This window comes from Girardinichthys multiradiatus, chromosome 5 (assembly GCF_021462225.1).
Source record: "Girardinichthys multiradiatus isolate DD_20200921_A chromosome 5, DD_fGirMul_XY1, whole genome shotgun sequence".
Lineage (NCBI taxonomy): Eukaryota > Metazoa > Chordata > Actinopteri > Cyprinodontiformes > Goodeidae > Girardinichthys > Girardinichthys multiradiatus.
Genome location: NC_061798.1, coordinates 33,275,020 through 33,419,198, shown reverse-complemented (window position 1 = coordinate 33,419,198; position 144,179 = coordinate 33,275,020). Strand labels below are relative to the sequence as shown.

Here is a 144,179-nt window from a genome sequence, read left to right as displayed (position 1 = left end):
GAGTCAGTTAGACAGGAGTTTAATTTAACTGCTTGGTAAAAACAGGCATATACATAAAGGAAAAATAAGGCTTCTCTACAAATTAACTACTAAAACAAGAATATGCTAAATTAAATAAATTATAGTAATTTTACATCAGCACAAAGTTTTAGGAAAACAGCCTTATTATCCCAGAATTTTTTTACGAAAAGATTTTGTGGTGCTAGTGGCCTTTATTGACAGTAATTAGACAGGAAATGGCATAAAGAGAAGGGGGAGGGCCTAAAGCAAAGATCCCAAAGTCTGGGTTTGAATCCTGAATGCCTGCATCAATGACTAATGGCCTCTTTTTATGGGGTCCCTGCACTACCGCCCTCAACTCCATGTATAAATTCTGTATTTCAAATCAGTTTGGGTTGCATAAAATGTAAATCATCAAAATTGTTGTAATTTATTTACTGCCAAGGGTTTGCTTAGGTCACTGTAGAATGCACTTGTAAGAGCAACTAGATCAGGGCGATGAGATATAATTTAGATGGGAAACTTAAGAAACAGGGATAATGCAGCCTCTGGTGGCTCAGACTGCATGGTTTAAACAAATTACCAGCTAGAGAACCTGTGTTCAATTTGGCGTTGGACAAATACTGCAAGAGACAGCCATTGCAAACTAAAAAGATTAAAACAATTGTTGCATCATTGCACAGAAACTGTGATCTGATGTGTCAGTAGCTGATACATGATTATAAACGTTACCATGATATGACTATATTGAAAAACATGTTTTGACTTGTCTACAAGTCAATTATTATTGAGTACATAATTAATACTGTGATATCAATTTATAACTATGAATATAATCATAATAACTGTAGAATACAATACAATACAATAAATTAGAATAGAATTGGATTATTGATTTATCCCAAGCATGTTGGGACAGGTAGTCAATGACTCCTTTTAAGTCAAATTTTAGATAACTTCTGGACAGGCAGTTCTAGACAGGGGCCAACAGGGGCCAGTACCTCCCTGAAACTGGTCCCTGTTATGGCCCCTGCCCTGAAGACAAAATACTAAAGAATTTCTTATGATGATATGCGTTGGCACAGAGATCGTAACTGATTGGTCTCTTGGCCCAATTTCCTTTTTTACTTTTACAGATGATTTAACAATGAATCACAAATTAGGGTTTTTCACTTTTAGCTTCAGCTGTTTTGAGATAGGATCACAGTTTTCTGTTAGATCAGGGGTCTGCAACCTGCAGCTCCACTTGCGGCTCGCAAATGGGCTCTTTGGCTCAATTAATATATGAAATGATGAAATATTGCCCTATTTATTTTGTTTGGTCTTTCTTTTGTTCTTTGCCCCCATGAAAAAAACACTGGCCCCACCCTGGTCCCCCTGTTACATTTGGTGTAGAACCACCACTGAAGTTCTGTGATTTAGCCTAGAAATATCAGAACTGGACTTTATCAAATAAGTCATGGAAAGATAAGGCAAATTCAAATTAAAATGGTTAAACCCAGCCCTTTGATGCACAAAACTATTTGCAAAGAAAATTGTCTGAAAAATATCTGAGAAACACATGACCTAACATTTGTTGTGTTTGTATTCCTGTAGGTTAAATCTTAGATGAGGGAGGGTTCACGCACACATGCGCACACACACACACACACACACACACACACACGCACACACCTCTGAGGACCTTGCATTGGCGCTCATTGACTTCTATTGATTTTAATTCATTTTCAACCCTTTCTATGGTCTAACCATTACCAGTACATACATAATCCTAAACCTCACCTACACTCAATTCACACCTTAGTCCTAAACCTAACCCCTAGCAAAATAACAAGTGAGAGCCATGAAAATGTCCTCACTTTGCTGGTGAAATGCGAAAAATGGTCCTCACTCAGCTTCACAAACAGGAACACGCACACACACACACACACACACACACAATCTGTTATCAGAAGATCAGGATGTGAAGGATCACTACATCTCTAAGCCAGGGAGTTTCCTTCTCTGGCTGCTGCTCTGTTAAATTACTGTATTACTGTGTGTCTGTGTGTGTGTGTGTGTGTGTGTGTGTGTGTGTGTGTCTTTCTAGCAAATTTTGTCTTTGTAAAGATTCAGTTGCTGTTTGTGTTTATATGCAGCATTAAGACATTATTTGATAAGTCTGCTGTCATCTGCAAACACACACACTCATTCACACTAAGACTTTTCCAAATACTGTGTGTCATCTCCCCATGCCGTAACTTCTCAGGTATGGATACTGTCATCACCTGAGACACCTCAGGATCCTCCTTTAAATGTCTCTCCATTTAAACAGAAATGCTTGGTGACACTATAAGACATGATCAAACACATTAATGAGCATTTATGCTTTAGATGTGAGGTAACTAGATTCTTAAGAACAAAGATCACAGTCAGGTGAAAATCAGTTTTGTCAAAAATATAAAAGTTGAAGTCAGTGTCAGTGTCCTGAACAGGAATATTTCAGAATCAGGTTTTATTGCCATGTCAGTTATCACATGGATACAGAGCTGATTTGGGTAATTGATGCAACAAACATGTCTAGGGACAGACAAATATTTAACAGCTATTTAAACCGATACACATATAAGCATATGCACATCATATGAATATACTGTATGAGCTGAAACGTGTTCCAAGCTTCAGCTAAAACCTACACAAAACTCAGTAACCAGTGTTTTCTGAGTCAACATCACTGGCAGCTTCTCTTAGTGAAAACTGATCACCCAGCTACAGTTCATTGATCTGAAGAAAACTGCTTCCTTACAGCACTGTTTTATTAATTTCTAAAATGCACAATACCCCCAAAATGTTTTCCAAAGAGAAATGATTGGCATCAGAATTGATTAAAAATTACATTTTAAAAATTATTAATACCTCTGAATGAAAACCCCTTTTTTGGCATGACAGCAATCCAATCCATCTTGTGTTTATTGACCAGCATTTTTGCATATTTCCACTGGTATTTTAATGATTTATCTTTGGAGATTAACTCCAAGTCATTGAACTGGACAGTGTCATAATGTTCTTTACAGATTTGACCCACATGCAGAAGGACTTTCAGGAGGCAGGAGAAAAGTTTAACAAGTTTATTTGGCAGGATATGTGAATTGAACTGGAACCGGAACTGGAGGCACGGCACTGCACGGGAAAGGAGGATAGGTAAGTTCTCCGAAGATGAACAGAGTACTGGGAATTAAATGAGACTTGAGCTTACTGTCTTTGATGAGAGGGGGGTGGTGTGGAGGAATGATACGAAGCCTGGGAGGACTGAACAGATGCTGCTGCGGCACTGGTGAATAGTCCAGGATGACGGTGAGTACTTTCTGCGGAGGCGTTGGTGAGTATTGACAATGGATATCCTTATAAATAATTTGGAGATTTACCTGGTGAGTCTTTGGTGATTAGTTGGTGGAGGACGAGCAGAGTTTGCTTGTCTGGAGGAATTGGTACTGAGCTGTCAGCTGGAGATTGAACCAAACTTGGATTCTTCTGAGGTTTGAATGCTTAGGCTGAAGCGGGATCCAACACTGAGGACCTTAAGCCAGAGCTGAAGGTTGCAAGAGCATGAAACCAGGACTTTAGGATTCCTAAGGAAGGAGCACAAAAAAGGTAAGAAGCTTTGAGCTTAAACTTCAGACTGTGAATACAAGGCTTGGCCAATAGAAGTTACCACAGAGGTTAACACTCAGGCACTGGAGTGCTGACAGCTCCACCTTCTTATACTCCAGCAGGTGATGGAAATGCAGCACACCTGTTACCCTCCACACCATCTTGGCGGAATCTAGTGGTGAGTAAGTGTTAGCAGCAGGTAAAAACAATACATGAAACTCCCAGGCTCCGACAGACGGACTCCTTACCATCACCCTAATCTTTAGCTCCTTCCACAGACTCTCTATAAGATTCAAGGCAGGACTTGAGGCTGGGCCTCCAAAATATTATTACTTCCACTAAGAAAAAAAATTGTTTTTAAATTTAAAAGATTGCTTTAAACCCAAATCCGCCATTAAGTTGAATAATTGAGCACTAGTCTGCTTTCGAGTAAATGCACCTCCGATGAATCAAAATTACACAGGTTCAAAGACAAATGTTTTGATTTAATCGCATAGTATATTTTATTGTTAATGTTCAAAATTTAATTTATGTGGCAACCTGTCCAGGATGTAATGGCCACTCGCTCAGGGACCACCGGAGATAGGCACCAACCCTCCCCGCGGCCCCGAGAAGATAGCAAGCATAGCAAATGGAGGAGTGGGTTATTTTCATCATGCTATTTGTTTTAAATCTTAAAAACTGCACCTTGTCTGAACTTTTATGATTGTCTAAGCGTGTGTGAGAAGCAATCTTTCTTGTTCATGTGTCAGTAAAGAGCAGCAGACTGATGCCCCGAGGAGACCCAGGTTGCTGTTGTTGTGAAGTCATGTTTTGCTTTTAAAAACTTGGCAGGTTTTCAGACTGAGCGCTGTCTACACCTCTCTGAAAAGAACAGTCACACACATACTCATAAACACTGACACACACATACACATGTATTCCCACAGTTGCTTTGAGGTAAGGTTTGGTAAAACTTCCCTGCCTGTCTTTCATGTGGGAGGCTTAAGAGTTGTCACAGTAACAGCAGGAAACCACGATGCTTTGATAGACCCTCCGCACTGGACAGAAACCTGTCAACGGCAGGTCTGGACCTGTCTGTGTGAGCGTGTGTTAATGCATCTGGGTACGGGTCAGGTGCTGCTTTTGAAGACAGATGAGTATTTTGGAGATGTGGGACATCGTGATCAGCACACAATCTAATTGTGAGATTAAGGTAAAGTGAATAGCATGTTTTTACTAAAGTGGTCAAAACCTCAGTATGACTCTAATGAAGAGACTTTTTTAGCAACTGTATAAATTTGCTATGTGTCTGGGCAGATTTAGACTGTGTGAAAAATTCAACCCACTGTTTACTGGGTTCATTGTCAAAATTGAATGGGTCAACAAGCAGTTGCATCTCTTTCAAACTGTATTTTGGTTTTGTTTTAGTCTTTAAATTTGTATTGCTGCATTGCTAAATTTGACCAACGGGTGCTTATATCTTATAAGGAGGGCTTCTAGAGGGCTGTGGATGTGCAGACACATACACTTTAATATATTGCCTCCTTGTGCCCTTAAAAATAAAAGTATCCTGGATAGCAAACACTAAATTCCTAGAAAACCATTAATCTGAGTACATTTATTCAGTAATGAAGATGTCCACTGTTAAGACCTTTATTGTTGGTACTAACTTATGCATTTTTTTACTTTACAATTTACTTACAAATTGCAATTACCTTCACCAACAGCTTTAAGTTAATAATTAAATACTTTCTGTTTTCGTAAGGTGTGACTATGGCAGCAAACAGTGTTCAGTGGCTGAGACATTTGCCTCAGCCACCGGCCACAAGGCTGGACAAGAATCCAGGTTTATCTTGACAGCACGCAGCGTTCGGAAAATTAAGAAGTTAAAAATAAATCCCCATCTTTGAGGGGACAACAACTATTAGACACAATCTACGTGCCAACCGGTTGTTTGAGAGGCATGCAAGAAAAAAGCTTCGTCTGTCCTACCATCAAAAATACAGATGTGTGGAGTTTAATAAACACTCCTGAGGTTTGATCTAAAAAGGTGTTCTGTGCTCAGATAAGACCAACCTTTGAAAGAGATACATTGCTTTGCAAAAGTACTCGGCCCCCTTGAACTGGTCAACCTTTTGCCACATTTCAGGCTTCAAACATAAAGATATAAAATTCTAATTTTTTGTGAAGAATCAACAAGTGGGACACAATCGTGAAGTGGGATGAAATTTATTGGATGTGTCAAACTTTTTTAACAAATAAAAAACTGAAAAGTGGGGCGTGCAATATTATTCAGCTCCCTTGCATTAATACTTTGTAGCGCCACCCTTTGCTGCAATTACAGCTGCAAGTCTTGGTGTATGTCTCTATCAGTTTTGCACATCGAGAGACTGAAATTCTTGCCCATTCTTCCTTGCAAAACAGCTCGAGCTCAGTGAGGTTGGACGGAGAGCGTTCGTGAACAGCAGTCTTCAGCTCTTTCCACAGATTCTCGATTGGATTCAGGTCTGGACTTTGACTTGGCCATTCCAACACCTGGATACGTTTATTTGTGAACCATTTCATTGTAGATTTGGCTTTATGTTTTGGATCATTGTCTTGTTGGAAAATAAATCTCCGTCCCAGTCTCAGGTCTCTTACAGACTCCAACTGGTTTTCTTCCAGAATGGTCCTGTATTTGACCCCATCCATCTTCCCATCAATTTGGACCATCTTCCCTGCCCCAGCTGACGAAAAGCAGGCCCAAACCATGATACTGCCACCACCATGTTAGACAGTGGGGATGGTGTGTTCAGGGTGATGAGCTGTGTTGCTTTTACGCCAAACATATCGTTTTGCATTGTGGCCAAACAGTTAGATTTTGGTTTCATCTGACCAGAGCACCTTCTCCACATGTTTGGTGTGTCTCCCAGGTGGCTTGTTGCAAACTTTAAACAAGACTTTTTATGAATATCTTTGAGAAATGGCTTTCTTCTTGCCACTCTTCCATAAAGGCCAGATTTGTGCAGTGTACGACTGATTGTTGTCCTATGAACAGACTCTTCCCACCTCAGCTGTAGATCTCTGCAGTGCATCCAGAGTGATCATGGGCCTCTTGGCTTCATCTCTGATCAGTCTTCTCCTTGTTCAAGATGAAAGTTTAGAGGGCCGGCTGGGTCTTGGTAGATTTGCAGTGGTCTGATACTCCTTCCATTTCAATATGATTGCTTGCACAGTGCTCCCTGGTATGTTTAAAGCTTGGGAAATCTTTTTGTATCCAAATCCAGCTTTAAACTTCTCCTCAACAGTATCTCGGACCTGCCTGGTGTGTTCCTTGGTCTTCATGATGCTCTCTGCGCTTTGAACAGAACCCTGAGACTATCACAGAGCAGGTGCATTTATACGGAGACTTGATTACACACAGGTGGATTCTATTTATCATCATCAGTCATTTGGGACAACATTGGATCATTCAGAGATCCTCACTGAACGTCTGGAGTGAGTTTGCTGCACTGAAAGTAAAGGGGCCGAATAATATTGCACGCCACACTTTTCAGTTTTTTATTTGTTAAAAAAGTTTGACACATTCACTAAATTTCATTCCACTTCACGATTGTGTCCCACTTGTTGTTGATTCTTCACAAAAAATTTGAATGTTATATCTTTATGTTTGAAGCCTTGAAATGTGGCAAAAGGTTGACCAGTTCAAGGGGGCCGAATACTTTTGCAAAGCAATGTATCTCTTTCAAAGGCCATGGAAACCTTGTTAGGGTGCATGGCATCATAAACCTTCTGGAATACAAGGATATTTTGAAAACAAAATCATTGATTCAAAAATAGGGAGTCTTTCAGTAAGATGATGAACTAGAACCTATGACCAAATCAACACAAAAAAGTCAACCTGACAGAAAATCCACCTTCATCCATGGTCATCTCATTCCCTGGACCTAAATCCTGTAGTAAACCTGTGAGGTGAGCTGAAGAGAAGAGGACATTAAAGAAGTCCCAGGACTCTGGTTGCTCTAGAGAGACTACAACCTTGTTAAATGTTACAGGAGATGACTAAGTGCTGTCCTTTTTGTATAATGTATTAACAGTAGCGTTACCAATACATATGGCACAGATGGTTTATCTAGAAAGAATATATATTGTTTCTTGATGTTGGACATTAAATACATGTAAGCACATTAAAGGTTGAATTTTTCTAAAAACTTTCAGTGTAAGCGTATGATACAGCAATAAAACATTATTTTAAGCCTTTTTGAAAATTTTTACCGGGGCTGCCAAAACTTTTTAGAGCATGAAGTTTCTATATTTTTTCCATTTTACCTGGATTGTTCAGATTTTTTCAAAATAAGGTCTTGTTGAGAGATTAGGGACAGTCAATATCTTACATACCATTGATGTCTATCTTGATTTGCATCCTCTCTTTGATGAAACATAGGTTAGTTGTCCAACTATTAGGTCATCAGAGCAGGGCTAAGAACTATGTGGGCATAATTAATGTAATCCCATTCTCAGAAGTGGCATAGCATTTAGTCCAAATGCAGCATTATAAACTGTTGTCTCATTTTAATTAGACGATTACTTACACTTACTTACACATGCATTAAATATACAGATGCATGCACTAAATATATATAGAAAAAAACACAAATATGATGGTGTGCATAAATATCTATATCACATAAAAATATTAAAATCTCCATTTAAAGGACTAGAAGTTTGGAAAGTGAGAGTGCACAAGGTTTACAGCACAATCACACAGTTAAAGGCACGCATGTCGACCTATTTAGAATTGATTATGCATTGGAGATAATTAATCTTCAACTGAACTCACATCAAGAGGGGACTAAAGACACAAGGGAAATGCATTTCAAAGGAGCAGCGGAGGCATTCTTCTCCTCTGCTATCAATGATGCGTTGACACACATTTGTCATGTCAAGACCCTGAGGAAAAGTCCCACCAATTATTCAATATAGGAAAAAATCCATGACGTCTACTCCCCTGCCACTCGGAGAAAATCTCTGTTGTCACTTTTTCCTCCTGTCCCTCCAGGAACACCAGTGGCAACCTGTGTTATTGGGTTTTTATGATGACTGTACAGTCTGAACATGTGGAAGCATCTCTGCTCCAGTGAGCACACAAATGCTGTTAGATTGATCTGCTAATCTAGTGGGGCAGGGGAGTGCAAGACTTTCATTTAGTTAAAATCATTACTACCCCAACAAGACAGAGAGAGAGATAAAGGGATCTGGAATGAGAGACAAAATTAAGAATTGGGAAAGAACAGAGAAAATCTGAGAATAAAAAAAGAACAAAATAGCTAGGGCAACAGAAAAATGAAAATCATGAAGTGTAAAAAGTGTTTTTGCAGCTCAAAGCATCTTGTGTTTATCTCTCATGCCACTTTAGCATCTGACAGGCTCATACAGCCTCTGCAGAGAGGCACAGGGACTATGCAGTGGGACATCTCTGCTGCAGTCAATAGCTCTTGGCGAGTGATCTATCGACAGAGCTGGTGCGCGTGAGAGATGAGTTCAATATACTTCAATTTAGCTCCACTTGCTTTAATTACTTCCACAATGTGTGTGTTTGTATGTGTGCTCCCCCAGAGACCGGTTGGCTTAACACCGATAAGAAAAGTGCTGCTCTTGCTGTTATTTAGGGGGCTGCAGAGTGTTTCTCGAAGGAACAGAATCCGTGTTTTGTGATTGTGTGATGTTTTTGTCATCATCAGACTTCAAAAAACACGTGAGTCATTAAAAACATATCAAACATAATTAGGACACTAAATGAAATATTTAATTGTTTCTTAAGAAATGTTGACATATTGCTATCTAATCATATTTATTTTTACGTCTGGCTAAAAAGTGATTTGCATTTAAACAACAAAGATTAACTTGGCCCTGCTCCTCACTTTAAGGTGTGAGATGTTTTTGGGATTTCCTGCATGTGCACATGATCTCCAACAAGATGAAGATGTGGGCTTTGACAACAATCAGGGCTTTCCTTTTCCTAATTCTGAACCAGTCCTTGGTGGATTTACTGTTATGTTTTGGCTCATTGTCATGTTGCAGAGTCCAGTTCTGCTTCAGCTTTAATTGTTTTACATGTTTTCCTTAACTGATAGTCAGTTGAATTTATAGTGAATTCAAAGCATCTGTAAATTCATAAGGATTCAGAATTCATTAAAAATAAGCAGAACAACTTTCTCAAAGAACCCAAGATATACAGGTACTGCTCTGTGGTCTTCTGCAAGTCTTTGATTGAAAAACAAGTCATTTTGCCACATTTCTAAGGAAATAGATAGTATGCAAACTATGAGCTGTGTGGTGGTGCAATTAATAGCACTGTTAACTTGCATGAAGAAGATCCTAGGTTTGAATCCCACCCAGGAGGCTTTCTGCATGAAATTTGCATGTTTTACCCATGGATGTGCAGGTAATCCAGCTTCCTCCTACACTCCAAAAGAAACATGCATGTTAGGTGAACTGCCCTCTGTAAATTGCCCTTGGATGTGTTTGTGCATGATTCTTTGTCCTTTGTGTCTTTGTGTTGCCCTTCTACGGTCCGTCGACCTGTCCAGGGTGTACCCCACCTCTCGCCCAATGACTGCTGGAGATAGGAACCAGCCCAACCACAAATTATGTCTTTAAAGTGACTATGTTGTGTTTATTTTGCTGCCATTAGGAGTGCAGATTTAATCAAAAGAGTGTCATTTAAAAGTACAATAGAAGGAGGAGAGAATGTGCACTGTGTCCAGCTTAGGTATGGTTATTTTTGCTTGATTTATTTGCCCCAGTCTTAAACACTTAAAAAGAGCTGCTGTAGCTTTGTAATTTAAATAAGTAAATATGCAAATTGTGTTGGATTCTTACCTGTGTGATCTACTGAGTGTGAACTGTAGAGCACCCACAAACATATTTTGGTGATCTGAACCAATTAAATGTAAACTGTTTCCAATTATAAACAAACTTTGATTTTAAGACTCCATACACACTGCAAATTACAGTGTTTCATATATGTTTAATTGACTTCAAAGATGATTATTTCTGATGTACCGAGCTCATTTTGTCACTTTGTAGCTCACAAAATATTTCCTAAACCAACAGTAATGTTTATGATCATAAGACATAGACTTCAGTGTAAACATTTTAATGTGACCTAACTCTGGCTTGTGTTAATGGTCCTCCTTTATGCCCAAACTGTCTTGTTTTATGTAATTTGTGGTATGAGTTAAAGGCAGTGGTTACATGGGTATTTGACCTGCGATTTGCCTTCTAGCTACAGAACTGCTGGTGACAACAGGGTTGAAAATATGTGCAGCAGTGGGGATCCTCTCATCTGCAGCACGTCAAAAATGTCAAGTAACACTCTTTCATTGAAACAGAGAGAAGAACAGCACGACGTGGGGCTGCAAGTCAAGGACATTTAGTTTATTTACTACTTTATGATGTGGTTTCACTCTTTTCTTCCAAAATAATTTGACAGGTGCTTTCATCATATTATTTTCCTAAAAATACAGATATAGTAGAATTAAAGCGCACCTTTTAGTTAAAAGCTTTTACTGAACTACAAATGTCTTGTCTTTGAATTAGGTGCAGATAAAGAGGTTTATTAGAGATCATTAGTAAACATTCAGCAGCATGAAAACCAAGGACCAGAGCAGACATATCAGGGATACATTTATAGAGAGGTTTAAAGTAGAGTTAGGTTATACAATATCCCCAACCTTTGAACATCTCACAGAGCATGTTCACTGTTCACTGTTCAAACCATCATCTAAAAATGGAAATACTATGCTACTATGCTACAACTATATATATATATATATAACTCAGTTTTGTCATTTGCCAGAACTTACAGGGCACGGAGAGCATCAATCAATGAAGCAGCCAAGAAGCACATGATAACACTAGAGGAACTGCAGAGATACACAGTTGAGGTCGGAGAACTTGCTGACACGAAAACCTTTAGTTTAGCGCAAGATAAATCTGACTTTCATAGAAGAATAGGCAACAAATGTCATTGTTGAAAGAAAGCAATAAAAAGTACTAGTTGCAGCCTCGCACCAGCATGTAGGGCTCACAGACCACATGTGGAAGAAGCTCATCCACACAGATAAGACCAAACTGAAATGTCTGGCCTATATGCAAAATGGAATCAGTAAAGGAAAACTAACTCTGATCTCCTAATCTCCTCCTAATCTCACAGAAAACTGTGAAATAATGACAACTTTTAGAACAATTTACTGCATTGTATTTCTACGACATATTTTCCACAAATTTGCTTCAGGTTGCAGCTTGTATGCTTACACCAAAAATCCTTTGTTTAACCTGGAGATTATTTATGGTTCAATATGTCTGACCAAATTACATATGTAATTACATTTAGCTTTGCTTAACACTCCTTTGCAAAAAATACAACAAGGCACTTCGGTATTTTAAAAGCTGGCCTAAAAGACAGATGGATACATTTTTCTTCAAATGCAATTCACCATCACAGAGAGTGCTTCTAAAACACCACAACGCGGTCAGCTTTAGGTTTTACCTCGTGGAGTTAGATAAAACTGTACGTTTAGATGTGATGACTCAAAACTGCTGAATTCAAAATGATAATAAAACAAACAAGAGAGCCTTCCATACCAAAAATATGCTAAAATAAATTCAAATTGAGTTCACATGTTTTCTAACTTCCAGAAGCAATATTTTGTCGAACAACGCAGGTTCACGATGATGTAACTGCCGATGGGCAGATCATAGTTAGGGAGATTAGGTAATTCATTACGATGAGATGTGTCAGTGCTGCCTCATACGTCTAAGAATCCAGAAAATAACTTGTCATGCATTTCTTTCTTTTTTGTCTGATATCAACTGAGTCATTCAGTCAGTCAGCCAGTCATTTTCTACCGCTTCTTCTATTGTGGGTCGCAGGGAAACTGGTGTCTATCTCCAGCAGTCAATGGGCGAGAGACGGGGTACACCCTGGACAGGTCGCCAGTCCATCGCAGGGCCTGAGTCATTCATGGATGGATTAATCTCATGCACAGAGAAGTGATTACATGCAGACCCGAAAGGCGTGCAGAAAGCACATCTGTGTTAACTGTTAACCCGGTCCTTTGTCAAAATACAATCTATTAGTCTGGAAAGGGTTCAAAAGAAATTTCTATGGCTTTAGGACTTTTCTAAAAATATTCAGTGGACTGACTAAAGTGGAAGCTTTTGGATGGTGTGTGTGTGTCACGCAGCATTTCTAAAAAGAAAATCATACTGAAAGTCAAACATGGTGGAGGTTGTGGTGTGATGGTCTCGAGCTGCTTTGCTGCTATAGAACTTCTCCTCTGTACCAAAAAAATCCAAAAGGAGAATGTCAGACCATCAGTTCACAACCTTAAAAGCATTTGGGTGTATGCAACAGCACAATGACCTGGCGTACATCTGATTGAAAAGGAGTGACGAGACTTTCAACACCTTTTATCCTCCATAACCCTAAGATGTTGAAATAAAAGATTTCGGCACAGTAGAGTGGGTCCAGAATGCCTCCACTGTGAAGGACAGGTCCCACTGCAATTATAGATGCTTGATGGCAGCTGCTGCAGTGGCACAACCAATTCAATTCAGTTTATTTATATAGCGCCAATTCACAACATGTCGTCTCAAGGCACCTCACAAAAGTCAGGTACATACATTCCAATTAATCCTAATCATTGAACTGTGCAGTCAGAGGTAGTTATTTATTTAAATTGGATAAAAAGTTTTTCTGTCTAAGGAAACCCTGCAGATTGCATCGAATCAGTGTCTTGTAGCATTCACTCCTCCTGGATGAGAATGTAGAGACAGTGGACAGTCCCTGGCGTTGACTTTGCAGCAATCCCTCATACTGAGCATGCATGTAGCGACAGTGGAGAGGAAAAACTCCCTTTTAACAGGAAGAAACCTCCAGCAGAACCAGGCTCAGTGTGTGCGGCCATCTGCCACAACCGACTGGGGGTTGGAGAGAACAGAGCAGAGACACAAAGAGAACAAAGAAGCACTGATCCAGGAGTACTTTCTATGGGAAAGAAAAGTAAATGTTAATGGATGTAGCTCCTTTAGTCGTTTCACCTAGAAAGAAAGAACAGATAAACTCTGAGCCAGTTTTCAAGGTTAGAGTCTGAAAGAGAGCACATAGAGTTAGTTACAGTAAAAGCTCAGTCAATCGCCATGTCTAGGAGAGAGAAAGGGTTAAACACTGAAAGACAGGGCCATGTGGATCATCGGTAGAGGGTGAGCATTAAGTTGTTGCCAGCAGAAGTGGTCATTGTGTCCTCCTGCAGCCTAAGCCTATGGCAGCATAACTACAGAGATAGCTCAGGATAACCTACGCCACTCTAACTGTAAGCTTTATCAAAAAGGAAAGTTTTAAACCTAGCCTTAAAAGTAGACAGTTTGTCCATCTAGAGCCCACTGATGGCCATTGTTATACTAAAAACCACAACCAGTTAATAGGTTTAGAGGGGTACTGCTATCTTACATCAGGGTCCTTAATATATAATAATTTTTAAAACTGCATTTTGTATTTATTGATGTTATCTTTGTCTAAAATTTGTAAGGGGGGGGGGGGGGGGGGTTTCACAGCATTATCACTAAAAACAAAACAGTAGCAAGCCTGTTTTTGGCGAGGTGTCATGAGGAAGCAATTCCAACATTTTAGGAATTTTCAGAGTTTCTCTAACTTTTGTTTTTTGCTTTGGTTGTCCCTGTTCAGTGGGAACAGTGGATATCTAACCAGTCAATGGAAAACCCCACAGATGAGAGAAAGGGGGGGAGGCCTTCACACATCAGTCAGACAGCCCTCTAGTCAGGAGAACCCCTGGCTCACCTTCACACAGATTTATAGATCACACACACACACACACACACACACACAGAGAGAGAGAGAGAGAGAGAGAGAGAGAAGTTGTGCTGACATGAATTTATGCAGTCACTTTGACTCACATAAACATGCCTCCGCCTCCATGCAAATGCACTCACACACTCACACACACACACACACACACACACACACACACACACACACACACACACACACACATACACACACGCACACTTCAAAGGAAGGTTGTAACCTGACAGGCTGCCAAATAGCCCACATGGACTTTTTAAATATTTCTCTGCTTTTTTGGATACCCACCTGTTTCTTACAAAACTTTCAACTGGTACCTGTTATTTTTCTTTCTTAGCCCAGTTTTAAGATCAGTGTCCACATGCTGGTACTCAGGCACTGCTTGTCTGAAGATCCCTCTTATCCTGCACTGTCTGCCCCTATTAAAGCAGTAAATACACACTGAACCATGCCATAGATCCAATGAAGCCATCCTCCTCCTGTTGCTGCTGCTGGGTGGATATGAGCCGAGGCGCTCTGTAATCTTATCTGCAACATGTTGCCAAGCTGATGAGCCTGTATGCTGGCTCTGACCTGTAAATGACAAAGTCTCCTTGATGTAAAATGGAGCTGTGCAGACAAAACTCACAGGGCTGTTGTTTCCGCAGCAGCTGGGCAACACGGGCCAGATGTTGGAGGTTGAGGCGGCTTTTTTTCCTTGAGCACAGGTGTCAAAAGAAAGAGGGGTTCCAATAATATTCGTTTATACTAAGCAATCCTTTGAAACTCTTAGTCTGGGTAAAGTGGTTTAATGGTAATCCCGCACAATCACATGTGAGATGAGCTTAACAAAGTTTTAATATTGACAAGCACCTTAAATTTCACTTAAAAAACATAAGAAGATTCCTGAGCTGGTCAAATTTGGCTTTCTTATACAAATAACGATCAAATTAAATAGAAGTGGTGATTAAAAAGCTAAGTTAGCAGGTTTCAATATACAATTTAAAATGAACACAAAAGTCTAGATGCCTAGGTATAGCACAAAAATGCCTTAAAGCTAATTGTTTCTGTAATTCTGACAGAACACAAGTGTACAGAGGTGGCTACATGTATTGGTGACTCTGGTAAAGATGTGCACAAAGCTCTAAAATAGAGTTGTCTTTTACTGCTGCATCATGATCTCACATTAAAAATCAATTCTTTATTTAAGAACATTTAACCAGTGGGGAAGAAAGATCCCATGTTTAGAAATAATTGTTTCCAACAAAATCACCAGTGACACAGCTCATGGTATTTGACGTATAAAACAAATGTAGGTGACGTTTTTTTGTATGTAAACATTGCTTTTTAAAGCTGATTGAAGTTTATAGTAACTTATTGCTATTAATCCACGTTTTCTTGTTTCCCTGAGGTATAAATGTGACATCCACCTATCCAAACACAGGTAAAAGGGAGGCAGAGGTGGGGCAAACAATAAGAGATTTAATAATACAAAAAAACAACACAGTCCAGAAATCCAAAAATCAAGGGGCAGTTATACAGTTATAACTGCCCCTAGAGTTATACAGGGCAGACTAGATCAGGATTGAGCAGATGAACCAACCGTGACTAAAGAACCAACGGGGAATATATGCTGAGGAGAAGAGTGGAAGCAGCAGAGAGTCCTGTCAGCGAAAAGAGAGAATCAAACAGAATAAATCGCAGAACAGAAACTGAACACAGTCCAGAAACTAATTAGCAGTACACAAACAGAACACAACTAGGTATAAGAAAGACTCAAAATCAGCAGGAGACTGGGAAACTCAGAAACAGTAAGAAAACATTAAGCAAAGAGAACAGAGAACAGAAACGGTCAGACTAACCACAATAAAACAGAAAGCTACTAATAGGAAACCAAAGACAATTCTAAATGCAACAAATCGAACTACCCAAACATGACGAACAAAGTCCAACACATGACAGTGAGGAGGACAGTGAGGAGGTCAAGCATGTGGAGTTTGCTGAACTCCACTCGCATTTCAACTAAACTATGCGCTTTAGTCAGATGAGTCTAAGGTTGAGCTTTTCTACAAAAAAACACACAAAGTTGGTCTGGTGGGAAACAAAAAATTTATATGTGGAAAAGCACCACAACTCACTGTTAAGCACAGAGGAGGAACTGGGTCTGTTTCTTATCCAAGGGCCCGTCGGAACCTTGTTAGAGTGTGTGGTCTTAAGCTCTTTGAAATATCGGGTCCTTTTCTTGTTAAATAAAAATCTGGCAGTCTACTGGCCAAACTGAAAATGGGTACTGATTGGATTTTTCAAAATGATAATGATTCATAATAGGGAGGGTCCGATATGATATTTTTCTGCCGATATCGATGTACGATAATTGTATTGCTGCTGTGGCCGATATCCGATATTTGCCGATATTAAAATGAATGGAAATTTTTAATATTCATACTAATAATAATAGGAAAAATTCAGATTTTTTTTTTTATTGAAAATGCAAATTTGCCTTTAAATTGTACAATCACATTGCACTGGCCTTAAACTGTTTAGGCAAAGATGTAGCAGGAACATTTACAAAGCCCCTGTAACAACAAACAGCCATAAAAAAAATAGAAGCTCAGCTTATCTGACTGTAAACCTATTTGATGTAACTGTCAACATCCACCTTCAGTTTTAGGTATGAACTTAAGTGTGCTCACGAATGCGTGCAGCAACAACCTTGTATAGTTCAGGTAGTCCAGTGTCGGAAAAAAAATGGCGATTCGGTATGCTGTAGCGGGGCTCAGTGTGTTCCATGAGCCGATGAAACCCTGTGTTCTCTACTATACAGAAAGGCTGGTCGTCCAGCGCAATCATTCGGTTATCCTCTTTGTTATAGATATGGCTTTCGCTGAATCTTTGCTGAATTTCTTTGTTTTCTCCAGTGCTTGTGCAATAGTTCCCTGTTTATCGGTAGCTCCGGGCTTGCTTACATTAGCTTGTTGCTGGTATTCATTGTACACCAATGGGTGTTTATTTTTCAAATGTGTTCTTAAATTTGTGGTATTGAAAGACCTTGCGTGCTCACCACCCCGCATAACTTCACCTATGCACGAATTGCATATTGCTATTCGGCTGTCTTCTTGGGATACCGTAAAATACTTCCAGACTGCTGACATGTTGGCATTAGCGTTGACCTGCCATTGAACTTTAACGTCTGCATGTGTGAATTGGAGCGTCTCCAGCTGCGTTCAGGGACTGTTTGGAATCCCGCAGTCACACAAACCAAACAATATGACATCGGGGAACATTTTTACTCATCGGACCGATGCCGATATAAAAAGAAATTAGATATATCGGCCGATAATATCTGCCGTGCAGATTTATCCTCCATCCCTAATTCATAACATATGTTCAAATCAACACAGAAATCGTTCACCAAACACAACATCATCCTTCCTCCATGGTCATCTTTGTTCCCAGATGCATATCTAGTAGAAAACCTGTGGAATGAGCTGAAGAGATGAGTGCAGAAGAGATAAACCAGGATGCTGGATGATCTAGAGGGATTATTCAAGGAGGGATTATTCTGTATGCTCCAATTTTGTGAAATGTTACAGGAGAAGACTGACTGTAGTTCTACTGGCAAAATGGCATTGTGCCACGTATTGACATCTGTCAGTTTGTCAAGGAATGATTTATTACCATGCTTTTTATCCCGTCTGAATACATCTAGTTAAAGTAAAGATGTTTTTTTTTTTCCTAATTTATTCTGTGTGAGAATATGCTCCTGCAATAAAAAATAAAAAAAACTTTCCCAGGTGTACCAATAAATACGGCGACTAGGAGCAACTAATCCAAACTCTGGGTTTGCAGGAACCTGCAGAATCACCAGCGGTTGAAAGTCAGCAAACATAAAGGGGTAATTTAAATATCTACAATTGCTTTTGAAGTCATGAGGTTTCAAACTGGAATATAGACAGATTCAAATAAATGTGTATCAAGTTTACGTTGCCAAGATCAAGAATGAACTCAACCAAGATAATTATTGTTCAGAAATTGTTCCAATTCTATAGGGTTGCTTCTCCTCAATTTTCCTCTCTAGCTACAGATTTAATTATAACAAAATGCGCTTTTTATTTGGATTAGTCTGGCTGCCGATAAGGATGTTGTTTTGATGAGGCTAGCCCATAACACCAGCACACGTTCTTACCTGTGCTACCATGATGTCTGACCACATAGTTTAGATCATATTATTCTCTTAAACCTGAAGGCTTATGTATTGCTCACTGTTATCCAGACTAAGAGGTGGATCACACAAGAAATTCAGAAGAGATAAAGGTGCCTGACTAAGAAAGGATGAAAGAGAGCAGCAGATCTCTGGACCTGCCAGTCACTCTTCTAATTGCTATGTCTGTTAGAGGGAGCGTGGCTCCTCTCACAAATGATTTAATGTTATTTATTACTTGTCTTTCTGTCTACTGCTTAACTAAAATTTTTAACCTCTAAAGACATTGGAGATTGACTGCATCCTAAACTTTTTTACATAGAAGAGGTGTTAAAAGGGTAGTTGAGTAATGTTACATGACCTAAATGATTTTATAGGAAGGTAATATAATGAGATTAGATGCATGAAACAAGTGTTTTAGGTCAGTTATGTTGCATTACAAGAAGATTTAGGCAGCACTGATTGGTTTAGAAGTTTATTCATCATGGGCATGACTTATGTAACTTTGAACCTTGAATAAGCTTGAACTGTTCCTTTTTGACAATACAATATGCAACTTCAATAATTTTTAAGAAATACAAACTGGCCACACAAATTAGAATTTATTGTGGATTTTTTCTAATCCTGAGGGGGCTAGAAACACAAGCTCAAATATATAAATACACCCCAACTAATATTTGTTAACATAGAAACCACACACTTTTTGTGGCTACCACAAATCTTCAGGCATAATTAATTCTAACTGGTTGGTTTCTTTGGGCAAACCAAGCCTTAAACCTCAGTCAACTCTATTGAACAATTTTTAATACAGTTATGGTTGGGGACATTCTACATACTTAATATTTGTCTGCTTTATCCACTCCAAAACCGGTTTTAATGTGTGCTTTGAATCATTGTTCTGTTGTGTCCAGGTTTCAAACATGTAGCTTTAAATTTGAGATGAAATTGAAGAAGTTGGAGGTGTTCCTCAATCTTTTTTATTCTAACCCTTTTGTTTAATGCACTAGCACCACTGGCAGTAAAATGGCCCCACAGTATGATACTACCATCAATGTGCTTAACAGTTCGTACAGCATTATTAGGTATGAAAGCCTTGCCTTGACTTCTCAACAGATACTCATTCTTATTGTGGCCGAATAGCTCAGGCTTTTCCTCTAGATGGCATTTGGCATGATCATGTGGGTTTCTGCAAATTTCAGTCAGGCTCAAAAGATTTTAGAGCCGGTCCCTGTATTTAGATCAACACCCTCTCAGTCCATTCATGGGTGGCTTCTAAAAAAACCTAACCAATTTTTTTTCATCTGAGGAGACCAGATTGTTGAAATTTGGATTCCTTTGGGTGTTCCAGCAAGAAAATGATCCCAAACATGTACTTTCTGAGTGGCCATCTCAAAGCACTCACCTCAAAAAGAGCCTTCAGAGAGGGAGACAGAGAATTATTGAGGAGTTTACAGAAGCAACTTAAAGTCAAGATAAGAGACAGCAAGGAGGTGTACAAGAAGAAGCTGGAGAGCAAGCTCCAGCAAAACAATATCAGAGATGTGTGGACAGGGATGAAGAAGATCACAGGCTTCAAGCAGAAGGATGATCAGACCGATGAAGGTCTGGACAGAGCCAATGAACTGAACACATTCTTCAATAGGTTCAGTTCAGAAACAAGCTTCGCATCCTCCTCTCCTGCTCACAGCCAAACAGACATTCCACCTTCCTTTGACCCACAGGACCCACAGCTGTCCAGTAACACCTCAAATGTTTTATCTTCCACCTCAGCCTTAGACCCTTCTGCTTCTACATGTTTGCCTTCAACCATATCAGAAGATGCTGATGCTCCCTTTGCCTCCACTTTCCACCTGTGTGTCTCAATAGTCAAGTGAAGATGCAACTGGAGAGACTGAATCGGAATAAGGCTGCAGGTCCAGATCATGTCAGCCCTAGAGTCCTGAAGGCCTGTGCAGAGCAGCTCTGTGGGATTCTGCAGCACCTCTTCAACCTTAGCCTGGCCCAGAAGAAGGTTCCGATGTTGTGGAAGACCTCTCGTCTTGTTCCGGTACCAAAGAAAACTCACCCATCAGTCCTCAATGACTATAGACCTGTTGCCCTGACATCCCACATCATGAAGGTCCTAGAGAGACTCCTGTTGGCCCACCTGAGTAAGCAAACAGTAAACCATCAGGACCCCCTTCAGTTTGCTTATCGCTGTGGAGTTGGAGTTGAAGATGCCATCATACACCTGCTTCAACAAACCCACTGTCATCTGGACAAAGCCAGCAGGACTATGAAGATCATGTTCTTTGATTTCTCCAGTGCATTTAATACAATCCAACCTGATTTGCTTTGTCAGAAACTCCAGAAGACTCAGGTGGAGGCCTCAACAATCTCCTGGATCAAAGACTCCCTGACAAACAGACCACAGTTTTTGAGACTGAAGGGTTGTGAGTCTAACCAGGTAGTCAGCAGCACAGGAGAACCACAGGGGACTGTACTCTCACCATTCCTTTTCACTCTGTACACCTCAGACTTCCAGTACAAGACCGACTCTTGTCATCTGCAGAAATACTCAGATGATTCTGCAGCCGTGGGGTGGATCAGAGATGGACAAGAAGCTGAGTACAGGAAGGTGGTGGACCGCTTTGTGGCATGGTGTGGAAACAATCATCTCATGTTGAACGTGACTAAAACAAAGGAGATGATTGTAGATTTTAAGAGAAACAGGAATAAGTCAAAAACTATTTCTATCATGGGAGAAGAAGTGGAGGTGGTGGAGGAGTATAAATACCTCGGTGTTCACCTGGACAACAGACTAGAGTGGAGATGCAACTGTGAAGCTGTTACAAGAAGGGACAGAGCAGACTGTACTTCTTGAGGAAGCTTAGGTCCTTTGGTGTTTGCAGCAAGATGCTGCATATCTTCTATAAGTCTGTTGTGGAAAGTGTGATCTCTTCTACCATCATCTGCTGGGGAAGCAGAATCAGAGCCAGGGACTTAAAACAAGCTGATAAAAAAGGCTGGCTCTGTTCTGGGGACTCCTCTGGAACCTCTGGAGATCATTGTGCAAAGACGGATTCTTAATAAAATGAAGAACATTATGGAGAACCCTGAGCATCCTCTTCATGAGACTGTCCTACAACAATAGAGTGTCTTCAGTCAGAGGCTTCTTCAGATGTGCTGTAAGACAGACGCTACAGGAGATCCTTCCTGCCCACAGCCATCAGCATCTACAACGGCTCTTTGAAGAAACCTTCATAATATGAGCTACAACAACATTTAATTTCCCTTTGGGATTAATAAAGTATTTTTGAATTGAATTGAACACAATTTGTGGAATAATAAATTTGTGGAAATTGCTCAGAAGCCAGGAAACCAACCTGTTTAAATTAGCTCTACCAAAACAAGGTGTCTCATATCCAGCTAGGTTTATTCCAAAATCTCTTTGAGCGCTACAAAAATCATGTGATTGATCTGCAACTTGCTGAGCAACATTCAACCAAATATTTGTGGGGAGGATTAGAGAAAATCCACAATAAATAAAAGTTTACACCCACTTCTTGTGTTTAAAAATATTTCAAGGTGTATGTTGTATGATCATTCCAAGATAAAGGCTCAAAAATCATATGGAATTCACATCCATGATGTCTGCATATACACTTTTGACTGGAACTCTATAAGTTAAAGCTCCCCAATATTTTACACAGATTTATATATATATAGATGTGTTTAATATCATGTAAAAAATTAAATAGTTTGTCATTATACGGAAAAAGATTGACTGCTTACTTGAAGGACTAATTTTGTTGGTTAAATAAATCTTAGATTTGCTAATCACTTTAACAATATTTATGCAAAAGCCTAAAAACTTGTTTTAATCATAGATAAATGTAATAAATACAAAAAAATCCATTCATTGTTCAGGGTGTTTTTTTTTATTTCATCTCATACCTGTAAAAATATATCTTTAAAATAAATAAATATATGAAATAAATATAATGTATGCCCTAAGAAAAAACATATAAATAATTAAATCCATCAAAATGTTTGTCTTTTATCAGTCCGTTGCTCGTTGTCTGACTGCAGACAGTCAGGTCTACAACAGCTAAATATCCTTCACTGAAAGAGTCCCTCATGTATCAACTAAACAGTGTTCCACCACAGGCAACCCCATTAGACCCGTCTTTCATGTCATCGTCCTCTTGAACTTTGCAGAAGAGTTATAGCTGCTGATTTCTGACACAAGCACAGATGCTTTCCAGTGCATGAAACTATCGTTTTTGTTTATGCAAACCAGCCAGAGCAGCCTCAGTAATGTTAAAAAAAACAACCCTAAAATGTTTACTGAAAGCAGTGGAGCAGTGACGCCCCAGCAGACATGGCTGTAAAAGGCTACCGGCAGCTGGTGGGTAATCTCACAACTATCAGATCCAGTTCTGTCCATCTGAGCATGCAATCTGAACAGCATGTATTTGGATTTTATAAAAACGAAAACTAATAAAAACCCAAAAATGATCCATTTGGCTAACAGGGTCATTCCATAGGCCACTGAAGAACATTTGAGGAACATCATCTTTGTTCCTTTGATGGAGTTTTCTTGTGTTCTGCTCCTCAAATCCCAGACCTGTCCCAGACTTTTTTTTGTCCTTATCTATCCGAGCAACATGGACTGGATTTGGTGCTTTCTTCATGATCCTCTTCCATTCAGATCCACAAGATCCTCCGTCTCCACAAAAGAAAGGAATGACATTCGGTTCGGCACACTTAATTGGCCTGTTGCCTCAAACCCGTTTTGGTTGTGTTAGGGCAAAAACAGCTTTTGCCCTCAGCTCTGGCCCAGTATGTCTCGGTACAGGTCTGGGACTCTCTCTGGGTCTACAGGCCTCGGTAGGAAGTGTGTGAATCTCTGATGTCGCCGTGACCTTGTTCCATCCCGTGATGTCCCGTCTTTGTTCAGTCCAACAAAGTAAAATGCACCTTTCTCCCCGTGCCGGTAGATGTTTGAAGAGTAAGTGTTATACCAGTTTTCCTCAAACTGTTCCCTGAAAACACACTCCGCTGACAGCTTTTCCTGCAAGGAAAAAAGAGGGACATTAGTTTTGTGATGCTAAAAGAGACACTTTTTGGCCCTAAAACATTTGTGTGTGTCCACAAAAAGAAAATTGGCTTTGTCATCAATCAGTAAGGATAACAAATAAAATCTGAATAATGTGTATACAGTGACACATTTTAAAATTTATCATTTGACTCACTACCCAGGGCAGCACAGCTTTAGGAGGCTTGGGGTAGCCCAGCACTTGACAGTTTTTTTGTATATTAAATTGATCTGTCAGTTGGGATTTTCTGCTGCTTATTTGCAAATCTGGTCAATGGGAGTGAGTACTTGATTTTTGTTATTTTTTGGCAGCAGAACCACTTTACATTGTTGATCTTTGTAGATGAAGAGAATCGTCCAAGGCTCCTCCAAGCAAAAATCAGCAATGGGTGTATATTTAGAGGATGTGTGATTACAGTCGCTTCCTTACCGATCCATACAGCTCTCCCTTGCTGTTCATGGCAAGGTAGAGGCCACTGTCCACCCCTCTGATGCTGACCAGTCCAACTGCAAGACTGATGAACTCCAGAATACCTGCATAAACAAACAATCTGATTAAAATTATATAGAGATCTACCCTAATAACACTTACAAGGAAGCCCAGTTCCCACTTAACAAAAAACTCAACACAACACTGACATCTGGCCCAAGGTTAAGCAAACTAACCAACTTCTAGGGATTGCAAACCAACAGAGTGCCCCAGAGAGCACTTAAGTTGTCACACAAGTACTATTGATCCATAAACGGTAGCCAGGTGAAACAAAATTGGGATGATATTTAAAGTGTTGTATGTACATCATTGCAGTCAGACTGTAAAGACTTTTCTGAGCAAAATAGGTCACCATTTTAGACAGAGTGTAGCTGATTTTATGCTCCACCTTTCTACAAGATCTAGTCAATCCCCAGTAAGTCCTTAAAATCTGTAAACATCAGTAAATATTATTGGCTTTCAAAAGAATTATCGTGATTAATTGTTTGAGAGGACAAGATGAAGATCATGGTGCTTTCTGTCCACTCAACCTTTATTAACCTCTGTGCCCTGTAAACCACAAGAGAATGGAAAAGTAAACTGTCATATTTTTAAACATGACATTTTTCAGTATATAAATTATGCAAATTGAATGTAATGCTGACAACACACGTTTGGTCAGGGGAAGTGTTATCATCCTACCAACATAGGGGTTGTTGGGAATGTGACAGTAGCAGGTGTACTTAAGAGAGCTAAAAGAAAAAGTAATAATATATATATATATATATATATATATATATAGATCAATCAATCATACCATCCCTTTCCTGAATGGGGCTCTGGGCAGTGAGCCATATTACGCATGAGTCGCCACTGAAACCCGGCTATAGCATAAAACTGCGTCAAGATCTGGAAGTGACTGAATGGAGAACAAGAAGTTCTTGAGCCATGAAGCACTAAAGAATTTCATTCAGAAGTCCTCTTTAACGCGCAGGAGCCGCAGATAGGCTGATTAAAACCTGCACCATCTACTCAAAAAGGAGATATCAGAAATGTGCAAACATGAAAATAACATGTTCATTGAGGGAGAATTTATCTAAAAACAAATAACCAGAATATCTATGTGTCAGAGCAGCTACAGTCTTCATCAGAGGAGTTTATGATAAGCAACCAAGCAGAATATCCTGTGATTTTAATGCCTAAGTATTGTATGCTATGATGGTCATGATATAAAGTAGGCACGACAGAAGATGTAAATGACGCAGTCATGCATTTCTGACCCATGTGTATCAGATGTCATCATCGCAATGTATTTTTTTTTATTTTATTTTATATATTGCGCTGTCAACCCACTATTATTGCTACTACTACTACCTCTGCTGCTACTACTACAACTACTACTGAGCCAACCCCATAATAAATATATGTGTGAATAGGTCCTTACCGAATCTGCTGTGGTCTTTCCTGGTACCCTGCACGGTACCATCCGAATGGATTTCCAGGTGGAAGCCGGTCCTGCAGTAAAGCTGCCTCCGCCTCAGAATCCCTTTGAGATGACTGAGGTCCGCCAGGCTCCGAGATAGCCTCTCCGCGGACACCAGGTTCTCCTGCTGCTGTTGCTGCTGCAGCCCCTGTCCTCCCAGCATCAGTCCCGTTGCAGAGTTGTAGTCCACGGCCCCCGCTGGGGTGAGAACAAAATGCGAACCAACCGAAGCCGAAGCGCCACCAAAGCTGTCCAAAAACCCGTTGGCGAAGCTCCCAACCTCAGCCGCTGCCCCCATCACAGATTCAGACACCCGATGCTGGTCGCAAGCGCAGGAGATCCGAGGTCCGAGTGATGAGCGAAGATCTACTGTTTGCCAGCGAGGATCGGCCGGGTAAAGCGACCGGAGAAGAAAAAAGTTGGATGTGCGGACACAGTGTGTAATTTTTGGCGCACCGCTAATTAAATTGTCATTGAAGGGGATTTAAACTCCTGCGTGATGTTAACACGTATGAGCTGCAGCAATCCGCTTCCCTACCTCTCCTCCTCCGCCTTTCCTCTTCTATTTATCCGCTCCCTCTCCTTTCCTCACCTTTAGATACTCCCCCTTTTTTCAAACCTAGGGTTCCTTTTCCCTCTCTCTCCAGCTGGATTCACTTTTAGATTTTAAAAAATCTGCTCCTGCAGCAGCGCACTGACACAACGGCACCTCACTCCTCAGCGCATCGCCTCATATTCACTCCAAGTTGCCTTTTTATACAAAAAGGCCCAGACCCCCTCCTCATTTGGCTCTCGCTCTGCTGTCTCATCTTTGATGTTCAGATTTAGCGCTCTCTACGACAAGAAATCAACTACTGATATAACAGGGGGGCGGTGAAGAGCTTGACGGGCTTACATGTGCTTCTACATAAATTTGAATATCTTTAAATATATATTTTTTCGTAATTCAAAAAGTAAAACTCCGATCATATAGAATAATTACAAAGTGGTATATTTTAAGCGTTTATTTATGCCCATTTAGCTGAACCAAAAACAGTGCCTCAGATATTATATTAGACCAATTAAAAAGACGTTTAACATCCGATTTTAAAATGAGTGTATAGTCATGGGGAAAACTGCTGACTTTACAGTTGTCCAGCAGACGGACACCGACATCTTCCACAAGGAAAATAAACCTCAAAAGTTTATCACTAAAGAAAATGGGTGCACAGAATCCTTTATGCAGGCATGTTAGTGGAAAGTTTTGTGGAAGGAAAAAGTGTGACAGAAGAAATGTGCACAAGTGAATGGAATTATGGCATTGAAAGGATCTTGAAGCACAACCCATTGAAGGGTATAAGGGGGACTCTGAAGGTGGGGACAGCCTCTGCTGCCAGAGCTTCAAGAGCCACCAGAGATGCATACAGTATATACCCTGCAACTGTTGCATTCCTTGTGTTAAACCCCTGATGAACCAGACACATCTGGTTCATCAGCATCTTACCTGGGCTAAGAAGAAAATAAAACATGACTAAGTCAACGTTGTCTGACAGTGTCTTTCAGAGCACTTCATGCTACCCACATGCTGACAAGCTTCATGGATATGTTGATTTAATTTTGCTGTAGGACTTGGCTCCTGCCAAAATAACTGCTTTAATGATTATGGTATAACTTTGCGTGGTTAGCCTGACCTAAAGCACACACTCAAAAGGAAGGAAAGAGGCCCAACAATGCAGACGATCTCAAGGTCGCTGTTGAGGCAACCTGGGCTTCCTTAACCCTGCGATAGACTGATCACCTCCATGTCACGCTGCATTGATTCAGCAACTGAGCCCCGACCAAGTATTGACTATTTTAGCATGCCTCTATTTAATTTATTTTAATAAAAAGGACATTTTCTGATAAACGGAATTGTTGAGCTTTACTAGTGAGCTAATTAACACAAACAAACCAGTGGATTGTATGTAATGATTTTCATTTTTCAATCAAATTCTGCTGCAGCCACACAACTGCTTCCCTGCTGCTGAAGCAGGCGCAGACAGCCTGCTGCCCTGGTGCGCTTCACAAGTACAAATAGATTAATTGTCCGCATATTTGAGGGTCACACGCGCAGCTAAACAACTTGTAAGTCGAATCAAACAGAGGTTGGGAAAGAAAACATTAAAAGTGACATCGCCTGGCTCCTAATCGTATTGCAGTTCTCCGCCCCGATTTCCAAATGGTTCAGGTGCAGCGGGAGGAAAGCCCCCGTATGCGTAATTTTCGCACTTGGCTGCTGATTTACTGCTTCTGTTTCATGTAGGACAACCGCACGTTTATAGCACATAGCGTGCGCGCGCGCACACACACACACACACACACCTGTGCAAACGACATCACTTGACTGTCAATCCCTCATTGATCTTTCCATTACGCTTTGAACAAGGGAGAAGCCCATATATATACCTATCCTTAATTGTGGTCTTAAAAAAAATCAAAGACGCAGGTTCAAAGCACATCTTGTAAGAGGATCAACATCCAGAGTACAGCGTGTTTGAACTCCAAACTCACAAAATACCCAGACACTTGACACTTGAAGGACTTGAGGGTAAAACGAAGTACCTGTGATGCTGATTCTTTAGTAAATAAGCGGAGTTTTATAGGCTTATGCATATTGGACTCTGTTATTGAACATAAGCAGAGGGATAATGCAGGATTAAGATTGGCTATTTAGTCATCTGGGCCAACGACAGTTGAATTGTGGAAACAATTTCCAAATACTAATAAAAATGTTATATCGGCCTACCAGATTGATTTAAACATGCTTATAAAATGCCATGTTTACAATAAATGGTGCATGCTTACAATTTTTGTGCACGAATTTAATTGAGAAGCCGAACATTTGTTTATTATTTATATATTTCTTGTTGAGAAAACATAAATATCAAAGGTCATCAAATGTCTAAATGTACAGCATCCTGCATATTTGTTTCATAAATACAGAGGAATATAGGGGTTGGTAGCACTGGTAGCACTGCCTTGCAGCAAGAAGGTCCTGGGTTTGACTGCATGCCTGGAGTCTTTCTGTATGGAGTTTACATGTTCTCCTCATGCATGCGTGGGTTCTCTCTGGGTACTCTGGCTTCCTCCCACTGCCCAAAAGCGTCACTGTTAGGTTAATTGGTCTCTCTAAATTGCCCTTAGGTGTGAATGGGTGTGTGAACCCCACCTCTTGCCAATAGACCACTGGAGATAGGCACCAGCTCTCCTGTGACACAGAAGAAGCAGTATAGAACATGAATGGATGGAACATAGGGGCAGGATTACAAGTTTGTCTTGACATTTCGTTACATACTGCAGTATTTATTCTGGACCTTATGTGATAGAACAGCACAGAGTAGTGCGTATTTGTGAAAAGGAAGAAAAATAAAGGTGGTTTTCAAATAGAAATCTAAAAAGTGTTGCATGCCATCGTATTTACCCCCCCCCCCCATAATAATACTTGGTTGAACCACAATTTGCTGCAAGTACAGCAGCAATTATATTTTTGGGTGGGGGGTGGTGTATGTCCTTTTCAATTGTGCACATCTTGTGATTGAATTTTAAAAGCATTCGTCTTTGCATAATAGCTCAAGCTCAGTCAGACTGGATGATGGAGAGTATCTGTGAACATTAATTTTCCAGTGTTGCCAAAGATCTAGGTCGGGACTTTGACTAGGTAATTCTTACACGTGATTAAGCTTTGATTTAAACCATTGTATTGAAGCTCTGGATGTATCTGTAGAGTCATTGTCCTGCCGCAAAATAAACTTCCACCTGGATATGTGGGTTATATATATATATATATATATATATATATATATATATATATATATATATATATATATATATAGTGTGTGTGTGTGTGTGTGTGTGTGTATGTGTATGTGTGTTTTTGGTTGCAGGTTCCTATATATGGAATTGATTTTGGCAGCAACGCAGACACACGCTCATGCACTCAAATGCATCCACTCCCACAACCCCAACATCCTCCACAGCCGCTGCCTCTCCTGGGAGTTAAATTGATAAATGAGGTTCAGACACAGAGTTGTGCACAGTGCAATCATTTTATGTACCTGTGCCTCAGTTTTTTAAGCTTGACAAAAATATATATTAGTTATATATTTATATGATTGTGCACACCCTATGTGCTCTTGTGCCACTAAAACAAAATAGGGGTGTCTTTATGTTTGTGGCGTGTTTTCCTCTCCTTCTATCCCTTAGTTCATTAGTATGTATGAACAACACAAAATAACTATTTTTTAAAGGAGGTTGGATCAATCAGAATTGCCTGGGGCTGATCAGATGTATTGGATATCGACCTAGACTCAATGAAGACGTCAACTTCACATCCTCCACTTCACTCACAGGAGAGCAGTTCCCAGGGTCACATGATGTGTTTTAAATTGTAATATCCATGTTTCTTTTGCTATTGGTGTGGCCACAGAGATAAATCAAGCATGGAGAGGCAGCAGTATGATGATGATGAGGAGGAGGAGGTGGATTAAAGTCCTACCCCTAACCCCCCTTACACACAAAAGAGATCACGGCCTTTAATGGAAAAGCTGGATAATGGAATAACTGAAAAAAGTAGCCTGGAGGTTATTAATGCCAGTGATCTCCAAACTGCTGTCTGGGGAACTCCTGGGGTCCTCAAAGGCAGAAATTAAAAGGTCAAATCAAAAATTAAAAGTACTCTGTATTTGACCATAAAAAAAAAAATAATAATATTTAATAATAATAATAATTTTATTGGTATAATATCTGTTGGATCAACATGAGGTAGCGCATGAAAGACTTCAGAGGTTTGTCAAAGAACATTAGTGAAGAACAGCATATTTAGACCAATGAACACACTAAGATGGTCTGGGTTAAAGCTGTGGAGTTTAGTGCAGGTCTTAAAACAATGTCCTGGACTCTGAACATTTTACAGCGTACTGTTCAATCCATTATTTGAAAATGGAAAGTCTATGGCACAACTGTAAACCTTCCAACACACAGCCATTAACCTAAACCGACAGGTTTGAGCAAGGAGAGCATTAATCAGCACAGCATCCCAGAGGACCATGGTAACTCCAGGGGAGGTGCAGAGATCCACAGGTGGGGGTATCTGTTGTCTGGACAACCATTGCAAATAAATTTCGTAAATAGGGACACACTATCCCCCTGGTGACACAAGGGGTTGGCAGCATCATCCTGTGGCGATTATTTTCTTTAGCAGGACAGGGAAGCTGGGCAATGGATGGAACTAAATACAGGATAATCCGGAAGGATAACATGTTACAGGCTGCAAATGACTTGAGACTGGGTAGAGGTTCACCTTCCTCCAGGACAACAACTCTAAACATGCAACCAAAGAGGAAGTGGAATTGTTTCAATCAAATGACCAAGTCAAAAGCTAGGACTTCATCTAAGTGTGCATCCTAGTCAAGATTTAAAAATACATTTTTCATCCAATGACTGAGCTTAAGCTACTTTACATAGATAAATGTGCAAATATTTTCAGTCTGGTGGTGCGCAAAGCTCGTAGAAACATATCTTAGAAGACTTGTAGCTGTAATTGCAGTGAAAGTGGATTGTACTTAATTTTGACTCAGGAGGCTCCATATAAATGCACACTTCACTATTCAGATTTTTATTTGTAAAAGATTTTTTAAAGGATTTAATTTTTTTCCCCACTTTACATTCATGCAATGCTTTGTGTTGATGCGTCACATAATCCCATAACAAAATACATTGCAGTTAGTGGTTGTAATGTGAAATGTGACAAAGTGACAAGGGGTATGAATACTTTTGCAAGGGATGAAACATTTCTTTCTCCAAGAGTTTTCACAGACTTTCTGTCTAGTACCTGATCATATTGAATAAAAGGTTTTGTTGTTTGTAAAGAGTCTTATTTCTGATGTATGAATAAACCAAGTGTTAGCTCAAGGAAAGAGTCAACATTGTGTCTCTACATGACAAACAAATTTGAAAAAGTGATAATAAATCAAATACTTTTATAGAAACAGTTTGGCATAAATACGTAATTTGTCCCTATTTCTTTGGTTGAAACAATAAGACATTTTAAAAATAAAATGGTGAGTTTGTTAGCACTACCAAGCTGATTTCCAAAGGAGACATACAAACAGGAGATGCATAACTGAATAATGATGCACTGCTCAGGGATTGTATCAGGTCTCGTACTCGTACTCGTCGTCTTCCGCTTTATCTGGGACCGGGTCGCGGGGGCAGCAGACTCAGCAGAGACGCCCAGACGTCCCTCTCCCCAGACACCTCCTCCAGCTCCTTCGGGGGGAGCCCAAGGCGTTCCCAGGCCAGCCGAGAGACATAGTCCCTCCAGCGTGTCCCGGGCCGTCCCCTGGGCCTCCTCCCAGTGGGACGTGCCTGGAACACCTCCCGAGGAATGCGTCCAGGAGGCATCCGGTATAGATCCCCGAGCCACCTCAACTGGCTCCTCTCGATCTGGAGGAGTAGCGGCTCTACTCCGAGCCCCTCTTGGATGGCCGAACTCCTCACCCTATCTCTAAGGGAGTGCCCGGCCACCATACGGAGGAAGCTCATTTCCGCCGCTTGTATCTGGGATCTCGTTCTTTCGGCCATGACCCAAAGTTCATGGCCATAGGTGAGGGTAGGAACGTAGACCGACCGGTAAATCGAGAGCTTCGCTTTTCAGCTCAGCTCTCTCTTCACCACAACGGACCGGCACAGCGCCCCTATTACTGCGGCAGCCGCACCAATCCGTCTGTCGATCTCCCGCTCCATTCTTCCCTCACTCGTGAACAAGATCCCGAGATACTTAAACTCCTCCACTTGAGGCAGGAATTCCCCTCCAACCTTAAGAGGACAAGCCACTCTTTTCCGGTCGAGAACCATGACCTCACGTGCCTCGATTTTGTGGTCGTCATGAGGGGTTCTTGAACCGCTCTTTGTCTGACCTGTCACCTAGAGCCTGTTTGCCATGGGAGACCCTACCAGGGGCATTTAAGCCCCAGACAACATAGCCTCTAGGATCATTCGAGCACTCAAACCCTTCCACCACGTTAAGGTGGCGGTTCAAGGAGGGGTATCAGGTCTATGCTGGATTTTTCTTGTTTCTTAAACAGACATAAATTTCAGATGCTGCTGATTTGCACTTTTTTTATACTCCACCTATCCATATTTATATTTTTAACACACACACTGTATAATTTGCTGTCATAGTGAGGTACAAGCACTGTAAAGAAAATGAGTGGAAGACCTTCTCAAAACCAACAGAACTATTGATCAAGACCACCTTAAAATATGAATCGGGTAATTTAGAAGCAAATAATGTTATTACTGGTAATGTTATTGTACGGCAATACAGTGGGTCATGAGGGAAACAGGAATCATAGAACAGATTGAGGGCTTAAAGCCACACTCAACCTTCATGTTTATTTCAACCAAGACATTTTGATATTCATTGTTTGATCTGTTTTAAACTAAGTAAAAGAGTGATCCACTGAGCTTCATGTGTGAACAGGTGACAAGCCCCTGCATTAGACTTCTACCCTTTATTCTTACAGCATCAAAGCCTTAAGAAAAGCCCCATCAGGTTAACATCAGTCCTGCATGTGGAGACTTAAATGAAGACTATATCTTTGATATTTGTTTGATATCTGTTTCCCACTGGCTGCTTTGATTCTCCGCTTACCCTTGAAAATTTGACACCACACTGACCCTCAATGAAAAGTGATGACTGAGACATGTTGATATGATCGGTCATTCATAGTTTTCCCACTATGTAAAGTGAGACGCCTTTCATGTTAGTTCCACAAAGTATTCATGTACAACTGTTTTAAGGTTGGAGGTATAATCAGCAGAGATGTCTACAGTGGATTGTTCTGAATTTAATTATTACCTTAAAACAACCACCAAATGACCTGATTAAGCTAACAATTTTTTAATATTATCTATAAAATTTGGAGGTTTCCCAAAATGCAAGAAAGCTAAATCAATGTTTTTAAAAGTGATCTACAGCTCAGGTGGGAGAATGTGTTGACAGGAAAACCATCTGCTGCACCTCCCAAATATGGCCTTTATAGAAGAGTGTCAAGAAGAAACCCATTCTTGAAAGAAAGTCATAAGCTTGTCAGATAGGACCTAAATTGCAAACACAAAAAGTCTGGTGGAAAACTGACATTGCATATCACCATGAACACACCCTCTGCACAGTGAAACATGTTGGTGACAGTATCATGCTATGGGCCTTCTTTTCTTCAGCAGGGACAGGGGATCTGACCAGGTTGCATCTGGTTGGAGCTAAATACAGCAAGATGCAAAAAAAAAAAAAAAAAACAGTCTTGAGACTTGTCGGCCTAGATGCAAAGACTGCACATCACCCTGAACACCCCATCCGCTGTGGGGATGCTTTTCTTCATCAGGGCCAGGTGATGGGAAAATGATGGAGCCAAATGCAACACAGCATAGCATCATGGATTCATTTAAACTGAATTTTGATTTTTGATAAGTATATATTTATGTATTTTAAAACATAAAAGCTTGGGGTAAGATATATCAAAGTGTTGCAGCCAGTCTTTTAATCTTAAAATCTTAGATTGATATTTTTTAAAGATTGTAATTCGGAATTTTACAGAAAGATAAGCTCTTTTGCTAGAACCATAAAGTCCTTATTGCCAGCTTTTGATCTTGTCAAAACATTCCCCAAATGTATTTTATTGATTTATATTAATAGTACTTTTATTAACTTTTGTATTAAGCCCTCATAGCAGCTCAGTGTCTCAATCGTATCCAAACAAGCCATCTGGTCACTTTACCTCGCATATGAGTTTATAATTTACAGTGATTCAGATTAATCACTCACTCTCACTCAACCGAGCATCAATGTTGCTAATCGAGGGGACTTCGCTCTCGGCCTCGCCATCATCTCGCGATGAAACCGGTCGACTCGCGACACTTGAGCTGCCTTCAATCACAGCAACACTGACTCAAGCATGGCCGCTTTCCGCAGAGCGGCAGCGCTGGCCGGCAAGCTAAATCTTTGGTCTTCGACGAAAAGCGAGCTGCTCGGGGCTCCGAACATGCATGGACGAAGGACTCGGAGGTGTCTGGCGGCCGGGCTGTGTACCGCAGCGGGAGGCGCCCTGGCTTTGTACTTTTACAACGAAATATGGAGCGGCAGGAAGAGGATGAGGAGGCGCAGCATCAACGGCTTGCCGCTGCCTTCCATCCCGACCGTTGAAGCTAAAGAGAAGGTAAGTGGACACAAAAAGAAGGCAACCAGGAAACCGTTTAGCTTATGTAACACGTAGCGAGGTAGTGCTTCTGTGGTGCAAAACGTATCAGTGTTGACATAAAGGCCTCTGAGGGCGAATATCCGACTAAGAGAAGTAAAGTGTTGAGTGTTTCCTTCATACTTCCGTCTTCTTCCTACCAGTTTCCACGTTTTTTCTTTTGGATTTTTTTTTTTAGTGGGTAAAGTGTGTCACTTATTTGCAACACGCACGGTGGAAACAGTTTGCTCACTGTTTGGATGCAGTGGAAGGAATGGCGCTCTCCGCTCACGCTGGTGCTGAAATGACAACTCGCTGCAGGCTGGCGCCCAGACACTCCGCTCACACTATGCAGCTGCAGACGTGTCAGGCTTCCAACTGTGGCCAATAAAACAATCCAACACATCTTAGTGGACGTAATAATGTTCAAAATGCAAATTCAAGCCCTTCATAAAAAAACTTAAAGCAGTTGTATGTCTAAACAAACGATTTTATCTGAAATATGAATAGAAAAACTGACACCGTAGTCTTGTGTGGATTAAAAATAAATGTCCTGCTGTTTACATTAAAACCTGTGAAACGTTGTGAGCCATATCCACTAAGAACTTTTAGATATTGCCTAGAAATGTTCAAAGAATGATCTCCCATGAGTATTCAGATTTTTTATCGGTCAGAATAAATGTAATTTAATGGATTTACATCATTCCATGTATGCAGGCCAAACGTCATGTTCATTACTGTAGAACAGTGGCATTTCTTGCATGAATGGCTCCAAGCCAAGTCTCTCCTGCAGATTACGCATATATTTATATATCAGAGATGATGACTTGAGCTTTAGATTCAGACTCTAGTCACACATAACTAGCAAAAGCACACACTCTAAAGACTTGAGACTTGTAACCTGTCACTAAGCTTTTATTAATAAATATTTCATGTAATCATGAGTGAAAACAAGCTGCTATGTAAGTTACAGATGATAGCACTGCATCCATGTGTTTTATTGTGAAAGGATGCACTTGAATTACTAGCTATATCACATTCTCCGACCATGGGTCATAAACTGCTCGTGTTATCTTTGGCTCTATGAGATTGATCACACTAAAGTCTCTCGAACTATATGAATTATAAATTACTTTAGCTGTGTTTCTATCCTAGATGAGGCCACTAAAGGAGCAACTACTTCTGTACGCTCTGCTTGTTCTGTAACATAGAAAGTACCCCTGTGTTTTTTGTGTGTGTGCTCTGTCTTCTCAAACCCCCAGTCAGTCGTAACAGATGGTCACACACACTGAGCCTGGTTCTTCTGGAGGTTTCCTCCTGTTAAAGGGGAGTTCTCATTTTCGCTGTTGCCACATGCGCGCTCAGTATGAGGGATTGCTGCAAAGTTAACGACTCAATAAAATAAACTGTCCATTCTCCTTACATGCTCGAGCAGGAGTCAGTTAGTCAATGCAGCTGGCAGGGTCAGTCAGTCCGTCATTTTCTATACCTCTTCTTCCATGGCAGGTCGCGGGCAACCTGGTGCCTATCTCCAGCAATCTATGGGCGGTAGGTGGGGTAGACCCTAGACAGCGCAGCTGGCTGGGTTTCCTGAGATAAAATTATTGTTACCAAGTGGAAAAATAAACTGAATGGGTCTGCATTGTTTTATAACTAGGATCAAACTGACTTTGAACCTATTTATGTATTGGATTTGAGTTGACACTACTTGTTTTGTGAAGTTCCTTCAGGCAACATTTGTTGTGAATCAATGCTATTTAAATAAATTGTGTTGAAAACTGAATTTAATTGCTGAATTCTAATTTTGGAACATTGCCTTTGCTGGTTTGGTTAATTGTTTCTGAAAATACTTTCAGGAGTTTCGGAAACAATTTCTCAAGTGATGATTTCTGATTGTGTACATTTTCTGACCAGCTAGGATTTAGATAAATTCTAATTTTTCTCCAAAGACATTAATTATTACCAAAATAAAAGCATATGTTTTGTAATTAGTGGTTGACTTAAAATTATCTTGGATTTTTTTCTTTATGTGTTTTGCATACATTTGAACATGCAAATAAATTATAGCTTAATTAATTATTATAAATTTCAGCTTGATATTTACAAAACTATTGATGGATGTGTCTGTTTACAAAAAATGGCAATTTCAAAATATTCAGTTCTAAAATGTTTGCAGTCTGGTCCACTTTACTTTAAAATCTGATTTTACTGGTAGTGAGGAGGGTTGTTTTTTGCAAAAAGCTAAAATGTTTTTTCTAGCCATGATCAATCTTATTCATAATCTTTCAAGTAGATACACAGTATTAGCACAGGAAATCAAGCAGTATTCCAAGCTTTGGAGATCTCATGGAGCACTCTTTAACTTGTCATCTGGAAAGATGACTGCAAGCCTCCCAAGACATGGCCATCGACCCAAACTGACCGCTCAGGCAAGAAGAGCGTCAATCAGAGAAGAAGGCAGGGGACCCGGTTTAACTTTGGAGGAACTGCAGAGTAATAGCTGAAGTGGAAGAATATGTCAAGACGTAGCTGTGCACTCCACAAATCTGGTCTTTACAGAAGAGTGGCAAGGAGCAAACCATTGTAGAAGGAAAGCCAAAAGAAGTAAAGATTGCAGTTTGGCACAAGTTATGTAAGGGACACAGGAAACATGTGGAAGAAGGTCCTTGGGTCAGATCAGGCTACATGCAAAACACTATGGGCCTGATTTACTAAGATCCCAAAAAGGAAGCGCTGAATTGCGTGTGTTTAAAACAAATGACATTTTATTAGTGGGCATTTTGCAGATGATTGCTTGCGCCATTGATAACAGGTGCAAAAGTGGTGCAGACAGCCTTATTTAAATTAGGATTTTTGCATGTGCTACTGGCTGTCACCGTGGAGAGTTTGGACACATTCAGCTGCGTGAACTCTCTGCTGGAGCCCAATTTTTTTCTACATTAAACAATATTTAAAAATAAAAATTACCTTCTCTGCCGTCGCTGCCATCAGTTCCCCCTAAAAGTGTTTTGATAGTTGGCATTTATTCGAGTTCACAAGCCACCGCCTTGTCCCTCCCTGCTACTCCACTTTGCTGTCATGCAGTGTGGAGCGCAGGGCCAAACAGCTGCAGCTGCCTCCACAATTGTCTGACCTGCATGAGACAGAAAGGTCAGTGTTTTTGGAATCCCAGAAGGGACAGTGTTAGGTACATTAAAGGAAATAAAATGAAAAACTTTCAGGCACGCACCAGATTCTATAAGGTGAGCGCGGCTCCATAATGGTTTCACGTTCTCTGGTGGCTGTTAATGTTCACGAGTTTTTTCCATACAAGATACAGTACTGTGCAAAATTTGTAGGCAAGTCTGAAAAAAAAAGCTGTAATTATTTTATTATTATTTTCATCAATCAGCAAAATGCAGTGAATGAGCAAAAGAGAAATTTAAATCAAATCAATATTTGGTGTGACCACCCTTTGCCTTCAAAACAGATTAAATTCTTCTAGGTACACTTGCACACAGTTTTTAAAGGACCTCGGCTGGTAGGTTGTTCCAAACATCTTGGAGAACTAACCACAGATCTTCTGTGGATGTAGACTTTCTCACATCCTTCTCTCTTTTCATGTAACCCCAGACACACTCCATGATGTTGAGATCAGGGCTCTGTAGGAGCCATACCATCACTTCCAGTAATCCTTGTTCTTCTTTATGCTGAAGGTAGTTCTTAATGACTTTGGCTGTATGTTTGGGTTCGCTCACATAGCAATTTGTAAATTGATAAAAATAAACAATCATTTATATTTCTGAAAGCATTCTTTGTTTACAGCATTTTTTCACACCTGCCTAAAACCTTTGCACAGTACTGTATGTCATGGTTTCTATTTGTGACCTGCTCCAAATAAGCCCTCAGAAACGGCCTTGCTCGATAGATAAAATGTCTCTACTGTTTAAATTTCTGACTGTCCAAATATTTTGACACGTGCACATAAGTTTCTCTCTCTCTCTCTGTCGTCTGTCATTGTATCTACTGTTTGCCTTCTTCTCTACACAATGACAGCAGACATGTGTTCGTAACGCTGTGCCAGTTTGCACCTGCCTTTCAAACATGCCAAAAAATAGAATCAAAAACAGCCACTACAATACATTTCACGTTTGATAAATCACATTGCATGTGGTACATGATGACACCTGCATATCCTCTACGCAGTATTTTGGACATTCCAATAATCAGAATATATTGTGTGCATTGATGAGGGCAAAGAAGCTAAATGGATTGTGCCTGCTACTCTGCTTGTTTGACAGATGCAATCCTTGATGCACACCCCATAAGGTTTTTGCAGGCTACCAAGTTTGCACCTGGTTTTATACATGCAAACCTTTGGTAGATCAGGCCCTGTGTGTTGCATAAAAATACCACTGCACATCATCCTCAGCACAGCATTACAACCATTAAACATGGTGGTGACAGCATTGTCCTGGAAAAAAAGCCATTAAAGGCTACAGAAGACTTGAGACTGGGGCTGAGGCTCCACCCTTTCCTTAGCAGGAAAAATAACCCTAAACATACAGCCAGTGCTGTAATTGTTTAAATCAGAGCATATTCTTGTGTTAGAATGGTCCAGTCAAAGCCCAGTCCCAAACCCAACTCAGAATCTGTTGCAAGACTTAAAAAATGACATTCACATGCCCTGTCCATACAGTCTAACTGAGCTGGCACTGTTGTTGTAAAGAATTTTGGGCAAAAGGTTTAGCCTCTGTATGAACTTGCAGTTGTAATTCCAGTGAAAAGTGGATCTACAAACTATTGAATCAGGGAGATGGGGAAAGACATACACCAAAGGTCTTCAGCATCACAACTCAAATCAAGGAAGGCTGTGTTGAGGACTGAGGCCTCCCTATATGGGTCGCACGCTCTACCGCTACACCACACACCTCGCCCAGAACACAAGTTGATTTATAAGCGATACTGAGAACACCATGAAGAGAAAATAAAAAGCTGCAGATGTGAAGGGAAAACACCCAGATGCCAAAGGGGAAAACACCTGGAGCATCTGCTGTGCAGTCATGAGAAGTAGGCAAGGCATCAGAAACAATTTTAGTTGTGGATACACGACAACTACACAAGAACAAAGTGTACCATATGAATTCCAGTCGATGTTCCCCACAGCTGAATAATTCTCTTTTTCAGGGGAGTCTGCATACTGTTGTTTATACCATGTTGTTTAGCAGGGGATGTAAGCCTTGTTGCCTTTGCAAAACTTTCAAAACTTCATTCATTAGTGAAAGTGAAACCCATGGGTGCAGACGCTCGTAATCTTCATTACAGTAAGTTGCCATAAAGCCAAGTATTCATCTCTTACTCATGCCTTCTAGAGCTCCTTTGGTAAAGGAAGCATCAAAGCTTTATGAATGAACTTGCATGCTCATTAGCATGTTTGCTGAGCTGAGCAGCTCTCTGTGTTGGGGCTTGTAGCCAAGCAGGTTTAAATTTGGAAACCTCTGTGGTAATTGCACAGTTTCATGCATTACAATCTCTTGGTGTAGCACTGCAGCAAATCAAGCAGAAGCCCCAAGTCTTTACTGAAAGAAAGAGAGAGAGACTAATCAATTAGAAAGTAGTACCGGCTTGTGTGTGCCCGTATACTCTTGTTTAGCTATAGCAGAAATGTCGATGCTATTTATAATCTCAGAGAGCTAAATAGTGATTTGGTGGAAATGCTCATTATAAAAGTTCAGTAGTAATGAATAGGCTTTTTCATTTCTGTTCCTGCAGTCTTTGATATATTGGAGAGCTTTGTGGACACAGAAAGCTTTACAGCCGAGGAGGGTGAAAGTCCCCACCACTCACTGGCTAAATGGGGTCAAGTCTTAAAGTTTCTGGTAAATCTGATAAAAACACAAGGCAAAGTAGCAGGTTTGTCACCTCTCTGACTTGTGGGTTGATCAAATTGAATAGAAGAAGCACTGAAGCTTGTGCATCATAGTCATAAAGGCATCATGTCAAAGACAGAGTCAGGGAGCTAGCATTAACCTGCTATTTTTGCCAACTCCTCCCCAAGCTTCACGTGTTTCAGGTGACATCAGCTTTCTAAAACCCAGTTAACCCTGATCTAAAGCAGAGAAGACTGTCAAGAGACTACAGGGGAAATAAATATTGGTAAGGAAAAAAAAAAAACATCCATAATATTATTATTGGTGTGTGGGTTAGGCAGAACACAATCACAATACTAGTGTGGGCTGTTTGATATATTCTATATGGTTTTACTGGACTATCCTTGGACTTTTTCTTGACTTTCATAATAAGCAGTTTTTCTATGCAACACAGAAATTTTAATCCTGTCCAGAGATCTAATCCTGTCAAATTGTGAACATTTTTTTCTTTTGAACTGTTTACATTTTATTGATTAACCCCACAATTACAGAAACATTTTAGTTTTGGGGTGTGTTTTCTTGGTTAAATGACGATTTCAGAACAAAGAAACTTTAGCAGAAAGACAAAAAGGAAAATTTGGAAAAATAAAAATTTAATAAGGCCATAAAGACATATGAATGGTATATTGTTGAATAGAATAGAGAGCTTAAAGACATTTAATACACAAGCTTAATTTAATTTAGTTGTTCTTTTTTTTTTGTAAACAAGTCAAATTTTCACAATTTTAAAATTTTTGTTTCCACTCTGGCTCTCAGTTCGGGTCCTGGCTTTAGGTTCAATTTAACAGATAGTCCAATAATTACCATTTCTAAAATATGTTATTTTCAAGAAATGTCATATAGTGACTGATCTTCACTGACCAAGGCTATTTCACATATGTTGAACTGAACAATACACACAAAACAAATACTACTGGGGCTATTTTTAGAATTAGCTTACCAATCATTTATAATACCCTGCATGCAAATAACTTATTTAAATTTGCCTAATTCCTTGCATACTGATCAAACTACTCATGCAAATCATTGCAATCAGTGTGAATTTTTGGTTTTATGTTTTGCAGGCTCGTCCATTTGACTTCGAGGATGGAGACGTTTACATGTCGTCCCACGAGCATCGTTTCCGGATGTTCAGTTCGGTGGAGTACGAAGGACAGCTGTACATGACTCCCCAGAACTTCATTGAGTCTGTTACCATGAGTGAACCAAGAAGTATGAATCAGACAGTTAGCTCTTACATTCTTGTTTTAAGAAATCTGTCTGCAGACCACGAGTATAAAAGTATGCCAACATTTAGAGTTTAAATTTAGTGTTTTAGTATGTTTTGTGTGGCACATACTTTTATTTAAGATACAAAACAATTATTTTCTTGGGGCTGGTACCGATGTTATGTTGGAATATACCCGCTAAAGTAAGCTTTTGTTTTTTTCCATTTCCATAAAGCAATAATAAGCGGACTTAACTGCATCAGCTACCAAAAACCGATGCAAATTGTTATATTCTACAGTATTTAAATTATTTTACAATAAACAAATGAAGATTTTATGTTGACAATTAAAATGCAAAAATAAAGTGAATGCAAAACACAGTAAATACAATACAAATTAATATATGGTTCTCAATAGTCCAAAAGAAAACTAAAGTCTTGGCAGCATCCTATGAGTCTGATTCCTTGTCCTTATCTCTTATTTTTCCAATCAGAAGTTTACATTCATTCATCGCTATCTTTCATTAACGCTGAGAAATTCTTCCTTTTGGGTGGAATGACCATACAATAAACAACTTCACTGAGATTAAAAAGAAACAAGATTTGGGAGCACAAGTTTGAATTTAATGTAGATTTGAGGCCTGGTGTGTAAATTTGTCATAGTGATTAGGTTGGAGCCATTTCAGAAACTTAATGTTAGCCTGCAATATGAGTTCCAAAACCAGATTTGGCTTGTGTTGGTGATCATTGTCCTGCTGTGTGCAATGTTTAAACATTTGATCCAAACTGTCGCCCTCTCAGTACAGGAAATTCATTAGGGTGTTAAAGGAAAAACTCAGGACCTACTGAGGTTTAAACTTGTTATAAATTACAAAAATACCAGTGCCTCTGTCCACAGTAGAGCAACTTTAGCATCAATATGGACAGAGGGTGCAGGCTAAGAAAGAAGGCCCTGTTCAAAACCTGGCACCTTCAAGTTTGCTGAAATTTGCAGCTGTCCACATCGAAAATCCAAGAACATTTTATGATCAGACAAGACAATAATTGAGCTATTGGTTTCTGTCCATTTTGTCAAAATAATATGTATATGTAGATGATGAACTTCTGATAAATTGCCTTTATATTTTATGTGGCTACTTATTGCTCCAGCAACAGTTTAAGCATCACACAAATAAATGAAAAAGAATGTTTATTTTTATTTAAAACTAAAATATATATATATTCTCAAGATTGTGACTTCCGACTACATTTAGTTTTAGCCCATTGTAATCTTCAGAGATATAGTAATGCTTATAAACAAAATGTACTTTTGATTAGGCATAAACATCAGGCTCCAAATGAATAATTTTCTTTAATAAACTTAGTATAAATCTAGTTCTGGTGCCTTTGTTTGAATTATATTTTAGTTTTGATTTGTTTGAGAATTTTTAAGATCACCATTATTGCTCTGAATTTGTTTCTATCAGCATCTGAGTTTATTTAATGCTTTTATTTTGACATGTGTTAAAGCTGTCAAAGGTTTAAGGTTTTATAAGCACATCTTTGCTGATTCTCTCAGCCTGCTGCTAGTTGTAACAGATTACGTCTGAGCAGCCAGCCTCAAAGCAGATGCTTTGCAGCTTTTGTTTAGTCTGAGGTTAATGTTAGTCAGACACACATTCCATTTGCTCCCATATACTCTCTCTTAACCAGTAAATATCTAAATTGGTGGAGTAAGCTTGAGTTTCCCAGGTTTAGAAATGTTATTGCACACTGATGCTATCAAAAACAATTTCTTTTTTCAGTGGTCATGTGATTGAATGGCGTGCAGACCGTGCACCTGTATTTGTGTGTTTACATCTCCCGCTGGCTCGCTGTCATGCGATATAGCCGCTCGTAGCCTGTCTGAAGCCGCCATCGTCCGCTTCCCTCTTTGAAGTTGAATTAGATGAACTTGTTGTATAAAACAGAACAAAAGTATATGTGCTTTTACAGGAACATTCCACATACTACAAAGGCAAGCAAGGACCACTTCAGACAGTACAAATGGGTCCGCTGTGATGAGTGTATATACAGCAAGGGTGTGTGTGTGTTTGTAGATGTGTGTGTTGTGACTGTACCCTGCACATTAGGACCCTTTTCTAGATCATACAGATGCTATCTGACCAAGCCCACCCAAACTCTCTTCTCGTCTTTCTGTTTCCCCTCCTTTGTCTTGTTCCTTGGCAGACAAGAGGCCATGGAGGTCCCTGACCAAACAGGTGGGAAACACACTTAATATCCCTCCTTCTCCTGCTTCTCCTCACAGTCAGGCAACCTTTGCATGTTACATCTGTTGCTGGCTTTTCACTCTCTACAGAGTTTGTTCAGTTGAACATGCTAGATTTGCAGGGTCAGCACATGTGTAAAACAAACAAGCTGCAAGGTTGCACCTGTCCTTTGTAATTTTTGCATTTTATTTTTTTTTTATATATTCTTATTTTACAGTAGTGGTTATATCTTTGGTCTTTGCTCTGAAATCATGGCTCTTTTCCATGTTCTATACATCATTCATTTTTATAACATTGCAAGAAGCAAAAAAAAACATCAATATCCTCTTCAATTTAGCACCACACCCCATTCAGTGCAGCACAAATTGGCGTAATTTCTGAAATTACTTGGCAGATTTTCTACACTAGTATGCACTGATATCAACATTTTTGTTGATATACTGTCTTTTCCATTGTACTAACTTCTCAACTCTTTCACTATTTCTTTATGAAGTTCAAAATAGAGCATGGGAGCCTGTGTCTTTTCAATGTCTAGTATTTTTTTAATGTTTTTTGTGTGTTTATATCAGGAGCTGGAGAAAATCTTGTCAGACACTCCTCCTGTATGGAGAGGATCCTCCAAACTGTTCCGTAACCTGAGAGAAAGAGGTCAGTAGGGATGCACACTCACAGATTTGGATGTAAACAGCTCATTACTTCTCCCGGCATTTGCAGCCCCCTGTCTTGCAAATTGCATTTATTGGATGAGAAGATCCTTATCGGGTTATCTAATTAGAGCTACTTTTTGACATAAACACGTGCAAATTCCACTAACCTGCAGATTTTTACCCCGCCATGTCATTAGTGCTTTTTGCTTTGTGAATCAGATACGAAGACAAAGCGAATAATAAACACTGTTTATGAATGTCTTATAATGACAATGACTAGTTTCCCAATAGTTGTTATAGCAAATGGAGAAAAGATTTATTATCAATTTTCTTCTCATGAACAAATAAAATCCTTCCAGTGCCGGATGTGTGGTCGAGGAGATTAAATGAAAACTGAGTTCAAGGTGACTTTCTTCTCTTTCAAAGAAGCTTTCTTATGTTTCAGTTTCACTTACTGCTTGGCTAGCTTTTTCCTTTTCATTTAGGCAACACGACATCTGGGTTGTTGTAGAAAAAGATAACAGCTTGAGCTAAAGATTCACCGATCAGAATCTCGTGGCCCATTTCTGACCTCAGGGAACCAATGTAGAACAATGTTTTTATAACAAAGACAAAATGATTACGGAGTTGACATCTTAAACTAGCTTTAGCATCTTATGTCAATTAGCTTTTTTACCATGGCTAACATTTCAGCAGTCTTTATCTGTATATTGTAGAGAATGTTGATGCTTTCATAACTCTGAGATTTCTAAGTCCACCATGCTCCATGATAGACAGAGGCTGAAAGCTCAAAAAGATAAAAACAGAGCAATTTTAGCATATACACTTTTAAACCTTCCTGTTATTTTCTATAAGTGTCACTCTCTTGCAACCTAAATGAACCACAGTCAGGTCTCGACATGTTGTAGAAACTATTTTTAAATAGTTTCTGACTTAATTTTAAGCATCCATCCACCCATTTATTTTCTATACTCGCTCTCTGTGACCTTGTGACTATCTCTAGCGGTCATGAGGCATAGTACATCCTGGAAAGGTTGCCAAATAATGGAGGTTACGGTCAACTGAAGGTTATGCAAAAGCGGAAGTTATCCTAATTATGCCAAAAACATAAATGAGAGACAAAAGCGTTTTGGACTCACAACACTACTGCAAACATTATTTCCATTGTGGCTTTTGTCATTGTGTTGTGCTGTGTTGTGACTTTTGTTGTAATGCTGTTCCTCTCAGCTAAACAGCCTGCTGAAAAAATCAACCCCCTTTTCTTTCCTCTCCTCTTATGAAAGATGAGAAATAAGCTTGCCCTAATTAAGCATTTGCTACAGGAGCACATAACAGAAATCGCACAGTCAGGGACTGATTCCCTATAGTGATAATTACACTGAAACAACACACACACACTCTGGGAGAGGCTAAAAATAGCATGTCGTGTGTGATTCACTCCCCCTCTAATGATACCAAAATTATGCTCAGGTTTTATCTTATGTTAGGGTTTGGTTTGGTCCATAGGGACACATGTAGGAGGACTCTTATCTCCCCCTTTTCATTTGGAAGTGTAGAAAGAAAACAGGAAAAACAAGTGAGTAAGAAGTTCAAAAAATTATCATCACAATGATTGTGAGAGTGTGGAGAAGCTTAGGAACCGATACGATGTAAGTATAAAATACCATTATTATTAAATTCTGACAATAGCTTTCATTCAGAAAACTGGTACTGCACAGTGTTGCCGGAACACAACTCATTATTTCAGTGTTTTTCTGTATCTATACTAGCTTATACTGGCTGCACATTTACATAACAAACATAGACAGCAGTAGTGCAAATCAATATTGTGAGTAAGCTGACATCTCATTTCTTTTAAGCTCAGCATTCAATAAAAGATATTTTCCACTCTTGAAAAAATGTCCAATAATGTGTTGGTTACCTTAGTACTAAATGGCATCTATACCATGGATTAGGTTTGTTTACCTGTTTTGTAATGTGACCAGAATTCTGAAATAGTTGTGATTTTGTTGGTCTGACATATGGAGTAATATGGCATTTCTTGCAAGTTTTTTTTGTTTTTTTTGTTATTATTGTATCTCTGTAACTATGTCATTACAATTGACATTTTAAAGATACTTGAGTCATACAAAAACCTTTTTTCCATTTTTGGTCTACAGTGTCTTGCAAAAGTTTTGAAACATGTTAATTTTTGTCACATTTTGTCACTTACTATTGACAACAATATATTTTATTGAGATGTTATGTGAACAACTAAAACAGAGTAATACATAATTGTGAGCTGGAAGAAACATGACAAATAGTTTTCAAAATGTTTTACAAAGAAAAAGTGTAAAAAGGGTGCAGAGTTTAATCTAGTATCCCATAATAAAATCTAGTGCCACCAACTGCATTCAAAACTCTCCTGTATGGATTATGATTGTTGATTAATTAATATTTATCAAAATCATTATTAAAAATCATAATTTAGAAAAAAATATTTTCTTAACCAAAAATCATTACTTATGAATAGAAATCAGAGATGCACTCTGGTGTGGTGGTTATGGGCTCAAAGCCCTCAATAATTACAATTAGTCAAGTATCATTAATAATTTATAATTATTAAACAAAACCACGCTAAATGTCACTGTTTAATCAGCTGCTCCACCGAATGGTGGGGGAACTTTGACCTTATTTTGACAGATAAATCACTGTGGCACAAAATAAACACAGATGCTTCTCTTTATATATGTGAACATTTATTGAAACCATTTAGCCCTGATATAGTTACTATTCTGGTCCAAAAACCTTCACCTTACTAAACATGCACTATTCTACAAAAGAGTAAAATGACTACCTAAACTAATAATAAAAAGAAAACATACATTGAGTGTCTATGAAGATCAAACCAGTTTTTGGACAAAATGTGCAATTTGGGTTAACTTGGAAAGTTGAGCAGAACCACTGTACAGGGGATGCGTCTCGATGACGGCAATCAGCTAGGGGAACGGTGGGGCCGCGCCCTTTCCCACTAACAGCTGATTGCCCCAAATCTGGAACAAAGGGTCATAAAACTCTGAGGTGGTAACTCTGTGGAAAAACTCAGTAATAAAACTGGGACAAAGAAGTGGTCAGGCCATGAGGCCCAGACTGCAGCTTGTTTCAAATGAAAAACTTCCAAAGTCCAGCTTAAACTCCTGACTGACAATCAGCAGGGTGAATGCATCCAACTTAAGCGCAACTGTTTGTTGTGCTTCCACAGTATTCAAACAGCATATCAAAACAATTCAGCATATAACACTTTAATCAATATTGCATGCAACAAGTTCATACCTTGGATTAACTAATGGTGATACTAATTCACCGTAACTATGCCTCACCCTGCCCAGACTTCTAAACACACTTATCCGATTTAATATAAAAAGAACAAAATTACTTTGACATTGATTTCTTCTCTTCACCGGCTTGAGGATGGATCGTAGGTCTGAAGAAAAAAACGAGGGGGCTGGAGCGTCACGCGTCCATGATCACTCAAAACGGTCAGCTTCTCCTCCGTCCAAGAAAATATGAGGAACCGTTGAAGTCGACTGAATCAACAAGGATGAAAAGTCATCTCCTTGGCAACACCACTGTGGGTTTTTACCTGCGTTGGAGTGTTGCTGGGGTCTTCGCTTATGAATCTTCTGACCTTTTTGTATCAGACAGAAATCAAGCTTGCCTTGTGGAGGAAAAGTTAACTCGCCTGCGAGCTTAAGTCTCTCCAGATATGCGCCTCTGCTGCGTTGTCCATCAACATCAGTTTCAATGTCCATCCCTGCGACGAATGCAATTAGTTATTTGCAGAAATGTTGAATTGCACACACCCAGTCGGTCTATCTGACCAAAATGGATGACCCCAACATGCCTAATCAATAAATATAGGCTTACCTGCGTCTAATTTAATATTAGTATAAATCCAGCTGTTCTGTGAAGGCCTCAGAGGTTTGTTAGAGAACATTAGTGAACAAAGGTCTGGCAAGGAGCACATCATGCATAAGTGTTTTTCTTCATGATCTTTGAGTGGATGTAATAGATGATGCGATTTAGCACTTGCCCTTAAGGTGTAAAAAAAATAATTTCTAGTATCTTCATTATATGGATCTATCGCAATTCTTTAATCATCATTAGGTATATATGTTTTATTTTTTGTCATTTTCGTTTCATTGCCAACAGTCACTTCTACCTTGTGATTCACTGAGCTCTTTATTCATTAGTGTGTCACTGAAAGCAAGGGATCGTAAACATACAGACTGTATGCAGAAACCCGAGTAGCTCCAGAGGTAATCTGGTCCTTTCAGGACTCAAGCTGCACCAGTTGAATTGAGTCCAGTTCCAAGCCAGCTGCTCTACACAAAGCAGTCAGGATTGAGCTAAACACAAGGATCACACTGACTCCAACTGGTGTCATGTTCACCATCACATGCACAGGAGAACGAGTCATTCTGAACTGTCTGAGCGACAGAAAGTGAGAAAAAAAGCAAAAGAGAGCTGAGCTACAAAGATTGTAAATTTGCCTGAGGCAGGAAAAAATAACTCCCTAATACATGTTTCACCTGCTTATCCAGACACACACATATAGCCAAACACGTCTTCCTCTGGATTCTTTTGTTAACACTGTGTGAGGCCAAATGACTGTTGGTGGCTCAGTTGGGAGAAGACACATTTTAAGATTCTATCTTCATAGCAGGGAGGATTATTGTGTTAGTGCTGTAGTATGTCTGTGTGTGAGGCACAAGAGGCCCAGGAGTTTTGAACTTCTGTAAACACAGTGCAGGAATGCTTTAAATGTGACCTTTCCAACTCTCTTCATCTTCTCACTAGGAATCATCTCCTACACAGAGTACCTGTTTCTGCTCTGCATCCTGACAAGTGAGTCACTTCAGTTCTTCCATCTCCTTCTTTTACTTCATTTTTTAGGTACGTCTTCTCTATTAAAAGTTATTTTCTTGCACCAAGATTGACTTTTTTCTTATGGATTCAAATGCACCCAACACTTGTAGTTTCTGCTTTTTTTGTTAAAGCCTTTCATCAACATGAGGCTTGTAGAAGCAGCAGATATTTTACCATTAAATTTTTTTGCCCAAATCAATTAGTAAAGTCATTTTTTTCTTAAAACAATTCATCTTTGATGTTTTTTACCTAAATAAAAAAAAACAGTAATATACTATATAATAAAGGTGTGAAGGAGGCTGTAAGCCACCAATCTGTGTTGATGATACAAAGAGCTTTTGCACAGCCTATCTTAGTGGTAAAAACGAACCTTAAAAGAAGCCAGTTGAATTCAATTCTTTCATCAAATGTGAAATACTGTATGTAGCTCTTTATATGAATGGCAAATATAAAAATAGTGCTCATATTTGTTGTTTTGAGTTTGCAATTTGTTCGGTGTTTGCTATGAAATAACGAAAATGTTTATTTTAAAAGCTTTTTAAGGGGATTCACTCCACTTTTCAACATGTATGTAATCAGAAATGTGATTTTTTTTTGAGTGTATGTTTAACATCAATACATAAAATAGTAGTCTAACAATCCAGCTTTTGAGACAAGACCATGTGAAGGTCAAGAGAACGAGCCAAGTTGAAATTTTAGAAATAGTTTTGGGAAAATTAAGAATCACATTTTTGTTTTAATGAAGTAAAGAAAACTTTCAGAAAAACACAAATTGTTTCTTTAGAATATTTATTCATTGTACAAATATTCAGTCCAGTTTTGACAAGTCAATATATTGAAGTTCCTAGAACTGTCTAATATTAAGGAGGTCCTAATGCCAGGAAAGTGCTCCTTTGTTTGGTCCTAATGGAATGAAGGTTTCATTTCTATTAAACCGTGTTTTAAGGTATTTCTGTTCAGCGAGGAATCACCCAGTTCAGATTGGATCACTCCAAGGAGTAAAAAATTTTGAACTAGAGCACATCAAATACAGTCCTGACTTGATAAAAACTGTGAAATTGTCCTTTAATTGCCCTTGAAGCAGTGGCAAGTATGTACCATTAGTTGCTAATAAAACAAGCATCCAGAGTTATTCCAAAAGAAGAGGGTACTGTGAGAAACTTCATTTACTGAAATGAAACCATTATTTTCCTTTATGTAGCCTTTCTAGTTCTTCCCTCACTATTTATGGCTTTAAAATTACCTTCAGTAAACACATGCATGCACTCACACCGTGTGTGTTTTCCTATCTGTTCTCCAGAACCACATGCTGGCTTTAAGATTGCTTTCAATATGTTTGATGCAGACGGCAACCAGATGGTGGACAAGAGGGAGTTCTTGGTGGTGAGTTCCTAGTGCAGAGGAAAACCCATCAATGAATACATATCTGTGTCATTTTGGATACTAAATATATTGAAATCCAATGTTAGAGGATTATCTTTGAAAAATATATGTAAAAAGTTTAACTGTTTGCTTCACTGTATTTTGTAGAGTTGAACATTTAAGATTTGTGAACACTGGATGAATTCATCATGAGTGTCAGCAGAATATGGTGAATTTTTAGTCTAAAAATTTGGGAATCTTGAAAATAAACTATCCACAGTTATATTAATTTAATAAAATGTCATAAATTTGAAACACACTAACTTTTTGCATGTTCATTTTTTCATTTAAATAACGTATAGCTTGAAGATGTAACTTTTTTTTTTTTTTTTCAAAATCCACGTTTTGCTCTTTTTATGTATAAAGCACCTGGAAAGTGCACCTTACAGCTTAGTAGAGTGATTGCAGCATTTCTGAATGGCCTCACGCTTGTGACTTTCACAGCAGGATGCAAGGTTTTTAACTGAAAATGCTGCAGGCATGAAGGGATTCGAGTGAGTGTGGAGGTGGGTAGGAGTGGGGTGGTGCTACAGCAGCAGGGGGTGGTAATGGTTTAAAATCCTGTGGGAGCAGCCAGGTGCCAGTTAGAGCATATCAGAATCAGAATCAGAATCAGAAAAGCTTTATTGCCAAGTACGTTTTTGGACATACAAGGAATTTGTTTTGGCATAGTCGGTTTCCCACATTGAATGTTGCAGCAATATCTCATGATTTCTATGCTTTCCAAACATTAATAGTCATAGAAAGAAAATCTTATTTAAACCATTTTAAAGGGATTTTTCCACTGAGCAGGGAAGAGTGTTATGAGTGTTATGTCATTGTTACTTGAAGATGTAGATTTTGGTGCATGGCCTTCTTTTGTAGCCAGCACCCTCTCAGTTCATGGCCATATGAAGCTGTGAACAGTGAAGCTTGAATTTCAATAGTTTCCAGCTCATGGCAGGCTTGAACCTTGGTGGCTGGTGGACTGTTCCTGATCCGGCACCAACTAGTTTTCTTTCTTTTGAGGGTGAAAATTTGGTCAGATGCAGAAAACTTGAACATAATTGGGTGTTGCAACAACACACAACAGTATCCTAACCATATATCACAACTGGCTTTTCAATGGATAAAGGAGGCTGGCATTAAGATTATAGAGTGGCTCAACTAAACTCTCAACTAAATTCTGACAAAAAAGATTGAATATCCCTATAAAAATATGCCAGAAAGTTGTTGATGTCTACAAAAACCATCTGATCCATATATATTTTGCTAAGGGACAACAATTCAAACATTTCTAGGGATTTATGTGTATGTTTGAGGTTGTAGGCACAATTATGACCCTGTGTAAATCCTCAATTCATTAAAGCCTGTGCACCAAATTCTTGTCTTTTAAATTAATAGAAGTTGTTTGTTGTATGATCATCCTATAAAAAAAAGTTGACATTTTGGATAAATCCATTCAAAACACCAAATGAATATGAAGTTCATGCTCATGATGACTGTATGTAAACTTCTGATTGGACGTGTAAAGGTTTTTGCTTGGATGTGTCAATGAAATTCTTTCTTTAATATAATAATCTTTTTCTCATGACAGCTCCAAGAGATCTTCCGGAAGAAAAATGAGAAGAAGGGAAGGAAAGGTGATGCTGAAAAGTCCGCTCAGTTGGTAAGAACGCTGTAAAGAGGTGTATATGGGTGTCAGGGTAGACGTAAATTAATGGTTGTATTTGAACAATGATGTTTACAACCATTTCTATACAGACATTGACCGCTCCTAGCACCAACAGGGTAAATAAGAGTTGCAAAGATCTACGAATACCTAAATTGATTTTATAAAGGTTGCTGTTATAGTAACAAGTCAACATTCATAGTTTGGGACTTAGTAAAAGCGGCATATGTCACTTTTTAACAAGGCTAAAAGTTAAATGTGTCAAAGTGTGTAAGACAATGTGCAGAAACTGGGACATCACCATCCAAGTGAATTGTCACCTCTAGATAAACAGAAATGAAAGCAAAGTAATCTTCCATGTAATTAGTGTGGAGTGCATGCTGTGTCATGAAAGCTGGCAATGTGTTAACTCCTGTGCTGTTACCATAATAGTTATCCCTACAGTCTACTTGATATATTTGATAAGTTTTTAAACCCTGTCTTACTTACCTCTGCTCTGGTGGAAGTTCAGAAACAACCTTGCATTACAAAACTGCCTGTATCATTCATATGCATATCCATGCCAGAGACTGCTGACTCTCAAGTTTAAGCTACTTAATAATGCATCAAGAGTAATTCACATTGGATCAATATATCTTTTGTCATAAAAAAAAATCATAAGCACAGCTTCCTTCAGTTCTCATGTTTACATATGAATTTATCTGCTCTAAAAGGTCACAAAGTTAGCTCAATATACCTGAAAATTAACTGCCAGACCAGAGCACCGTACCCTGGCACAGTTACAACTGCCGGTCTCTGCACAGTTTATACGGACTCTGGAGCGGTTCGTTTGCAGTGTGAATGCAAGAATGTGAGGATGTAACATAAGAGCGTTGCATTTGAGTAGAAGAAGACATAGAGGAAAAACAAAGTAAGAGCACGAACCTGAAGATGAAGAGTTTGAAAATGTCTCGAGGGCCGATGTAGAGTAGTGAAGAGGCGCAGGCGCACAACTACATTTGAACACCAAAGCAGCAACAGAAACTCAGATGAGACGTGCTTTCTTCTGTTTTTTTCTCAATCGGCGCTATACTGCTCCCGAAAGAATCCGTTGTAACTGCATTGCTTTGTTTAGTCTGGTATAAAAAATCTGTGTGAAAGCGAACCGATCAAACTGAAGGTGTGAATTTTTTTTACTTTTACCGATCCCTGGACCGGACCAGAAGTGTGAATGCACCCTTACTGTTTTGCTTTCATCATTATAAAACAAAATGAGTCAGAAATTTGGACTGAACAACAGTCCATTTACACTACATTCCTAAATTCAGTTACTTTTAAAGCACTAAGTGGCTGGTGTTCCTCTTTATTAAATTTCTGATTCTGTTTAAGCACATCAACTGACAAAATTGCCACACGAGTAAATTAAAGAAAACATCTGTGCTGTTAGTTTAGCTTCTTACCTGTAGGATGGTCTGAGAAAACATTTTAAATTGAATGAATTCATTAAGCTGCAGCTTCATTTTTCTTATTTCTGTCTCTGTTTTTTGTAAATAATTTAAATAATGTTGTTATGTAATATGTTGTAAATGAGAATGTATTTACTTTGTTTCTTAAAAGTTTTTTTGTACAAGATTATTTTTTATCAAATCCTACTAGACATAAAAAATGCATTTCTCATCATAGCGGTATTTGTGCCATATGTACCATACCCATATATGGATACTGTTGTGCCTTGGCTTAAACAAAACAGTTATTTAAATATTTGCATGGTAAAATTGGTACTTATTTCTGAAGTTTTTTTGCAAGTCATTACAGTAATAAATAACATCAACCCCACATTTGAATTTTAAGAACTGGTGCACGTACAGTTCAATCCTGGTGAAGTTTATAGCTCACGAAAACTCTCCTGACAGTTATTGTCCACTTTAAGGAGATAAAAAGAAAAACATTCGGTTTGTCTCACATACATCATTTCACAAAGATGTTCTGAGTCATGCAGTGCTTACTGCTGTAATGCAAGGTATGCATTTTAAAATAGTAATCTCAGATGTAAATGACACATCCTCCTTCCTTGCATGTACTAACATGTATTTTACCTTTTCTCCTCCACCTTTCTGACTGCATGCTCTGTCCTCTTCTGTCTCTCCCTGATGTCTCTCTCTGTGTGTTAGAGTATGCAGCTGTATGGATATCAGGTTGCCCCCATGAGCAGCGTATGTATCCCCAATCATAATTTCTCAGTCTTCTTTCGTTTTCTTTTGATTCATGAAGAAACAAATACGATGGGGGAGCAGAGCAGAGAACCTGTGGTGTCTGTATTCATGTATTCTGTATTTAACATGTTTGTCAGTTTAGGTGGGATAATCAGAACATAGACTGAAAAAGAAACTTGGTTGCAGTTTTGTAAAAACATTCCTAAAAATCTTGAAAAACAGATTTTCAGTTATTTGAAATTTTTCTGTTTGGTTTAGATATCTTCATTTTATAAAATACCACCGAATGGAAAGTTTAAAGTTTCAACTTGTGGAGTTTTTTGTTATTGTTAAGATGGGAGTAAGAGCAGCACTCTTTGTTTTCATCCATGTCTATAAGAAGAAGGTTTTTGTTGGTGTCTTATTTCTGTCTGAAGCATTTTAACAAGCTGTGAGATCATGTGTAGCTGATTCCAACAGCATCAACAGCTTAAAGTCTGCAGCTGAAAACAAATCTAGATATAGTTTATCTGCACATGTTTGTAGAAAAATAATAAAGAAGCACTGCTTGCTCTCCAATACCACTAGATATCCAAAACTGGAAACATTCTGCAGCCTGCTGATCAAAAAACAAGCTAGCAAGTTTTTGAAACTTTTGTATTTCTTTGGCGTGGAGAGCTTTAAATGGTATCCTCATTTACCTATTTTCTTCTTCGTCTTTTTTAAAAAAGTAGTAAAATCTCTCCTGGATGAGAATGGTGATTTCCAGTAACTGATGCAGTTTTCATATCACTGCGTGTAGCAGGTGCCCCGATAGTGATCGTGATGATTTGATCACAAGGTTTGGCACAGAAAATGTTTTACAGAGAAGCTAAAGTCATGTTAACACCAAATGCTATCCCTTAGATAAAATTATAAGGCTTATAATCTAGAATCAGTCAGTTAGATAAATAAAAATTGGCTGTATATACTCTAAGTGATGCTGCATATGTAGTATTTTGTGGATTGCACGGGCTCTAACAAATCTGTAGATTTAAACTACATAAGTCATGGCCTAAAGAAGCCTTCAAATGATTCACCCCACCTGATCCTGTGTTTCTAGTTAAATCTAGTGTGTTGAATTCTTTAATGTCGTGAAAGAATGAAAGAATATATGCAAATTGAGGTTGGGTGTCCATCTGTCAGGCCAGCTGATTGATTTATCCTCTAATCGTGAAGGCAGCAGGGTGAATGGACACAAGAATAACAGAAAAAGAGTAATACATTTAGGAGGTCGGGTGAATTGAACTCTTACTACAAGTGGGATGTGATTTAAAAAGGCTTGATGCTCCAAAGCTCCAAACGCAATCAGTCTTTTTCCATTTGAGACCATGTTTAGGTACTATCTTTTTGTGTGTGTTAGTTTTTTGGGGGGCGGTCGTTATTACAAAGAGAATGGGTGATTTCATTATTGGCGCAGGCATTTCTGACTGCTGTTTTTTTATTGTCTGCGCAAATTGACAGTATTTCAAATATAAAGGACGCAAAACTAAGAAGACTTCTTTTTCTGTTTTCAGATTTTATTCTAAGGTCGCGTTTCATGAATTTGCCAGTAACGCTATACAGACAGCTTATAATGCAAACCGTTACTACATGACTGAAATTATCTGGAAGATTAAATTCAACTAATTATATAAGGTGATAGATGACATTTAGAAAATTTGGGGCTGAATACCTTTATTATTAACAAATATTTATCCTGAAACATTTAGAAAGTGCAAGCTGGCAACCTCCAGTCTCTCTGTGATCTGTTTTCTTCAGTCTTTTTCCTACCCCTATTCTCTTTAGCTCTCTGTTATACACAAACACACACTACTTGTGCTGTCAGTGTTTTGATGGATAGCTCCATTGTCACTATGAAGTTAAGAGCGGTGCAGGGTCATGTTAAAATGGCTGCAGTGGCATTCTCCCCAGAGAGAAAAGTCGAGGTGGGTGGTCAGAAGCTTCTCACTGCGGCTGTTTCTATTCAACTACAAACACACTCTGCTGTTATAAGTAGACACTGCTGTAATAGTCTAGTTTTACTAGAGTACGTTCATTGGATAATCTTTAAAACAGTCATTACGTTTGTAGGGTACCACATTAGAAAAAATCTTTATATAAATTACTAAATTACATCATCTGATGCTCCACCTGCGTCTCTTGGACACAGTAAATAGTTTAAAAGATTGAGTAAGAAACATTATATTTCTACATTTTTGTTCCAAATTGTTCTTATTATTGCCGTTATTAACCTATTCATCATGCATAAGAAACAGTCATTGTCTGAATTTTATGTTTAATCCCTTGAATTCCAGTTTAAGCAATTAAAGTCTCTCCCTCCTTTTTTGTTTTTTACATAAACCATAAGTAGATTTTTAACCCCCAAACTTGTGTTTCTTATATGGGTGTTTGCGGTTATTATTGGAGATTATTAGGATTAAACATTAAGGGAAACAATGATTCTAATTGATCTTTTTTAAGTCGTTTGTAAATAAATTGCTCTACCTGGGTTCAGTTGTACACAGAGAAAAATGCTGTTTTAAAAGCTGCCATAGAAATACTATAAATCAGCATGTGTTTGCAAATGACATTATAAAATTCAGCTTAAACACCTTTTATAACCATTTATATTCCAGTTTTTGCAATAAACTCTGTTTTTTAACTAGAAACACAACAAAAAATAATTATGAAACCCACATATGCCAAAAATTGTTGCAACACTGATTCTGATCAACGTATTGTTTTAAAAGCTTGTCAAATAGCTAATTTTTTTCTGTTGTAGATGTGCAAATAAATCCACAGCACAAGACAATTCATCTTTAGTGAAAAACAATTTCAAAAGAGATTTTGAAGAGTGGTTGATAACAGGAAATAAGAAAAATAGAAACTAAATTGCTGTGGTGGTGTATTAACAAATTGTGTTTTGAAGGGCAGTTGATGGCTGAAATACACGGCGAAAGCACACAGATTGGCATATGTGGTGTAAAAAGCATATGGAAAACTAAAGTATTGAAAATGTAGCAGTTCATCTCAAAATACACAATGTCGCCAGATTTTACACCATTTTCATTTACACAACTAAAGTACTGAGAAAATAAAAAAGCAGAGGGCAAAATGACTTGTTTCTTACCAAATAGTTATTCTCTATTAATGCATGAAAATTGTACAGTTTGTACTTTATATTTATTTAGAGGTTTATTTTTATATGTTTAAGGAAGAAATGAAGAACTAGCCCTTGTTCTGAATGAAAGAAGGTTTTTTTTTAAAATCATTTCTCAGGTAATCTTTGGTTTTTAATATTCTTTTATTTAACTTGAAATCCTAATATATCAAGGAGTACAGTCAATTTATGATTAAACTTTATGTTTGTAATGGAGCTTGTTCTCTATCGGGTTGCTCTTTTTGAGGTGTACTATTCCTGTGTTTGTACCAAATGATATATATATATATATATATATATATATATCAGTGGCGATTGCTCTAAGACTGCAAGGGAAGCTCAGCTTCCCCTAAAATGTCAACAAATAAGTGATCAAATATATACTGTTGTGTGTACATGTCATTGACTAAATATGCGCTACAACGCGCTCAACTTTTGTTCAGAATCAACTTCTTATCACTGGTAACGACGCAACTTTCCTCTCACTCATTCCCGCAGCTTCACAGTGCTTTAAATACTGAGTTCAATAGCGAAGCAAAAATGCTGGGCTTTGTCCCGCCCATCGGACGCTCAACGTCTCTGGGGGTCTATGGGGCAGTGGGCTGGACCTCGGCTGGCCCGGACGCTCAGCTTCTGCATGATGATTGGATGATCTGTCTGAGGCTGAATCCCTTTTTGATTGACAGCGAAATGAGCGAATCAGCGATCTTGAAATTGAGCTTCCCCTCCTTGAAAGACCAGCATCTGCCACTGATATATATATATATATATATATATATATATATATATATATATATACTCATGTTTTAATGCCTTTGTAGCATATTCTGTTTAGTGGTATTCTTGTTTGTTTCTAGAAAGAATATTTAAGAATGTTTGAGCATATAGTCGATCAACAGCATAAATATTTCATGTTGTAGGTGAGTTAGAAGTGAACTGATCCTGGCCCTGCTTGACCACTCCTACAGGTGATTAAAAAAGACAGTCAAGAGTTTGTGGCGCGGAGTTACTGGGACGTTTTGAGGCGAAGTGCCAGTCGAGTTCTCTTTTCAGACCTGGCGGAGGTACACTGACCCTGTTGTCCCTTCATCCCTACATTTGTCATCCTTCATTTTATCTCTTAAGGCAGTACTCTTAATATACATCCTTTTTTAATATTCACATTGGTGGAAATTAATTTTGCTGCATCCAATTTGACCAGAATATCAGAAACATTCACCCTCAGAATAAAAGCCTGCTATCGTTTCCTTATCAAATCCTTTTCAATGTCCTTCAGTGTGCTCCACAGTATAGAACCCACCGTGTTTCCATCTGGTCCTTTCATACTGTATCTTATGTGTTTCTGTGCCATGTTGTGGCTTTGGTGTCAGATCACTCCCACTGTCACTTAAAACGTTTAGTTCAATACAATCACACAATCATGATCACGCGGACTGCAGAACACTTTTCATTTTCCTAAATATTACATATAGTATAGCATGTATTTCTTGAATTATGTGCTGGATTCACGAAACATAATAGGTGGACTTGTGGATTTTCAATTACAAATTTGCTTATTTTCAGAAACATTAATAAATATATATATATATATATATATATATATATATATATATATATATATATATATATATATATACAGCATTTCAGATTCTCAAACTGAATTATGATAGAAAATTATACAGGAAGTAACTTATAAATGCCTACTAGAGATTCCTAATGGTAAATAGTAGAATTAGAAAGTATAAATAAAGACTTTCAGTATATGGAGTACAGGACTGAAGGCTGCAAAGAGGCATAATGCTTTATGCTGAGGTGATTCCTAATCTCAACAGGTTAGCATGTTAATATGTGCAAACTCTAGTGAGTTTGATAAAAAAGAAAGTAAAAAATGTTAATGATGACGTGTTTTCATGTGCAGTAAGTTAATTCCTCTATGGTATTAGAGGTAGAGGATCAATATTAAATGGCTCTAAAATGTGCTGAAGAACAGAAATATTTCTCAAAGAACAGTCAAATATTAGCCACAGAAACAATTTAAAGAAATCATCTTTATCTGTTTGTTTACTTTAACTCTCGAACTCAGTTTATTTTAGAAAAAAAGCCAAAAACCTTTTTAACACATCTATTTGTTTTTTAATAAAAACAAAAAAATGGAAATTGAATTTGTATTAATATGTATAATAATTTGTTGGCAGCCTTGGTAAAGATGTGTAGAAAGCTAGGAAAGAAATCAGTCTTAAGGTTTAGTTGTACCACACACTGAAAACTTTGCTGCAGCTCTTAATATAAAAATAATTGCCTGATTTAAAGGATATCTGCACACACCTTACCTGAGTAGCATGTTCTCTTGTCTTTTCCATTTGGAAAAGTAGCTACGTCAAAACGGGTTGTGCTGTATTATTATTTAGGTGTCTAAGAGACTACTCTGTAGAATAAATGAAATTGCTTAATTGATATTTATATGAATTTTTAGAGATATCACAACAATTAGTAAAAGAAATCTGAAAAGTAAAGCTTAATTTATTTTTAAGGTTTTTTTACATCCGACCTGGGGTCCGCATAAGTGTGGAAGGCATTGTATATATATTTACAGGATGGATACTCCTAATTAGAACAGAGCAATCTTTTTCAATAAAATGATTACATTTTGCCTTAATCTTACAGTTTCAGCTTTAAGTTTGATTTCCAGGAGCGAAAGGATTTGGTGAGGATGTATAATGATTAATAAGAGCTAGCACAGTGCTAACAGGTTAGCTGACTAATGACAGACCTGGTGTTGTGGTTAGCAGCGGAAGCTACTGTTGAGGTAATGACAGTGCAGCTCCTAAGGGCCGACCTTGTATTTACCCTGAGCAGCCTTTCATCTGCTGGGATGTAAGGTGGATAGGACAGACGAATCAGACAGAGGGTAAGGAGCTGTCAGCAAAACTAAGAGAAATATGAATGTTCTGAATATTGAAATCAAACAGTTCTGTACTGCCTACTTGCTAATGGTCAGCCCAGTACTTGGCCAGTTTTGTTTGCTCAGCCAGTGCACTCGAACCAGTGTGTCCTTCAGGCATAGAAAGGCTCCTAAACTCCATGGATGAGCCATTGTTGTACTTATACAGATGAGACAAATTTGCCAGGAATCTATTTTAAATTTTATCTATTTGAAGTGTTTTTTTGAACCTATAAAAATACCAAAGAGGACAGTTTAGCAAACATAAGACAGCATTTCAGTACCAGTAAAGTAATTTTCAGCTGGCATACAGCAGATGATTAGCTGAAAGATGATTAATCTCTCAGGTCCTCAGGTCTTTATTACTGAAGACTTGACTTTCTGATGCTGTTTATCAGCCAGTTTATCCCCCTAGTTTTTAGGTCTGACTTATGTTGTTCTCTAATTGTGAAGTTTCCTCATTTTTAGCACATATGACACAGTAAGAAACAATGAGTGGGCAGGAAATTATTAAAAAAGTAGACAATTAAAAGAGATTAAGAAAGCCTGCAGAAGTGTTGATTCATTGATTAATGCCAATTTAAAGGATTACAGATTAAATCTTACAGTTTACATGCAATAAATAAAGAGTTGAAGGCTAGTTTTTGCACAGGACTGTAAAGAGTCACAATAAAAAGTAAGAACACCCTCTATCAATTCTGTTTTTGATATATTCTCTTTAAAGAACTTTTAAAATCTAACCCTAGGTGTACAAAATCAAAAACTGCAGATTCCAATATGTCCTTGAAATAGAAGAAAAGTAAGTATACCCTAAAAACCTTAGATGAGTACAAAATGAAAAGGGTGTACTTTCTTTTTCGCAGCAACTAATTTTGAAATGTAAAACAAAAAATGGTCACAACAAAAAGCGCGGAATGAAAGGCCTGTAACAAATCTAGAGGAATCTGATCTGATAAGTGGAAAACCTGAGGGTAAAGAAAAACAGAAAGAGATCTAATCAGGGAGTCAACAAAACAAGGTGAGAGAGGCCAAAGGCAGATGACACAGGTCAGCAGACAGAACAAATGTCGAGGAACAAAGTGGGTGAGAAGAAAAGCATTTCGGGAAGTACATTTAGGGGAAAAGAAAGAAACAAGGTTGTATTTAGAGAAAGATGTGTTTACTCAACGGATTAGTCACTATTATACCCCTTTGCTTTTGTCTGCAGAGGGAGGGACTGACTGACAGGCAGAGAAGGAGGGAGGATAAGAAAAAAACACATTGCCTTGGTGTTTGTCCAAGAAGGCACTGACAGGCAGTATGGAGAGAAAGGAGATCCCAAGTAATCAGAGCAGTGGAGGAAAAGAGAGAGTACAACAAATGAAGGAAGGAAAGGAAACAGTGACAGCTTGGGGTAAAAGAAATAAGGATACAGTGAGAGTTGGAAGAGGGGATAGAGTGCCTGCAAAAGTATTGAATATTTTCACATTTTGCTTTGTCACATTTAAAGGTATAAACAGGTTTCTAGATTTTTTCTCCCACTAATATTAATTGGGCTGTTTGCTGTACATGCAAAACACACTATATATGCTGGAAACTAATGCTCAACATCAATCTGGACACACTATACCCTCTAAGAAGCATGGAGGTGGCAGTATCATGCTGTAGGGTTAGTTTTGTCTGCAGGCACAACAGCTAGAGCTGCAATGGGATGGTTTAGATCAAAGCCTATTCATGCATTATTATGACCCAGTCAAAGTCCATTCCTAAACTTCACTGAGAAACCGTGGTAATACTTGGGAATTGCTTTTTGGTGTAGCTCTCCACCCAGTCTGACTGATCTTGAGTTATTTTGCTTAAGTTATGGGAATAAATATCTCAGGGGGCCTGAATGCAAATGCATGTCACACTTTTCACATTTTATAAACCAGGTGTCATTTTTTTCACTAACCAATTATAACCATAAAAATACATTATAGTTTAGGGTTATGACATGGCAAAATGTGCAAAATGTTCCACAGGCTTGAATACTTTGCACGGGTCCGCAGTTGTTTTCATGGACAGAAGATGTGACTGACTGATGTGACTAAAGACTGACAATGAGCTCTTCCTCATGAGCATTAGTCACAGGTCGGGAGGGTGAGGAAGAACGTTTAGCGTTTACAACAGTAATTACTGTTTTTACACTCGGCTTCCCGATCAAAGACTCCCAAGCTTGCAAACACGTGCACAGGTGGACAAATAGACACATGCATTTGCCAGGTGTTGCCTCGTGCCTTATAGGAGTGGTAACCATTACGTTGTCAGGAGAAGGATGAGCTCACACTGCTCCCAACACTCTTCCAGGAAAGATAAACTTGTTATGATCAATTTTTGTCAATGGAAGAATAAAAAAAGACTAAATCCGTGCAGTAAAAATACCTTTGTTTGATGATCAGTTTCAGCAAAATGAGACATTATCTGATAAATGATCATTTAATTCCCTCCAGTAATCTTGTTCTACGTAATTTAATGAAATAGTGCCCCTATCTACTGTCATGTTTGTCTTTGAATTTGAACATAGTATTACAATAAAAGAGTAAACTAATGATCAGCTGAATTATTTGTTTAGATTTTACAGCATATTGTCAATAACTTACTCATTTTAAGATAAAAACAAGACTGGGAAGAAGAGGCGATTCCAGTTAATAGGGAAGAGAGGCAGAGACACACCATCTGGATGCTGTCTAGTTGTCTGCACAGCCTGTGTGTCATAAAGACTTTGGTAATGTGTCAGTTTAAAGATAAAAGAGCAAAAGTATTTTTATTTTGTTTGTCAGTAATAATAGGTTTAATAAAAAGAACACGCAGTAAAGTGGCACAAGAGAAGCAAGCCAATGAAATGACCTTAAGTTTAGCTTGTGTTTACAGAAAGGCAGTTGTTTCAAAGAGAGAAAAATGAAAGAGAATGTGTAATAAAGTATTGATGCACCAAAAAGTCAGCCAATTTCCCTCCTGAGCAGTGATCGGCACTTGCTGAAAAATCTGTATGGCTTCTTGGTCTGTAAACACATCAGCTTGTTCTTTCCTGCACTGTCTAAAGTTGGATGTAAACCAGTGAGGCTATAAAGAAAAATTATTTACGAACCTTTTCCACATTTAATGTGACCGGTGATCTGTACGGCTCAACTGAAAAACAAACTGAAATCTTTTAGGAGGATTAATAAAACATAAGAAACTAAAATATTGTGTTTGCTGGTTATACAACTGGTATCACCACATAACCTACCACACACCTGCCATTAAATAAAGTACCTCAGATTCACTGGAAATAAAGGTCAGCTGTTCTAGTGAGGTTTTCCCAACATTTTCCTTTTGCATCTTTAAGCAGCAACTGTAGGATACAAGCAGAGCTTCCAATGCACCAGAGGGATTTCGCTATCGAAATGTATCAGTCTGTAGAAGGGTACAATGAAATTTCCAAAGCATTATATTCACTATGCATCATAGTGAAGATGGTCATTGTTAACAGTGACATTTCCAAAAACTGGACAGCCTTTCAAAACTGGTGAACAAATCTGAAGAAAATTGGTAAGGGATGCTGTCAAGGGGCCTACGGCTATCATTAAAGGGGCTGCAGGAATTTCTTGCAAGTACTGGCTGTGTTGTACCTGTGACAACAAACTGCAATATTCTTCATTCTTCGGTATTAGGTAGGGTAACTAGATGGAAGCCCTTTCTAATGACGGAAAACATTCAAGCTCGGTTAAATTTGAAGTCTCCTAAAATCATACAGGAAAATGTGGTATGGTCTAATGAAACCAAGGTTGAACATTTTGGCCATAACGTTATGTGTGGTACAAAAATAATACTGAACATCATCAAAAGAGCACCATATGTATAGTGAAGCATGGTGGTGACAGCATTATAATATGGGGCGGTATTTCTTCAGCTTTAACTTCTGGCCCTTATTGAAGGTGTAGAGAATGATGCACAGTTCCAAATATCAGTGAATGCCAGAAAAATGAAGATAAGGAAGACTACAATGACCCAAAGCACACGTCCAAATCAACAAAGGAATGGCTTCACCAGAAGATGGTTTAAAGTTCTGAATAGCCAGAGGAAACCTGAATCCGATTTAAAATCTGCGGCATGATCTGAAGAGAGTTGGCTCAGAAGATGCCCTAAAAATCTGACAGATTCAGACTTATTTTTGCAAAGAAAAGTGGTCAAGATGTTCCAGGAGGATAAACTTCTACCCAAAAAGACTAAGTCCTAAAATGAAATGCAAAGCTGCTTCAACTAAGTATCAGTTTAGCACTGAGGCAACCCTGTGATTTTAGCTTTTTTGTTTTTGCCTGAAACGATTTAATCTTGTTTAGTTGACTTTAACAGGTTAAAGATCACATTAAAGGTGGAAGAAGAAATTATTTAACTTTGTCTAATGTTTTTTTTTTTCACCAAAACCTGACATTTTAACAGGGTTGTGTGGACTTCTCACATCCACTGTATACTTCTTCCCATAAAAAGAGATAATCTTATGTTCCCTTCACTTTGTCTTGGATTCTAAGCTACTACCTTTATCTAGGGTTCTGCAGTACCGTTGTCTTTCATGGTCAGTGTTTTTTACATGTGTTTGTTAAATTAAAACAAAGTTTACACAAATTAATTTGTAGTCCTTAAAAAAAAAATCTAAAAGCAGAAATCGGTAACGGCCATTAAAAGCCTTATTGATGCATCTCTGGTAAAAATGTTTACTTTTATTTTTCATTTTTTACTATTTTCTGACCTTTGTAATGTAATTCCATTACAGATTTACCTAAATATAATTTTTTTAATAAGATCAACACGTGGTATTAAGTCACGCAATGAACGCTGATGTTTAAAGCCAAAAAAAGTATTCAATAATTCTTCAATAAATCTGACTGCTGTTTTTTTTTTTATAGTTTTACATATTTCACCTTTCAAAAGAGGTACATATCTCTATGTGACTAGGTCTTTCCATGTCCTCACTGAGTCATTGACATTTTCTTGTTCCAGTATGAAAGATAACTTAACACCAAACAAAAACTGTTTACTTCTTGTCTCATGTAAATCTTTGTCATCTTGTTTGACTTGTCCTTCTTGTCCCATGTTGGAATTTAGGATTTTACCCTTGAGGTAGAACCACGAATGGCATCGTGGTGATGATATTTATGATGATGATGGAAATGGCATAAACGCTCTTCTTAATTTGAATGACATGAGATTTTTATTTAATCTGATGTCTGTGTATTTCTTAGCATGGCTGTGGGTTTGACTCATAGGTTGGCTGGGCGGGGGCATGGTGGGTTGTGAGACAGAAGATGGACTCTCTTTTTCCCTTGATGCTTAAAAGCCTAGTCACCTTTCTTTAAGTGGTATTCATATTACTAAACATGAAAATATAATTAATAAAATGACTTTGTTTCCAAAAGGATTAAGAATTTGCTATGTCAGCTAGTTGAAAGGGATTAAAAAAGTGTTAATCAACGGATAACAGGGTAAGCAGAAGTTACAACTTAAGCTTCATTTGATGGGTTTCAAATGACAAGGATCACTTAGGGAACACTCACTTCAAACAGCCGAGGGAGGAAGGAAGACAAAACAGAGAAAATAAGGTAGAAACATAATCTGGGTTTTAAAGGTGACAGTCAAGACCATCATCAGTTCAGGGAAAAAGGTGGAATCTGCTCAAATGTTTTCTGCATCTGTGCTTATGTGAGTTTTGTGCAGTGCTGCTGTTTGGGATGTGAGGTTCTGTTCACATGTTCCTGTATGATATTTGCAGAGAAATGCATGAAATGTGGTGGCTTCCATGTGTTTGTGTGTGTTTCATTATGTGTTTTTGGATTATTTTAAATTGTTCATTCATAGGTTTGTTCAACATGATCTACCTGTTTAATGTGCTGACCTCAAGTCTTTCTCAATTTGTGTTCTGAACTTTGGCATGGCTCTTTTTGTCATTGTGTTTTGTGTCCTAGTTTTGGCTGCTACCTGTGTACATTTCCTTTATGTTCATCGGTCAGTTTCAGTCTGTATTTCAAGCTGCGGCAATAAACCTACTCACCAGTCTCGACTGCACAAATCTGGTTTAATTAAAGAAAACCCAATGAAGATAATTTTGTATGATAATAAAAACAGACAGCACATGTTCTTGTTTTTAATTCAGTCATTAGTGTACTTATCTTAATAAAGAGTAGCTTGCAAATTTATTCATACTTTTACATACAACCAACTTAAATATATTTTTGGGGGGATTTTGGTGTTGGTCTAGTAGAAGGGAAAGATTACATGGCTTTCCCAGTTGTTTTACAAATAAAAATCTGAAGAGTGTGCCGCCCATATGTACTCCACCCACCTTAGTCAAATAGCCCAAATACAATTCTGTGCAACCAACTGTCTTCTGAAGTCATCTAGTTACTAAATAGAGTACATCTTTGTAGTTTAATCTTGAGCTGTTAAAAAAGCAGCTGCTCTGTGAAGGCCTTGTGGTGTTTTGGAGAACCTTAGTGAACAAACAGCAACACGGCGACAAAAGGAACACAGCAGACAGATCTGGGGTAAACTCTGGAGAGGTTTAATGCAGGCTCTAATTTAGAACTATATCACAAGTTTTGAATATTTCATAGAGCACTGATAAAGCCACTATCTGGAAAAAGAATATTATGGCACAACTGCACACCTACTGTCACATGGCTGCAAAATACTTGAGACTGGGAGAGAGGTTCACCTTCCAGAAGGCCAACAACCACCAGCCAAAGCTGCAGTGGCAGCCATGGATCAAAATATATTCATGTATTTAAATGGTCCAGGCAAAGTCCAGACCTAAATCCATCTGAGATTCTGTCGAAAATTGATATTTCCGGATGCTCCGTATCCAATCTATCTGAGCTTGAGGTATTTTGCAAAGAAAAATGTGCAAAGGTTTTAGTCTCTAGATGTGCAAGGACATATTCATTCCAATGCTTTTTGTAAAAATAAATAATAAATACATTTCTATTTCATAATTGCACACTTTTTTGTACTGATCTGTCACTTAAAATTGCAATAAAGCATATTGAAGTTTGTGCTTGTATCATAACAAAAAGGTGAAAGGTTCAAAGGGCGTGAATAGATTTGCAAGGCACTGTGTATTGCAACCTAGACTGGTTTGTTTGATACCTTAATGCCTGTTAATGATTTAAACTGATGGTAATCTAAGGTGAAACTGTGTTTTGTTCATACAGTGCATGTTATGCATATGTGCAGCAAAATTCTGGTTTCTGCTAGTTTGCTTCAACGGTGCCAAAGTTGGATTCATGAAGGTTTCGCCCCGTCTACTGCTTTTTCTCCAACCAGAATCCTTTATGATCCGTCTTTCTTACTCTGTTTCGTATAGCGCTCAGATGAGAGCATCACAATTGATACCACGATACTGGTCCACTTCTTTGGAAAGAAGGGAAAAGCAGAGCTCACCTTTGATGATTTCTACAGGTACCTGATGATAATGACCACATGGTATGAGTCTGTTTTCCACTCCCTCACTGTCTAATCCTTTCTGCCTGTTAGGTTTATGGATAACCTCCAGACTGAGGTGTTGGAAATTGAGTTTCTGACTTATTCCAAAGGGATGACCACAATTAGTGAGGAAGACTTTGCCAAAATTCTGCTGCGCTTCACCAACGTGGAGAACATCAGTGCATACATGGAGAACGTGCGCCAGTGTATTCCTGATGAAAAGGTGCAACGCATAAACATACAAAGAATATTTTGAGAGCACTTGCAGTTTTTTTTTCTGCATATCATTAGAAAAATTTCTTTATCCTTCTGTATTGATGCTCCTGCCTTCCAGGCATTCACACAACCTGTAATTTCCCACTCTGGTGTCTACCTAGGGCTGTTGATGCTCTCAACACTTCATTGCTCCTTCCCATCACTTGACCTCACACAAAGACCCACACAAACACACATTTAATAGGACTTTCAGCCACATGTGATTGTTTGTCTGTCCGTCTATTTGTCTGTCAAGCTAGGCTAGGCTAGCTATTCTTTGGCTCATCTTCCTTGTGCCGATTTGCAACCCAACTCTATTTCTGTCCCTCCTCTGTTTCATGCTGTGGAAGAAGCAGGAGGTTTGTTTCTGCCTCATAAAAACACAACCTGCAGTCACAATCTGCCACTTGTTTCCTTTCTAGTTTTCAGTTATTTTACTGTTGTCTTTGTCTGCATTAGTTCATGTAATCCAATTTTGTTGTGTTTCTCTGGGTGCTTGGATTTTTTATATACAATTTATTTTATTAGATTATTAAATAATTGTGTTCCAGGTTTTGGATGTAATTAACAGCACAGAGCATGTGATGCAGCCTTTATAAACTTTAATTTTGTTAGTTTATTTTATGAAATTCCATATCCTTGTTTGGAAAAAAATGCCCATGTCTGCTTATTTTGCATATTCAGTTGTGTTCAAAATAAAAGCAGTGTGTTTAAAAAACCAAGTAAAGCTGAAAATCCTAATTCCAGGCTTTATTTCCTTACATGATAGCACATTGGGAACTGTCTGCAGCCCATAGACTCAAAAAGAACAAACCTCCTTTCATCTGTCCACAAAATGCTGTGCCGTTTATCCTTTGGACAGTGTGTTCTTTGCTCAGTTGTAACCTCTTCAGAACATATTGGGTTTGTTTTACAGGGTTTCTTACTGATAGATTGGCTTTACGAAGGATTGGCTTTGTTGTTCCATACTCACAGGAAACTGTGTTTCTTCTTTGATCACCCTGGAGCTAACCTTGTCTTAGTCTTTACCATTTGGATATTCTTCTATCCATTGTAACAGTAGTTTTCTGTTTTCATTTTGAATCATTTTAGGTCCTTTTAGCTTAGCAACTGATCATTTTCTGCACTTCTTGAGTTGTTTTCCCCTCTCCACTCAACCTGTTAATAAAAATACGCTGTTCTTCTTAACCACTTCTGAAATGACCTACCTTACCTCAGATTTTCAGAGAGGAACGCGCTATAACCAGCATTAACAACATTTGCTGCCTTCATCCTTAAACAGAGCCATCAGTTTGACACCTGTATTTCCACTAATTTTTCTCTATGCTGCTATTATTTTAAACATATTCCTTTTGAATAATGAATCAGTCACTATAAAGTACAGTCAATTAGTGACAGATCTTTTTAGTGATGTTGGATTGCTATTATTCTGAACACAACTTAATCTGATACATATACTCACAGTGCATCACAGTTCTAATCTTTGTTTCATAACCTACCTCTCAGTTATGAAACAATGAAATTGCTCAGCTATTTATGTTTAACATTTAAACATGCAAACCTTTCATAAACGGCATTTTGTTATCTGAGCTTGCCTTAAAATCTGCTGGTAACTGCTATGCCAATACCATGCATTTTTATTTTAGTTTATGTCATTTCATACAGGAAGAGTGGTTGCATGTCAAGGAATGCTGTGTGCACACATGACCCTTTTAGCATCTTCTTGAAAAAGTCTACAACAACTAGATCCACGCATTATTCCCCAAATTTTAAGTATCTTGCTCAGGATGATGAAACATTATTTCCCCTTTAGTCCTATATCTGGCCGGTTGTCACTTAGTTTCTCTTTTTTTTTTAGGGAATCACCTTTGATGAGTTTAGATCATTCTTCCAGTTTCTCAACAACCTCGAAGACTTCGCCATTGCCATGCAGATGTACAACTTTGCTTCACGTTCCATCGGACAAGGTAGTAAAAAACTGGTTAGAGCTGAAGCTGCAAATGCTAAATGTTTCTGCAGTGTAAATGGCAAAAATCTTCATATTTCCCTACTAGATGAGTTTGCAAGAGCAGTGTATGTAGCCACGGGGCTCAAGCTGACACGTCACCTCGTGAACACCATCTTCAAGATCTTTGACGTTGATCATGATGAACAGCTGTCCTACAAGGAGTTTATTGGCATCATGAAGGACAGGCTTCACAGGGGGGGCAGGGTGAGGAGCATGCAGCTTCATGAGAAAATGTACTCACTTGCTGAAAGAACAAGTGTCCTCTTGTTAAAAGTATTTTGAGCTCGCATCAACAAAAATGATGAAACATTAGTTTTATGGTCTCCATTTCATAAAATCTAACTTCCTCACAAAAAAGTAGGAGGTCAGGTATGCTTTAAACCTACACAGAGACAGTATAGAATTAGTATTCATTGTCTTTATTTTGACATTCTACACTTATCTGATCTATTTGGATTACCCTAAGGGCGTTGATTGTGTAGTCACTGATGTTATACTGCCATCAAGTGGCATTTTTCAAAACTACAATAGTCCAAAGTCGTGCAAAAAAAGTTTTTTATTTAGATCTATAATTGTATAACTGGCCTGTTAAGAGGTAAAACTAGATACTGATCTTTGTGCTTTCTTGGTGTCACAGTCTTAGCTTTTTTAACATATACTTCCTGTGTATTTGCCCTCCCTGTTTCCCTGCGCTGTGCTTGAATAGAACATTTTCTTTCTTGCCTCAAATGTAATTTCCTTGATCACATCTGTTTAAAAGAAAAGTTATTTATTTAATTTTGTTTGCCACCTATGTGCTTTCTCGTTTATGATGATGGCCTCTACTGGGATCTCAGGGGTATAAGTCGGTGGAGCGGGCCTCCTCCTTTAGATCATGTCTGAAGAAGGAGCTGGCAAGCAGATAAGTACCACTAACAACTACAGGAATATTCAGAAGATTGTTTGTTTCCTGATATAATTTTAAATGCATTGTATGTTAAAATCATAACAGAAGCATCTTTACGTATTGAATCCTGTGTTTGAATTTCTTTTGTGGGGTGAAGAAATGTAAAGGAAACTAAACTGAGGAATTTAACTTCTTTTCATTGCTTTGTGTGCACCAGGTGAAGGGACAGAGGCCCAGATATAAGCGTGCCAGCTATGAAGGAAGTATAAGGAATGGCCTTGGAGGATGTAATAAATGTAACTGAGCTCATACTTTTGATTCATCAGCAACCTGATTGAGCACCTTTGTGCTCAATCAGATCTCAATTCCAGCTTCAAACCAGCTATTAATCACAAGCACGACTACATTGACTGATGTTTTTACATTGAAATGTATTAACAATGAATATGATTTGCATTTAAAAGTTGACTATTTTTGCTGTTTTTAAGTTTGATTTTATTATTTAGACACTTTAGTGACATTTGAATTTGCTTATTTTGCTACATTTTCATCAATCAAACATTGGATTTATTTTTAATGGGTTTTTACTGGTTTTGGTTACAAATAGCTATTAACTTAAAGAGCACAAGTATTTTTAAATACAGTATATTGTGCATGTTTATTGTAATAAGCATGTTGAATTTAACATTTCAAATTAACATTTCAAATCCGCGCAGGACTAACAATGAAGAATTAAGTAACTGTATTCCAAATGTTTTAATCTGTTTTCAATTTATTAATCGTCAGTTATAATTTAATCATTTTTTTCCCTTGTAAAGTTTAGTTGGACTTTTAAGTTGAGAATTTAATCTCTGTTGCTGCGTCCGAGAGTTCTTCATTGTTCCTGTATTAAAACATTTCTGGGGTGTTTGGGCTTGATTTGACGATATAACATTTTTGACAGGTGCCTTCTGAACATTCCCCTTTGCATATAAAAATTATTTTCAAAGAGCCCAAATTGTGGAGCAGCCATTTCACCGTTGTGATGTTTTTTTCCGTCTCGTTTTGTATTTTTCCAGTATAGCTATAAATAAAACTGTATATAATAAAAATTATAATAATTCTCACCCTGGCTGTAGCCGTTTATTTGTCTGATTCACCGATTCTGGTGAATTAATTTTCACGCATGAATGTTTTAGGAGAACTTGCAGAATTCGGGTTGTTTACTGGGCATGCGCAATGCAGAGGTTCACTGGGTTCTCGGGTTTGAAAGGGGTAGAGGTAGAAAAAGTACCAAGAACCACCACATTGGTAAGTTTACGGATCTAGTAAGAAAAAGGGAAAGGCTAATAACAAAGGAGGTCTTGCAGTATTCGGAAGTGATGACGTTTGCTAATTTTAACCAGCTAGCAATGTGTTTTAATAGCTTGCTAGCCAGCTAATACTCGAATACTAGTTTAAAATTTTACATACAAAGAATGCTCAAACCTGAACTGGATTTTTTACACTATTCATACATTCAATTACACATAGTTTGTCAATTGTATTTGTTTTCTATTTGTGCTAACTAAAAAAAGGCATAAATCATTTAGTGACATTCCACACCTTGGGCACTGACTTAACAAAAAAAAAACAAAAAAAAACTGGCATTTCTGTGATGGCCAGTTTTCCTTTTCGTGCAAATTTATTATTAGCAAAATGCTTTGTTTGGGTTTTTTTTTTTTTACATAAAGACTCTGATATTACACTTGATTTTGGCAGTTACAGAAACCTAAATGTACCTTTATTGAAAATGTACATAAGAAAGCAAAGTCTTTAGTAAATAATCCCAGACTTTCCAAAAGTAAGAGCTGAATATAGTGAGTTTTCCTTTTAGGACAAAGCAGCTGAAGCAGTTGAGGTGGAGCGGAAGAGCAATAAGGAGCTTGTCAGTTTTACTGTGGGTCAAAAAGGTGTGGAGGAAACACTAAAGATAAGCCTCTCATTTAAGACACCTTTTAATCAAAAAGAAGTTTGGACACTTCAGTCTTAATGTATTATTTGGAGAAAAAAAATGAAACATAAATAATGCTTTGCTTTACTTCAATATTTTTAGGTATATATCTTTAGGATATTCTTTCAGGTGAGGAGAAGCCACATTGCACTGTTGTAGAAAGGTGGGTTCCACCTTTGAATTGTAAATTACCTCTCAAACCTGCTGGTCAGCAATGAAAGCCAGAGGTCTGCAGCATGGTCTCTTCAGACAGGATGAGGTTCATCTTAACTGTGATGCTTTAGCAAATTTGTAAAGTTTAATGTTAGAAAAATAATTTTCATCATGATATAAATGTATGTTCAGAAGAACATTTTGACACCAGTGTTGGTAACTGACCCTGACACTAATTAAAATAATACAGTCTGTTCAAAACTATTTATTTATGTAAAAAAAAGCTTAATTAAGTAAAAATTATTTCTCAATTTTCAATATTATAAGTATCAACATTTTTGTTATATTTGTAATTCATGCAACAACAAAGGCTCTGAAAGATATCACGGATTGAAACGGTTGATTTAAATAAATAAGGGGTAGGTGGAGGACAGGTAATAGAAACCAAAGTGCCAAAGTCACAGAAAGAAGCATATTTGGCCATTTTTCTAAGAGATTTCATTCTTTTTTGTTGTAGTAAGAGAGAGGAATTTGGGATGGAGATAAAGCGAGGGAATAGAGAGAAGAGGCCAGCTGTAAAGTTACATTTTTTGAAAATTACAATTGTTGGTGTTTTCACAAGTCAAATAAAAGTAAAAAAAAAAAAAAAAAAACATACCTGCGTTTTTTCGTAATTTTATTTAGTGTAAAATATTTCTGTCCGTGCTTTCTAGATGATGTAGTTTTTAAGGTGGATTTCATGTAAAATGGTCTAATGCCCAATCAATTCCTGAAATCTGTCTTTTTTGTGTTTTTACAAAAAGAATAAACGTTTCACAAATCACATACTATATGTTATAGAATCTGTAAATACGTTTAAAATAGCCAGTGAGCTTTCTAGGTACGTTATATTTTGAACCCGAACTGATTTAATGTAGATCCCAGCTGTTAGGTGAAATGCTGGGATGTCACACCAGGATCACTGCGGCAAATTCTGTCAGACTAATGGCAGATTTAATATCATGGCGACACAAAGTTTTTTTGACTGGTTCATGTTTAAACTGACGTCGCTATAGTTTATAGAACTCCGTAAACCTGGCAGTTAAGCCCAGTATTCGTAGGACTTTGGTTATGCTAGTGAGCGGAACGCGTCTTGTTTTAACGTTTCGTGTCCGGAACATTAAAAACGACGTACTGCATCACGTGTATTGTTAACGCTAACCAACCATGACGACAATCGATAACAGAACTATTTATTTGTTGTGTTTGAGCACCCCTAAGTCTTTGTCATAAAAGTGATACGTCTATATGTTAAAGTGCAGCTTAAGAAGTTAACAAACCCATGTACACTTTGAAAGTATACGTCAGAGCTCCCGCAAGGCATCCTGGGTATTTAAGAATCTAAATATAAGTTCAAACTAATTTTGGAAACATTTTAAACTTCAGGGGTGCAACCGATGTTGTGACATTTCGTTGGTATTGTTTACTGGTTGTGTTGAGCATGTGTGGCGGTATTATGGTACCGTTACTGAGACTGGGTGTCCTGGGAATGACCTGCTGTGTTGTTTCTGATGTACGTTAAGACTATACTTTCAGGGATCATTTCTATAGTTTTTGACTTGAGAAATGTGTTTCTAATTTGTGTGGTCTCGCTAACCACGATGATGAGTCGTGATATTCCTTTCTGAGCGTGAAGCGGATAGAGAATAATGATTCAGTTCATATGTTTTCTATCATTGATGATCGTTCTTTACTTCTTTATGGAGTAATGAGGAAGGGAATATGGTCAGAGTGGTTTTCAAAATTGTCCAAAATTAATTTCTATCTCTTTAATTAATATAAACATATAAAGTTAAAGCTTTTTATTATGGTTTCTCTTTGTTGACATTAGTTTAAACCAACTTATAGTGGTGGTTTAAACATATTGAGGTCTGGGTCTCCATTGCATGTGCATCCAACAGTAGCAACGTATGAAACACTAGGTGCTCCTCAGGTGGTTTTGGGTGGCGTCTCTGATTATGCTGAATGAACTGAAGATGTTTAAGCGGGGATCTAAAATGCAGGCTATCAGTAGGCTAAACTGGGTCAGATCCTCAGAATGCAGTTTGAACAGCGTTTTTTTTTTTTTTAGCTGTTATCTGAAACTGTTTTTAAAAGAGCGTGTAGCTGCCGCGTCAGATGCTTCAACAGGCAGAGTGGTGATGATCATGCTGAAAATCATTGCACACGGTTTTAGGAGTTTACACAGAAACAGGCCAGTTCTGTACATCACTACGTTCAAATAATCCATTTTTGGAAATGTACATTTTTCATAAAGTTGAATCATCTGTATTAAGATCAATATTTTTATATAAAAGACGCAAAATACAACCACAGTTTGTTCATGCAACAAAAATGTGTCTTTATGTAAACAGCCGTTGGAGAGCAGTTGAATCAACTAATCCAATTGTCGACTGTTTGGTGTAACCCTCACCACCTCCTAGTTAATCTTTCACATCATGTATTTTTCACGCCATCTGTGAATTCAATGTTCCCACACTAATGAACTGACTATCTTCATTGTTTACTAAATGCTGCTTCCTAGTTATTTCAACACGTATTTTATTTTTTATACCTGTGCACTTCTGGTCGTTTCATGCCTGACATGTCCAGGTACCAAAGGGGGTCGTCTACCGTGGGATATCTGAGCACCCACACCGACACTGAGTGTCCTGGAAATGACCTGCTGTGTTGTTTCTGATGTATGTTAAGACTATACTTTCAGGGATCATTTCTATAGTTTCTGACTTGAGAAATGTGCTTTTAACTTGTGTGGTCTTGTTAACCATGATGATGAGTCGTGATATTTCCTTCTAAGCATGAAATTGATAGAGAATAATGATTCAGTTCATATGTTCTCTATTATTGATGACTGTTCATTACTTCTTTGAGGAGTAATGAGGAAGGGTTTATGGTCAGAGTGGTTTTCAATGTTGTTTAAAATGAATTTCAATGTGCTTTAGTAAATATGAGCAAGTTCACTACCAGACTTTTAATAAATTTCTTGATTGACATTGGAGTTCACAAACCAGCTTTTATAGTGGTGGTTTAAACATATTGAGGTCTGGGTTTCCATTACATGTGCATCCAACAGTAGCAACATATGAAACACTAGGTGCTCCTCAGGTGGTTTTTGGTGGTGTCTCTGATTATGCTGAATGAACTGAAGCTCCCGCAAGGCATCCTGGGTATTTAAGAATCTAAATATAAGTTCAAACTAATTTTGGAAACATTTTAAACTTCAGGGGAGCAACCGATGTTGTGACATTTCGTTGGTATTGTTTACTGGTTGTGTTGAGCATGTGTGGCGGTATTATCGTACCGTTACTGAGACTGGGTGTCCTGGGAATGACCTGCTGTGTTGTTTCTGATGTACGTTAAGACTATACTTTCAGGGATCATTTCTATAGTTTTTGACTTGAGAAATGTGTTTCTAACTTGTGTGGTCTCGCTAACCACGATGATGAGTCGTGATATTCCTTTCTGAGCGTGAAGCGGATAGAGAATAATGATTCAGTTCATATGTTTTCTATCATTGATGATCGTTCTTTACTTCTTTATGGAGTAATGAGGAAGGGAATATGGTCAGAGTGGTTTTCAAAATTGTCCGAAATTAATTTCAATCTCTTTAATTGATATGAACATATAAGGTTAAAGCTTTTAATTATGGTTTCTCTTGGTTGACATTAGTTTAAACCAACTTATAGTGGTGGTTTAAACATACAGGTCCTTCTCAAACAATTAGCATATTGTTATAAAGTTCATTATTTTCTATAATGTAATGATGAAAATTTAACATTCATATACAGGTCCTTCTCAAAAAATTAGCATATTGTGATAAAGTTCATTATTTTCCATAATGTCATGATGAAAATTTAACATTCATATATTTTAGATTCATTGCACACTAACTGAAATATTTCAGGTCTTTTATTGTCTTAATACGGATGATTTTGGCATACAGCTCATGAAAACCCAAAATTCCTATCTCACAAAATTAGCATATTTCATCCGACCAATAAAAGAAAAGTGTTTTTAATACAAAAAACGTCAACCTTCAAATAATCATGTACAGTTATGCACTCAATACTTGGTCGGGAATCCTTTGGCAGAAATGACTGCTTCAATGCGGCGTGGCATGGAGGCAATCAGCCTGTGGCACTGCTGAGGTCTTATGGAGGCCCAGGATGCTTCGATAGCGGCCTTTAGCTCATCCAGAGTGTTGGGTCTTGAGTCTCTCAACGTTCTCTTCACAATATCCCACAGATTCTCTATGGGGTTCAGGTCAGGAGAGTTGGCAGGCCAATTGAGCACAGTGATACCATGGTCAGTAAACCATTTACCAGTGGTTTTGGCACTGTGAGCAGGTGCCAGGTCGTGCTGAAAAATGAAATCTTCATCTCCATAAAGCTTTTCAGCAGATGGAAGCATGAAGTGCTCCAAAATCTCCTGATAGCTAGCTGCATTGACCCTGCCCTTGATAAAACACAGTAGACCAACACCAGCAGCTGACACGGCACCCCAGCCATCACTGACTGTGGGTACTTGACACTGGACTTCTGGCATTTTGGCATTTCCTTCTCCCCAGTCTTCCTCCAGACTCTGGCACCTTGATTTCCGAATGACATGCAGAATTTGCTTTCATCCGAAAAAAGTACTTTGGACCACTGAGCAACAGTCCAGTGCTGCTCCTCTGTAGCCCAGGTCTGGGGAATGCGGCACCTGTAGCCCATTTCCTGCACACGCCTGTGCACGGTGGCTCTGGATGTTTCTACTCCAGACTCAGTCCACTGCTTCCGCAGGTCCCCCAAGATCTGGAATCAGCCCTTCTCCACAATCTTCCTCAGGGTCCGGTCACCTCTTCTCGTTGTGCAGCGTTTTCTGCCACACTTTTTCCTTCCCACAGACTTCCCACTGAGGTGCCTTGATACAGCACTCTGGGAACAGCATATTCGTTCAGAAATTTCTTTCTGTGTCTTACCCTCTTGCTTGAGGGTGTCAATAGTGGCCTTCTGGACAGCAGTCAGGTCGGCAGTCTTACCCATGATTGGGGTTTTGAGTGATGAACCAGGCTGGGAGTTTTAAAGGCCCCAGAAATCTTTTGCAGGTGTTTAGAGTTAACTCGTTGATTCAGATGATTAGGTTCATAGCTCGTTTAGAGACCCTTTTAATGATATGCTAATTTTGTGAGATAGGAATTTTGGGTTTTCATGAGCTGTATGCCAAAATCATCTGTATTAAGACAATAAAAGACCTGATATATTTCAGTTAGTGTGCAATGAATCTAAAATATATGAATGTTAAATTTTCATCATGACATTATGGAAAATAATGAACTTTATCACAATATGCTAATATTTTGAGAAGGACCAGTATTTTAGATTCATTGCACACTAACTGAAATATTTCAGGTCTTTTATTGTCTTAATACGGATGATTGTGGCATACAGCTCATGAAAACCCAAAATTCCTATCTCACAAAATTAGCATATTTCATCCGACCAATAAAAGAAAAGTGTTTTTAACACAAAAAACGTCAACCTTCAAATAATCATGTACAGTTATGCAATCAATACTTGGTCGGGAATCCTTTGGCAGAAATGACTGCTTCAATGCGGCGTGGCATGGAGGCAATCAGCCTGTGGCACTGCTGAGGTCTTATGGAGGCCCAGGATGCTTCGATAGCGGCCTTTAGCTCATCCAGAGTGTTGGGTCTTGAGTCTCTCAACGTTCTCTTCACAATATCCCACAGATTCTCTATGGGGTTCAGGTCAGGAGAGTTGGCAGGCCAATTGAGCACAGTGATACCATGGTCAGTAAACCATTTACCAGTGGTTTTGGCACTGTGAGCAGGTGCCAGGTCGTGCTGAAAAATGAAATCTTCATCTCCATAAAGCTTTTCAGCAGATGGAAGCATGAAGTGCTCCAAAATCTCCTGATAGCTAGCTGCATTGACCCTGCCCTTGATAAAACACAGTGGACCAACACCAGCAGCTGACACGGCACCCCAGACCATCACTGACTGTGGGTACTTGACACTGGACTTCTGGCATTTTGGCATTTCCTCCAGACTCTGGCACCTTGATTTCCGAATGACATGCAGAATTTGCTTTCATCCGAAAAAAGTACTTTGGACCACTGAGCAACAGTCCAGTGCTGCTTCTCTGTAGCCCAGGTCTGGGGAATGCAGCACCTGTAGCCCATTTCCTGCACACGCCTGTGCACGGTGGCTCTGGATGTTTCTACTCCAGACTCAGTCCACTGCTTCCGCAGGTCCCCCAAGGTCTGGAATCGGCCCTTCTCCATAATCTTCCTCAGGGTCCGGTCACCTCTTCTTGTTGTGCAGCGTTTTCTGACACACTTTTTCCTTCCCACAGACTTCCCACTGAGGTGCCTTGATACAGCACTCTGGGAACAGCCTATTCGTTCAGAAATTTCTTTCTGTGTCTTACCCTCTTGCTTGAGGGTGTCAATAGTGGCCTTCTGGACAGCAGTCAGGTCGGCAGTCTTACCCATGATTGGGGTTTTGAGTGATGAACCAGGCTGGGAGTTTTAAAGGCCTCAGGAATCTTTTGCAGGTGTTTAGAGTTAACTCGTTGATTCAGATGATTAGGTTTATAGCTCGTTTAGAGACCCTTTTAATGATATGCTAATTTTGTGAGATAGGAATTTTGGGTTTTCATGAGCTGTATGCCAAAATCATCTGTATTAAGACAATAAAAGACCTGAAATAGTTCAGTTAGTGTGCAATGAATCTAAAATATATGAATGTTAAATTTTCATCATGACATTATGGAAAATAATGAACTTTATCACAATATGCTAATTTTTTGAGAAGGACCTGTATTGAGGTCTGGGTCTCCATTGCATGTGCATCCAACAGTAGTAACGTATGAAACACTAGGTGCTCCTCAGGTGGTTTTGGGTGGCGTCTCTGATTATGCTGAATGAACTGAAGATGTTGATGTTTTAGAATTGCGCCGCTCAAGGTGGCAGCAGGTTGGAGTATCTCTGTTACTTTTGATTCTCACTGATTCTTTTTTGGGAACTCTTCCTCTTGTGGTGGATATAGTTGATTTTTTTGGACGACTGTCCTCTCCGGTATCAGATGCTGTGCAGCTTGGAGGATTTTTCTAATACGTTTCTACTTTTGGACATTTGTCATGATGCATTGCTATGGCAACGGGGTTGTTTCTTACAACCGGGAGCAGCTGATTAATATCTCAAAAGCTCAAATAATACTTCAACTACAACCCCAAATCCCTGATGAGTTGAAAAGGAGACGCCGCAGATCCAGAGCAGGAGCTAAGAGAAGAGAAGAGAGAGAAGGAAGAAGTTCAAACCATCTCTTCCGTCGATTATGATGGGCAATGTGAGATCGTTGGGAAACAAGTTGGATTAACTCCAAGCCCTACAAAAGACCCAGCCAGAGTACCGGGAATGCAGTATTATGTGTTTTACTGAGACATGGCTGCAGGATCATATCCGCGACTCCAGCGTCTCTCTGCCGGGCTTTTTAACCATCCGAGCAGACAGAGACTTAAAGAGGAGCTGCAAATGTAAAGGAGGTGGACTGGCAGTACTTGTGAACAACAGATGGTGTAATCCAGGACATGTTACTGTGAAGTGTCATCTCTGCAGTCTCTGTTGGCAGTAAGTTTTCGTCCATATTATTTACCCAGAGAGTTCATCAGTGTTATTTTGGCAACAGTTTATGTTCCACCTTCCGCTGTTGCCGACACTGCATGTGATGCCATCAGCTCAGTTGTTGCTAAGCTACAGACACAAATCCTCAATGCGTTTCTGGCAATTTCTGGTGATTTTAACCATGCTTCACTCTCTGCTACACTTCCAACGTTTCAACAGTTTGTCAGCTGCTCTACCAAAGAAAACAAAACGTTGGATTTGTTTTATGCAAATGTCAAGGACTCATACATCTCTACAGTAAGACCTCCTCTAGGCAAATCAGATCACAGTCTTGTTTTTCTCTGCTCGAAATATAAGCCCCTTGTTCAGAGACAACCTGTAATAAAGAGGACTGTGAGAAAATGGTCACAGGAAGCTGGAGAAGCCCTGCAAGGTTGCTTTGAGGCTACAGACTGGCATGTATAAATGTCTATGTGGATAACATCATCCCCACCAGAACCGTGAGATGCTTCCCCAATAACAAACCCTAGATCACCGGTGACTTGAAGGACCTGCTTAACAAGAAAAAAAGAGCCTTCAGAGAGGGAGACAGAGAATTATTGAGGAGTATACAGAAGCAACTTAAAGTCAAGATAAGAGACAGCAAGGAGGTGTACAAGAAGAAGCTGGAGAGCAAGCTCCAGCAAAACAATATCAGAGATGTGTGGACAGGGATGAAGAAGATCACAGGCTTCAAGCAGAAGGATGATCAGACCGATGGAGGTCTGGACAGAGCAAATGAACTGAACACATTCTTCAATAGGTTCAGTTCAGAAACCAGCTTCGCATCCTCCTCTCCTGCTCACAGCCAAACAGACATCTCACCCTCCTTTGACCCACAGGACCCACAGCTGTCCAGTAACACCTCAAATGTTTTATCTTCTACTTCAGCCGTAGACCCTTCTGCTTCTACATGTTTACCTTCAACCATATCAGAAGATGCTGATGCTCCCTTTGCCTCCACTTTCCACCTGTGTGTCTCAAGGAGTCAGGTGAAGATGCAACTGGAGAGACTGAATCGGAATAAGATTGCAGATCCAGATGGTGTCAGCTCTAGAGTCTTGAAGATCTGTGCAGAGCAGCTCTGTGGGATTCTGCAGCACCTCTTCAATCTTAGCTTGGTCCAGAAGAAGGTTCCAGTGTTGTGGAAGACCTCCTGTCTTGTTCTGGTACCAAAGAAAACTCACCCATCAGTCCTCAATGACTATAGACCTGTTGCCCTGACATCCCACATCATGAAGGTCCTAGAGAGACTCCTGTTGGCCCACCTGAATAAGCAAACAATAAACTATCAGGACCCCCTTCAGTTTGCTTATCGCTGTGGAGTTGAAGTTGAAGATGCCATCATACACCTGCTTCAACAAACCCACTGTCATCTGGACAAAGCCAGTAGCACTGTGAGAGTCATGTTCTTTGATTTCTCCAGTGCATTTAATACAATCCAACCTGATTTGCTTTGTCAGAAACTCCAGAAGACTCAGGTGGAGGCCTCAACAATCTCCTGGATCAAAGCCTCCCTGACAAACAGACCACAGTTTGTGAGACTGAAGGGTTGTGAGTCTAACCAGGTAGTCAGCAGCACAGGAGAACCACAGGGGACTGTACTCTCACCATTCATTTTCACTCTGTACACCTCCGACTTCCAGGACAAGACAGACTCCTGTCATCTGCAGAAATACTCAGATGATTCTGCAGTTGTGGGGTGGATCAGAGATGGACAAGAAGCTGAGTACAGGAAGGTGGTGGACCGCTTTGTGGCATGGTGTGGAAACAATCATCTCATGTTGAACGTGACTAAAACAAAGGAGATGATTGTAGATTTTAAGAGAAACAGGAATAAGTCAAAAACTATTTCTATCATGGGAGAAGAAGTGGAGGTGGTGGAGTATAAATACCTCGGTGTTCACCTGGACAACAGACTAGAGTGGAGATGCAACTGTGAAGCTGTTACAAGAAGGGACAGAGCAGACTGTACTTCTTGAGGAAGCTTAGGTCCTTTGGTATTTGCAGCAAGATGTTGCACATCTTTTATAAGTCTGTTGTGGAAAGTGTGGTCTCTTGTGCCATCATCTACTGGGGAAGCAGCATCAGAGCCATGGACCTAAAAAAACTCAAGCTGATAAAGAAGGCTGGCTCTGTTCTGGGGACTCTTCTGGAACCTCTGGAGATCATTGTGCAAAGACGGATTCTTAATAAAATGAAGAACATTATGGAGAACCCTGAGCATCCTCTTCATGAGACTGTCCTACAACAACAGAGTGTCTTCAGTCAGAGGCTTCTTCAGATCTGCTGTAAGACGGAGCGCTACAGGAGATCCTTCCTGCCCACAGCCATCAGCATCTACAACGGCTCTTTGAAGAAACCTTCATAATATGAGCTACAACAACATTTAATTTCCCTTTGGGATTAATAAAGTATTTTTGAATTGAATTGAATTGAAGATGTTTAAGGGGGGATCTAAAATGCAGGCTACAAGTAGGCTAAACTGGGTCAGATTCTCAGAATGCAGTTTGAACAGCGTTTTTTTTAGCTGTTATCAGAAACTGTTTTTAAAAGAGCGTGTAGCTGCCGCGTCAGATGCTTCAACAGGCAGAGTGGTGATGATCATGCTGAAAATCATTGCACGCAATTTAAGGTTTTAGGAGTTTACACAGAAACAGGCCGGTTCTGTAGTGATGGACCTATAGCTCTTTGAAGGGAACCGGATCTTCAGGATCCGTTCATTTCAAAGAGCCGTTCAAATTATCCATTTTTGGAAATGTACATATTTCAAAGAACAAGCCATTTTATCTCCAATGTAGTGTTAAATATATAAATGTTGGGAAACCTGGTATGTGTTGGTGAAATTAAAAAAAAGTTGAATCATCTGTATGAAGATTAATATTTTTATTTAAAAGATGCAAAATACAACCACAGTTTGTTCATGCAACAAAAATGTGTCTTTATGTAAACAGCCGTTGGAGAGCAGTTGAATCAACTAATCCAATAGTCGACTGTTTGGTGTAACCCTCACCGCCTCCTAGTTAATCTTTCACATCGTGTGTTTTTTAATCACAATAATCAACTTACTGATTTTTGTTTTTGTTTATTAAATGATGCTGTGTGGTTATTTCAACGCTTAGTTTATTTATTTTTTTATACTTGTGCACTTTTGGTCGTTTCATACCTAACATGTCCAGGTACCAATTGGCGTCGTCTACCGTGGGATATCTGGGCACCCTCACCAAGACTGGGTGTCCTGGAAATGACCTGCTGCGTTGTTCCTGTGTGTTAAGACTATATTTTCAGGGATCATTTCTATAGTTTCTGACTTGAGAAACGTGTTTCTAGCTTGTATGGTCTCGCTAACCATGATGATGAGTTGTGGGATTCCCTTCTGAGCATGAAGCGGATAGAGAGTAATGATTCAGTTCATATGTTTTCTATCATTGATGATTGTTCTTGACTTCTTTGTAGAGTAATGAGGAAGGGAATATGATCATAGTGGTTTTCAATGTTGTTGAAGAGTTTCAGTGTAGTGGTAAAAATATGTATGTGTTCAGAAACTCACTTTCATAAGTGGTTTGACTCACATTTGGAGTTTACATAATAGCTTATTGCTGTGATTTAAATATGGTGAGGTCAGAGTCACCATTGTGTTTGTATCCAACAGTAGTAACGTCACTGTGGGCTTTGTTGTTTGTGTGCAGCCATGTTTCAGTAAAGCACAGTGCCCTGCTCTCATAATAGTCCCTCACAGTCTTAATCATTGCCAATTAGTTATGTCATGAGCTGGGTAAGTCAGCCTCCACCTGAGAGGGTTGATGGTGGTGAAGGCAGGGCTGAACTCTACAAATATACTCCTGGCCTATATTCCTGGGTGGTCGAGGTGTTGCAGGATAAGGTTTGGAGCCATGTTGACTGCATCATCTGCCGACCCGTTTGCCTGGTAAGCAAACCGCAGGGGTTTCAGCGGGAGGCTTGGACTGTCTTTCAGATGCTTCAACACCAGTTGCTTAAAAGATTTCAAGATCACAGAAGTCAATGTGACAGGTATGCAGACATTTATTCGTGTAATTTGTAATGGGGACCAGGATGATGGTGGAATGCTTGAAGCAGGAGGGAACCTCATACAGCTCCAGAGACTTGTCGAAGATCTGAGTGGAGCTGGGGGTCGGTTGGTCATCACAGGTTTTCAGGCAGAAGGGAGAAATTCCATCTTCGGATGTTGAAAGAGCCTATTTACATTGTCCTTCATAATCTTTAGTTGGGGGGTTGTACATTTGTTAGTGGGGTTGCAGATAGTCCTTTTGTGTGGGAGTGGGGTGTGGGTGAATGGGTTGGAGGTGCGAATGGCTGTTTTTCAACTCTCCAGAAGAAGATGTTGAGGTCATCAGCTACTAGGGGGGGTCATCACAGCATGGGGAGACAGGCTTCTGTAGTTAGTGCTGTCTTTCAGGCTCCTCCTGACTGCTGCTGAGTCGTTAGCTGAAAATCTGTTTTATAGCTTCTTGCTGTAGCTTCGCTTAGCTTCTGCAAAGTAGGGCTGAAATATTTGGCCATCATTCACTGCAGAATAGCCCATTGTCAGTCAGATTAGATGGAGACCTTATGTGAAAATCTATTTTGTAGGTCTTGCCACAGATTTTCAATTTGTGGTAGGTCTGGACTTTGTGCTAACACATGACTATGTTTCAATCTAAATCCTGTCTATTCTGCCTTCATGTTTAGAGTCGTCCTGCTGGAGGCTAAATCTTTGCCTAATCTCAAGTCTTTTGCAGTGTCCAACAGGTTATCTTCAGGTGTATCAATCTTCCAATCATTCCTGACCACCTTCCCTGCCACTGCTGAAGGAAAGCATCCCAACAGCATGATGTTGTTATCACCATTTTTAATTACAAAGGAATGTTTGTTTTACTTTTCCACAAACCGTATTCTCATAGAAAAGAAATCGTATTCACAAACTGTTACAGCATATTGTATTCATAAAGAATAAACCACAACTGTAAACTTTAACTTTGTGTTTGTAATTTTTTGAAGCTGTAACATTTTATTTTGTATTCTTATAGAGAAAATATACAATACCTCTTTTGGATTTTATTTATGCACAACTATTGACTAATATGCACACATATCCATCTTTACATACACTGTTTTTGACAGCGTTCTTACCTCATACTGGAGACTCAACCTGGGCGCTCTTTGCTTGTGACTCCCCGCAGCTCCACCGCTTGCTCCACCCATGGCCAACGATATCACTGCTGTACTATTGAAAAAGCATGCGGATGGCTATGGACTACAAGTATCGTCGTGCCGGGGTTGCTGCTGTATTCCGATTCACCGGAAGTAACAAATCAAACTGAAGTGGTAAAAATGGAGGCGGTAAAATCAAGGCAGTGAATGAAAACAGGCAACGTTAAATTTGATAACCTTAACATTTATAACAATAATATTTACCATGTTATCATTTTAATGACCTCCAAATTCACGGATTCTAGTTTTCATAGAGGAGAAATGAATCACATTTTTGTTTTCACTCAATTTTACCATATTCAGTATTTCACACCTTTAGTTCATTTCAAGTTAATTTTCATTACTCTGACCCTTCATACCTATCTGCTGTGTCCCTTGGTCTACATAAAGCTGGTAGCTCAACAATTTTCTCTAACAAAGCTCTAAGGCCATGACAGAACAGAGAATAAATATCACATGTGCAGCCTATTTACATTGAACTCTGTGTTTGTAATGTGACAAAATATGAAAAATTTAAAAGTGCTTTGAATAGTTACTAATGAGAGGCATGGTAGATACCGTACTTGAGAAGTTTGCCTTTACAAATGTAAGATGGGATTTTGGTCATAGCTGAAATATTTTATTTAGAATATTTATGTTGTGTACATTTAAATAAATATATTTTAAAAAATAAATAACATTTGTACTTTATTTTGTTAGGGTGATGTGAGATTTGTTAAAAAATCAACACTATTATTGTGAAGTTTGATTAAAACAGGAAGTTGCGTTTTACGTATGCTACGTATCGTTATAGGTAAATAAGTTGGCCAAGCTGTAGTTAGTCGTCTACATTTTTTCTTATATTACTGACAGCTCCAAAACAACATTCGAAAACAGAAAGGAACTGCAATTTCTTTATTTTTTGTAACATAAATCGATGTGACTTTTTAACGTCAATGCAAATCATATTTTGTGTTGAGGGGAAACGGGAGTGTTTGGTTTGCCATCTAACAGCGGCTAGCAACACAAATCTCCACACCGTGTGCCGCTAATGACCACTCTCCCCTTCAACTATTTATCCGTCGGCCTTGAAACTCTGTCGCGAAGTTCAGTCGGTTGTTTCTCCCGGGGAGGATGAGCTGGTTTTTCGCGTCGTCTAAAGGCTCCGGACCTCTCCCTGCCCTGAACAGCCTACAACAACAGAGACAACGGCAAATCGAGTCGCTAAAAGCCGCTCACCCCAGGTAACATTAGCAATGTTCGGTCACCCGAAAACCAATTCTTGCGCTGGACAAAATCTTAACAATAATCTTTCACCAAACAAAGTGCGGTTATCACTGTTTGCCAACGTGGGTGATTTGATATGACACAAACTGTTTGCGTTAGCTTAGCTAGCCAACTGACTGTTATTTCAGAAATACATAATATAAACAAAAGCCGACTGTTTAAAATAGTTCATATTTAATGGGATTGATCGAACAATATGTTAAACCATGTCAGAGGATTTTCCTGCTTCCAACTATCAACTAACGTCACCTCTAACGTAGTTACTGAGCAGCTAGTGTTTGCTAAAGTCGGAAGCTGTCAGTTACTGTGTTAGCTGTGAAGCTAATTAAATCAATACGTGACAGTTACAACGTTTATTTTTGGTCTGATTACACAAGTTGTAGCTGGCTGGCCATGTCCTGTGATCCTCCTGAGTTTGTCACGCCTGTAGTTTCAGGATGAGCCTGTTACCGGTGGAGATTAAAGTATTAGCCTTTGTTTACTAGGACTTTTAGCACGGCAGTGACAGTTCTATTTTGTATTCAGGTAGTAGAAAAATTGCTTATGTAAATATTATTTACTTGCGATTTAGCATTTGACGTCTTGATCTGTCAAGTTATAGTTGCCCAAGAATGACAATTATATGACATAAATGAGATTACACACTTTTTTATAACCAAGCATTTGAAGTGCAGCTCATGTGATTTCCAAAATTAACTTAAGTATCCTATCATTAGGATATTGCTTTGTAAGTTGTGTTTTATTTATAAGCTGTCATAAATTAATTGAATAAATAATGTTGTTTAGGGCAACCATTAACTACTGTTCAACGGGTTTGTTTGATTAATCAGTCACTTCGCTGTTGGGGAGTAAAACAGTTATTTTTGGTAAAAATTTAGGACATCTAAAGAAATTCTGAAAAACTGTCCACTAAAAGTATTATTAACATATTTTTGTTGTATCAGTGCAGTCAAATTCAGTTTAGTAGTCAAATTAGTTAAGACGTTTTTTTTCTAAGGGAACCCAGCTGATTGCATGAAGTCATTGACTTGCAGCATTCACACCTTCTGGATGAACATGTAGCAACAGTGGACAGTCGTTTACATTGACATTGTCATTGCCGCAATCCCTCATAATGAACATGCATGTATTGTGTGTGTGTGTGTGTGTGTATGTATGTATGTATATATATAATGTGTATGTGTGTATATAGATAGATAAATATATATATAGATATATAAGCCCTTTTGTTGGAGGTCTAATGTTTTTTTCAAAATGTGACGTATATTCATAGCGGGATGATTTTTGGTGTGGTTTTTTTTTTCCACAGCCTTGCAGAAATCCAGAAAGATGTCGAGTACAGAATACCGTTTACAGTCAACAACTCCACCATTAGTGTTAACATGTGAGTATATCTTTGGACTTAAATTTACAATTTAGGATATTTACCCACTGATTCTTATTTTGTCTCTTCTGTCCCTGGTAACTTTGCATTTGGATTTAAACAGTAGATATTTCTTTATTAAGTACTACTTCAGACTACACACAAGATAAGATGGCATGTTCTTGAGATTTTAATCTCTTTCACAAAACAGTTCTGGCATAAAGTCACAAAGAGGAGCTGCTCTCTGAGCTGCCTCTGGTCATTCATAAGTCAGTTATAAAGTTGTTTATATCCAGCACATGTGAGCATTTCAAAAATCAAGGCAGCATCGCAGAACTAAAGGAGGCCGGAAGTGGAGCTCAGTAGGGTTGAGATGTAGCATTACATATACGTTTCAGAAAAGTCATAAAGAGTAAAAACAAAATGTGATCTGAGATACATTTTTTGCACAATACACAAAGATGCTGAAAAGGTTTCTTAGTCTCACTTTGAATTGTTGAGGGAAGGGGGTTTCGACAAGGGTAAGACTAATGGGTTAAATAGCAATATTATGTCATCTCCAACTGTAGCTCCTTAGCTGTTATGGTTTTCAAGATATAGGACCCCAGAATGCAGACCAGAAGGCAGCATGACAGTAAGTGCAAAAGATTTAATAACAAAAAACTCACTCACTACAGGAGGCAGGAACAAAACAAACGGGCAGGCAAGACAGGTATGGCATGATCAAAAAAAACAAGACTTTAGCATGAAAATGTTTCCGCAATCAATGACAGAACAGGTGTGTATATATGGAGCATGGTATAGGTGGAAAACAAAACTGATTAACATGGTGCAGGTGAACCGAATAAACTTAATTGACAGACAGAACAAAACGTGGCTGCGGCAAAAACAGAGACTCTTGAACACAAACTAACAGAAACTAGAAAAAACATGAAGCAAAAGCATAACCAGATCCGAAAGCCAAACGTGACAAAATATGAACAAGATGACAAAACTAAAGCTTGACCAGGAAAATAACAGAAGCATGATTCAAAACCTAAGAAGAATAATAACAAAAGAACGAGTCAAAACCTTAACTGTGAAAAACAGAAAAAACCAAACAACCCCAAATCATAACATTAGCAATTTTTTGTTGGAACTTAAAAAGTTGTAGATTTAATCATCTCAATTTTAGGCCTTAAAAAGATCTAATTATGTAGCTCTGAAATTACTTTAAGCTATATTTAGTTTTTTGCAGTTTTTAGCCATGTGCTGTGGCTAAGGGGTTTGTATGTTCTTATGCTCTGACAAAAGTACGAAGCCCCATGATACATTTATCACAGTGTTGTGAAAAATGAATTTAAAAACATGTTATCACATGTTTTAAAATTCTTTGCCAGAAAAACATAATTTCTTTGTATAATGTACGACGACGATAAAGTAATTGAATTGACAAAGCAACATTGCCCACAGAACTTTAACCCCAGACATTACGCCTTCCTCATGAACATTTAATCATTCTACTGAAACTGACTTATTGTATTGATTTTCAAAATAAACCATATAAGAAAACCTTGGAAATATGTATTTAGGTATTCTTGATAGATGGTTGAAGTGAAGCATTGTGGACCCAGTAAATACATAAAGCACAGTGGAAGCATTTAAAATCACAGCAGTTAAAACCAAATCATCCTTCTCGTTAGAAGCACTAACGTGGCATGCCTGGGTTAAAACAACAACTTAAGTTGATATTATATTTAACTTGCTTAAATATTTGCTTGTTTGGATACCACTTGTAGAGATATGACTCCATATTTCCATGCATGTAATACAAACCCTGCTTCTGTTTTCCCTCAGTTTGCTGCCGCCTCAGTTCCCTCAGGAGAAGCCGGTGGTTAGTGTCTACCCTCCTGTTGGTCATCATTTAATAGACAGCAATAATGGGACAATGATCACCAGCCCCCTCATCACTAATGTAAGTGGCTGCCTCTCATAAAACAGTGTGTTCTTTCAGACCTTCAAAATAAACCATATAAAAAAATGCTTGATAGATGGCTGACCTGTAGGCAAAATGGCTTTATGAATACATGTTTGTGAGTATTTACTGGTGATGACTATTATTCAGGAATTCTGGATTAAAACCATTATTGTGAACCCCAGTAAATACATAAAGCACAGTGGAAGCATTGCTGCAGGGACCTAGACTGAGTTTAAGGTTACTTCTCATTGTAGTTTCCAGAGTAATGAAATCGATCATCTGACTAAAATTGAAACTGAAATGAGTAAGTCAAAGGAGGGTGGTTTCCACAAGACTAACATCATGGGAACAGAAAGTAAAACTGTTGCTTTTTTACGATTTAAATACAGTTGTCTCTTTGTTTGCCCTCATTCTTCCTCTGACTACCCCAGTCACATCTTATTGGCAGTTTTCAATATGATTTTCTGTGATTAACGGAGTTCAATCTAAACCATCTTCTCTCTACCCACAGTGACTTGCGAAAGTATTCATCCCCCATTGGCTTTTTACCAATTTTGTTACATTACAACCTATAATTTCAATGTTTTCTATTCTTATTTTATGTGAAGGATCTGCTTAAAATAGTCTTAAGTTGGTGAAATGAGAAAAAAATATATTTTAAAAGAGCAGAAATTTGGCATGTGTATATGCATCCACCCCCTTCTGCTATGAAGCCCCCATAAAGTTCTGGTGCAACCAATTACCTTCAACAGTTGCAGTTATGGAAGCTGAAGTTTTCTTTGTTATTTTGTCTTAGTTGTTGTTTGCTTCACCAAAAAAAAAAAAAAAAACAATTATAAAAATAATATACTCTAATAATCTTCAAAGTTGTAGGTATGTCCTGTAAATTAAACGGTGCAAACTCTTGAACGATCAGTTTTAATTCCAGGTTGTGAGGCATCAATACATTAAAAGGGGTGTGAGTACTTTTGCAAGTGACTGTATATATAAACACCTTCATATCTTTCTCTGATTAGAGACCCAATGAGATTGTTTTTTCTTTGTAGAAGAAAACTTAGTTTTTTGTCTTGTTATGTATGTTACAGTTTGGTATGCACTCAGATCTGGGGAAAGTCATTCAGAGTTTACTCGACGAGTTCTGGAAAAGTCCTCCAGTCTCGATGTCTACTGGCCCTGCAGGCTTTCCATAGTGAGTGTCACCTTGCAATTGACTATAACGTTGTTGACCTTTCTTCTAACATCTAATGCATGTTATGTTCTCCCTCACTTCTTGCTGCAGTATGTACAAGCCATCGGGTATCCCTCCTTACCCTTCCCAGGCTTTTCATTATGGTTCTCGTCATGTGGGTCCCAGCCAGACACCCCCACCTGGTTCTGGTCCAGCTCCATCTCATCCAGCAGTTGATATTGCTCATGAGCTCCCTCGAGCTCCAGCCCCGTACGGACTGATAACTGAGTTGCCACTACCTGTACCGACTGGAGACTCTGAGGTACACTGATTATGAAGTTTTTACACTAGTAGAGTGGTAAAAGGAATTAGCTGTATTACTGTTAAATATTTAAAATACCTTTTATAGATGTAAATGTTAAGAAAGTCAGAATGCATCAAATTTACAAACCATTCTCTTTTAACTTTACCACATGTTTTGTCACCCAATTATAAAACCCTTAGAGGAGAAAGAATGATCGTCAAAAGGTTGGGATTTTTGTTTTGTTTTTTCGCAAAATGTGGGATTAGCCTTCAAGTTTCTTTTGGTCTGCAGTGGATTTCGGCCTGGAACTGTCGTAGACTATGATAGCCTTTCAAGACTAATGAATGTGAATAGCTTTGTTTGTCACCTTCTCCTGAATTGCTTTAGATTGGGGCACGATGTGTTGCTTGGATCTTTTAGTCTCTTTCATGTTTTCAGAGAGGTTCTGTTGGTGTCAAATTCCAGTCCTAGATGGGCAGTGTCTTGCAACTTTTAGAAGTTCCTCTGCTTCAGCACACCTACATCAAATAATTAGGTCATTACCAAGACTGGAGAACTGGACTGCATACTGTGGAGGAAATTCAGCCATTTGCTTCAGGTGTGTTGGACCAGGGATATCTAAAAGTTGCAGGACACCGGCCCTCGAGGACTGGAGTTCGACACCCCTGGAAGCGATTTCTTGACTACATGTCTGGCAGTAATCAGGCCTGGGTGGAGGTAGTGAGTTTGAACCAAAAAAATTGGTTAATCACCAGACTGGCAGGTTCTTCCAAGGCCAATACAGAGTCTGAATGTTTAGAATTAGACTAATAGTATAGGACTTTTAAAAAAATATTCTACACCACAAAATGCAGAAATTAATGTCTTGGTGTAAACCACTAATCATCTTAATAAACTAATGTGTAAGTTATTAATTGCAGCAACACATCGATGCACATCATCTGAACTGAATTCATCATCACCTTACGTTACACAGTAGTTGTGTTCTACATTTTTAAAAATCAAACTGCACATTTTAACTTTATAAGAGAAAAAAAACAATAGGAAATCATCAACTAGTGTTAACTAGTTAAAATAAAAGTCGTTTTTAAACACTGAATAAAATACATTGTCCCATTTGCCCAAAGGTTGATGTTAATGAAATGAGACATTGCTGCTTACTTTGACTGGTGTGCCCGTTGTAAATAGTAAAACTAGATGTCGTCCCACTCACCCTTTATATTCCGTAGGTGTTTGGGTTTTGGTTTTCTTTTATCTTGATTTTAATTATCCCCATGTGATTTATTATGTACCTAATAAGTCAGGTTGACAGACCTTTCTAATCATCCCTCTACAACTGATACTTTAGTATCAAATCCACCTAGAAGCTAAGTTTTTTTTATTGTTTCCTAGCAGATTAGGCAAATTAGATGCTGCTCCAATCCTGGATTTTCTGGTTGTCTCCATGGCACCAGCCTGTCACATTAGCCATATTAGGACTGTGTTTTTGCTCCTGTAGCACATGTTTTCGTCACCTGCAGCCAGACCTTTGGTCATTAAACCAGAGAGAACTAGTTCTAAATAAGAGACTTTGCACAGTGTTCATGTTAACTAGAGTGAATGCTAGAGAGAGTTTACATGGAAGTGATATACTGTTGTAATAAAATAAAGTAAGGTAGCTAAACTGTTTCTGTCTTCCAGGTGGGGCTGAATGGACACATTTACAAGATGCCTGAGATTCCTGAGTCTTTTCCTGAACTCTGTGACAAAACGTAAACTTTTACATGTCTTTTACTGTTTTTTATTGATGTACACTTTAAGATATTATGAATGTTTATTCAACTATTGGCTGTATTTTGCTGCCTTAGTTGCTGTTTTCTGTTTAATTATGTCTCGACCTTTTTCTCCCTCTCACGAAAGTCTGACGCAGTTGTCAGATATGTCTGAAAACGAGGATGTGCTGCTGGAGTTCTTTGTGAGTTTGCCACAACTCAAACAAGTCACTAGTGATAAAGAGGAACTGGTCAACAGTATAGTGGAGATGGCTAGTGAGTTCCTTTCCTGTCGGTCTTGATGAAGGGAACTGTAGCTGAATGGAGTTTTATGAAAACGTGTTGTTCTTGTTGCTTGTAGAAAAAAACCTTCACATGGAGCCACAGCTGGAAGGAAAAAGACAAGAGATGCTTTACAAGGTTAGCTTCTGGGCGATATTTTCTCTCATGCTCACATGAGCACCGCAGGCAGCTTCTTGTCATTGTCCTGCTGCTCATGTTGTGTTTTCTGCCTGCTGTTTGCACAGTATGAACAGCTGATGCAGATGAAGTCAGCCTTTGAGACAAAGATGCAGAGACAGCATGAACTCAGTGAGGTAAATCGCTCGACTCATTGCACCATGCTTTTATTTTTAAAAAAAACGCTTTCAGCAGCGCACATTTGTTAAATCCTGTGAAAATGAATGCGCTACACACTTTTTGGTATAAGCTGATCCTTTAATAAAAATAGTGTAGAAGTGGATGTGCAAAGTGTAACAATTTTTTTTTACCTTTGCAAATAAAAAAATATAGGAGGAATTGATGAAAGCCTTTTGAGCGTATCCTTTTAAATTTCGACTATTTTACATTTCACCAGAGTTGCAGTTTGAGCACTCTCCAGGCTCGGCTAAAAGTTGCAGCCCACCAGGCTGAGGAGGAATCGGAGGAGACGGCTGAAAACTTTCTAGAGGGACGCTTTGATATCGATGAATTCTTAACTAGTTTCATGGAGAAGAGAACGGTGAGAGAAGAAACATGGTTGTGTGATTTATCCTCTTTGATATGAATTGTGCTTTTCTCCAGGGTTTCTATTCTGTCTTGAAAACGAAAGCTTTTGCTTTAGAAATTTCCAGGTCTGTATGGATACATGCCATTCTTGACTTTAGTATCAATATTCTAGTTTCTAATGGAGAAAAAGGTATTCAGTTTGTTAAGAATTGGTATGTGTATGAAGGACCCCAGAGAGAATAAGGGATGGCTTTACAGGTCAAATATTTTGTTAGAGACTGTTGCTGGAGTGTCTGACAGAAGACACCAAACACACAGGGAGCCCTGCAGACACAGAGGATAACATTACACTTATTATTATTATTTTGGTCGACCTTATTTTGATTGATGGTTTGTGTTGAATGCGTTTATATTTCAGGTCTAATGACCTGAGGGTGTAAAGGCCAAAATCTGAAACATAAACTTATTCAACATAAACTAAGGTTACAATCGAATCCAATATGAAGTGTGAAAGTCAGTGACTCTGTGGTGTTTGGTGTGCATTAGTGAAGGATGTATGTGGAATTTCTGTAATGTGCTATCAAATTAATCTACGACATAAAAGGTGGCCACATACCTGTGGAGGAGAGCAGAGACAAGTTAGTGGTCTTTACCAGGTCCTCAGGTGTCCCATATCAGTGATCAGTGTTTCATAGCCACAAGGGTCCTGCAGGGGTTGTAACACACTGTGTGTCCGATGTTCCAGGTTTAGAGTTTAACATTTTAGCTGTTGATCTCTTTGTTTTTAAGTTACTGCCCGTAGAACCAACTGCTGTCTTCGTTCCCACCGATGAGGCATAATAACATTTTACCGTTTTACCCTGAATGGAGACACAGCTGTATAAAACTGAGCATCAGTTTGACATAAGAAAAGACTTAAACTTGTGGTTAAGAGACAAAATACAGAAAAATTGTTTACTTTTTTTACCCATTTGTTGGAACCTTGTTTAGTGGTTTTCGTGGTTTGTGACACTTAGAATAGAAATCTCCCCCCACCTGCACTGAGTTCAGGGGGCATTCTGGGACAGAGCTGGCCTTCCTGATGAGTTTATCTAACCACTTCCAACCAGCTGTAGATAAATTGCTGCACAAGCAAACTATAACAAGAAGATGGCTCATACCACTGCAGAGTCAAAATACGTCTTAAGGAATGGCCCCTGCACTCCAAAAGATCTCAGCCTTCAGAGCATGGAGCGTCTGCTCTGACCCTTCCTGTAAAAAGCATCAGTGTTGTGACTCCGGTCCAGTTTATTGTTCAGGATAACTCGCAGGTTTCTCATCATCAGATCCCTGGATGTTCACCTCTGTCTGTGTGGTGGGTCTATGCCTGCAGAGGTCTACTACCAGCTCCTTGGTTTTCACCAAGTTGATCAGGAGGTGGTTTTGCTGGCACCAGTCCACAAAGTCCTGTGTCCACTGTCTGTACTCTGAGTCATCCTCACCTGTAATGAGGCCAACTATAGCAGAGTTATCAGATACCTTTTATAGCAGAGAGTTGATGAAGTCTGCAGTGTACAGAAACGGTGCCAGCACAGTTGGTCTTTTCTTAAATCTAAATGTAAATGTTTGTACCATGTTGATTTAATCAAGCGTAGAAAATTGTGACATTTTGAAATGGAAAAAGTGTCACACTCAAACTTCACATAAACAAGAAATAATGCAGGACTGTTTTTCTTTCTGCAGCTTTGCCACAGCAGAAGGGCCAAAGAAGAGAAGTTGCAACAGTCTATAAACACACATGGTCATTTCCCTCCCAGTCACTAAAACACAAGGTACAACACATTCACACTAGCACAGTCACTCAGAAAAACACGAGAACTAATCACATCACAGATGGAGAGAAGCTTCATGGTTCTCATGCTGGCAGTTTTGCAACAAGAACACTTTGCTTCCTCGTGTTTTATAGTGAAATACATTAGATTTACCATCTTCTCATTCAGCTCTTGACATCATATGTTTGGTCTTCTAGGTTTGGGGTTTTTTCAGCCAACTGCTGCCAACAAAAAAAAAAAAAAAAAAATCAAAGACTTTACAGGGGCCGAAAGCACACCAGGTCAACGATGGGCACTTTGGAAGATTAGCAAGATGTTGGTGACAATGTGGCTACCACAGGAGGCCGCAACTGGGAGCATCACTCACTTGGAAAATGGAGTTATGTCACGTTGTGGATAGTTTTGTTTGAGCTTTCCGGTTGTTTTGGTGGTGAAATATACTTTTATTCTGGGGTTTATTTCACAACTTATTTTTTTCAGCAAGGGACACCCACATAATATAATATTGTTTGGTGTGAACACTTTTTGTAGAAAGTACAAACGTTTGACACATTATCAACAAAAGTAAACCCTTAAAGGTGATATCACTATGGAAATATTGAGCAATTCAAACATCAGTATTTATACTGTGCACCACTGGTTACATGGTTATGTCTTCAGTGGTCTCGCTTCCTTCCTTACATAGATGCTGTGTAACCGCTGCACAGTAATGATCCAGATTGTTATTTAAAAATATTGCTCAAGTCATATAGCTGATGATGTTAAAATAAAAGAACATTTGTCCAACTCCGGGTGCCAAGTTAACTGGCCAAAATTCAGGGTTTTAAACAAAAGCAGTGTTGCCCTTTGGCTCTTGCTTTTTATAGGAAAACTGTTTATTAAATTGTAGAAAGCAATCAATTCATTCTGAAAGCATCAGATTTTATTCTAGAAGTGAACTCTAAAAATGTCGGTGTGTTTGCATAGACAATGATAATTCAACATTAGGCAGCAGATAAATATTGTACACCAGTGGTCTCCAACCTTTTTTTGCACCACGGACCGGCTTAATGTCAATATTTTCAGTCAATATTTTTAAGGTGTGGTGGATGAATACAACAAACAAAAAAAATGATACGACCGGAATAAAAACTGTGATATTGTCTTAAAAAATAATAATAATAATACAAATATTGACGAATATAAAGTGCATGAAAATACAACTCACCATAACACTGCGTCAGCCCTGAGCTCTTTTCTCTGCAAAGCAACAGTCACATCTAGGGGTAATGGGAGACAATGACACCCGAAGTACATTGCTAATGTCCACTGTACTCCGTAATTTTACTTTTTATCATTGTAATAATCTTTACGTACGTTTAAGGCCACTGTCATTACGTAGCTTCTTTAGAAGTTTGTGGTAAATATCTTTAGTTGCGGGCAGGAACTTCTTCAATAGTGAATGACTTCTTAGCCATTCACTATTGAAGCAATACGGTTACCCACCAACAGTGCACTCGAATCTGTTGATGTGGTGGCCCTCAAGTGACCGAGACTTGCTTCTTGGCATGCGCCAAGAGTGAGTCACAGACTGATGTAACGGAGAGAATCCGGCCACTTTTCAAATCTGACTCAAATAAGAAATAAAACAGAAATAACGTAAGTTATTTATTTTTTCTGTGCGGCCCGGTATCGGTCCACAGCCCTGGGGTTGGGGACCATGGATGTACACCACCTGTCTGTATTAAATTACTGTAAAGATATCACATTTTACACATTATTTCAGCATGAGGCATTTAAACTTTATTTCAGAGTACTAGTAGCAATGTGAATAGTTTAACCACAATATTAGTTTAATTCTGCTACATTAGCTGAGTCATCTGGGTCAGTGCAAACACACTGATTACCACTTTGCTCTGATAAGCACAGTAATGACAGCTGAACTGTTTCCTTGACCCTAGTGATGAAAGCAGTGGGACAGTGTCGGTAAATATTAGGTGAAATGCTGCAGAAAAAGCTTAATGGCATCAGATACTGTATTTAAATGTTAATAATAGGCTATATTATAATCAAAGACTCAAACACCTTGTATCATATGTTCTTATTTAATTTGATAGAGTAATAAAGCCTTTAGAATAAGTCTTGTTGGTGTTCAGTTTGTCTATAATTTTGTGAAATGTTTAGAGTGCATGTTTTTAAATGTGTGGCTTAGCAAGCAATTAACCTATTGTATAATGAGTTGAATTTACTTTAATATTCAAATAAAAGACAGAACTTTTACTTATCAAGGTCCTCAATGGTGGAATTAGCTCCCTGCTTAAATCAGCGGACAATGTTTGAATTATTTACACACCCAAAATAAAAACTTGATCCAATTACTTTTATATAAAACAAAAACGTCTCAATTTATGCTGCTACTAAAATTTAGAAATTTGATGCACAATCTTAAGCAAAAAGATAGACTCCTAAATTTAGTAATTCACAGATGTCTTTTGCACAGACTAATCCTAAGTGTCTAAAGTATCTCACAAAAGTGAGTACATACCATATCCAGAGGTCGTCTTTTGAAAATCGATGTATTATAGCTGCCTGCATTCCGGCAGAAGTTGAAGAGATGGGGGTCATCCTGGCAGTGCTCACACCATGCGCTGCACACAGCATCAAATTTGTCTGCATGGCCGTCATCTCAGACGAAAACCTCTTCTACAGATGATGCACAAGAAAGGTCCCACGCTGTTTAGGCAACAAACTAAGGACATGGATCACTGGAACCATGTCCTGTGGTCTGATGAGGCCTGGATAAACCTATTTGGTTCAGATGGTATCAGGAGAGTGTGGCTGCAACCAGGTGAGGAGTACAAAGAGAAGTTTGTCTTGCCTTCAGTCAAGCATGGTGGTGGGAGTGTCATGTTTTGGTGCTGAATGAATGCTGCCAGCTGTGGGGAGCTACAGTTCATTGAGGGAACCATGAATTCCAACATGTACTGTGATGTACCAAAGTAGAGCATGAGCCTCCCCGCCAGCTGGAAACTGGGCCGCAGGGCAGCATTTCAACATGATAACTACACCAAACACCTGCAGAAGAAACTAAGGGTGAAGGTGCTGGACTGGCCAAGCATTTCTCCATACCCAAACCCTATTGAGCATCTGTCGGGCATCCTTAAATGGAAGGTGGAGGACCGCAAGGTCCCTACATCCACCAGCTCCATTACAGTTATCATAGAGGAGTGAAAGAGGATTCCAGTGGCAACCTGTGAACTCCATGCCAAAGAGAGTTAGCGCTGGAAAATAATGATAGCCACAAAATATTGACACCTCAGGGACAATTTGGACATTTTTACTTGGGGGTATATTTACTTTTGTTGCCAGCGGTTTATACAGTTGTGACTGTTTTGTCTGAGTGGGCAGCAAATTTATACAAGCTGTACACCGACTCCATTCTATCAGAGTCATATCTTCAGTGTTGTCCCGTGAAAAGATAATATAAAATATTTACCAAAATGTGAGGGGTTTCCTGACTTTTGTAAGATACTGTGAGTAAAATTGGGTGTATGAAAAGCCTGTTATTTAATTGGGAGATCTGTTCAGGTCGTAGCTGAGCAATCAACTGTAGTTTCAAAATCTACAAAAGAGAGATGGATGGTGCTCCTTTGGTTTCCACGCATGACTGTCGTTTTTTTCTGATTGGAAATGTTTCCAAAAAGTTGAAGTTATCTTTCCTGTAAGCAAAAGTAAACTGAAGGGGCATTCTTTAGTCGGCTGACAGATGCAAGGGAGTGATTTGCTGCGTTAACCTATGCTCCTTATCAAAAGGTTTTGGCACATTGGCACTAGATGACAGAAGTTGCTTTGTGATTTTGAAACAATGGCTTTTTAAAACCTTGTTATGTTAATACCGGTAACCAGCCCATTCCTTCTTTCAAGCCTCTCTTATTGTAGTCCCATAGCTGGCACTGCTAATATTTGTGTACCTAATGTAACCATCACCAGAACCAACTTGACCCTCTGGCAAGACAGAATCACTTGTCCTTGAGAGGGTTGTGTACAGTGTTTTCACAGTGAGGAGGTTATAGGTTCAAATCCTGGCCCAGACCATTCTATGTGGAGTTTGTGTGTTTCAGGTACTCTGGTTTCCTACTACGGTCCAAACTGATGTATTTTGTGTATGGGTGTCCCATGTTGTCTGTCCTGGGTTTTTTTTCTGTGGCTTTCTCTGTAAGTAAGAAAAAACTGAACATTACGAAATTCACTATTTGTGTATGACATTTGGCTTATAACGTAAATGCAGCCAAACGTGTCCTGCAGCGATGTGATTCAATGTTTTAGCCGCGGACTGATGTTTGGCAGTACCCTCCCAAGCAGTAGGTGGCGCTAATTCACTATAACAGCACGTTTACGTATTCCGGAAGAAGACAACACGGAAGGCGCGTTGTGTGCAGGTGAACGTCTTATTATTCTCAGCTGAAATACAATTAGAAAAAGAAATGACTGTTCACGGTTTGAACAAGCGGGTCAGAATTTAAATAGCAAAGAAAACAACCAGTTGTCCACTTCGTGTTTGCGCTTTGGCGTAAACGGCGTTGGCAGCTGACACGTTTGAACCGTTTAGTAAACGTTTGTAACTTTAACGTTTTTATTTTTTAGCTTAACAGGAGTCAAACAGCGGGAAACGAGATCAAATTTAATCTTTGTTTTAATTTTAATGTATTATTTAGTGCCGATAAATTGTGGTTGAACAACGTGAAAACAATCATGGGTGCTTGAATATTCTTCTGCAGTTCAGTAATGCTTTAAAAAAGTAAATTTATAAAGGCATTCACTCTTCACTAAGTAATAAACATGCAAAGTTAAGGTTTCTTGACCTTTTCATCACAAGCACAAAATATTTGTAAACAGCGTAAAGTTATTGAAGTGGTTGTGTTTCAGGCCTTTTTATATTTTTTAAAACCGGAAGGACGTTTTTCATTTAAGAATTATAGATCATTTCTTGCTAAATTTGATACAAAGTACTTGTTTAAAGTATCTGGCAAAGAGCTAACATTATTTATCGTATGATCAGCACAGTACTTTGCAAGATCTCTTGAACTGACAAAGCTTGAGTTTATTTTATTAGCGTTATATGCAAGGCCAACACAAACTACTGCAGAACTGAAATTAACAGAAATGTTTTATTTCTTTTCAGAAATCAAAAAATTCTGATGTTTGTATTTAGTCTACTGAAGTCTAAACCAAAAATACAATTACTGATAGAAGTCTTTTGAGGTATGTCTCTACCGGCTTTGCATACCTGTAATTTTTTGCCTGTTCCTCTTCGTAAAACAGCTCAAACTTGGACAGATTGACAGGAGAGTGCCTTGTGAACATCAGTTTTCAAGTCCTGCCACATATTCTCAGTTGGATTTTGGTTTGGACTTTGACATGGCCATTCTAACACATGAATATGCTTTGGTTTAAACTAGGGATGTCCAAAGTGAAGCGTGGGGGGCATTTTTGGCCCTGGAAGGGATTTTGTGCAGCCCCTGATCCCAATTCAAGATTGGTACAAATTTGCCAGCACAGACAGTTAATGGAAAATTACCCTTTTTTTTAAGGGTGGCATTTTCACTGACGAATGAAAACTAAAACAGCCTTTATTGTCTTTGTCACAAATACAACAAAATTTTGAAAAAAAAAAAGCTATCTGGTCAGTGCATGAGCAATACATCATTTATGTAAAATAGAAATATAGATGCAGTTGTTAAAAAGATCAAATAAAAGTGCATGTACACACATTCAGGCTGATCGCACTATTCATTTCCCTTTACATTCTTGCTGTGCTGAGTTTTGGTATTGCTGTTGAAAAGAAACTGGTGAAACCGGGTGAGAAGTGTCCTTTATGATGTAATGAGCTTTTAAAAGACAGCAGAAACTGTGAAGTTCTTCAAAGTGTGGGGGAGAGGGCAGCTAGCGACCGTTTGAGCCGCATTAATGACCCTCTGAAGCGCTTTCCTCTGGGCCATTGTACAGCTGGTGTACCATACACAGATGCAGTAGGTCATTATGCTCTCAATAGAGCACAGATAAAAGGACACCAGGAGTCTCTGTATGTTATTTTTGATAAGAACCCTCAGGAAATGCAATCTCTGCTAGAGTCCAATGTCCCTCAGTTTGTCCACCAGTCTGTAGAGGATGATGGTGTCTACTGCTGAGCTAGTCCACAAAAAGCAACAGAATGGGTGTATGACTAATTGTAAAGCGCTTTAGGGTCTCTGGGGACTTGATAAAGCACTATGCAAGTGCAGACCATTTATCTCACCTCATGCTCCTCTACAGTGAGGGCGAAGCTGCTGTAGGGTGTACAGCTGCCTGTGGTGGCACAACCTCAAAGTGGGCATAGAAGGGATTCAGCTCCTCTTCCAGCAAGGTGTGACAGTCACCAGCACTGAGGTTGGTGTTGTAGTTAGTGAGCTGCAGGATCCCTTCCACACTTGTCTGCTGTTGTTGCTGTCCTGGTGGTCCTTGATCCTCCTCCTATAGTCTGACTTGGCCTCTCTGATGCCTCTCTTCAGGTTTGCTCGGACTGTGATGTTGAGACCTTTTTTACTTGAAGTGAAGGTGCTGTTTCTCTCCTTCAGCAGCTGCTGGACCCCTCTAGTCATCCAGCTTCTTGTTGGGGTAGACCCTGGTGTGTTTTTCCACAGTAACAGTGTCTTTGCATGTAACAGAACACTGTCTGTGAACACCTCCAGGTTTGGGTCTTCTGTATGATTGAAAGTAGCTATAGTAACTACTCACAGATGCCCCCTTCTGATTTGTAGCAAATTATGTTTAGACACGGTTGATGACTAATATTTGACAAATGCGTAAACACTGAGCAGTTTATAAGAGGTCCAAAATATTGGCCCACCTGCATGTTGACAGGCACTGCCTGATGATATATGCAGTCTGTCCTTGAACATATTTTAAAAAGTAAAAACGGTTAAAATAATCTGGATAGTGTTTTTAAATAATCATCAGGAATCCTAAATATTCACCGCTCTTTCTTTGATAATTACATGACACAAACTCATAATTATAGCTGCTCAATGTATTAAATCAGCTTCACAGTGTCATTGTGTTCAAAATGGCAATCTCAAAGGTTTGGTTAGATGAAATGTTTGGTAGGCTATAATACTTAAAGAGCCGTGCATCAAAAATCTGCTTTGCAATGATGTTTGGCCACTCGGATGGACTTCTACTGATTTTTAGGGATCATAATCCTAAAGCTGGTGGGGACGTTGTGATGATGGAAAAGATAAACTATCATCGCAGAATTCAGCAATAATATCGCAAAATCACGTTTTCGTTATATCACCCATCCCTACATGTAATATGATAAACATACTTCATGGGTTTCTTTGCATGCTGTATATTTACAAAGAGTAAACTAAAACTGCTTACAGGCTCCTAACTGCGTGTAACCTGATTTTTGTTTCTTTGCTTTTTGTCAGCGTGAGTATTGTGTCACCTTACAGTTGTCCATGTAGTCAAAAATCTGTACAATTTATTTAATCAATGTGTCTCCGTTTTTAGGAAACATGTCGAGGCAGCTGGGAGACAGCCATCGAAGGTTTCTACAGACCATGATGGCCATTGGCATCACTAATGAACAAGAAGCAAAAGCACTTTATCAGCACTGCTGTGAAACACACAAGAGTGAGTAACCTCTCTACTGTAATAGTAAATGCTTTGCTAAATGAGGCTGAGGGATCTGTGATAGCTGATCCCTGAGTGACGAGAGAAGTATCATTCCTCTAACCAGAAGTGCAAAATGTCCTTGTCACAGAGGCCGACATTCACACTGCAGGCAAATGTGGCTCAAAACCGACTTTTTAATAGCAGTTAGATCAGCCCAATTCCGATCTTTTCACCTCTGAATTGTGCCACTTCCATATATTTCCCTTAAATTGGATACGTATCCAATGGTTTTCAAAGCGTCCACAGTCTGAACTGTCATGTTGCATTTTATCAGACTTTCACATCTACGCCTCCACACAGACTTCTCTACAGCAGTAGCTGTCACTGCTCCACAAAAGGTCACGGTTAATAGTCATGCACTCTTTTTTTTTTCTTACCTTTCGTCTTATGATGTGGTCATAATACTGTCAGCTCCCACTGCTCGACAACTTAATAACACAGCAACGCTGGCAACCGTTATTACATCCTTAAACAGCGAGCTGCTGTATGACCTCTACATTGTCCTTCTGCGCATGCAGGTCGGTTTGGGGTCGTGAACTGTTCAGACTGAAGTCTGATGGCGGTCGCATTTAATTTGTAGTTTGAACGACCACGCAAGAAAAAACTGATTTCAGCCAAAAATCAGAATTTAACATCAAGACCTGGAGTCTGACATAGCCTAAGACTCTACGTTGTGTTTCACACCATAATCTGAGAATATTCAATTCTTACTGTGTATGATTTTTATATGAAAAGAAAAATGATCAAAAGAGGTAGAAAGATAAGATATGACCACTTAATTGACTCATTTCCAGTTAACTTAGATCATCTGACATCGACTAGTTTTGGAAGCTGCTAACATTTGCCTGTTAGCAAAAACACATGACAATCAAAACAAAATAGTTTTTGTATTTATTTGTTCTTTTTCTTTTTGCAGCACCATGTGTTACTGACAAATTGGACGAGTTCATTGAAGCCATCAATTCCAGGCTGCAGCCCATGTTCATGCAGATTAGAAAAGGCATGTCTGAGGAAAATGGTCTCCAGTACTACGCCTTGGTCAGTAGCTTTAACTTGGGATAGCCCTGCAGTCTTTAAAAGGCCCTGTTTTTAAGACGTAAAGGAAACATTGTTTATACAGGGATTATTGCATTGGATTGAAAATGACAGAACTTGGTCCTCCGCAGGTCAACATGGCGGAAACAGATATCACCAGAATGACGTCAGATTACGCTGAAAACGAACTGGAGCTGTTCAGGAAAACGGTGAGAGGAGTTTCCTCAGCTGTGTAAATGTATTAGGGATATTATTTTTATTGAAAGTATTTGAAAACATTATGTAATACCAGTTTCCTCCAGGGGTGAGTATAGATCATATTTAGGTTTTTTGTTTTTGTATGTTTTTAATCACCAGCAATGTTAAAATCTCTTTTAATTTAGATAGACCTAATTGTTAGCTCTGAAAATGGGAAGGCCTCCTCCACTGACATACTGAACAGCACCGACACGATGACCTCTAAAAAGATGAAGAAGAGTGAAACAGAGCACCTTCTGACTCGACTTGTGCAGGACAAGTGGCTTTGTGAGGTAAAATCCTCACTATCGAACAGATTGACTTACCATGCCTCACAAAAGTATTCATGACCCTTAAACCTTTTCACATTTTGTTACATTACAGCACACTTCAGTGTATTTGACAGTTTTTGGTTGTTAAATGGAAGGAACAGGATACATGGGGTTTTATTTTTCTTAATAAATATCTTGAGGGTATCTTAGTCAGTACTTTATAGATCCACCTTTGCTGCAATCACAGCTGCAAGTCCTTCAGAGGTATCTGTCGACCAGTTCTGGACACTTGGAGACTGTGAGTTGGAAGATGAATCTCCACTCCATGTAATTTGCAGTATCTAACAGGTTTTGTTCCAGGATTGGCCTAGATTTTGCTCCAGTTATTTCCCTCTAATTCTGAACAACTTCCCTTTCTGACCAGAGCATCTTCCTCCTCATGTTTGCTAGATTCCCCACTAGGCTTGTGGCAAACTGCAAACAGGGTTTCTTGCAGCTTTCTTTTTGCCCTTCTTCCATAAAGGGCAGATTTGATAGTTGTATAGTCAACTGAGGGCTGCATGGTGGTGCAGTTGGTAGCACTGTTGCCTTGCAGCAAGAAGGTCCTGGGTTCAATTCCCGGCCGGGGGTCTTTCTGCATGGAGTTTACATGTTCTCCGCGTGCATGCGTGGGTTCTCACCGGGTACTCTGGCTTCCTCCCACAGTCCAAAGACGTACCTGTTAGGTTAATTGGTCTCTCTAAATTGCCCTTAGGTGTATGAATGAGTGTGTGTTTTCATGGTTGTTTGTGTGTTGCCCTGTGATAGACTGGCGACCTGTCCAGGGTGTACCCTGCCTCTCGCCCGTAGACTGCTGGAGATAGGCACCAGCTCCCCCGTGACCCACTATGGAATAAGTGGTAGAAAATGACTGACTGACTAGTCAACTGAATCTCCCACCTGAGCTGTGGATTTTTGCAGCACCTCTAGAGATACCTGGGGCCCCCTGGCTTTCTCTCTCAATATTATTCTGACCCAGCCTGTCGTTTAGGTTGAAAGGTCAATGTCTTGGTAGGTTTTCCAGGTATGTTGGATTGAACAGTGCCTCATGAGATAACCTGAACCTGCTCTGAACGTTTTAAAATGTATGTTGTGTTTTTTGGTCTTCATAATGCTTTTTGTTCACTAAATACATTGAAATTACTGCAGTCAGTCAGTCAGTTATTTTCTACCACTTATTCCATAGTGGGTCGCGGGGAAGCTGGTGCCTATCTCCAGCAGTCTATGGGCGAGAGGCAGGGTACACCCTGGACAGGTCGCCAGTCCATCGCAGGGCAACACACATACAACCATGAAAACACTCATTCATACACCTAAGGGCAATTTAGAGAGACCAATTAACCTAACGGGCATGTCTTTGGACTGTGGGAGGAAGCCGGAGTACCCAGTGAGAACCCAGGCATGCACGGGGAGAACATGCAAACTCCATGCAGAAAGACCCCCGGCCGGGAATTGAACTCAGGACCTTCTTGCTGCAAGGCAACTGCGCCACTGTGCAGCCTTGAAATGACTGCAATGAGACAAAATGTTAAAAAAGCTGAAATACACGCTGTGGACTGAAAGGTTGTTGGTTTCTTTCCTGGGTTTATTAATGTGGTTATTGTTTAACCCTTTGCTGTTTTCTGAACTTAGAGGCGTGGGGAGTACACTCTGTCCACTCGATGTATCATAGAGATGGAGCCATATATTCGTGCAATGTTTCAAGACCAGGTCAAAGTGTGCCACATCTGTCACAACATCGCCTTTCAGGTAAATGTTTATTCCCTCATGTTGTACAACTGCACTGCCCGTCCAAAATAAAGTCACGGTCTCATTTTTCGTTGGACTGCTTTTAGCTTTGGTTACAGCTTACATTCGCTGTGGCAATCTGGTAGAGATGATGAGATTTGAGAAATCTTCTTCCGCTCAACCCAAAGATTCTCAATGTGGGGCGGGTCTGCAGGGTGTTTAGGTATTTAGATGACCTCATTCTTCGGGCACGTAACGTTGAACCAAGACCTGACCAACTACAGCAACCTCAGATCATAGCTCTTATGTAGCGCTTAGATTAGGCGCTATGGATGATGGGTGCATAACTTCATGCACCTCTCTTTTTACCCTGAAGTGTCCATTACTCTGGAACAGGGTAAATCTGGACTCATAAGACAACATGACCTCCCCACAATCAACTTTTTTCTTCTTTGATTTTTACAATTGCACTTACATGTAGGGTTCAAGCGATTGCTGATCACAATCTTTCTAATTGTTTTCCCACTACATTTCTTATGCAGAGATGATTGTTCCCCACTATTGCTCCAGATTTTAATAATGCATTGGAATAGTTCTTTATCCACTTTTTAAAAACGGATTTGGTGGTATGATGCTTCTTTGCCGTTCTTTTGTCTGTTTCCAAAGTGCCAAATTTGTGAGAATCCCTCCTGTGGAATAAAAATCCACAACCCGTGTGTGGCCAGATACTTTAAAGGAAGAGTGGAGCCACGCTGTCCAGCTTGTGAGGACTTTTGGCCACATGAAATCCCTGGTATATATACATTATATAATAATATATAATAACTATTCAGGTATTTTTACTTTATATGTAGAGAACAGCTGTCATCTTATATATTTAGTTTTCCTTTTTTATTTCAGAAAACATGTTCTTAATAGTACAAAAAATAATAATGTAACCACTTAGTAATAATTTAAGTCTTTGTTCTCCTCTTTTGCAGATGTAAGAAGACTCCATTCTCAGTCTAAGAAATGAGGACTTCCATGTTGGTTGTTGTTTGTTTTGTAAAATTGTTTAAGATTTTTAACAAAAGCTTGATTTTAAACATACTGTATATTTCCTTTAACTTTTATGCAAATAAACTAGATTGTCTTTAATGGATGTGTCTGTCATTTACACACGTAAAATAATCCTCAGATTTCTAATGGTGCAAAAATGTTTTAACTGTCTTTTGTACCATTTGCTGCCATTACATATTTTGTTTATTAGCTTGATTCATGTCTTTACATCTATTGTTAGTTATATTCTTAAGAGGAGGGGGGATTTGGTCTTTACCTAAGAATGAAACGTACATGAGACATTATTTGAAGTATATCCAGCTGTCTGTGTGTAAGTGTATACACTCAGAAATGTTAGTAGTATATGTAATGGTGCTTTTCACATTTTCTTTTAAGTTCATTGAGCTCCTGCTCAAACTTGAAATGGCTGGTTTCATTTAAAAGAATGCTGAAACAACTTAAATCAGTTTCCATTGCTTTATTTATCTTTTTCTTCTATTATTAGATTAATTTCAGCAGCAATAATACAACATGAGCAGGCTGATAACCTACAAACAGAAAAGTGTACATTAGATTTCATAAATGACAATGAATTCATTTGAATTTTGACCATTTTCTAACCATCTTTTTAGAGATTTTAAATTAACTTTTGCTTTAATAGTTTTTTTCATCCAATGTTTTTAACTTAATAGTAAATGAAATCAATAGACAAAGCATATTGCCAATAGTGCACATGTCTAAAACCTAAATAGTTGAGTCACATACTGCATTAAACAATCATTAACTTAGTGAATCACGTGAACTTGTGTATACACATTTTGTCCAATCGTGGCATTGTAGAAGTTTTGAGCTGAATTTATTTCTTTGGAGTGAGAACAACGTGAAGCACAGGTGGGCTGCTGAGATTGAGCCAGCATAGGAACAGGTTCGCTTGGTTTTGTGTGAGGCGCAGTACAGTCGGGTGGGCAGTGAGAACCACAATCAACTTAAAAGGCCAAGTTTGTGGGTACAAACAAGGAATTTGACTTTGGTTTCTATCGCTCACATTGTAAATCAAACATTAGTCCAAAACATTTGCTGGTTCAAACTGACAAACACCAGGAGCATGAAACTTAAATAAGTAAGTAATGCAACTAGATATCAGTTTTTTTCAGATAAAAAAAATCGCACTGAAAATCTGTTTTTTTCTTTGTTGCCTTAAATGTTTTCATTATTTTATCCTGTTAAGAATCTCATGGAGATTAAAATATGTTCAAGAGTGACCTAGGCATAACAATATAATATACAATAATATCTAAAGAACAAAAATTATCTAACCTAAGAAAATAAACAGCCAAATCATGTACAAAAAACTATGACTGTGAAAAACAGTGATGCCGTTTTTCAAATTCAAGTGAAATGTTTGGTTCCTTTAAAAATGGACTTAAACTTCGTTATGGCTACCAGTTCTGACCATTTCACCTGGAATGAGAAACAATTTCTTATTTCTGATAAAAAGACATTTAATAAACATTTCAGTTTGGGTTTTAAAGTGATAATTTAAAAGTAAAGGAGGAAAATTCTATTGTGCATTGTAGAAACTGTCCATAGCGCCCTGCTCTAGCTTTCTTTCTTCCAGATCAGCTGTACAGTGCCGGTTCATATGTAGAGATGAGTCACAGTTCTGGTTGTAAAATAGGCTTCCACTTCACATGAGTTTCTCCTGCCAGTCTACAGTGTCACATCTGTCATCTTTCGGGCTTCTAAAGTATGTTTGCTTGAGAGTAGTCATGCTTCAGGATCTTCAGAGTGACTATTACAGAAATACTTTTTCTGAACCAGGGATAGAAAAAGGCATATATAAGTGGGTTCAAACAAGAATTAAAATACACCATCCAGGACACAATAGCCCAAGATGAAGCACTGTTAGAGATGTCTTGTCCTGCAAGAGACGGGTAGTAATATGGACAGAAAGTCACCAGAAACATGAATATAACGATACCAAGAGTCCTGGCTGCTTTCCTCTCAGATTTCTTTGCTGTGACTTTAACTGTGCTGGCTGTAACGCGAGACTGCATGGCTCGCGCCTGCGACACCGCCTCTACAAACACTCTCATGTACAGAATGACAATAGCCGAGCACGGCACAATAAAAGTAAACACAAGGTCAATGGTTCCAGAGATGTAGTTGATGACCACCAGACACTCCCCATAGCAGGAGTTGTATCTGTCTGGCTGCCTGAGATGGTCCTTTAAGATGAGGCCGTTATACAGAACAGAACAGGCCCAGCACAGGCTCACAGACACTTCAATTTTACTGCGAGTGATTTTAGTGGAGTACTGCAGGGGAAAACAGATGGCTACATAGCGATCTATTGATATGAGCACCATGTTCCCCACAGAGGCTGAGGTGAGAGTGAAGCCGACAATGTAAGAGAGAGCGCACATGAGGTCCCCCAGCAGCCAGCAGGGCTCAATGAATCGCAACGCTTCCACCGGCATCACCAGCAGCCCCACCAGGAGGTCTGAGGTGGCCAAGGAGAGCAGAAGCATGTTGGTGGGGGTCTGCAGCTGTCTGAAGTAGGAGATGGAGATGATCACCAGCAGGTTCAGAGCAACAGTGAGCACAGCGATGGAGGAGACCAGTGTGTAGAGCAGGACGGCCTCAGAGCGATGTCGCTTCAGACCGCTGCAGGACCGGTTCAGGTATTGAGGGTAGCAGAGCTCAACTCTGTCCAGGTTGTCCATCGTTCAGGATGGAGCACAGGCAGAGCTGCTGAGTTCACAATACTCTCTGAACCTTACAAACTTCACTCACTATGTCTCATTAATCTACATCTTTGTATGCCTGCTAGGCTTCTTATTCTCTGCTGCATCTGTCTGTGAAACTCCCTCCTTTACATTTCTCTGCTCCCTCTCTGTCGCCTTGTTTTCCTTATTTTTTCATCCCTCCTCCTCTACCTCCTATTACCCTTTTTCTCTTCACTTTTTCTCCTCCCTTTCCCCCTCCTCTTCTGCTGTCTTCATTTGGTATGATGCAAGATTTGATGTTTCTTGTAATCTCTAAACATCTCCTATTTCTGATGGCCAACAGAACATAAACTCTTATAGACATAAAAACAATCCTTAATATCACAATATCCTGTGTTTTTCACTTGAGAAACAGTTATGTTAAGAGGAAGAACATAAAAAAGCTGCAATAACCTGGTTGCATAAGTCAATATCATGCAAAATCCACATTTTATCCTTTAAATCAGTGTGGAAATTCCTATTTCCCCACTTCAAGGATGAGTGCCTTCAGCAACCTCCTCCAGTATCGAAGGATTTGCTAAAAGACTATCTGCTTAAGGGGTCAGTTCCTTCTGTCTATGGAAAAAACAGACACAGCAATGTGGAAATCTGCAAATAATGCTAAAATAACAGCAAACTATACTTAAGATATGAACTTATTGTGTTGATATGATGTCTTGGGTATTGTTTTGATTGCAGTAGCATCGTGCCTTCTGCTTATGTTAGTGCAGCCGAGTGTGAAGCGGCCAGGATGAGAGTCAGTGCCTCCAAGGCACTGATTCTCTGAGGCCATGGTCTTGAGCCGGAAAAGGGTAGAGTGCCTTCTCTGGGTCGGGGATGAGGTCCTGCCTCAAGTGGAGGAGTTTAAGTATCTCGGGGTCTTGTTCACGAATGATGGTACAAGGGAGTGGGAGACCGACAGATGGATTGGTGCTGCGTCAGCAGTGATTCGGGCGCTGTACCGGTCTGTCGGGATGAAGAGAGAGCTGAGACAAAAAAAACGAAGCTCTTGATTTATCGGTCGATCTACGTTCCTACTCTCATCTATGGTCATGAGCTTTGGGTCGTGACCGAAAGAACGAGATCATGGATACAAGCAGCTGAAATGAGCTTCCTCCGCAGGGTGTCTGGGCACTCCCTCAGAGATAGGGTGAGAAGCTCGGTCATCTGGGAGGGACTCAGAGTAGAGCCGCTGCTTCTCCACATCGAGAGGAGCCAGTTTAGGTGGCTCGGGCATCTATACCGGATGCCTCCTGGACGCCTCCCTGGTGAGGTGTTCCGGGAACGTCCCACAGGGAGGAGGCCCAGAGGAAGACCCAGGACCCGCTGGAGGGACTATGTTTCTCGGCTGGCCTGGGAACGCCTTGGGATGTAAATTCACCACCTGGCTATAATCTCACTTATTTAGGGGCTAATGTTCATTAATATGTAAAATCCCATTTTTAAAAATAAACATTAAGTTTGTGCACCTGACTGTTTAAGTGAGAGAGAACACGATGCTGAGATCCAAAGAGTTGTCTGAGGCCTTCCGAGGGAAGACTGCAGGGATTTAAAGAAATTTTCAATCAGCCATTTCATTGTATGTAAAATAGTTTTAAAGTAGTCTACAAGTGGAGGACTTTCAAGGCACTTGCCAACTTACCCACGTGTGGCTGTCCAAGCAAGTGCATCCTTAAAGCAGACTCCAAGATGCTAAAACAAGTCTTTGAAAACTCTAAAATGTCATCACAGAACCTAAACTGCACACATTTAACTTTGCAAGGAGGTGTGCAACAAGGAAACCTTTGCTCTTTAAAAAAACATCAAGGCCAGACCCAAAGTTTGATGCAGAGAACGTAGATGATGACCAGAACTTCAGAAACAGTGTTCTTTGGCCAGAGGAGTTGTTAGGACAATACAGGTCCTTCTCAAAATATTAGCATATTGTGATAAAGTTCATTATTTTCCATAATGTCATGATGAAAATTTAACATTCATATATTTTAGATTCATTGCACACTAACTGAAATATTTCAGGTCTTTTATTGTCTTAATACGGATGATTTTGGCATACAGCTCATGAAAACCCAAAATTCCTATCTCACAAAATTAGCATATCATTAAAAGGGTCTCTAAATGAGCTATGAACCTAATCATCTGAATCAATGAGTTAACTCTAAACACCTGCAAAAGATTCCTGAGGCCTTTAAAACTCCCAGCCTGGTTCATCACTCAAAACCCCAATCATGGGTAAGACTGCCGACCTGACTGCTGTCCAGAAGGCCACTATTGACACCCTCAAGCAAGAGGGTAAGACACAGAAAGAAATTTCTGAACCAATAGGCTGTTCCCAGAGTGCTGTATCAAGGCACCTCAGTGGGAAGTCTGTGGGAAGGAAAAAGTGTGGCAGAAAACGCTGCACAACAAGAAGAGGTGACCGGACCCTGAGGAAGATTGTGGAGAAGGGCCGATTCCAGACCTTGGGGGACCTGCGGAAGCAGTGGACTGAGTCTGGAGTAGAAACATCCAGAGCCACCGTGCACAGGCGTGTGCAGGAAATGGGCTACAGGTGCCGCATTCCCCAGGTCAAGCCACTTTTGAACCAGAAACAGCGGCAGAAGCGCCTGACCTGGGCTACAGAGAAGCAGCACTGGACTGTTGCTCAGTGGTCCAAAGTACTTTTTTCGGATGAAAGCAAATTCTGCATGTCATTCGGAAATCAAGGTGCCAGAGTCTGGAGGAAGACTGGGGAGAAGGAAATGCCAAAATGCCAGAAGTCCAGTGTCAAGTACCCACAGTCAGTGATGGTCTGGGGTGCCGTGTCAGCTGCTGGTGTTGGTCCACTGTGTTTTATCAAGGGCAGGGTCAATGCAGCTAGCTATCAGGAGATTTAGGAGCACTTCATGCTTCCATCTGCTGAAAAGCTTTATTGAGATGAAGATTTCATTTTTCAGCACAACCTGGCACCTGCTCACAGTGCCAAAACCACTGGTAAATGGTTTACTGACCATGGTATCACTGTGCTCAATTGGCCTGCCAACTCTCCTGACCTGAACCCCATAGAGAATCTGTGGGGTATTGTGAAGAGAACGTTGAGAGACTCAAGACCCAACACTTTGGATGAGCTAAAGGCCGCTATCGAAGCATCCTGGGCCTCCATAAGACCTCAGCAGTGCCACAGGCTGATTGCCTCCATGCCACGCCGCATTGAAGCAGTCATTTCTGCCAAAGGATTCCCGACCAAGTATTGATTGCATAACTGTACATGATTATTTGAAGGTTGACGTTTTTTGTATTAAAAACACTTTTCTTTTATTGGTCGGATGAAATATGCTAATTTTGTGAGATAGGAATTTTGGGTTTTCATGAGCTGTATGCCAAAATCATCCGTATTAAGACAATAACAGACCTGAAATATTTCAGTTAGTGTGCAATGAATCTAAAATATATGAATGTTAAATTTTCATCATGACATTATGGAAAATAATGAACTTTATCACAATATGCTAATATTTTGAGAAGGACCTGTACAGTGTACTAGGGAAAGCCCCTGATACCAACTATGAAGCATGGAGGTGGAAGTATCATGGTTTGGGGATGCTTTGTTGTAGGAGGCCTGAAGCAGTTCATCATCATAGAATCCTTCGGGAATTCTACCTGTTATCAGAGGGGGTCTGGTTAAAGCATAGACAATGATCTTCTTGAGATGCTGTCGGGTGATGGGTGGGAGACCCATCAGTATAACAGGTGGCAGCATCATGCTGAGTGGGTACAATTATTCACGTTCAATGAGAATGAACATTTTTGCAAAGCACTTTAAAGATAAAAACTGGTTGACTTGAATCAGCCATAAAAGAGATGTCTAAGGGAACAGTAGTTGTTAATGTCCAAGACTGTTGCACTTGTAGTTCGCAAACCCTAATTTTATTTTAAAGGGTACGACAATCTTACAAAATGGATCTTTTTAATAATAAAGCTTCACTATAATAACTGGCATGCAGCATGATAATGGTCAGCACTAACTGCACTAACCAGGAGTTTATCAAGACATTATAGACTGAGATGACCAGGGTCAAAACTAGGATTTAGGTGAAGATCCTGAATCTTTAAACAAGACAACCACAATAAAAACACTGTTTAATGAATTGCTTTATTTCTTTTCTAATATTTTACATTTGTCAAGTTTTCATCAGAGATTTTCTGACAGTCATGTGGAAAAAGGTTGCGTCATTTGTTGTTGTGAACGTGTGTTCATTAACACCTCAGATAGCAGTTCACCTGTGGTTTGATGTTCGCAGGTGTGATTAGAAGCTGGTATCCCTCTGGTACATCCCACAAGAAACAACTTCATGCTTTGTTTTCATTTGAGGAGTTGTCACGTTTATGTGCTCAGTGTTAAAAATGTCAAATTAAATACATTTCTAAAATCACAATGTTGAAGTTGTTCATTAACATAAACTAAAAAAATGAAAATGAAATTAAAATAAGCTCAATTGTTGCAAGACTAACAGTGGAAATCATCACAGGCTTTATAAAGTCTTCATTTTCTTCATGTTTTAAAATCTGAATTTACAGAATTGTTACTCCTAAAGATGTGCTTGGATTCTCAATGCAAAATACTGTGATACTTTTATTTAATGACTTTAGCCTCTGTGAACTGCTGCTTGGCATTTAAATTGGGTGATAGTCATTGCCTTTTTATCATAAAACAAACCTCATTTGAAACCAGGAAATGCAAGTCAAGTAATCTCCTTGGACTTAGTATCTGTCATCATGTCCTTCAATTGTAGAAAATGTGAAAGGCCACGGAAGACTGACAAGTTGCATCGTTTTCAAAGCATGTGTTATTTTATTAGAAACCAGTTGATGATGCAGGAATGGTTTATTTGATTCATCTCTTATCTAAAAACAACTATAATTAGAAATACAGTTCAAAGTTATCAATTCTAATTTTAAACTCACAGTTATCCAAACCAACTTGGTCCCATGTGAAAAAGTTATTGTGTCTTTAACAATGGGGGGACTTCGACCATATACAGCATCAAATTTGCTCAGTCTTGGTCAAGACAGTAATTTTACAACTAATATATAGAATAAAAACAGCAGGAATTGTAGTGAGATTAGTCTGGATCATACAGAAGTGAGAGATAATGAACTTGCAGATAAATATGCCAAAGAAGCTACTAAAAAGACAGAAATCACTCTACCTAGCTCTTACAGTAAAACAAAGTAAACTCTATTGTGAAGGAAGAAGTGAAAAAAGAATGGAATAAAGAGCAAAAAGGGAGACATCTTTTCTATATAAAAAAAAAAAAAAAAAAACAGTGGGTAAGATGAGGGAAACTTGAAGAAGACATTCAGTCAAGGCTTAGATTCAATCATACTGGTTTAAATAGCACTCTAAAAAGAATAGGAAAACGTCCTACAGGACTATGTGGTCAATCTCAAGAGACAATTGAGCATGCATTAATAGATTGATAGATATCATTGAGAAAGACATGCTCTTCAGTGTAGGATCCGTGAGCAAAAAGTACAGTTTGGTTTAGTTGAATTACTTCGTTTAAGTTATGAACAGATTTGAATTAGAGCGTTTTTTAAGTTCCTTATAAACAGAAGTCGAAGCTCTGTTCACACTCCAATTCAAAAGGTGGCGGTAATGCACACTTAACGTTGTTTGCCAACCACCATTAAAAGAAAAAAAAAAAAAAATAGCAGCAGAAGAAGGAAGAAGAACCGCTTTTCCTGATCACCATCTTGGGTGTCAGCTGCAGCCTGTTTTCATTGTTTTGTGATCAGTGAAGCAAAACTCTGGACCCTTCAGTTGAACTATGGGGAAAACCTGCTTAATTGTGGGTTGTGTCGCGCGTGGTGGTCGAGACCCACGGTCATTCTTCCGTCTGCCAGCCGTGATAGAAAATCAGTGTGAGAAAACAAAAACACTGAGTACACAACGTCGACTACTGTGGCTGAATCGGATATCCAGGGCAGATTTGGGCGGCTTGAACCTCACTCACGCCCGAGTGTGCAGCGCACATTTTCTGACAGGTTAATAATCTTCGTCTACATTTGTTGTATTAATTTGCTGGAAAGTAGTCAGCCAAGACCAGTTGATCCTGGCACGGTGACCTACTTCAGTAAGCTGCCATTAACCTTAACTGTTGTACTGTACATTTATTATCTAGTGATATAACTATTATGTATTTATCCTGTAAAAGGCATATTGAACTTACCTTGGATTCTTACCTATGTTGTGGCTATGAAAAAATGGTTCCATACTTGCTGATTAAAAATGATCAGTTTCTTTTGTTGCCAGTATACTTTAACTAATGATGTCATGCCGTGTGATGTTATTAATACTATTATTGATTGCTATTATTTTCTTTGTTATTATAGAACCTAGCATTAAATATATCACATGTTATTTTATGGAGGAATAAAACATGTGACTTATATTTCAGGCAAACCAGCTCAACTGTTTGATAGCGACAACCCTGACTGGGCACCTTCTGTCTCACTGGGACACACGAAAGTCAAGTTGGCAAAGAAGGCATCGGCTGTGAGAAAGGTGCGCATCCAGCGGCGCTCTAAGAAGAGACGGATGTATGAAGCTGCAGAGAGCCTTCTCCAGATGAGCCAGTGCCTGGGTCCTCCTGACGAGTCAGGGATTGAGCCTCTGTCTGATGATGATCCACCTACTGATGAACCCAACACCATTCAATGCCAGACAGACATAACGTTACCTCTCATGGATGGTATGCAGTGTGAGATTAAGTGTTTGACTCAAGAAAATATGGACTTGCGTAAATCGGTTCAAAATTCCACTTATTCTGAGGAGACATTTAAAGGTGACAATGAACGTGTAAAATGTTATACTGGACTGCCTGATTTCACCCTGCTTATGCTTGTATTCAAATTCATATCTGATGACATGAGCTATGCAGCTAATAGCTGTCTCAGTAAATTCCAACAAATGATCCTGACTTTAATGAGACTGAGGTTAAATCTATCCATACAAGATATTGCTTATCGTTTTAATATTTCCTGTCCAACTGCATCTCGCATTTTTGTTGCTGTAATAAACATTATGTATCATAACCTGGGGTGGCTAGTGAAATGGCCTACAAGGTATGTGCTTATTGAAAGTACTCCCACAGACTTTCGCAAACAATACGGTGTACATGTTTCAGCTATTATAGATTGCTTTGAAGTATTTACAGACAGGCCAACAGGCTTAATGCCTCAAGCACAAACAAGGTCCAATAACAAGCATCATAATACAGTTAAATTTTTAATGGCTATATGTCCTCAGGGTTCTGTAACTTACATTTCAAAGGCATGGGGTGGCCATGTGAGCGATAAATATATAACTGAGAACTCGGGATTCCTTAACCATATTTTACCTGGGGATATCATTCTTGCTGACCGTGGTTTTGATATCAAAGATTCTGTTGGGGCAATGCAGGCCGCAGTGACAATTACAGCATTTATAAAGGGCGAAAAACGGTTATCTATGGCTGAGTTTATTGAAACGAGGAAAATTGCACATTTGCGTATTCATGTTGAAAGAGTGATTGACTGCATCAAGCAGCGTTACAGTATGGTGGGGGGTCCTGTGCCATTAGATTATGTGCAGAACCTGGATCAGGATGGCTTGACTGTGTTAGACAAAATTACTAAAGTATGTTGTTCTTTGTACAACTTAGGTGATGGGATTGTATCATTTCATTAATGGTGTGTTGTCAAGACATTATCGTAAATTCCCTCTTGTAAGTGCAACAAAAACAGCTTTGATTTTTGGTTACAGCCTCTAGGAAATTCTCTTCTATATATTGTGTCTTCCAGGCCTGCAACACGATGCTTACAGCTGTGTAATGAAACATGATTTTTAGTGCGACTTATAAGCAGGAATTTACGGTGCGTTGTGTTGGAAGGAAACCAGTGGCCTTTCAAAACAAAGCACAATATTGCTTTTGTTTTTATCCATTCTTGGTGTATGTCCATTTTTCATTATTACTGCAGATTACCTTTGGCTCTCAATAAATTGTTGATGAAAAATTAAGTATGTGCTTTTAATTTCTAAACAATAATAAAACAATGTGTACTGAAGTAAAATAAGTGTTTATTTAAAACAATATATAAATGCATATTCACTTTTAGGTTCATTTTCTGTATCATTGTTACATGTAACATAACATGTCAAAGCAGCGAAGAGAAGTTACAGTGAGAAGCTAAAGAAAAGCTTCTCACTTCTGCTGTTTAGAAGGGTTTGAAAAACTTGACTGCCTACAGGAACCATCCCTCAACCCTGAGCTGAATCCTCGCCGGCTAATCAGTTGAATGGGTTCTCCTGCAGGTATGAAAAGCAGCAGTTCACACCTAAACCCAACTCCTCCACATCCCATTCAGACACAAATTCTTGCCATACACCAACCAACCCCCTATCTTCAGAACCCCTGCCTGTACTTAAAAAAGCATCCATCTTCACTGAGATCTTCAACAAGTCACTGGAGCTGTCAGGTCCCCTCCTGCTTCAAACGCTCCACCATCATCCCAGTACCCAAGAAATCCACCATCACAGGATTACATGTTGCAGGCTTGTCGCCCTGACGGCTGTGGTAATTAAATTCTTTGAGCGACTGGTGTTGATGCACCTGAAGGACATCACAGGCCCCCCTGCTTGACCCTATGCAGCTTGCCTACCGGGCAAACAGGTTAGCAGATGATGCAGTCAACTTGGGACTACACTTCATCCTGTAACATCTCGACCACCTAGGGATGTACGCCAGGATGATGTTTGTGGACATCAGCTCGGTCTTCAACACTGTCAACACAGACCTCCTCCACCAGAAGCTCATCCAGCTCAAAGTCCTGGCTACAGAGCGCTGTCTGCTAAAACCAGCCACCACAAAGACAGTTTCTTCCCCCAGGCTGTTTCTCTGATGAACACTTGACAGTCAGAGTTATAGATCAACACCACGCATACTGGTCTCACATTATATCCTATTGTTAAATCAATTGTATATATGTAAGATATTGAGTGCATGAAGTGTACCGGAGTGAAATTCCTTGTTTGTCTGTACAAACTTGGCAATAAAGCTGATTCTGGTCCTGATTCTGATTCTGATTTTTTTTTTTTGTGCCCCTATCTCTGGATGGGGACAGAGGTCGTTGGGGGCTGGGTTTGGGGTGGGGGGTCGCGATCTGGGCTGGAGTTGTTTGGGTGGTGCCAGCCCTAGTGTGGTCTGGTAGATTGGGGCGGTCTGCGTTTCACCATCCCCAGAATGAAGGGAAACATATCCAAGGTACTGGGGCTGTTTGTCACTCTGGGCTACCTGGACCTGGGAGTATAGAGTGTGTATGGGGAGCAATGTGAGAGCATGGCCTCCATTCTTGTATGTCTTTACGATGGGTGTGAGTGTTTGTATGTGTAAGCATGAGGGTGGGAACATATTATTGTGACTGTTTGTCACAAAGAACTCAAACTAAGTAAGCACTAGCACCAGTTTAGCATTGGTACTGGTTTGGCAAAAAAAAACTCTTAATCTCATTTGTGGTGTACCTCAAGAATCATTCTCCAGCCGCTTTCAGCACTTCATTTACATATTTCCTTATGGGCAGATTATTAAGGTACATTATGTGCTACTTCTATACAGAGGACAGTCAACATTACTTGCCAAAGAAACCCACAGATCTCAGGAGATTAGCTAAGCCTGTCTTTCAGGAAAGCCGACCACCGAGAAATTTCTGAAATTCAGTTCTCAAAGGTAAGATGTAATTCTGTCTGTTCCCTTCAAATTCAGTCCTGCGGATAAAACAAATAATATATCTTCGGCTGTTTGAATACAATTCTATTTGAACCCTGGTTTCCATCTTCAAATCAAGCTTAGTATTCTGTCCCGGACAATCTTTAAAAATCTTTTAACTACTTATTTTTCCAACCTTTCTGTGTTTTGTCTGTTTTCACCATGAGTGCAAAAAAGCACTTTCTGCAGGTGGTATCAGGCATGGCTTTCTCAGTGGGTTCAAACACAGAAACTGTATCCCCATTCATTATCTATACCAGCTAATCCTTGCAGGGTCACATGGCAAGAGGTGGGATACACCCAGGACCGCAGAGGCACACATCCATGCACACTCTCAGACTTTAGGACAAGTAATTTACAATAAACATTTAACCTAACATGCATAATTTTGGACTGAAGAAGGCCTCACTGGAATCAGTGCAAGGCAGCAGTACACAAAACTGCAGCACTGTGCAGTGCTGTACATATTATCTGAAATATAAACACACATCAAATATAAAGCCCTTAATAATCAAGCCCCATCATACATCAGGGATCTGATTGTTCCATATGTTCCCAAAAGAGCACTTCACTCTCATACTGTAGGTTTACTGGTGGTTTCTAAAAGTAGAATGGGAGGCAGATCCATAGGTTATCAGGCTTCACTTCTGTGGCTTTAGTCCATGAGGCAGACACCCTGACACCCTGTTTGTAGGTTACAGACTGCAACAAAGGAAAATCAGGCCTCTGTCATTAAAGCTCAAATTTGATCTGATTCCTGATTCTTTTTTTAGACAAGTACACAACAACAACAACAATAATAATAATAATAATAATATCAGAAACGCCGCTTCCAAATAAATCCCTCTTCTGCTTAAGTTGTCGTGTTGGTTATTGGACGCTAGATGGCGCTCTTGGAAAAGATCTCAGAGTTCTGACTTGCTCAGCCTCAAAACAAAAGAAACAGCCTAATGGCTACTTCTTGATATATTTTTAATTAACATGAATTTATGAATATTTTTCAGCAGTAAGAAGACTATAACTGTATTTGAATTTTTATATTAAAACTTCTTTCTCAAGCTATTCTGTTGTTTTGTTTTGTAAACCATGAAGCTTCCCACTGACTTACCATCTTCATAACATACACATTAATTTACACTATTTTAGGTTAACTTACTGTTAAAATGAACAATAATTTATTCATTCCTGTAATAACCAGCAGGAAAAATAGAAAAATATTGTAAACAAATATTATATTATGAATACATTTTAACAGCAAAGTAGATCCAAGTCAGTTTTAATAAACATATTTCTTGTTACTAACAGAGACCATGTCTATTCAAGTGTTTAACTGATCTTAATCTCAGTTTTTTGTATGTTTGCTGCTCACATCCACAATAAGCCAAACTAAAGAAACAAAGGGATGATTTTCAGAGGCTACAAGGACAGGTTGAACTAGATGGAGAAAAGATAAGATAATCTTGTTCAGAGGATTTTGGGCTTGAACGGTGAAAGCTAATCAAAGGAATGCTTTTTTTAAAGACTCGCTGAGCCTTTAGTGATCCTGCGCACAGACTTTATCGCTGGTTGGACTGATAAACCACCTCAAGGCTCAGTTTAACGCTGTCTTCATTGTCTTGCTATCTCTTAAACTTCTTTCTGTACGTTTTATTGTTTTTCCAAGTCTTTTCACAATGTTCATTTTGATTAACTGAAATCACTGTCAGTGATTTAGCTATTCTTTCTTTTCAGTGTAATTCTCTGAGATTCATTTTAATTGAAGTTTCTTTTTCTCTTTTCACATTTACAGTGCCTTGCAGAAGTATTCACACCCCTTAAGCTTTTTCACTTTACACCCACAAACTTCATTGTATTTTAAAGGGATTTTTTTTATGGCAGACCAATAGAAAGTCATGTATAATTTTGAACTGAATGTACAATTGAAAATCTGAGAGAAAAAACATTTAGCTCATTCTTAACAAGCAATTAGCAAAAAAAAAAAAAAAAAAAAACCTCAAGTGCAGTCAGATTGAATAGAAAGTGCCTAAAGAATTGTTTTCAAGTCTTAACACAAATTCATAATAAGATTATTATTATGTCAAAGTCCAGATTAAGGGCTGGACTTTGACTGGGCCATTTAGTACATGACTATGGTTCAACATAAATTTATCAATTGTTGGTTTCTTGTGCTGAATGTTAAGTGCTGCTGTCTTGAGTTTTTTTTGAAGCCTCTGACAGGTTTTCTTCCAGGATTTTACCTCCATTTATTTTCCCATCTAGTCTGACCAACTTCCCTGTCCCTGTTGATGAACATCATCCCCACAGCCTGATACTGCCACCAATGTATTCTACAAAGGGAATGGTATGTTGATGGAGATGTGTAGTATTAGTTTTCCACCCCAAACATACTTGTAAAATTACAGACTTGGTTTCACTCCAAGTTTTGTTTTTGTCATCTTTTTCCAGGTAACCTCTCTTAACCTCCTCCTCAATGTGTTCTCCTGTTAGAAAGAATGATTCATGGTAACACAAGGATTCATTTTGCAGATTTTGTTTGTACTGAACATAGATGTTCCTTTTTCCTTCTTCTCAGGCACAGATAAAAACTCCTTTCAGCATTTAATGCCAGAAGAGACACTTATAACCAGCAGAAGGTAACTGCCCAATTAGTTAAATATGTTTGAGTGAGAACCTAAAATTTGAATTTTGGTAAAAATAAAACTTTTTTCAAGAGAAAGCTCATCAATGTCTTCATCAGACACACACACACACACACACACACACACACACATGAAAAATGTGAGGACCAGGAAAATTTCCTTACTTTCCAAAAATGACCTTTTGTTAGTTAAAAACGTTTTCCGGACCTCTCTCAACACACACATACACACACACACGGGCGAGCACATGTGCCTTTATATGCCTGATTTGACACATTTTCCTTCCAACAAACAGCAGTCTAATTGACTCTTACTTTAATTACATTCAGCCAAACTCTGACTGTCTTCTTCACAGGCAGGCTTCCTTTCACACTGTGAGCGTGACACCTCTGTCCTCTTACAGAAGAACGAGTCAAGAATCCACTTTGATGTCAAAGCAAAGGTCAAAATAATAAATGTAGGCTCAATTGATGGGTTGGCAGGGGGTGGGTTCTATCGTTGGTTCTTGGACGAGTGATTCCTAAAAGGCTTGATGAACTCTTACAGTTAGCCACGGCCCAACAGGAAACCAGCAGGAGTTCTCTTTGCATGAAAAGCTTGATCCAAATCTGCTGACCAGGTTCGCTCTTTTGTTCACAAGATCTTTTTTCTCATACATGTGCAGCATCCTCCCTTATCACTGGCACTCCTTGTGAAGATGTGTTAAAAAAAAGTCTTCAAATTACCCCATGATGACAATCTTTACTGAACCTCTCTAGCAGCAATTGTTGGAGATTTTTCTCTACCTCCTTTACCATCCTCTACTGTGCACATTGGAAACATAAACTTGGTTCGTCCATCTAGCTGTGTTTGCCACATTTGCAGTTGTTTCAAACGTTTTAATGCTCTGACTGTTGATAGGGGAAAGTTTGGGAGGGGAGCAAGTTTTTCTTTTGGCCTTTTCCTGAATTATGTTGATATCAACCGTATTTGAATAGCACCTTTAAAAACTACCAAGGTTGACCAAAGTGCTTCACAATTTATCCAAACAAAAAAATAAATACAGAAAAAAATGTGTCAACTTTTAATGGTCTCATACACTTTCAAACCAGGCATTTAAATTAATTTATAGCCTAAGCAGTGAGGATATTTAGTGATAAAGTTTTCCAATATTCTGATGCAGTACCAGTGAAAGCTTGATAACCCCACATTTTAGTTTGGACCCCGGAACTGCTTGACCTGAGTGCTCCTAAAGGTGTGGGAATGGTGAGGAGATCCCGTAAATAAGATTGGATCAACATTTCGTTGTGTCACATTATATTTACACCCCAGGGTAACAAGAAAGTAATGGATTAACAGTTCCAAGATACTATAATCATTTTGAAAGTAGAAATTACCCAGCTTTATTCACTTTAAAATAATTAAAGGAGTGCTACTAACCGTAACCCCACTGATTGTATTAAACAATTAAAAATATTAATAATTACTTCTTCCTGTTGTATTTTCCCCCAAAGAATAAATTTGCTTACATTTTTCTAAATTTCTGTGTGATTTTGTGCTTTTCCAATGAAAGCAAAATTTATTTTAAGGGATTTTACACATCTTTAACAGGGGTGCCAGCTAATGAGAAAAGGGCATTATTAGTTTTCCACACATTCACAATGATCTGCTCCAAGAAAGATCAACTAGATGACCATCTGAATAACCACAGTATCGCACTATAATTTTCTCTTGGGTGTAGTAAAACATTTGTTTCAAGAATAACACGAGATGTAAGTAAGTAAGTAAATAACTGTCTGGTTATTCTGGCTAAACAGGTTTAACAATTTTGATTCAAACCAAGATTTTCTTTTCTTTTTACCAGGGGAGTCCTAGAGATGTTTACATCCTCTCTCACAGTGGCGTCCTGGCAAAGACTGGCAGCAACACAGAGTTCATAAAAACAGTCACATACACCAATAAAAGTGAAAATATTAGTCAGTTAAAATCTGTGAAATAAAACAGATCTATGACTGATCAACAGTATGCCACCTGTGCTGCATATGTTTGTACTTTCAAATATTTACATAGATTTTTCTTTTAATTTGGACAAAATGGACAATTTTACATGTGAAGACGTTTTTGCCAGTTTATGTCAGAGAAGACCAAATGACAAACTCACTACTTTAATCCTATTTTTAGAATTAAACAAGGACAAATAATGCTTATTTAAATTTTTTATGAATAAACATTTTTACATATTTACAATTTGGTACATTTCTGTATTTTATTTTTCTGTTACTTGTTCACTGCTTGGTATATATATATATATATATATTTTTTTTTTGTTTTTTGTTTTTTTTTGTTTGGAGGTATGCTTGGCATAAGCTCTCTGTGCTTTCTGCCTCTCTTACTGCAGTTTAATAATTGAATAATTGTTTCATTCATGATGTTTTGTGCTAAACAGACACTTTAACCTTATTGAAACAACCCCAGCTGTAGAGGACTCCATGATCTGCATCCAAGTCTCCGGCTGCACTCAACCCCCGATCTCCTGTGGTGGGATTTTGCTTCAGCTACAGTGTAATGGACCTGCTATAAAAAGCTGTGATAAAACGCAGCAACATGCAGAAAATGTTAAGTTTAGTATTCAAACATTTGCAGCTTTAGGTGTTTCTTGACGTGGCAGAGCTACATCGAGCATCACAAGTTAGACATCCAGAAATCAAACTGCAACGAGTTAACTCAGGCATTTTTTTACTTGCCACACATTTCACTGATTTGAATAAAAATTATTTATTAAATCAAGACTGCCTTCAAATTATATTGTATAACGACTAAACAGCATCAGGGCAGAAATAAACGCTAAAAACATCCAGTAAAATCTTCGCTTTGTTAAATCATGTATTTCATTGTCAGAGGAAAGATTTTCTTTACGTGCTCAAAAATGTTCAACTTTGTTTGAATGTCAAAGACTCTGGAAATGTCAAGTTTTGTCTTTGTAAAAGTTAAAATACGAGCCTATTTCTGATTTTAACAGTACAAGTTAACTTAGCTTTGTGTATGTTTTTACTGTAACTTTCTGGTCAAAGGAAAGTTTGCTGACTTGGTCGTTATTTTTAGCTTTTTAAAACGGATTTAAAAAAGGATATTTGGACACATTTTAGTACCTATAAAGGTTAAAAACAGAGTTTGTTTCTGTTTTTAGAGGAAACAGAAGACGCAAATCTTTCTTCAGAAAAAATGAATTCTTTAAAAATGTATTCTCTCTTACTCTTAACTATTCTAAGCTCTCTTAATTTTGTAATTTAAATTCAAAGCAGGGAAAATTTCAAGTGAATCATAATAACAGAGACAATTGTTCAAGAACGGAGAATTTCGTTTTAAGCCAACTAATTAAGCAACAAAACTTAAAATTTGAAATTGAGCAAACTTTATGTAATAATCTGCAAAGGATATAAAATTAAAGTCAGACAGGTTTTGATTTTACTCAATTGATATTTTTAGCTCAATATCATTGCCACAGGAAGTTGAGTCACCCTAAGTTGTAGTAATAGATTTTAGATTTTAGTAGTTTTGAACAGGACAGTTATACAGGTTCATCTAAATAAATAAAAAATATAACTGAAAAGTTATTTTATTTCAGTGGAAAAGGTGAAACTCATATCTAAGCTAATAAAAAAAAAAAAACATTCAGTAAAAATGTCTTACCTGGGCTAAGGGGACAAAGAAATCAAGCTCCCAGAGTCTGGAGCAAGAGCGGAGAGCCACAGAACCCATGTTGCTAAGTCAGTGAAGCAGTTTATCAGAAAACTTTAGAAACATCAAGCCTCCTTTTGCTGACAAACCTTTTGAGATGCTGATTTCCAGATGGACTTGGGATCTACCCACACTGCCAAAGGTACCAAAAGCTGGTTCAATAAGCATGGTGTCACTGTCCTTAATTGGCCAGCAAATTCACCTGACCACCATAGAGAATCTATGGAGTACTGTCAAGAGAAACATAAGAGATACTAGACCCAGAGATGCAGACGACTTAACATCTCAGCAGAACCAGATGCTAATCACCTCACAATGCACTGATGGAATAGTTCATGCAACAAAGAGTACATATACTGTACAGTATTTGGCTATACCTTTCAGTAGGTAGGCATTACTATTTTATTTAGGAGTGGCTCAACATCAGGAATGTGACAGCTGTATATGTGTGTGATGGATGTTGAAGCTCTGACTCCTGCTGCGGTCCACACATTTTAATTCTCCCCCAAACTCATGAATGGGCTTTCGCTTCTTCTACCACACTTTTTCCACTAATATACTTTACAGCTGGGGCAGGTGAGCTGAATCAGTTAATTACATGGTGGCTGAAGGAAGGCGGAGCACAAGAAGGGAAAAATTAATTATGGCTGGAGCTAAACAGACGAATAAAAACCCGACAGAAACAAACTAGCAAAACTAACAACAAAGTAAGGACAAGAAATAACCAACTCCAGTACACTTTGCTCTCAGTGAAGACTTTTATTTAATATATATATATATATATATATATATATATATATATAATAGACATAGAAAATATCTTTTTAAATGTACATATATACACAATTGACTTTAAAACTTGAATGAACAATAAAGAAAAACACAAATAAGAACCAAAACCGAACCCCCCAGAATCATGACAGTTAGAACAAATAAATTAAACATTTACAGAGAAAATGAATGTATTGTAGAAATAGAAAAGAAGAAAAACATATGTTAGTAAAAAACAAATAATAAAAAAGAGAAATTCTTAAACTATCAGTACATTGTGTTATCGAGTTCCTATGTAGATATTGTATGAAATTAAACAGAAAACCTGTTATAATTAATTAAAGTCATTTCTGTATCAATTTTGGTCAGGTATGAAGAGCCAATTTGAAGGGACCATGTGACTTCGGATCTGCAGGTTGCAGAACCCTGGTGTAGCACTAAACATGGCTGTACCTTATCATTTCTGCATTAAACATCATTTTCTGAATTGGCCTTATGTACACACGTGGACAAAATTGTTGGTACCCCTCAGTTAATGAACGAAAAACCCACGATGGTCACAGAAATAACTTGAATCTGACAAAGGTAATAATGAATAACAATTCTATGAAAATGAACAAATGAAAGTCAGACATTGCTTTTCAAACATGCTTCAACAGAATTATTTTAAAAATAAACTCATTAAACAAGCCTGGACAAAAATTATGGTACCCATAACTTAATATTTTGTTGCACAACCTTTTGAGGCAATCACTGCAATCAAACGATCCCTATAACTGTCAATGAGATTTCTGCTCCTCTCAGCAGGTATTTTGTTCCACTCCTCATGAGCAAACTGCTCCAGTTGTCTCAGATTTGAAGGATGCCTTTTCCAGACGGCATGTTTCAGCTCCTTCCAAAGATGCTCAATAGGATTTAGGTCAAGGCTCATAGAAGGCCACTTCAGAATAGTCCAATGTTTTAGACATTCTTGGGTGTTTTTAGCTGTGTGTTTTGGGTCATTATTCTGTTGCAAGATCCATGACCTGCGACTGAGACCAAGCTTTCTGACACTGGGCAGCACATTTCTCTCTAGAATCCCTTGATAGTCTTGAGATTTCATTATACCTGTACAGATTCAAGACACCCTGTGCCAGATGCAGCAAAGCAGCTCCAGAACATAACAGAACCTCCTCCATGTTTCAGAGTAGGGACAGTGTTGTTTTCTTCATATGCTTCATTTTTCCATTTCCGAACATAGTGCCTTGCCAAAAAGTTCAATTTTTGTCTCATCTGTCCATAGGACATTATCCTAGAAGCTTTGTGACTTGTCAACATGTAGTTTGGCAAATTCCAGTCTGGCTTTTTTATGATTTGTTTTCAACAATGGTCTCCTTGGTCGTCTCCCATTAAGTCCACTTTGCCTCAAACAACGTCGGACGGTGCGATCTGACACTGATGTTCCTTGAGCTTGAAGTTCACTTTTAATCTCTTTAGAGGTTTTTCTGGGCTCTTTTGTTACCATTCGTATTATCCGTCTCTTTGTTTTGTCATCAATTTTCCTCCTGCGGCCACGTCCAGGGAGGTTGGCTACAGCCCCATGGATCTTAAATTTCTGAATAATATGTGCAACTGTAGTCACAGGAACATGAAGCTGCTTGGAGATGGTCTTATAACCTTTACCTTTAACATGCTTGTCTATAATTGTCTTTCTAATCTCCTGAGACTCTTTCCTTCACTTCCTCTGGTCCATGTTGAGTGTGGTACACACCATGTCACCAAACAGCACAGTGACTACTTGTAGCCCTATATATAGGCCCACTGACGGATTACAAGAATGTAGACACCTGTGATGCTAATTAATGGACACACCTTGATTTAACATGACCCTTTTCTCATTATTTTCAGGGTTACCAACATTTTTGTCCAGGCCAGTTTCATGAGTTTATTTTTTAAAATAATTCTGTTGAAGCATGTTTAAAAAGCAATTTCTGACTTTCATTTGTTCATTTTCATAGAATTTTTTTTCATTAATACCTTTGTCAGATTCAAGTTATTTCTGTGACCATTGTGAGTTTTTCTTTCATTAACCGAGGGGTAACAATTTTGTCCACGTGTATATTGTTAAAATGTTCAGAGAAAGTGAATTGTGGGTTTTAAGTATAGTCATAACCATCTGAATAACAGCAATAAAGGCCTACAAGACACCACTTTGTGTGAAATGAATCCACACCAGTTATATTTTTTTACTGAATCACTGAAGGTGACAGTGACATCCAAATAATAAAATATATAAATTGCTCTAAATATCTTTAGAAAGTTGTTAAAAATCCTTTCAGTCTTAGCCCCGAACCTCTAACTTACTTCAACAAATATCCCAAATAAATGAATAAAAATTAAATAAAATCCAGTTTTTTAAATGTTAAGACCTCAATCGGGGGTATTTTGTGGTTGGATCAGACCAACCAGGGGGTCGTGGGGGTCGTCTCGCATCGTCGCGGTGACAAACACTAATTTAACCCACGGCACGATCACAGAGACGCAGCAGGTTCCAGAGGAGCCACAGTAGTCTCATCCACGGAGAGTCGCGCACAGACGCGTATTCGGAGTTTCTCCACAGGAGGACGGAGCGGCTCGTTTTTTTTTTTTTATCATTACATGCGCAGTCCTGTCCTGAATCACTCATCACCACGGCAACCTGCGTTCACATCCAGTCTCCGGTTAGCATCCGTCCCTGAGACCCGCTCCCGGACAAGGAGACAGGAGATCCTCGCAAAGACAGTAAGTTTTTCCTTCCTCCACAGTAGCCTTGCATGCGGCACTGCGGCTGCTTCTTTGCGTAACAGACAGGCTCGATCGGGGCTGAGGCGAGCTGGGAGCTGCTGCTGTGGCACAAGTTGCAGAAATAGGACATTTATCTCGGCTGTTTTAGTGATGTAACTAAATATTTTTTATATATGCTTCAGGCGAAGGGACAGAAAAGCATCAAATCTCTGCAAGATGTGGGTTTCTGTGAAGGATTCAGGGTTGTTCTATAGCCCCACAGGCTAAAAGCTGATTTATTTGAACTCAAAGACATTTACTACTGCAACTTATTGTAATTATACAGACCATATATAGAAAGTAGGCTGTAAAAAGTCACACTGAGAACAATAAATGTATTTTATCAGCTCCCCCTTTTCTGTCTCTGCTGCATGTCTTGTTGCAGCGCCATTCAGTGCAGCAAGTTCAGATATGCATGAGCAGTGAACCCTGAAGAACTCGACAGAAGGTGCCAAACCTATTCATAGCATCGAGTGTATTCTCCCTCAGACAGCTTCTGAGCTTGTTAATTCAGACCCTGTGTCAGATTTAGGCAATGAACCAAATTAAAGAGGGTTTATAATTCTTAAGGAAGATGAAATGTTGCGAGGATAAGTGAGAAGAACATGTGATTCACAGCTCTTGCAGAACTTGTTTGCAGCAGCAGAGTGTGGGAACACTGAGTGTTTGACAGCAGCACAGCTCATTTGTTAATCACAGATTCAGGATGATTCATCATACCCACATTTCACTCCAACTGTGGGGAGGAAAAATGGCGGTCAGCACCAGATGACCGTGTTAACCGCCCACTCGTCCACAACTATCTGCTTGTAACATAATATCTCACAACTATTGTTTCATTACACAGAAACGTCTCTTTTTGGCTTCTGTAATTTAAAAGCATTCAAAATACCATCAAATACTTTCAATATATACAGTGCACTGCAAAATGTATCCCTATGTTTTGAGCTTTTTCACATATTGACACATAATACTACAACCTGAAGTGTGTTTTATTGGGACTTTATGAAATAGACCCATACAAAATAGTACATATTGGGGAAGTGCTGGGAAATTATACATGGTTTTCAAAATCTGTCAATGTCTTTTAAAAATAAAAACATTGTGGAGTGCATTTTGTATTTAAAGTTTTGAAAGGGTTAGGTTATAAAACAACATCCCAAGCTTTGAAGGTCTCGTGGAGGACTGTTCAGTCCATCATCCAAAAATGAGTATGACAGAACTGCACATCGAAACTACCTACTACTTCAAATCTAAAAGATGAATAAATAAGTAAATAGGTGGAGTGGGGGTAATCTAACATGGCACCTTATTAGCCAGTGTGATGAGATTAAGAAGAATTATAAAATGGTTTATAAAAGACTGTCACCTACCAAAGAACTATCAAGTATCTCTAACTGAACAAGCCTGAGAAAGGACATCCTATCCCAAAGTCTCCAGAGGAGCAGCATGTGTTGCCATGCCAACAGAGAGGAAGGGGAAATGACAGATAGATAGATAGATAGATAGATAGATAGATAGATAGATAGATAGATAGATAGATAGATAGATAGATAGATAGATAGATAGATAGATAGATAGATAGATAGATAGATAGATAGATAGATAGATAGATAGATGCAAGATGACCAAACTGAGACTTTGCCATCCACTTAATGTGACAGGCTGGGCAACAAAAGCATTGGGGAGAAGAAGCCAAGAGGCCCATGACAACTCTGGAGGAGCTGCAGAGATCAAAGCTTAGGTGGAGAAATCTGTTGACAGTACACTCAGAAAATGTGGCCTTTATTTAAGAGTGACAAGAAAAATGCCATAAGAAATCCAGTTTGCAGTTTGACACAAACGATGTAGGAACACAACAAACACCTCTAAGAAGGTGCTTGGACCAAATGACAGCAAAGTGGAACTGTGTAGCGTACATGCAAAATGCAATGATTGTCCTGACCGTGAAACATAGTGGTGGCAGCATCATGCTGTGGGAATGCATTTCTTCAGCAGTGACAGAGAGATTTGTCAGGGTTGTTGGGAAAATACAGTGAGCTAAACACAAGGCGATACTGAAATAAAACCTCTTTTAGGCTGCAAAAGACTAGGCCAGAGGTTAACCTTCCAGCAATAATATTACTATAAAAATGCAGCAAGAACTAAAATAAAATGGTTTTGATCAAAGAATATTAAGAGGTTAGAACGGTCAAGTCAAAGTCTAGATTGAAATCCAATTGAGAATCTGAAAAATGGATTTTTACATACTGTCTGAACTTGACCTGTTTTGCAAAGAAGAATGGATAAAAAAGTCCTCAGTCAATGAATGTGCAAAACTGGTAGAGACAGCCCACAAGACTTGCACCTGTAATTGCAGTTAAAGGTGGTTCTACAAAGTGTAGCATACTTATTTTAAAACAAATGTAAACAACCTAGACTGTTGAAAAATACCTTAATGTTAGATTAGATTGGAACTAATTCCACAGTATGTGTTCCCGAGATTTTCCAAATGCAGTCTATAGGAAGTTATTAAGGTTACATTTTTCAAAATATTTGTAAAAAATCTTAAAGTAGGAGGTCACTGTCCTTTGGATAGGAAAACAAAAATAGCACAATGTATTTTTTCTAACGGCTATCTAACGTGGTTAAAACACTGTCTTCTGTGTGCTTCTGAACGCTGAGTGTGCTGCTCGTGGTACCGTGGAAGGATGAAGGAGAAATGGAGAAGTCACATGACTGACTGACCCGCCAGTACATTCCAAAGCAACACATCAAGCCCAATCGGAAGTAACCCAGTCTGGATCAACTAGGTTAAATTCTGTTGCGTTCTTCTAGTTTGTCGTAACCTGCTTTAATGTTTAAGCAACATAGTTTTTCAGATTGTTTACAATTCGACTTTGAATTCCAAAGAAAAGAATTGAGGTACCTACAACACCTGGGCCAAGATGAAAGCCTCGAGGCAAGGTTGAGCAAATGTTGTGCATAGATTCTCATTCCAGTGAGCTGAGGAGAGGGACATAGAAATGCTCCTCATCAATTCAGCTCAAAGTGATTTCAGGCTGGGGAACCTGTCGAAAGCCTTCCTCTGGTTAATTAGTCCTTTTACCCCAACTTTTTCCAAAAGTTAAGACAAACATTGAGATCCAAATAATGTTTGAAACCATGAGTTCACCTTTTCAAAGTGAGAGACCATTAGATCAGATTAGATGTTTATCAGTGAAGAAATAAAAGGAGGGTTTCCTTCTCGTAATTTGTTTCTCTTGTTAGTTAATAGTCCTGCTGTTAGTGTGAATACTAATAATTTAATTAATGATTTAATTATTGATTCAGTTTACAATTGAAGTGTTAATATTGTCATTGTGGGAACAAACATAATATGATAAAACATTCCTCTTATTCCTTTTATGCCATTAAGGCTCCCTGAAAAAAAACCATTCACCCTTCAGACAAATAGACTTCACTCGACAGACTCGAGGCTGATGAAAAATAATTAATTAGACTGATACGACTTGTTAATAAATGCTGACGATACCCATGCAGTGTGCATAAACTTTAGTGAGACATTTTATCCAATCTGACCAGTTTTACTACGATAGTATTGATTCATGGGGGCTGATTGCATGCATTTGACCATATTTTACATTAGTTTTAGTAAAAAACTTGAGTTGTTTTTTTCCCACTTCACAATAATGTACTGCCTTGTGTTGGATATCACATTAAACCTCAATAAAACATTGTTGTTCGTGGTTGTATTGTGTTAGAAAGAGAAAAAGTTAATAGGATATCATAATCCCTTTGCAAGGCACTGTATGTCTCCTACATAGTGACAACAAGCACTTCCTTATTTGATCACCTGTTCACCATTTTTATGACTAGAAGCTCCAATATCTGATCCTGCGTCATTAAAAGCACATTTCCTGTGCTTCATGGATTTTTCCCTTCCAATATTATGGCTCTTTTCCTCCTGGTTTGTGTATCATCACTGAGTCATGGGCTTCAGTGGCCAAGTAGGGTCATTGGCTGGAGGAAGGTGTTGTGTTGCACTCTGTGAATGAGATAAGAGGCTCATCTCCTCTCTCCACAATTAGACGATCATTTGATGAATGTGAAAAAAACAGATTCACTAACAGAGCAGAAGAAGCACTAAATGCATTGTATTCAAGCATCAGCTTTAAATCATTAATGCTAAGAGAGTCCATAGGAAAAGATGGGCTTGAGATGTAAGATCATGAATCACACACACTAGTTATAAAACATGTTTACTCCAGATTGTTTGAAAAAACAGACAGAACAGGCTGTGCTATCTAATAGAGTTTCTTTCTAGGCTGCATGATTTTGATAACCATCACTTTCCTGAATTAATTTCAAAGCAGTTGTTGAAAGATTGACTTTATATTCTAGAGTTGTATTAGAAATCAGTTTTTATATGCAGGAGGAATGACCTTCCCAACATCCCATGTTTCGTTTTATGAGCACTTCCAGCATCACATTCTCACACCCAGCCTTAGAAAATATGCATCATTATATTATTTAATCGTGGTTACTCACAGTGCACTGCAAAAGCATTCATGCTCAGTGCTTTCAAATTTTGTCAAGTTACACCCACATACAGTTCTCAATTTGTTTCAGATCTGGACTTTGACTGGTCCATTCTAACATATAAATCTGTCTATTGTTACTCGGTCTGTAGGTTTAGGGTCAGCCTACCCCACTAATAAAATGTCTAAATTCAGATATATAGCAGCATAAAAACTACAATTCATCTTTTGCTATGCCTAATATGACTCTTTTTGGTTCATTTGGTGCTCATCACGCTATTTTCTTGTGTGTTTTGTGTTTGTTCTGGCAGGATCCTTGAGCAGCACTTTTACATTTGGATGCAAAACACACAATCTGAGTCAACCTGACCTGAGCTGTCCATCCCTGTTGGTTAGATCTGTTCGGGCCATTTAAGGCAGCTGAGCAGCCATGGTAAAGCTGGGCAGTAATCTATCTGATAAGCTGGACAAGCAGCAATCTGCAGATGATGGCTTTGATAACATCCCCCTCATCACACCCCTGGAGGTCAGCCAGCTCCAGCAGCCACTGGCAGACAAGGTAGGTATGATCTACTTAGTGCTGCATTTGTTTTCCCAAAACTGTTGTGGTTTCCAGTTGGCTATTTTATCTCATTGCACTACAGAAATAAAGAAATCCTAAACAGATTACCACTCAGTGCAGAAATTGTGGAACAGATATTATTAAAATTCCCACAGGTACACTATAAGCCTGCTGTATGCTGAGCTTGCTGTGTTTACTTTTCCTTTCCCATCAACCTAGGTTAAAACCTTGGCATCAGCCCACACGATGTAAGCACTGCTGTGAATGCATAATGAAAGCAGATAGCCATCACTCATTTTGTAGTTGGATGATGCGTTTAGCTCTGCAGCATCTTCCACAGAAGTGGAAGCCGGTGGAGAAATATCATGAAAAAAATATATAGTCCCCAGATGTCCTCTTTAGGGGCTGCAATACAGCTGATTGCTTTTACAAATGTGCATTGTGCATTTCAAGGGATAGAAACAAGTGATTTGCATGGCTGGTGGATACATTATCATTAACCTAGTGCTGAAAAAGAGAGGCAACCTAACCCTGAACGGATATTTCAAGCTTTTTCCAAACTGCTCATTCTACTGCTTCATCTATACTCCAGGTCATTGTGAAGACAAAAACACAGTTTCAACTGAAGCAGGAGCAAAGGAGCTGGTTCTATGTTCCCAACATTAAGAAGCTGAATATCAACTTCTACAATGATGTCTCGGATAAAATTAAGGTACAGCTTCACATGTCAGGAATCTAAATCTGATCATAACCTGAAACCTGTATGATATGAGCTGTGAGTATTTTGATTTATAATAAACGCTTTTGGGTGTGTTTTAACTACTGCTGGGGGCTTTTAAGTAGAAACCTTTTATTAAAGAGATCAGGTAAGATTCTCTAGATCCTATAAACATGTTACTGACTTTGTACATGCACTCTGTCTGTTTGTGTTTGTTTTTCTGTTCTCCAGATCACAGGTTTGATCCTCATCACGCTGGCATTTTTGACAAGCCTGCTCCTTCTGCTTATGTACAAAGCCATGTGGTATGACCAGCTTACCTGCCCAGAGGGTTTTGTCCTGAAGGTGGGCTCCACAACTACATTAACTTGGAATATAAACATAGAATTTTAATATGGAATATAAAGCAATTTCATCCTTATAACGTTTTGCCCATACACAATATGTGATTTGCAAAACTGCAACTGTGCAAGTTGTAGATCATCTCAGTAATTAACAGAGTTAGTCATTTTGTTTAAAATTATCAAGGCAGAGTCCCACCTCATTTTCAGAAATTAAAATTTTAGCTCTCAGTCTCCGTCAGTTATTGTTTTATGAATGCCTGCCTGGAGAGATGTGGTATTATAGAACAATAGGCGGGGGAGTGAATTTGCACTCTGGTGTTCTCAAAAAGCAAGCTCTATACACAAATAAAACAAACAACACACAAACAGCTTCTCTCCAAATAGGATTTATTAACAAAATACTTCAGCCTGAATTTAGTAACATTCAACTAAACTACTAAGTAAAAATGAAAATAATAAGGAAAACTAATATAAACTATGGGAAAAAATAGTAAAGTGGAACAAATAAGAATAAACTAAAACAAATAACCAATCAAACAATGCAGGCATATCACAGTTTATTGTTAATATGTATGATGAAGAACCAAGGTTTGTTTTGAGGAATTGGGAACGAGGCCAAGTTAGCTTTGCAAGCTAAGAGAGAACAACAGTTGCAAGGTGTTCAAACAACCTGTTCACAATGCAAAGCACAAGGGAAAATCAAATGCTATTTAAATAAAATAATGTTTCAAAAATCATTTGCTTAATTAGAAATCAGTAACATTTCAGACAATTGATTCTTAATGTTGTGTTGACTAGCCATCACAGTGACTGATTGAATGGACCACCAAGATGGCAGCAAAAAATGGTAATAGCCTCACAATTTGGACATCTGGACAGCAGGCTTGATGATGTCACATCCCGAATTAGTGACTCAGCTGAACAATTAACTTGACTAACTGTCACCGTTCAATATCACAGTGGTGGTATTAAACATAAACGGGAAGAAGGTTTTTAGCGATGTAATGGTGTCGAGTCAAGATAGTTCTCTGACTGTGGAAGTTCTTTCCTGCATTTCTCTGAAACCAGTTGGGAAGCAGCTTTAACATCAATACCGCTTTAGCTCTTGACCCGCTTTGGTGGACAAACCCTTTTATTGTGCTTCGTTTCTCACCACACCCTCATAACACTGACTTCAGAAGGATTTCTTGAAAACTGGTGCTGGAAATCTAAACTCATTATCTCCCAGTGACACCTTGGAGGCATCATGTACCGAGCCAGCACTGCCATGCATGTTAAGCTAAAGAGCCTGTCACACACAAGAAAACCACAGGGTGGGATAGACAGAGGCAGAGGGGGAAGGGAGTGATGGGTCCCACTTTCTGGTCAGGCACAGACTGGGATGCCTGCCTGTGAATCAGAGGGGTCTTTAATTAGGACTCAGCATGACTAAACTGTGATTAAAGGCTTAACAGTGAGGGGGGGTGCAAGGAAGAGAAGAGGGGGAGTAGAAGAGGACCTTTGGCAATTCTTTTGAAGTTTTTGCAGGTTACAAGTTTGGCTTTTTTCCCGTTAATGCATTGTCTGAGACATAAAAAGGATATAAAGATGCCTTAGTGTTAGCGTGTTATTTCAAACATGTTTCTGAGCAAGTTTTACATCTATCTTGATGGGTTATTCTTCGCCTTTTTAATACAGTCACAGTATAGTTAAAATGCAACTTTTCAAGGGTGTTTTTGACAATAAACAATTTAAGTGACAAACAGTATAAAGTCTAATGACATGAGAATCCTTGGCAATATTCTGTAAATAATACAACCTCATTTTTGGATTTTTATATTATATTTAATAAGGGCTTTTAAACATACTGGCTGCCTGATTATATGACATGTGACGTGATCTTCATGTAAGACAGGGAGCCTAAATACAATGTAAAAAGCACAGTGCTGTGAAAAAGTATTTGCCCCCTAATAGATTTCCTCTGTTTTCTGTTTTGTCAAATTTAAATGTTTCTGATCACCAAACAGATCTCTATGATAACCTGAGCAAATAAAAACTGCAGTTTTTAAACTACAATTTTATTTATTATGGGACAAAGATATTCCATAGTAAATGATGGGTCTTTGTGATTCTTTGGTAAGTAGTGGTTTAGTCCTTGAATCTCTCCCATGGATACCATTTTTGCTAGCTCTCTTTCCTATTGTTAAATACTGACTTAAACTGAGGCAGGTGAAGCCTACAGTGCTTTAGATGTTGTTCTGGGTTATTTTTTAACTTCCTAGATGAGCCGTCAATCCGCACTTAGGGTAAAATTGGTAGATCAGCCACTCCTAAAAGCTCTACCACTGTTCCATGTTTACTCCATTTGTGGATAATTGCTCTTACTATTGTTCACCAGGGCTTTGAAACTGACCTCAGTTGTCTCAAAAATGTGATCAATGACAGTTAATTTACCAAATAGGAACAATTATTTTTCACAAAAGGCAAGGTTGGTTTAGATAGCTTTTTTTTTCCTTTTAATAAATAAAACTATAATTTGAAAACTGCTTTTTGTATCTACTTAGGATAGCTGTGTGTTGATAAGCTGCAACACTTAAGTGTAACAAATTAGCAAAAATGGAGCAAATACTTTTTCATAGCATTGTAGGTGTTTCATTTTTACTGAAGTAGCTATTTCCCATTTATTGAACATTAGAGAATATATTTACGCACAATGATTTTTAATATTACGGTTAATTCTGTAAATAACTGTTCCTGAAGCAAACAAAAGTGTTTCTTCTTTTTCTGCTACAACAGCAGAAGCACTGCACCCCTGCAGCTCTGGAGATGTACTACACCGAGCAGCAGCAGCAGGAGGAGGATCCAGGAGCCCAGAGGATCACCAATACAGGGCTGTACGCAGCCCTCAGCCACCTCAACCAGGTCAAGAGGACTGGACCCGGATTGATGTCACAGTGGTTACCAGTAATCAGGCAGGGGGACGAGGAGGCCAAAGAAAGCAGCGAGCCTCTAAAAGAAGAGCTGGAGGGAGAGGAGTGAAGAATAAAATGGAAAATATAGTTTGAAACAACAGAAAATGATGGTGTGAATGCGTATATGTGTGTGCATTTATATATACTTGTTTTTACAGGTTTTGGGGACCCTAACCTAACAGAAAATCAGCTTATAGGGTTCTGTTTTACCAGTGAAGATCAAGTAGAGACCCACATCTCTAAAGCTAGATAGACTATTTAAAATCTGCAACATAGGATCATGCGTGCCAAATTGTGTTTAGAGACAGCAATGTGGCTTACTTTTAGAACGAGACTAAATCATAATTTTAAAAAAAAGTGCCACTGCGTCCTAGATTTGCAATACCCCAAACTCTGTAAAGACATATAGGTAGATATGTAGTGTGTGCATATTTGCATTCATGATTTCATGTGTACATCCCACGTGCACTTATGTGAGAATGTTGAAGGTGAAAGAAAAGAGGCGGCGTGAGAACTTGCAGTGAGAAGTTGAATTAACACATTTTTAATGAGATTGATGCAAGTTTTGAGCCTTGCTATCTTGGTATTTCTTCATTGGTCTTTGAGCAGAATGCTTAAAATAATAAATTAATGTGCTCCAAGTTTTACTGTTTAGATATTTTAATTTCATTCATGTCAGATAACTTTAAATCCTGTAATCTTCTGGGTGTAAATTGCAGTTTTGTACCGTTTAAGGAAAGTTTTAAGGAATTGCCCTGTGTTTCTTTTGCAAACTAGATAATTCCATTTATTAAAAGGTAATTATAGGAAAAATAAAGTGAAGCATTTTTTGATCAGTAATGCACCTATAAAGGCATCAAATAAAGAAGACCTGAGAAGCCAGAAGTCAGAGCCATAGAAGTAACTAAATTTGGCCGATTCTGTGCTACATAATAATGAACTTCTTACTGTATTGTGAATGTAGCTATTTATGTATTACTGAAGACAAAATTTACATCAATATAATACTGTAACTTCATGTCAGTTGGCTAAATGCAGTTACGTGTCGTCTTTGTTGTTGTTCCTGTTGGTATTTATATTTTTAAATATTTTCTGTTTTTCTAAGAAAAGTAATTTTTGTCATAGATGCATAGAATAAAACCCACAGTGCTATGTCATATAAATGTGTAAAGTAGTTGCTTTCAGCTTATAAATTGATGTTATTCATAATCATAATGTTTGTACAGAAAGTGTCTGTAATGATTCATCACACATTAACATTCTCTCTAAAAAATGTTTTGTTTTGTAAGTAAATTGTTTACAGGAACATAACGATTGTATAAATGACATCATTCAAAGCCAGCCTAAATATTGTTTTTAAAGTTATAGAAAGTACTTACATGACAGAATGTGTTATTTGCCTTATCGTATTGTTAGGTATTAATTCGTTCTTTTGTATTTTAGAATAAAACTCTTCAAGTGATCTGGACAAATCAGCTCCACAGTGTTCAGGAGCCAAACACTTCAGGCTACTTTGATTTAACGTACAGAACAGAAATAAAGTATCACATTTACTTGTTCCCAGGGAATTCTACTTCATCCCTCCCTCTCTCCCTCATCCATCCATCTATCCATCCATCCATCATGTACATGTATTGAGCAGGACTTTGCAGTGTGCTACCTAGTTTTATTGGTGCCTGTGGTCTCAGCTTTATTGAGATTGTTAACAAGCTGATTTTGTGTAATCCAGGCCTGATCTCTCAACTTTCTCAAAATTACCCTGGCCAAATAAAACAAGATCTTGGATGGAGAGCCAGAGCAATTTTCATATTACTGCACTAACAGTGTTCTCTTTCTCACCAAGCTTGCTTATGGTCTGGTAGCTCTCTCTGGCCTTGTGTAGGTCTACATTTGTGCCCTCTGATAGTTATTTGCTCTTGCCCATTGTGGTGGAGAGGTTTGAATAGAAGACACTGATTTTCTGACAATATTTTAAAGGGACATGACAAATTTATGCACCTTATGGGAACATTATTGGCCTATGTGGGTCAAAATTTGTGTTGGTTGGTAGGGAATCATTTGACTCAAAGGCAAATCAGTTCATAACCTTAATATAAAGTTCTTTTTTTTCATTGTCAGAGGGTATAATTACATGTTAATGCACTGATACACAGGTCAGTATGAACTTGAGATAAGTGACACATCGACATGTACCATGAGAACTGGAACCAGACCTTCTGATTGCAGGACGACTCCCATGTTAAATGTAATGCATTGTTGTGGAATTATGTTATGGAACATGGTGTAAAAATTTCAACCAGATGAACAGAAAGCAATAAAAGAGCTAAAAAAGACAAAATCTCTAAATTTTTGGAAGTTCCCTCAAACCTCGTTCTTTTGTTTTTTAAAGTGTGTTGTGTGAACTGTCAAAGTGTTTTTGGTTTCTTCAGGCCCCTGACAAAAAATTATCAGGAGCTCATCATTTGTTATTGGTCAAAAAGCAATTAGTTCTGGATTTGTCCTTTACTGTTTCTATTGTGTGACCCATATTATAATCTATTGATACCATTTGTCGGGATCTGGGAGAGCATTGTGTTGTTTGCCTGCTGCTTACTGTGCTTGGTCTATAGATGGCGCTGGAGATCACGGGTGTTAGGTGACAGGTGTTCCACATCTTCTAATGATGAATGGTGTTTTTAAACGGAGAACCGTCAGCACCTCATCGCTGGACTATTAGCCCTTTGTGGTAAAGCTCATGCCAAGACCAAGTACTAAGTCTCTGGTTTAAGTCAAACTTTCATGTGTCCTCCTTCACAGGCCAAGCTTCGACTCTGAGACCATTCCAGTTTGACTTTGGATTCTGACTGATTTTCTGCTCTAGGACAGAAACCAAACCCTTCTGTGAACCTCTCTGGATTGTAACCAAGCTGGCAGCTTCCTGGCTTTCACCTACCAACACCATGCATCTGCGAACCCTGTCCACCCTCCGACAAACTAGTCAACTGTTTTCCTCCACCTGGAGCCCCTTGCCCTCTACCCCCACCAAGGAATGGACAAAGAC

General features: G+C 38.8%; 7 protein-coding genes, 1 long non-coding RNA gene and 4 other non-coding genes across 23 annotated transcripts; 9 read left to right on the top strand and 3 right to left on the bottom strand.

The window, feature by feature from the left end:
* Positions 1-3,092: 3,092 nt before the first annotated feature.
* Positions 3,093-3,624, bottom strand: LOC124868124. The gene is made up of 3 exons (XR_007038247.1): positions 3,405-3,624; positions 3,236-3,310; positions 3,093-3,159 (listed from the first exon to the last, which is right to left on the bottom strand). It is a non-coding gene; the product is annotated as an uncharacterized LOC124868124 (long non-coding RNA).
* Positions 3,625-22,577: 18,953 nt separating this feature from the next.
* LOC124868764 (fibroblast growth factor 20-like) lies at positions 22,578-26,502 on the bottom strand. The gene is made up of 3 exons (XM_047366334.1): positions 25,653-26,502; positions 24,170-24,273; positions 22,578-23,715 (listed from the first exon to the last, which is right to left on the bottom strand). The coding sequence occupies exons 1-3, from the start codon at positions 25,987-25,989 to the stop codon at positions 23,470-23,472; spliced, it is 687 nt and encodes a 228-aa protein (XP_047222290.1). The 5' UTR covers positions 25,990-26,502; the 3' UTR covers positions 22,578-23,469.
* An 8,102-nt stretch (positions 26,503-34,604) lies between these two features.
* On the top strand, positions 34,605-72,959 carry micu3a (mitochondrial calcium uptake family, member 3a). Of its 12 annotated transcripts, none has more exons than XM_047365822.1 (17): positions 34,605-34,924; positions 41,916-42,063; positions 44,267-44,298; positions 44,877-44,955; positions 49,794-49,841; positions 51,208-51,245; positions 52,861-52,932; positions 55,086-55,127; positions 59,256-59,351; positions 66,332-66,346; positions 68,586-68,680; positions 68,756-68,927; positions 69,310-69,318; positions 70,818-70,926; positions 71,014-71,171; positions 71,804-71,868; positions 72,068-72,959. In XM_047365822.1, exons 1-17 carry the CDS (start codon positions 34,664-34,666, stop codon positions 72,072-72,074), a joined length of 1,446 nt encoding a protein of 481 aa, XP_047221778.1. In that variant the 5' UTR covers positions 34,605-34,663; the 3' UTR covers positions 72,075-72,959. The 12 variants fall into 12 exon arrangements, with proteins under 12 accessions (XP_047221778.1, XP_047221772.1, XP_047221771.1 ...); XM_047365816.1 differs by having other exon boundaries at positions 34,606-34,924; positions 51,163-51,245; positions 69,313-69,318; XM_047365815.1 differs by having other exon boundaries at positions 34,606-34,924; positions 51,163-51,245.
* A 2,578-nt stretch (positions 72,960-75,537) lies between these two features.
* On the top strand, positions 75,538-75,753 carry LOC124869241. Its single transcript, XR_007038541.1, has one exon. It is a non-coding gene; the product is annotated as a small nucleolar RNA U3 (small nucleolar RNA).
* A 952-nt stretch (positions 75,754-76,705) lies between these two features.
* On the top strand, positions 76,706-76,921 carry LOC124869228. Its single transcript, XR_007038529.1, has one exon. It is a non-coding gene; the product is annotated as a small nucleolar RNA U3 (small nucleolar RNA).
* Positions 76,922-77,375: 454 nt separating this feature from the next.
* LOC124869240 lies at positions 77,376-77,591 on the top strand. The gene has a single exon (XR_007038540.1). It is a non-coding gene; the product is annotated as a small nucleolar RNA U3 (small nucleolar RNA).
* Positions 77,592-84,954: 7,363 nt separating this feature from the next.
* On the top strand, positions 84,955-85,170 carry LOC124869229. Its single transcript, XR_007038530.1, has one exon. It is a non-coding gene; the product is annotated as a small nucleolar RNA U3 (small nucleolar RNA).
* Positions 85,171-87,686: 2,516 nt separating this feature from the next.
* On the top strand, positions 87,687-99,640 carry vps37a (VPS37A subunit of ESCRT-I). The gene is made up of 12 exons (XM_047365618.1): positions 87,687-88,137; positions 89,490-89,564; positions 91,380-91,497; positions 92,586-92,689; positions 92,780-92,990; positions 94,653-94,723; positions 94,872-94,999; positions 95,085-95,143; positions 95,251-95,319; positions 95,580-95,723; positions 97,433-97,521; positions 97,719-99,640. Exons 1-11 carry the CDS (start codon positions 88,028-88,030, stop codon positions 97,511-97,513), a joined length of 1,170 nt encoding a protein of 389 aa, XP_047221574.1. The 5' UTR covers positions 87,687-88,027; the 3' UTR covers positions 97,514-97,521; positions 97,719-99,640.
* A 2,144-nt stretch (positions 99,641-101,784) lies between these two features.
* nsmce1 (NSE1 homolog, SMC5-SMC6 complex component) lies at positions 101,785-109,664 on the top strand. The gene is made up of 8 exons (XM_047365619.1): positions 101,785-101,939; positions 105,052-105,174; positions 106,133-106,254; positions 106,383-106,460; positions 106,635-106,781; positions 108,432-108,548; positions 109,194-109,320; positions 109,508-109,664. Exons 2-8 carry the CDS (start codon positions 105,057-105,059, stop codon positions 109,540-109,542), a joined length of 744 nt encoding a protein of 247 aa, XP_047221575.1. The 5' UTR covers positions 101,785-101,939; positions 105,052-105,056; the 3' UTR covers positions 109,543-109,664.
* Positions 109,665-111,307: 1,643 nt separating this feature from the next.
* Positions 111,308-112,291, bottom strand: LOC124869145 (trace amine-associated receptor 13c-like). Its single transcript, XM_047366887.1, has one exon. The coding sequence runs from the start codon at positions 112,289-112,291 to the stop codon at positions 111,308-111,310; it is 984 nt and encodes a 327-aa protein (XP_047222843.1).
* A 5,721-nt stretch (positions 112,292-118,012) lies between these two features.
* LOC124868593 lies at positions 118,013-120,371 on the top strand. Its single transcript, XM_047366021.1, has 2 exons — positions 118,013-118,357; positions 118,771-120,371. The coding sequence occupies exons 1-2, from the start codon at positions 118,141-118,143 to the stop codon at positions 120,039-120,041; spliced, it is 1,488 nt and encodes a 495-aa protein (XP_047221977.1). The 5' UTR covers positions 118,013-118,140; the 3' UTR covers positions 120,042-120,371.
* Positions 120,372-131,741: 11,370 nt separating this feature from the next.
* Positions 131,742-143,472, top strand: caly (calcyon neuron-specific vesicular protein). Its single transcript, XM_047364427.1, has 5 exons — positions 131,742-132,002; positions 136,876-137,123; positions 137,719-137,838; positions 138,076-138,189; positions 140,964-143,472. The coding sequence occupies exons 2-5, from the start codon at positions 136,995-136,997 to the stop codon at positions 141,204-141,206; spliced, it is 606 nt and encodes a 201-aa protein (XP_047220383.1). The 5' UTR covers positions 131,742-132,002; positions 136,876-136,994; the 3' UTR covers positions 141,207-143,472.
* Positions 143,473-144,179: the final 707 nt, after the last annotated feature.

What these genes read in the sequence shown, in the direction of transcription:
- LOC124868764 (XM_047366334.1), bottom strand. Translation starts at nt 25,989, where the DNA reads ATGGGGGCAGCGGCTGAGGTTGGGAGCTTCGCCAACGGGTTTTTGGAC. An exon ending in GAAAGACCACAGCAGATTCG is followed by an intron (nt 24,274 to 25,652) that starts GTAAGGACCTAT and finishes TTGTTTATGCAG; the next exon opens with GTATTCTGGAGTTCATCAGT. An exon ending in AGGGAGAGCTGTATGGATCG is followed by an intron (nt 23,716 to 24,169) that starts GTAAGGAAGCGA and finishes TTTTCCTTGCAG; the next exon opens with GAAAAGCTGTCAGCGGAGTG.
- micu3a (XM_047365815.1), top strand. Translation starts at nt 34,664, where the DNA reads ATGGCCGCTTTCCGCAGAGCGGCAGCGCTGGCCGGCAAGCTAAATCTT. An exon ending in ACAAGAGGGAGTTCTTGGTG is followed by an intron (nt 51,246 to 52,860) that starts GTGAGTTCCTAG and finishes TTCTCATGACAG; the next exon opens with CTCCAAGAGATCTTCCGGAA. An exon ending in ACCTTTGATGATTTCTACAG is followed by an intron (nt 68,681 to 68,755) that starts GTACCTGATGAT and finishes TCTGCCTGTTAG; the next exon opens with GTTTATGGATAACCTCCAGA.
- vps37a (XM_047365618.1), top strand. Translation starts at nt 88,028, where the DNA reads ATGAGCTGGTTTTTCGCGTCGTCTAAAGGCTCCGGACCTCTCCCTGCC. An exon ending in CTAAAAGCCGCTCACCCCAG is followed by an intron (nt 88,138 to 89,489) that starts GTAACATTAGCA and finishes TTTTTTCCACAG; the next exon opens with CCTTGCAGAAATCCAGAAAG. An exon ending in GACAGCATGAACTCAGTGAG is followed by an intron (nt 95,320 to 95,579) that starts GTAAATCGCTCG and finishes ACATTTCACCAG; the next exon opens with AGTTGCAGTTTGAGCACTCT.
- nsmce1 (XM_047365619.1), top strand. Translation starts at nt 105,057, where the DNA reads ATGTCGAGGCAGCTGGGAGACAGCCATCGAAGGTTTCTACAGACCATG. An exon ending in TGGAGCTGTTCAGGAAAACG is followed by an intron (nt 106,461 to 106,634) that starts GTGAGAGGAGTT and finishes CTTTTAATTTAG; the next exon opens with ATAGACCTAATTGTTAGCTC. An exon ending in GTCACAACATCGCCTTTCAG is followed by an intron (nt 108,549 to 109,193) that starts GTAAATGTTTAT and finishes CTGTTTCCAAAG; the next exon opens with TGCCAAATTTGTGAGAATCC.
- LOC124869145 (XM_047366887.1), bottom strand. Translation starts at nt 112,291, where the DNA reads ATGGACAACCTGGACAGAGTTGAGCTCTGCTACCCTCAATACCTGAAC.
- LOC124868593 (XM_047366021.1), top strand. Translation starts at nt 118,141, where the DNA reads ATGGGGAAAACCTGCTTAATTGTGGGTTGTGTCGCGCGTGGTGGTCGA. An exon ending in CAGCGCACATTTTCTGACAG is followed by an intron (nt 118,358 to 118,770) that starts GTTAATAATCTT and finishes CTTATATTTCAG; the next exon opens with GCAAACCAGCTCAACTGTTT.
- caly (XM_047364427.1), top strand. Translation starts at nt 136,995, where the DNA reads ATGGTAAAGCTGGGCAGTAATCTATCTGATAAGCTGGACAAGCAGCAA. An exon ending in AGCAGCCACTGGCAGACAAG is followed by an intron (nt 137,124 to 137,718) that starts GTAGGTATGATC and finishes TCTATACTCCAG; the next exon opens with GTCATTGTGAAGACAAAAAC. An exon ending in ATGTCTCGGATAAAATTAAG is followed by an intron (nt 137,839 to 138,075) that starts GTACAGCTTCAC and finishes TCTGTTCTCCAG; the next exon opens with ATCACAGGTTTGATCCTCAT.